The 144,179-nt window shown below is 46.0% G+C and overlaps 1 protein-coding gene across 4 annotated transcripts; it reads left to right on the top strand.

Annotated features, from left to right (window-relative positions):
• Nucleotides 1–56,260: 56,260 nt before the first annotated feature.
• CBLL1 (Cbl proto-oncogene like 1) lies at nucleotides 56,261–117,503 on the top strand. Of its 4 annotated transcripts, none has more exons than XM_069229826.1 (7): nucleotides 56,261–56,364; nucleotides 76,983–77,183; nucleotides 78,584–78,684; nucleotides 79,317–79,400; nucleotides 82,594–82,667; nucleotides 83,721–83,765; nucleotides 115,176–117,503. In XM_069229826.1, the coding sequence occupies exons 1-7, from the start codon at nucleotides 56,352–56,354 to the stop codon at nucleotides 116,200–116,202; spliced, it is 1,545 nt and encodes a 514-aa protein (XP_069085927.1). In that variant the 5' UTR covers nucleotides 56,261–56,351; the 3' UTR covers nucleotides 116,203–117,503. The 4 variants fall into 4 exon arrangements, with proteins under 4 accessions (XP_069085927.1, XP_069085929.1, XP_069085930.1 ...); XM_069229828.1 differs by lacking the exon at nucleotides 56,261–56,364 and adding an exon at nucleotides 56,402–56,499; XM_069229829.1 differs by lacking the exon at nucleotides 56,261–56,364 and adding an exon at nucleotides 58,283–58,302.
• The last annotated feature ends 26,676 nt before the right edge of the window (nucleotides 117,504–144,179 follow it).

Below are 144,179 nucleotides of genomic sequence, written 5' to 3'. Positions count from 1 at the left end.
CTGAAACCCTACTATGACAGGGCTGATCTCACCCTGCTCATGGCAACTGATGAGGGACAGGAAGAAGACAGTGATCCTCTACCTGATCTCTTCTCTTCCACAGAACAAGATGCTCTTGTGGAAGGTGTAGTTTTGGCTGATTGTCTTACTGCTGAGCAGAAAGATCATTGCATAAATCTCCGGGGTCAGTTTTCTGAACTCTTCTCTACTGTGCCAGGTACCACTTCTTGGTGTGAGCACACTATAGATACTGGAGACATCTTGCCTGTCAAAAGTAAGATCTATAGGCAGCCTGACCATGTCAGGGACTGCATAAAGCAAGAGGTGCAGAAAATGTTAGAACTAGGAGTGGTTGAGCACTCTGAAAGTCCATGGGCTTCTCCTGTGGTACTTGTACCAAAACCTCATTCCAAGGATGGAAAGAAAGAAATGCGGTTTTGTGTTGACTACAGAGGTCTCAACCAGGTAACCAAAACTGATGCTCACCCTATACCCAGGGCAGATGAGCTCATAGATACACTGGCATCTGCCAAGTATCTAAGCACTTTTGATTTGACTGCAGGGTATTGGCAGATCAAATTATCAGAAGATGCTAAACCTAAAACTGCATTTTCAACCATTGGAGGCCATTACCAATTCACAGTAATGCCTTTTGGATTGAAAAATGCACCTGCCACTTTTCAGAGGTTGGTGAACACAGTCCTGCAAGGGCTGGAAGCTTTTAGTGCAGCATATCTGGACGATATAGCTGTCTTTAGCTCCAGTTGGGATGATCACCTGGTCCACCTATGGAAAGTTTTAGAGGCCCTGCAAAAGGCAGGCCTCACTATCAAGGCTTCAAAGTGCCAGATAGGGCAGGGGAAGGTGGTTTATCTGGGACACCTTGTTGGTGGGGAACAGATTGCACCACTTCAGGGGAAAATCCAAACTATTATAGATTGGGTTCCCCCTACTACTCAGACTCAGGTGAGAGCCTTCCTAGGTCTCACTGGGTATTACAGGAGGTTCATTAAGAACTATGGCTCCATTGCAGCCCCTCTTAATGACCTCACATCCAAAAAGATGCCTAAAAAGGTATTATGGACAGCAAACTGTCAGAAAGCTTTTGAGGAGCTGAAGCAGGCCATGTGCTCTGCACCTGTCCTGAAAAGCCCTTGTTACTCTAAAAAATTCTATGTCCAAACTGATGCATCCGAATTAGGAGTAGGGGCAGTCCTATCACAACTTAATTCTGAAGGCCAGGCTCAACCTGTTGCTTTTATTAGTAGAAGGTTGACCCCTAGAGAAAAGCGTTGGTCTGCCATTGAGAGGGAAGCCTTTGCTGTGGTCTGGGCACTGAAGAAGTTGAGGCCATACCTGTTTGGCACTCAATTCATTGTTCAGACAGACCACAAACCTCTACTTTGGCTAAAACAAATGAAAGGTGAAAATCCTAAATTGTTGAGGTGGTCCATATCCCTACAGGGAATGGACTATACAGTGGAACATAGACCTGGGAGTAGCCACTCCAATGCAGATGGACTCTCCAGATATTTCCACTTAGACAATGAAGACTCATCAGGTCATGGCTAGTCTTATTGTCCTTCGTTTGGGGGGGGTTGTGTAGGAAAGTACCATCTTGCCTGGCATGTTACCCCCATTGTTCACTGTATATATGTTGTTTTAGTTGTATGTGTCACTGGGACCCTGCCAGCCAGGGCCCCAGTGCTCATAAGTGTGCCTGAATGTGTTACCTGTTGTTGGACCTGGCTTTTTGACAGGGACATCCCCAAACTTTTTGCCTCCTTCCTCCTATTTTTTCTGACCTGTTGTTGTTGGCTTTTGACCTCTGGGCACTTTACCACTGCTAACCAGTGCTAAAGTGCATATGCTCTCTGGGTAAATTGTACTACTGATTGGTTTATCCATGATTGACTATTTAATTTACTTGTAAGTCCCTGGTAGAGTGCACTACATGTGCCTAGGGCAGGTAGATTAAATGCTACTAGTGGGCCTGCAGCACTGGTTGTGCCACCCACCTCAATAGCCCCTTAACCCTGTCTCAGGCCTGCCATTGCAAGGCCTGTGTGTGCAGTTTCACTGCCACTTCGACTTGGCATTTAAAAGTACTTGCCAAGCCTAGAACTCCCCTTTTACTACATATAAGTCATCCCTAATGTGTGCCCTAGGTAACCCCTAGAGCAGGGTGCGGTGTAGGTAAAAGGCAGGACATGTACCTGTGTAGTTATATGTCCTGGTAGTGTGAAACTCCTAAATTCGTTTTTACACTACTGTGAGGCCTGCTCCTTTCATAGGCTAACATTGGGGCTGCCCTCATACACTGTTGAAGTGGCAGCTGCTGATCTGAAAGGAGCAGGATGGTCATATTTAGTATGGCCAGAATGGTAATACAAAATCCTGCTGACTGGTGAAGTCGGATTTAATATTACTATTCTAGAAATGCCACTTTTAGAAAGTGAGCATTTCTTTGCACTAAAATCTTGTTGTGCCCTTCAATCCACGTCTGGCTAGGTTTAGTTGACAGCTCCTTGTGCATTCACTCAGACACACCCCAAACACAGGGTACTCAGCCTCACTTGCATACATCTGCATTTTGAATGGGTCTTCCTGGGCTGGAAGGGTGGAGGGCCTGCCCTCACACAAAGGACTGCCACACCCCCTACTGGGACTCTGGCAGACAGGATTGAGCTGAAAGGGAACTTGGTGCATTTCTTAGAGACTCTTTGAAGTCACCCCCACTTCAAAGGCACAACTTAGTATAAAACAGGGCCTCTGCCCTACCTCATCAGACACTTGCTGGAGAAGAAACCTGAACCAGAAACTACATCCTGCCAAGAAGAACTGCCTGGCTGCTCAAAGGACTCACCTGTCTGCTTTTCTACAAAGGACTGCTGCCTTGCTGTTGGCCTGCTGCCTTGCTGAACTCTTGCCTGGCTGTAAAAGTGCTCTCCAAGGGCTTGGATAGAGCTTGCCTCCTGTTCCCTGAAGTCTGAGGACAAAAAAGACTTCACTCTTCCTCTTGGACGCTCCGTGCGCCGAACTTTTCGACGCACAGCTTGTTCCGCGGCAAGAAAAACGCCGCACACCGACGCTGATCAACGCGACGCCTTCGGGACGACCGAAACTTTGACGCACGGCCTCGCAAGGACAACGCCGCCCGACTTCCTGGGAGAAATCGACGCGACGCCTGCCGTGAGATCAAAACTTTGACGCACGGCCTCGCAAGGACAACGCCGCCCGACTCCGCAGGAGAAATCGACGCGACGCCTGCCGTGAGATCAAAACTTTGACGCACGGCCTCGCAAGGACAACGCCGCCCGACTCCGCAGGAGAAATCGACACGACGCCTGCCGTGAGATCGAAACTTCGACGCGCAGCCCCGCAGAACGACGCGCAGCCGGAAAACAAGCAGGAAAATCCACGCACAGACCCGGGACATCTGGTAATCCCCGCGACCCACAGAAAGAGACTGTCCGCGCGCCAGAAAACGACGCCCGACTACCCCGCGTGGAAAATAACGACGCAAGTCCGTGTGTGCTGGGGAGAAATCGACGCACACACCCTTTTTCCACGCACCTCTTCCTTTGTGGCCCTCTGAGGAGATTTTCCACCAGAAACCAGGTACTTTGTGTTTGAAAGAGACTCTGTTTACTTTCTAAAGACTTAAGACACTTTATATCACTTTTCAGTGATATCTTTACAAATTCATATTGCAACTTTGATCGTTTTGACCTGAAGATACCCAGATAAATATTATATATTTTTCTAAATACTGTGTGGTGTATTTTTGTGGTGTTATGCTATGGTGTTGTATGATTTATTGCACAAATGCTTTACACATTGCCTTCTAAGTTAAGCCTGACTGCTCGTGCCAAGCTACCGGAGGGTGAGCACAGGCTGATTTTGGATTGTGTGTGACTTACCCTGACTAGAGTGAGGGTTCTTGCTTGGACAGAGGGCAACCTAACTGCCAACCAAAAACCCCATTTCTAACATTGGTGATCAGCGGTGAGGATAGGACTTGTGTTTGTGCAGTGACATACAGTAGCTAAGTATTTCACTACCTACCCACAGTTGAAGGTCAACTTGATTTTTCATCTTTTTTGGCTCTTGGTTCTCTGATGTCCTCCTGGATATACTATTGATATTTTGGACTTTGGATTTTGGTTTTTGCTGATAAGATCTTATCAAAATGGGATTGTGTACCTACTCATTCTTTGTTCGTACTGACCACCTCACTAAGGCTGACCTAAGGAAGCTTTGCAGACAATGGGGCCTTCCTGTAGCAAGGAGATCTACTAAAGCGGAGATGCTCCATCACTACATAGTCTGGGGGGAGGAAAGATGGGCAGAGAGAGAGGCAGCAAGAAACCAAATGACTAAGTACCCCTCAGATGAGGAGGAGGACTACGCACATGAGGAGGAAGACTACTCAGATGAGGAGGAAGACTACTCAGAGTTGGACAGTGACCCAGAAATAGATGAATGGCTCCGAAGTCAAAGGCGACAGGAGCAACAATTAGAGGAGTATCTTGCAGAGGTTGAGGCAAAAAGACTCTTAGCCCTGGAAGAAGAAAAGATTGCAGCTCAAGAGCTGAGCTGTAAAGAGCTGAAACTGGAGGCCGGAAGGGCTGAGTCCAGTTCAGATGGTGGCAGCAAAAATCTTGCATCTAGTACTGCTGAAGAAGGGCACAAGCCCAGAGATGTGGTGCCCAACTTGAAGAAGGGAGTTGACACACCCCAGGCAGTTCAAGGGTATGAGGTAGTTCCCGTTATGCACAGGGTCCCTGAGAAGGATTGGGGAACTGGCACAGGGAGTCATATTCCTACTGGGGGGAGGGACACTTTACTGACTCTAGCAGAGAGTGACAGAGAAAAGGGTTCCCCCCTGGTGGACGTCCTGGATATAGAGTGTAGAGACATCCCAGAAGAGTTTGGGTTGAGTGTCAGGGACAGACAGATACTGTCTCACCAGTCTCAGGAGGGTGAAGTAGAGTGCTTTTCCAAGGTTGAGTTACTGGGTGGTTGGGTGAAGGGTACTGTGGTTAATACATGTGAAGGGCAGAGTGATGTAATTGCTGGAGAGCATATGGCTGGTCCTTATTTTCCAGAGCTACGCCAACACCAGGTGGAGTGTGAGTTCTCTGACCCCAGGGAACTTACAATGGAGGCAGACTTCTGGGTGAGTACCAGAGAGTCTGAAGAGGCATTTGGGGGTGCTCCTGAAGGGAGTGGTCTAGGTGGTTCCCAACCGAGTGTGGTGGGAGAAGATTGTAGTGTCCCAGGTAGGTCCCAGGTCCTAGAGGGTTCCATGAGGGAACACCAGGAGGGAAGCCTAGCCTGTACCGTAGGGCCACCTTTTGAGGGAAGCCCCGCAGTGTCAGAAGAACTTGGGGGGGTGACTGTAGCCAGCATCCCAACAGTTCTGGTGTCTGGCAGTACCCCTCCTAGTGAGGGGGTGCAGAAGTCCAGACATAGGGTTGAGAGGGGGTTGCAGACCCCAGTGGAGGACCTTGAGAGTCAGGGGACAGCTCTGAGAGCAGAGCCCCCCAGGAATGACCCAGGTGAAACCGTTTCTGGTTTGGGGGAAACCCAGACTCTGCCGGATGGGAAGAGGTCGGGAGACCTGCGCCAACCAGACTCTTGTGTGGCCCTTGGGGACGGTGTGTCCCTTGTGGGGGGTGAGAGTGCCCCCCAGGAAGTCCTGGCATGCCAGGCAAAGATTCAACCTCAGGGTGGTGACTCTGGGTTGGATACCCAGGTTCAGAGGTTAAACTCTGACCTGGTGGGAGGTAGATGTGCCTCCCAAGAAGTCCTGCTGTGCCAGGCAATTGTCCAACCTCAGGGTGTTGACTCTGGATTGGATGACCAGGTTCAGAGGTTAAACTCTGACCTGGTGGGGGGTAGGTGTGCCCCCCAGAAAGTCCTGGCGTGCCAGGCAATTGCCCAACCTCAGGGTGGTGACCCTGGGTTGGGGAACCAGGCTCAGAGGTTAAACTCTGACCTGGTGGGAGGTAGGTGTGCCTCCTTGGAAGTCCTGGCCTGCCAGGCAATGGTTCAACCTCAGGGTGGTGACTCTGGGTTGGCTAACCAGGATCAGGGGATAAGCTCTGACCTGTTGGGGGGTAGGTGTGCCCCCCAGAAAGTCCTGGTGTACCAGGCAGTGGTCCAACCTCAGAGTGCTGACTCTGGGTTGGATAACCGGGTTCAGAGGTTAAACTCTGACCTGGTGGGGGGGAGGTGTGCCCCCCAGAAAGTCCTGGCGTGCCAGGCAATTGTTCAATCTCAGAGTGCTGACTCTGGGTTGGATAACCGGGTTCAGAGGTTAAACTCTGACCTGGTGGGGGGTAGGTGTGCCCCCCAGAAAGTCCTGACGTGCCAGGCAATTGTTCAACCTCAGGGTGGTGACTCTGGGTTGGATACCCAGGTTCAGAGGTTAAACTCTGACCTGGTGGGAGGTAGGTGTGCCTCCCAAGAAGCCCTGCTGTGCCAGGCAATTGTCCAACCTCAGGGTGTTGACTCTGGGTTGGATGACCAGGTTCAGAGGTTAAACTCTGACCTGGTGGGGGGTAGGTGTGCCCCCCAGAAAGTCCTGGCGTGCCAGGCAATTGCCCAACCTCAGGGTGGTGACCCTGGGTTGGGGAACCAGGCTCAGAGGTTAAACTCTGACCTGGTGGGAGGTAGGTGTGCCTCCCAGAAAGTCCTGGTGCGCCAGGCAATTGTTCAACTTCAGGGTGGTGACTCTGAGTTGAATGGCCCAGTTCAGAGGTTAAACTCTGACCTGGTGGAGGGTCAGTGTGCCCTCCAGGAAGTCCTGGTGTGCCAGGCAATTGTTCAACTTCAGGGTGATGACTCTGAGTTGAATGGCCAAGTTCAGAGGTTAAACTCTGACCTGGTGGAGGGTCAGTGTGCCCTCCAGGAAGTCCTGGCGTGCCAGGCAATTGTTCAACTTCAGGGTGGTGACTCTGAGTTGAATGGTCAGGTGCAGAGGTTAAACTCTGACCTGGTGGAGGGTCAGTGTGCCCTCCAGGAAGTCCTGGCGTGCCAGGCAATTGTTCAACTTCAGGGTGGTGACTCTGAGTTGAATGGGCAGGTGCAGAGGTTAAACTCTGACCTGGTGGGGTGTAGGTGTGCCTCCCAGGAAGTCCTGGTTTGCCAGGCAGTGATCCAGTCTGAGGGTACAGACCCTGGGCTGGAAGACCAGGTTCAGGGTGTCCCCCCGGACCTGGAGGGAGGGGCTACTGATAACAGTGCCCCTACCATGTTGTCTTCTGAGGAGGCCACTCCTAGTTGGAGGGTGCTGGACCCCAGAAGGGAGGGCAGGGGGAGGAAAGCCTCACCCCGGGCCCTAGTCCAACCTGAAGGTACAGGCCCCAGGTTGGAGGGCCAGTTGCAGGTTAACAGCCCTGCACTGGTGGAGGAATGGTACAGGGTGACTTCTGTAAGCACCCTGACCATGTTGGACTCTGGGGGTACCGCTCCAGGAGGGAGGGTACAAAGCCCCAGAGGGGAGGACCAGGTTCAGGCTGTCATCCCTGACCTGGTGGAAGGGAGAGTGGTTAAAGGGTGCCCAGCACCTGGGGCTACCGCCCCCCACTCTCCACAGCCACAGTGGTTGGAGAGCTTTGAGAGGCCTGGGGCCTGGCTCTCATCCCTGGCAGCTGTCAGTAATCACTGTGGCTTGCTGTCCGGGTGGACAGAGTTATCCCTGGGGAGGGGACAAGTGTCACACCCCAGGGGTAGAGTGGGCAACACCACTGTGTTGGTCATGGTGGTACTATCCTGCTCCTGGGATACATCTGTGAGCAAAGTAAGGTTAGGTGCTGCACAGATGGGATCCGCAGGTAAGGAGAAAGGTTCCCCATGGGTTGGCTTAGTGGGCCCTGAGAGTATGGACAGAGTGATCCAATTGGAGTCAGGAAGGTGAAGAACTGGAGCATGCCCCTGCTGTTGTGGGCCTGGGTCCTTGTTCTGTCGCCTCAAACAGGGAACTACATCAGGATAGTGATTGTTCTCCCCTGGCTTTAGGCTGGTAGGGGGTCATGTTGGACCTGGCTTTTTGACAGGGACATCCCCAAACTTTTTGCCTCCTTCCTCCTATTTTTTCTGACCTGTTGTTGTTGGCTTTTGACCTCTGGGCACTTTACCACTGCTAACCAGTGCTAAAGTGCATATGCTCTCTGGGTAAATTGTACTACTGATTGGTTTATCCATGATTGACTATTTAATTTACTTGTAAGTCCCTGGTAGAGTGCACTACATGTGCCTAGGGCAGGTAGATTAAATGCTACTAGTGGGCCTGCAGCACTGGTTGTGCCACCCACCTCAATAGCCCCTTAACCCTGTCTCAGGCCTGCCATTGCAAGGCCTGTGTGTGCAGTTTCACTGCCACTTCGACTTGGCATTTAAAAGTACTTGCCAAGCCTAGAACGCCCCTTTTACTACATATAAGTCATCCCTAATGTGTGCCCTAGGTAACCCCTAGAGCAGGGTGCGGTGTAGGTAAAAGGCAGGACATGTACCTGTGTAGTTATATGTCCTGGTAGTGTGAAACTCCTAAATTCGTTTTTACACTACTGTGAGGCCTGCTCCTTTCATAGGCTAACATTGGGGCTGCCCTCATACACTGTTGAAGTGGCAGCTGCTGATCTGAAAGGAGCAGGACGGTCATATTTAGTATGGCCAGAATGGTAATACAAAATCCTGCTGACTGGTGAAGTCGGATTTAATATTACTATTCTAGAAATGCCACTTTTAGAAAGTGAGCATTTCTTTGCACTAAAATCTTGTTGTGCCCTTCAATCCACGTCTGGCTAGGTTTAGTTGACAGCTCCTTGTGCATTCACTCAGACACACCCCAAACACAGGGTACTCAGCCTCACTTGCATACATCTGCATTTTGAATGGGTCTTCCTGGGCTGGGAGGGTGGAGGGCCTGCCCTCACACAAAGGACTGCCACACCCCCTACTGGGACTCTGGCAGACAGGATTGAGCTGAAATTATACACTAATAAGGGATAACTGGGCCTGGTGCAAGGTGCAAGTACCCCTAGGTACTCACTACAAGCCAGTCCAGCCTCCTACACACAGGCACTTTACATATTATTACCTCAGGTTACTAAGCATGGTTATCTACCCTTTTATATCTATGCCCCATCCTAAATGTAGCCGCAACCCGCACCCCCTATTTGTGGGGTCTTTGTCAATCAAGACGAAGGTGGGGTAATACCATTGCAATTTTATCTGCTAGGGGATAGAAAATATGTGATGTACTCCATGCACCTCATTTGAAATCTGCACTAGAAGTTCCTCCGGTACTACTGCCACCTGTCATACTGGATGGCTCTCCTGAATTTAAGGTGGAGGCAATCTTAGATTCATGCATTGGAAAGTGTCTGCTACAGTTACTAGAGGTTGTAAGGGGCTATGAAGTGTATTATCATTCATGGAAACGTGCCACTTTTGGTCATACCCCTCATCTGTTAGCTACATTTTAAGATCTACATCGTAATATTACTGCCAGGGCTCAGCAAGTTAGCAAACATGCTCCACACACATAGAAAGAAAGGCGTACATGCACCTGATCATCAGGAGGGAAGAAATATTGATCAGGACAAGGCAAGATGCTAACTGATACTTAATTCAAGCCGTACAGTTAGGAAGAGACTGGGTGCTAGGGCTTGGTTACTTCAGAGAACCGGCTGATTATGTGTGGGAAATGACAACCATGTTACAAGTAGTATTTCCAAGTCATGTAGCACATTAAAAAACTTAGGTCACACAGTAGTACTAGGTTATGCTAGGCAGTGGCAGTATAGAGACTTCAAAACTGTGACTCTGGTACCTGGCAACATTGCATATGGGTTATTATGGCTTCCACCGCTTGCTCTAGTTTAATAATCATAATGAACCAAGTGCACAGTCCTAACTGTATAAACATTCATGACATTTGTTCTTGAACAGACTGTTACTGTGACAGATCGAACAATATACAAATGACGACAAGATATGCGTTTTAGTTTGTGGTGGAATTTATTCTAAGATTAAGGTGGAATAAAGACAAAAACTAGAAGTATGTAATCCAGAGGGCGGGGTTTCCTTAGGGGTTTCGGTGTTGCGGTTCAGTTCCTGTAGTGTTGATTTAGTTTCAATGTTTCCCGGGAGAACGTCTGGCGGATTCCCTCAGGTGGATTCCCGGGTACCGGAAAACAAAAGGAAAACAACACCCGGGTAAGTATGGGGTTTTACCAAAAGGATTATTTCACTCTTCACTGTAGTCTTGTCTGGGTATGGGTAGGAACGATAAGGAGGGGTGTCTGTGAGGAGTTGGGGGGGGGGGGGGGGATAAGTGCTCTCACTCTCTTATGATAGATTTTGTGGGGTGCCCATATGTGCTCGTTATAGTGCCCCTTTCGGTTCCCTCCCTTTTCACTTCTATATTCCCTTCCCCCTCCCTTAGTCTGAAGTGGCCTTTGTTTTGGTCCACAAGGACCGTACCTTGGTGAGCCACGACCCTCCTGGGTCGTGGCTGGCGTTGTGGCGTTCCTCTGCTGTGGTCTCTTCTCCTGCCGTCTTTTGTTTGGTCTCCCTCTCCTGGGCTCTCCTCTCCTGCTCCTCCGGTCTCCTCTCCTGGGCTCTCCTCTCCTGCGCCTCCGGTCTCCTCTCCTGGGCTCTCCTTTCCTGCTCCTTCTCCTTCTCCTGGGCTCTCCTCTCCTGCTCCTCGGTCTCCTGTCTCTCCTCCTCCGTTCTCCTCTCCTGCTCCTCGGTCTCCTGTCTCTCCTCCTTCCTCCTCTCCTGCTCCTCGGTCTCCTGTCTCTCCTCCTTCCTCCTCTCCTGCTCCTCGGTCTCCTGTCTCTCCTCCTTCCTCTCACTGCCGGTGCCGTCCTCCCTTTTGTTTCTGCCGTGCCGGGAAACCCATCCGGTTTCTCGGGCAACGGCCTGCCCCCTGCCTCGGTCGGATCGCGTTGCCCCGGCAACGGGGAGACGCGGACATGACGCATCGGCCTGCTCCGATGCGTCATGCCGAGCCGCGGCTGCCGGGGACGCCCGGCTACACACCCCTTCCCAAGAACGGTCCTGACGAGGACCGAGGTAGAGTCTGGGTATCTGGAGAGATAATCAGCCGGGGCCTGTTGGGGACCAGGGATGTGACGGACCTGAAACGAAAAGGGTTGGAGTTCAAGGAACCACCTCAAGATCCGTGAATTCGTATCTTTATGAGCCGACAACCAAGTGAGGGGAGCATGATCTGTATAGAGAATAAAAGGGCGACCTAAAAGGTAATACTGCAAGGTGTCTACAGCCCATTTGATGGCCAAACATTCCTTTTCAATCGTGGGGTAATGGCGTTCCCGAGGAAACAGTTTCCTGCTAATATACACTATCGGGTGATCCCTACCGTCCCCATCGGGCTGGGTCAGTACCCCTCCTAGCCCGACATCAGAGGCGTCTGTATAGAGGTGGAATGGTTTCGAGAAATCGGGGCACCGTAGGATGGGCTCTCTAGTCAGAAAGGCTTTTAACTGTTCAAAACTAGTCTCCTGTTGATCCGAAAAAGGGGCTAATTGATTAGGACGAGATTTAGCCAGAAGATCTGTAAGGGGGGCGGCTAGGGTGGAATAATTGGGAATGAATCTTCGATAGTAGCCGACCAACCCTAGGAAGGAGCGCAAATCTTTCTTCGTTGCAGGGTTAGGTGCATTGAGAATAGCTTCTATCTTTTTAGATTGTGGCTGGAGGTTCCCCTGACTGATTTTGTATCCTAAGTACAATATGTCAGGTTGACCGATAACGCTTTTTTTTGGATTGGCAGTTAACCCTGCCTGTCTCAGAGTATGGAATATCTGCTGCAAATGTAGTAGATGATCATTCCATGTTTCACTGAAAATAACTACGTCGTCTAAGTAAGCAGCTGAAAAATGTCGAAAGGGGTTTAGGAGGCTGTCCATTAACCGTTGAAATGTTGCTGGGGCTCCATGCAGTCCGAACGGCAACACTGTGAAGTGGTACAGGCCTGACTGCGTGGCAAAGGCCGTTTTCTCTTTATCTTCTGCGGCTAGTGGAATCTGCCAATATCCTTTAGTTAAATCTAGGGTGGACATGTATTTTGCTTTTCCTAGTTTTTCTAATACATCATCCACCCTGGGAATCGGATAAGTATCGAACATGGAATGTTCGTTGAGTTTCCTGAAGTCGATGCAGAACCTAATAGTGCCATCAGGTTTTGGTACGAGGACAACTGGGGAGCACCAGGGACTAGTAGAAGGCTCTATTACTCCTAACTCTAGCATCTTTTGGACCTCGTCCTCCATAATCTGTTTCCTGGCCTCTGGTATACGATATGGTCGTAACCGGACAATTGTACCTGGTGCAGTCCGTATTTTATGGGCGATCAAAGAGGTTTTGCCTGGCACTATGGGAAAAAACGATCTGAAATGTTCCAGTAGATTGAATACCTGTTCCCTCTCTAATTTTGTTAACGAGGAGTTCACTGTGGGTAGATTCTCCCCAATAGTGGTCTCGGTCGGGCAAAATTAAATTTGAACCCTCCCATTGGGACATAGGAACCGGCCCACGGCTTCGGTCGAGTTAGAGCCCTCGGGTTCTTCCCATTTTTTTAATAGATTTATGTGATAAATCTGGGTTTTCTGCGGCGTGGTCGAGATTTCAATTAGGTAAGTGACCGGGGAAACGGCTCGTAGTACTTTATGTGGACCCTGCCATTTTGCTACCAATTTGTGTTCAGACGTGGGGCGCATTATAAGTACCTGATCTCCTGGTAATAGAACTCTTAATTTACTCCCTCGATCGTAATATTGTTTTTGGTTTTGTTGGGCATGTTCCATATTTACTCGGACTGTATCCCATAACCCTTGTAACTCAGACCGTAAGTCGTGGGCATATTCTAACAAGGGTTTCCCCCCTTCCTCCGCCTCCTCTTCCCACGCTTCTATGGCCATGTCCAGCAGGGATCGGGGCTGTCTTCCGAATACGAGTTCAAAAGGACTGTGTCCTGTAGATGCCTGTTCATGGGTACGTATAGCATACAATACCAAGGGCAACTTTTGATCCCAGTTTTTACCTGACTCCTCTACTACTTTTCTTAGCAGGGTTTTTATGGTACGGTTGTACCGTTCTACCAGTCCATCGGTCTGTGGATGGTACACCGAGGAGCGAATTTGGGAAATGCCTAACGTTTTGCACACCTGCTTCATGAGGGTAGACATGAAAGGAGTTCCCTGATCAGTGAGTATTTCATGTGGAAATCCTACTCGAGAAAATACATTAATCATTGCTTGGGCTACTGTTTTGGTTGTCATACTTCTTAATGGAATGGCCTCTGGGTATCGGGTGGCATAATCTACCATGACTAGGATATATGTGTGTCCTTTCGTGGAGGGAACTATGGGACCTATCAAGTCCATTCCCATCCTACTAAACGGAACGTCTATGATGGGTAATGGCATGAGAGGCGCTTTTCTAGGTCTACCGGGTTCGGTAAGTTGGCACCTGGAACATTGGGAGCAAAATTTTCGCATGTGGGCAAAAACCCCCGGCCAATAAAACCGCCGGAGGAGATACTCTTCTGTTTTTTCCCTTCCGAAATGACCTCCTCCGGGTTGACAGTGGGCTAGGGTTAAAACATGTTCTCTATAGTGTTCGGGCACTAACAACTGTTGCTTACGGTCCCCGGAGCGATTAGTGGTTATGCGATATAAGAGGTTTTTTCTAATTAAAAAGTAGGGACCCACCTCTTCGGTTTCTTCTGCTTTGGCCGACTTCCAAGCTTGAGCGAGAGAAGGATCTTCCCTTTGTCTTTGGGGAAACCCGACAGGCACTTCATGTGTCTCGGCATTCAGACCTGAGGGTGTGCTATGTGCCTCTTTCTCTCGGTGGGTTGCTTTTTCAACACGTTTCTCCCTACGTGACAGTTTCCTACGGGTAGAGGGGGGCTCTAGGTCGCTGTCCAAAAAAGTGGCACCCTTCCACCAGTCCTGGGTCAGGGTTGGTTGTCGAACGTGATCCAGGATCTCCTGAAAATGTTCGTAGTCCGTCCCAATAATACATTCCTCTATCAGATCTGAGATTATACCCATAGAAAGGCTGTCCCTGTAGTTCCTCCACTCTACTGTCAGGGTCTGTAAGGGGTATCTCTCCTTATCCCCATGAATGCAGCAAATAGTCACCCAATGGTCGTCTTCCTGGTCTGCTAGGGCTAGGAGATCCTTCCTTATCACGGATTGACTGCATCCGGAATCTATAAGGGCGTAAACCATTCGACCATTGACATTTAAGGACTGTTTAAATTTGGGGTTGCCCTGGCCTGTACACAGCACCCGTCATCGGGTAACTCCAACCTCCATGGGTTCACTAGTGTCTTGTTTCCTGGGACACATACGGGCAATGTGTCCCCATTCCCCACAGTTATAACACTGGGGACCCGGTACTGGTGGACGCTCGTAGGTTCTGCGAGGTACGGGTTCTTCGGGAAGGACTCTGGGAGTGCTTTTTGGGTTGGGGAGCCCCGGTTTTATGATGGGGCGGGTTGGCATACTTCATACATCCACCGAACGATGGTATGCACATGCTAAGTCAATTGCCGTCTCCGTATTCACCTTGGGATGTTGACGGATCCAGTGTTTTGTGGCCGTAGGCAAGGCATCTAAATATTGTTCGAGGACAATGGTTTGGATTACGTCTTCCCGGCTATTCCCTGACGGACCCAACCATTTTAAAGCCAAATCGTTTACCCGATAGTAGAAGGTTCGGGGATCCTCGTTCGGTCCCCACTTGATTTTCCTGAATTTGATTCTATAATATTCCGTGTCATGCCCCACCCGCTCTAATATACTGGTCTTTATTTCGGAATATGGGGTTGTTCCCCCGGGATTCGCAGCTTGGTATGCGGCTTGTAGGATTCCTGTAAGCAGAGGGGCGACATACTGGCCCCATCTATCTTCCGGCCATTGTGCGGTTGAGGCCACCCTTTCAAAATTAGTGAAAAAGGAGTCGGGATCATCCCCTTCTTGATATTTTTGCAGGACGGAACTTGGGACATTGGGATGTACCTTAGTGGTAGCGATTGTCTCCGTTAGCTTCTTCATGGCCGTCTCGTGGACCAGTTGATTATTGGCCAGTATGGTTGCCTGACTTTTCAAAGCCGACTGTAAGGCTTCACGGTCCTCCTTAGCCTCCCTCTGGTGGGCCTCCCACACCAGTTGTAGGTGTCGTTGGCCTTCGGCCAACTGTTTTATCATGTCTTCCAGCGAGGGGGTGTCACTCATTGTATATACTGTTCGATTGTCGAGGAGGATCTAGAGTCTGATCCCACTTCTGACACCACTGTGACAGATCGAACAATATACAAATGACGACAAGATATGCGTTTTAGTTTGTGGTGGAATTTATTCTAAGATTAAGGTGGAATAAAGACAAAAACTAGAAGTATGTAATCCAGAGGGCGGGGTTTCCTTAGGGGTTTCGGTGTTGCGGTTCAGTTCCTGTAGTGTTGATTTAGTTTCAATGTTTCCCGGGAGAACGTCTGGCGGATTCCCTCAGGTGGATTCCCGGGTACCGGAAAACAAAAGGAAAACAACACCCGGGTAAGTATGGGGTTTTACCAAAAGGATTATTTCACTCTTCACTGTAGTCTTGTCTGGGTATGGGTAGGAACGATAAGGAGGGGTGTCTGTGAGGAGTTGGGGGGGGGGGGATAAGTGCTCTCACTCTCTTATGATAGATTTTGTGGGGTGCCCATATGTGCTCGTTATAGTGCCCCTTTCGGTTCCCTCCCTTTTCACTTCTATATTCCCTTCCCCCTCCCTTAGTCTGAAGTGGCCTTTGTTTTGGTCCACAAGGACCGTACCTTGGTGAGCCACGACCCTCCGGGGTCGTGGCTGGCGTTGTGGCGTTCCTCTGCTGTGGTCTCTTCTCCTGCCGTCTTTTGTTTGGTCTCCCTCTCCTGGGCTCTCCTCTCCTGCTCCTCCGGTCTCCTCTCCTGGGCTCTCCTCTCCTGCGCCTCCGGTCTCCTCTCCTGGGCTCTCCTTTCCTGCTCCTTCTCCTTCTCCTGGGCTCTCCTCTCCTGCTCCTCGGTCTCCTGTCTCTCCTCCTCCGTTCTCCTCTCCTGCTCCTCGGTCTCCTGTCTCTCCTCCTTCCTCCTCTCCTGCTCCTCGGTCTCCTGTCTCTCCTCCTTCCTCCTCTCCTGCTCCTCGGTCTCCTGTCTCTCCTCCTTCCTCTCACTGCCGGTGCCGTCCTCCCTTTTGTTTCTGCCGTGCCGGGAAACCCATCCGGTTTCTCGGGCAACGGCCTGCCCCCTGCCTCGGTCGGATCGCGTTGCCCCGGCAACGGGGAGACGCGGACATGACGCATCGGCCTGCTCCGATGCGTCATGCCGAGCCGCGGCTGCCGGGGACGCCCGGCTACACACCCCTTCCCAAGAACGGTCCTGACGAGGACCGAGGTAGAGTCTGGGTATCTGGAGAGATAATCAGCCGGGGCCTGTTGGGGACCAGGGATGTGACGGACCTGAAACGAAAAGGGTTGGAGTTCAAGGAACCACCTCAAGATCCGTGAATTCGTATCTTTATGAGCCGACAACCAAGTGAGGGGAGCATGATCTGTATAGAGAATAAAAGGGCGACCTAAAAGGTAATACTGCAAGGTGTCTACAGCCCATTTGATGGCCAAACATTCCTTTTCAATCGTGGGGTAATGGCGTTCCCGAGGAAACAGTTTCCTGCTAATATACACTATCGGGTGATCCCTACCGTCCCCATCGGGCTGGGTCAGTACCCCTCCTAGCCCGACATCAGAGGCGTCTGTATAGAGGTGGAATGGTTTCGAGAAATCGGGGCACCGTAGGATGGGCTCTCTAGTCAGAAAGGCTTTTAACTGTTCAAAACTAGTCTCCTGTTGATCCGAAAAAGGGGCTAATTGATTAGGACGAGATTTAGCCAGAAGATCTGTAAGGGGGGCGGCTAGGGTGGAATAATTGGGAATGAATCTTCGATAGTAGCCGACCAACCCTAGGAAGGAGCGCAAATCTTTCTTCGTTGCAGGGTTAGGTGCATTGAGAATAGCTTCTATCTTTTTAGATTGTGGCTGGAGGTTCCCCTGACTGATTTTGTATCCTAAGTACAATATGTCAGGTTGACCGATAACGCTTTTTTTTGGATTGGCAGTTAACCCTGCCTGTCTCAGAGTATGGAATATCTGCTGCAAATGTAGTAGATGATCATTCCATGTTTCACTGAAAATAACTACGTCGTCTAAGTAAGCAGCTGAAAAATGTCGAAAGGGGTTTAGGAGGCTGTCCATTAACCGTTGAAATGTTGCTGGGGCTCCATGCAGTCCGAACGGCAACACTGTGAAGTGGTACAGGCCTGACTGCGTGGCAAAGGCCGTTTTCTCTTTATCTTCTGCGGCTAGTGGAATCTGCCAATATCCTTTAGTTAAATCTAGGGTGGACATGTATTTTGCTTTTCCTAGTTTTTCTAATACATCATCCACCCTGGGAATCGGATAAGTATCGAACATGGAATGTTCGTTGAGTTTCCTGAAGTCGATGCAGAACCTAATAGTGCCATCAGGTTTTGGTACGAGGACAACTGGGGAGCACCAGGGACTAGTAGAAGGCTCTATTACTCCTAACTCTAGCATCTTTTGGACCTCGTCCTCCATAATCTGTTTCCTGGCCTCTGGTATACGATATGGTCGTAACCGGACAATTGTACCTGGTGCAGTCCGTATTTTATGGGCGATCAAAGAGGTTTTGCCTGGCACTATGGGAAAAAACGATCTGAAATGTTCCAGTAGATTGAATACCTGTTCCCTCTCTAATTTTGTTAACGAGGAGTTCACTGTGGGTAGATTCTCCCCAATAGTGGTCTCGGTCGGGCAAAATTAAATTTGAACCCTCCCATTGGGACATAGGAACCGGCCCACGGCTTCGGTCGAGTTAGAGCCCTCGGGTTCTTCCCATTTTTTTAATAGATTTATGTGATAAATCTGGGTTTTCTGCGGCGTGGTCGAGATTTCAATTAGGTAAGTGACCGGGGAAACGGCTCGTAGTACTTTATGTGGACCCTGCCATTTTGCTACCAATTTGTGTTCAGACGTGGGGCGCATTATAAGTACCTGATCTCCTGGTAATAGAACTCTTAATTTACTCCCTCGATCGTAATATTGTTTTTGGTTTTGTTGGGCATGTTCCATATTTACTCGGACTGTATCCCATAACCCTTGTAACTCAGACCGTAAGTCGTGGGCATATTCTAACAAGGGTTTCCCCCCTTCCTCCGCCTCCTCTTCCCACGCTTCTATGGCCATGTCCAGCAGGGATCGGGGCTGTCTTCCGAATACGAGTTCAAAAGGACTGTGTCCTGTAGATGCCTGTTCATGGGTACGTATAGCATACAATACCAAGGGCAACTTTTGATCCCAGTTTTTACCTGACTCCTCTACTACTTTTCTTAGCAGGGTTTTTATGGTACGGTTGTACCGTTCTACCAGTCCATCGGTCTGTGGATGGTACACCGAGGAGCGAATTTGGGAAATGCCTAACGTTTTGCACACCTGCTTCATGAGGGTAGACATGAAAGGAGTTCCCTGATCAGTGAGTATTTCATGTGGAAATCCTACTCGAGAAAATACATTAATCATTGCTTGGGCTACTGTTTTGGTTGTCATACTTCTTAATGGAATGGCCTCTGGGTATCGGGTGGCATAATCTACCATGACTAGGATATATGTGTGTCCTTTCGTGGAGGGAACTATGGGACCTATCAAGTCCATTCCCATCCTACTAAACGGAACGTCTATGATGGGTAATGGCATGAGAGGCGCTTTTCTAGGTCTACCGGGTTCGGTAAGTTGGCACCTGGAACATTGGGAGCAAAATTTTCGCATGTGGGCAAAAACCCCCGGCCAATAAAACCGCCGGAGGAGATACTCTTCTGTTTTTTCCCTTCCGAAATGACCTCCTCCGGGTTGACAGTGGGCTAGGGTTAAAACATGTTCTCTATAGTGTTCGGGCACTAACAACTGTTGCTTACGGTCCCCGGAGCGATTAGTGGTTATGCGATATAAGAGGTTTTTTCTAATTAAAAAGTAGGGACCCACCTCTTCGGTTTCTTCTGCTTTGGCCGACTTCCAAGCTTGAGCGAGAGAAGGATCTTCCCTTTGTCTTTGGGGAAACCCGACAGGCACTTCATGTGTCTCGGCATTCAGACCTGAGGGTGTGCTATGTGCCTCTTTCTCTCGGTGGGTTGCTTTTTCAACACGTTTCTCCCTACGTGACAGTTTCCTACGGGTAGAGGGGGGCTCTAGGTCGCTGTCCGAAAAAGTGGCACCCTTCCACCAGTCCTGGGTCAGGGTTGGTTGTCGAACGTGATCCAGGATCTCCTGAAAATGTTCGTAGTCCGTCCCAATAATACATTCCTCTATCAGATCTGAGATTATACCCATAGAAAGGCTGTCCCTGTAGTTCCTCCACTCTACTGTCAGGGTCTGTAAGGGGTATCTCTCCTTATCCCCATGAATGCAGCAAATAGTCACCCAATGGTCGTCTTCCTGGTCTGCTAGGGCTAGGAGATCCTTCCTTATCACGGATTGACTGCATCCGGAATCTATAAGGGCGTAAACCATTCGACCATTGACATTTAAGGACTGTTTAAATTTGGGGTTGCCCTGGCCTGTACACAGCACCCGTCATCGGGTAACTCCAACCTCCATGGGTTCACTAGTGTCTTGTTTCCTGGGACACATACGGGCAATGTGTCCCCATTCCCCACAGTTATAACACTGGGGACCCGGTACTGGTGGACGCTCGTAGGTTCTGCGAGGTACGGGTTCTTCGGGAAGGACTCTGGGAGTGCTTTTTGGGTTGGGGAGCCCCGGTTTTATGATGGGGCGGGTTGGCATACTTCATACATCCACCGAACGATGGTATGCACATGCTAAGTCAATTGCCGTCTCCGTATTCACCTTGGGATGTTGACGGATCCAGTGTTTTGTGGCCGTAGGCAAGGCATCTAAATATTGTTCGAGGACAATGGTTTGGATTACGTCTTCCCGGCTATTCCCTGACGGACCCAACCATTTTAAAGCCAAATCGTTTACCCGATAGTAGAAGGTTCGGGGATCCTCGTTCGGTCCCCACTTGATTTTCCTGAATTTGATTCTATAATATTCCGTGTCATGCCCCACCCGCTCTAATATACTGGTCTTTATTTCGGAATATGGGGTTGTTCCCCCGGGATTCGCAGCTTGGTATGCGGCTTGTAGGATTCCTGTAAGCAGAGGGGCGACATACTGGCCCCATCTATCTTCCGGCCATTGTGCGGTTGAGGCCACCCTTTCAAAATTAGTGAAAAAGGAGTCGGGATCATCCCCTTCTTGATATTTTTGCAGGACGGAACTTGGGACATTGGGATGTACCTTAGTGGTAGCGATTGTCTCCGTTAGCTTCTTCATGGCCGTCTCGTGGACCAGTTGATTATTGGCCAGTATGGTTGCCTGACTTTTCAAAGCCGACTGTAAGGCTTCACGGTCCTCCTTAGCCTCCCTCTGGTGGGCCTCCCACACCAGTTGTAGGTGTCGTTGGCCTTCGGCCAACTGTTTTATCATGTCTTCCAGCGAGGGGGTGTCACTCATTGTATATACTGTTCGATTGTCGAGGAGGATCTAGAGTCTGATCCCACTTCTGACACCACTGTGACAGATCGAACAATATACAAATGACGACAAGATATGCGTTTTAGTTTGTGGTGGAATTTATTCTAAGATTAAGGTGGAATAAAGACAAAAACTAGAAGTATGTAATCCAGAGGGCGGGGTTTCCTTAGGGGTTTCGGTGTTGCGGTTCAGTTCCTGTAGTGTTGATTTAGTTTCAATGTTTCCCGGGAGAACGTCTGGCGGATTCCCTCAGGTGGATTCCCGGGTACCGGAAAACAAAAGGAAAACAACACCCGGGTAAGTATGGGGTTTTACCAAAAGGATTATTTCACTCTTCACTGTAGTCTTGTCTGGGTATGGGTAGGAACGATAAGGAGGGGTGTCTGTGAGGAGTTGGGGGGGGGGGGATAAGTGCTCTCACTCTCTTATGATAGATTTTGTGGGGTGCCCATATGTGCTCGTTATAGTGCCCCTTTCGGTTCCCTCCCTTTTCACTTCTATATTCCCTTCCCCCTCCCTTAGTCTGAAGTGGCCTTTGTTTTGGTCCACAAGGACCGTACCTTGGTGAGCCACGACCCTCCGGGGTCGTGGCTGGCGTTGTGGCGTTCCTCTGCTGTGGTCTCTTCTCCTGCCGTCTTTTGTTTGGTCTCCCTCTCCTCCGGTCTCCTCTCCTGGGCTCTCCTCTCCTGCGCCTCCGGTCTCCTCTCCTGGGCTCTCCTTTCCTGCTCCTTCTCCTTCTCCTGGGCTCTCCTCTCCTGCTCCTCGGTCTCCTGTCTCTCCTCCTCCGTTCTCCTCTCCTGCTCCTCGGTCTCCTGTCTCTCCTCCTTCCTCCTCTCCTGCTCCTCGGTCTCCTGTCACTCCTCCTTCCTCTAACTGCTGGTGCCGTCCTCCCTTTTGTTTCTGCCGCGCCGGGAAACCCATCCGGTTTCCCGGGCAACGGCCTGCCCCCTGCCTCGGTCGGATCGCGTTGCCCCGGCAACGGGGAGACGCGGACATGACGCATCGGCCTGCTCCGATGCGTCATGCCGAGCCGCGGCTGCCGGGGACGCCCGGCTACAGTTACATATAATTATTATTTATGTACATATGCGACCCTTTTTATGTATCATTCACCGGTTAACACATTGCACTCGCACTTTTGCACTAACCACGGAGCACCTTTTTTAAGGTAAATGTGAATATTCTCTATGACTCAACTATCTGGCGAACTGCAGCACTGTCCAGAAAACGGGTTGCCAACATTCTGTCACAGGAGGACCCTTCTTTTCTGGGGTACGTTGCTCAAAACGTCGCAGTTTTAATTCCTTCCCTCAGTTTGTGTCTTCAAGGTCTCGGTATAGCGCAAGATGTTTTTTTATTTTTTATAATATTTTTTTGATTTTATGTTCATATATACGTTACAAGTAATACAATTGTCGACAACAGGATACCATTGATCTGCATGAAAAACATATAACAACCCCTAACCCCACACATTAAACACGTCTCGGAACACTTCTTCACCTTCAGTAACATTACTTGCTGCAGTGGCTGGAAACTATAGCTTGTGTTACATAGCTGAGGGGTTGCGCGAGTGTGACCAGTGTGGGCCTTTTACTGCTGGACCTGTACCGCGTGTCGCCTTGTGGTGGCCTAGTGTGGGCCTTGTAACGGCAAGTGGTGATGGAGGTTGGATGTTTGCCCTATGTGTTATAGATCTTCTTGCGTTGGTGAGCTAGTGAGCCGTCGGCCCGGGAGGGGGGATGGACGAGCCCGTTCAGTGATGGCATGCTGCCGTCGAATTGATCCTCAGTGGGGGGTGCGCGGGAGGGTTTGTGCTGCGCTTATTCAATCTGTGTATTCCCCGGTTCATGGGGGCTTATCGTCGTTTTTGGCCTCGAGTTTAGTTACCAATGTTCCCCAGGCGATACACCCTGTGTGTTGTTCTCCCTCCCGCGCCAGCTTTTTTAGTACCTGGTGTTCCGTGCGGGCCCAGCGTAGTGTTAGGGTGTGCCAAGAGTTCAGGTCGGGCGCTGAGGGCGCCTTCCAGTGCATAGCTATCAATCTTTTATACATCAAATAGGCTAGGTCTACAAATTTATGCAAGTTTATTAGCTCTTGTCCTCAGCCCCAATAGACAGGTCTTGGGGTCTACTGCCAATACGAGCCCCGTTAGTACGGAGATCCCCTGCACCACCTCCGTCCAAGCTTTTTGTATGCTAGGGTACTCCCAGACCATATGATAGAAATGTGCAGACGCCGCTTTACATATAGGGCATGTTGGTTCAGAGTCGGGGAACATACGCTTTATCCTGGCCGGGGACAAGTATGTTTGATGTGTGAAGTTGAACTGGGTGTACCTGAATCTGGGGTTCCTCAACACTCCTCGGGCATGGTACAGAGCTTTCGGCCACTCGGCTTGTGGAATCGGGTCGGGGAGAATGGCGTTCCATCTCTCCCTAGCTCTCTCCGCATGCATCTCGGGGGGGTTACTAAGGATTTTATACAGACTTGATATTACTTTTGTTTGGGCATCATGTTGTAGAATATGATGGATTACAGGGGAGGAGACTGGTTCTGTGGTACCTGCCCCCCACGTATGTTTAATTGCATGGCATATGGCGTGATATGCCAGGAATTGGCCTGGGGCTTACCTCGGTGAAGGCCTGCAAGACCTCGAAAGACATTAGCTTGCCGTCTTCGAAGCAGTCACCCACTGTCTGTACTCCTGCCTCTGTCGACGCTGTCGACGCTTGCGTACCAGCCCCAATCCACCCCGGGAGGTGGTCCAACGGAATGTACGGGGAGTAGGGGAGCTTGTTACCCCAACCTTGCACATATTTAGCCCAGCACGCGTGCGCCACTGCCAGCAGTGGATTAATAGATTCCGCCTTGGGGCGTTTGGGTGCCAGCCACTTTAACAGGGGGGTTCCTTTTAACCAGATCTCCAGCCGCGCGGACTTTGCCAGCGCCGGTCTATGGATCCAATTCTGAACCCACTGCAGCTGTGCGGCTGCGTAGTAGCGTTCGAAGTTGGGGGCTCCCAGGCCCCCCACATCTACTGGTCGTTGCAGCGTGGTTAGGGCCACCCGCGGTCTGCCCCCGCCCCAAATGAGTTGCAGCAGCGCTGTATTCAAATTACCAAAAAAGCTTTTGGGGATGATAATCGGTAAGGCCGCGAAGTAGTATAGCAGCCTAGGTAATATCAGCATATTCGTGATCGCCACCTTCCCTGGCTGCGAAAGCAGTAGCTTGTTCCAAAACTGCAGCAAGCCTTTTATGGAGGCCAGCGCCCTGCCCAGATTCCCGTCTCTGAGATCTTCTGTATTATGGTATATGTTTATCCCGAGGTACTTGAACATTTCAAAGCACCATTTCAGACGCCCCAGCGGGGGAGCCCCTTGTCTTTCGGGTGGCCACTTTACCAGCTGGAACGTGAAGGACTTTTCCTGTTTACCACTAGGCCTGGCAGGTCTCCGAACTCAGCCAATAGGGATATTACTGAGGGGACAGCCTCATAGCCTTTCCGGATATATATTAAGGCATTGTCTGCATATAGCGAAATTGTATGATGGACCCCGTTCCTGACTATTCCCCAGCTGCGTTCCATGGAGCGTATTTTTGCCGCTAACGGTTCCATTGCTATCGCAAACAATAGTGGGGATAGTGGTCAGCCCTGTCTCGTGCCCCTAGTGATCGAGAAACTGTCGGAGATCACCCCGTCCGTCTTCACCCTGGCTTGTGGGCTGGAGTACAGTGTCCTGACCCAGCGTATGTAGTTGGGGCCTATTCCCATGTAGCACATTGTGGTCAGTAGAAAGTCCCACTCCAGCGTATCAAACGCCTTTTCAATATCGAGCGAGAGCACCATTTCTTCGTATGCATCCGGGGGGGTGTCTCCCATTATGCTCAATAATCTACGGATGTTCAAGAAGGTGCTACGCCTTGGTAGAAAGCCGTTTTGGTCGTCGTGTATTATGGTGTGCATGACAGGGGCTAGTCTATTCGCCAATATTTTGCCTAGTATTTTGCAGTCTAAATTTAGGAGCGATAGTGGTCTGTAGGATTTGACATCCGTGGGGTCACGGCCCTGTTTGGGGAGCACCACTATCATGGCTTCTCTCTGGGATGTGGGCAGGTATTCATTAGTCCAGGCTTCTTCGAACACCTTCAGCAGGTGGGGCTTTAGGCAGGACGAATAGGTAATGTAATACTCCAACGGGAGGTCGTCTGTGCCAGGCGCTTTGTTCCTGGGCATCTGTGCTAGGGCTAATTCTATTTCTCCCATTGTCAGGGGAGCTTCTACTGTTTCCCTGTCAATTTGTGCTAACTGCGGCAGGATGGAGCCCGCGAGAAAGGACTCGAGTTGCGTAGAGGTGCATGAGGTGCATTTGGTATATAAATTTGAGTAATAATCTCTGTGGTAACCATACCTTGTGCGTCGACGCGTATGGCCCCGATTGGGGATTGCTGTCTATCCTCACGTAGCAACCACGCCAACATTCTGCTCGATCTATCCCCTTCTGTTTGCAGACGCATTAGGTGATAGTTATAGTCATGACATGGGAGTTTGCTGTCAGCCTCGTTATATTTTGAGCGCCTTTCTATTAGGACTGTGGGGGGGATTTCCCCTCGCGCTACTGCTGTTTCTGTCGCTCTAAGCTCCTTTTCTAATCTACCGATTTCCACCTGTAGAGTGCGTCTTACTCCCCACGTGGAAGATATGCATAGTCTGCGGACCACCACCTTGTGGGCATCCCACTCTATAGCACGTGATGTTGCGGACATGGCATTTGTTTCCCAGTACTGGCTTAATGTGGATTTCAGTGTTTCGGCAAATGCTTGGTCTTGTAAGGCCTCCACTTGCAATCGCCAAGTGGGGATCGCCTGACGTGTCCTACCCCAGTTCAGTGTTACTCTCAGTGGTGCATGATCCGACAGTGTCTTCGCCAGGTATTCTGCCTCTCCAACCAGAGCTCCTATGTCCTGGGTGCCCCATATTATATCTATTCTAGTGTGGGTTTTGTGTGGGGCTGAGTAGAATGAGTATTCCCTCTGTTGCGGATGCCCTAGTCGCCATATATCGTATAGCCTCATACCTCCTGCCCATTCCTGCAGGGGGCCTAGGGTTTTCCTATTTACTATCGAGCTCGCTCGGGCGTGGGATCTGTCCAGTGCCGCAGTTGGGGTGCTATTAAATTCTCCGCCCCAGAGGGCCGGTGCCATTGGATTTGTCAATAGGGACGGAGTGAGAGAGCCCAGGAAGCCTGTAATCCCGCTATTTGGAGCGTATATGCCGACTACAGCTAGCTGTCTGACGTCCAACCGGCCCTCCACCACCACGTATCTACCTCCTTGGTCTATTTTATGTGCCGATAGGAGGAATGGAACCCCGGCCGCGATCCAGGTCAGGACCCCCCTCGCGAAAGCTGAGTATGTGGTGCCTATCAGCTGGCCTCCCCATCTCGCGCGCAACTCCCGTAGGTCCGCCTCTAGCATGTGTGTCTCTTGTAAGATGGCAATGTGTACTCCTAGTCGCCTGAGGCGTCCATGTACTCTGGACCGTTTACTCGACGCTCCCAGGCCCCTCACATTCCATGTTACTATGACAAACTGGTTTTTGTTATTTCTCCCATGAGGCGCCATGTGGGTTTCTGGGATGTATCTCAGTGCTTGGGTTCCGGTCCTTGAGCTTAGCCCACCTGGACACTACCCCTCTGACATATCTGTTTATTAAAAGGGGCTTGTGCAGCTGTTTTCCTTGTGTTTTGAGTGAATACGGTGCGTGTGTGTTTTCTAAACTACTAACCCCAACCACCCCAAATGGATCCCTAACCCTACTAACAACTTGTGTGAATCTACTAACCCCGTGAATGTGTGAGAAACCCCGTATCCAATTGGATTTCCGTGGTGGAGTAATCATTTCTACCAAATGTGGCTCTTTTGCGGGGCTCACATCTTTCCGCAGACTGAGTCTGCTGATAACATTGGGCGCCCCCGGGAAGTGAGTCTGCTCTGCCCTCCACCCCCGCACCCCCCACCCCGCTCCCCCACTCACCCCACATCAGTTAGCTGTCCATTTATACCAAAGATACTCATTGCCAGTTCAGCCATTGTTAGTGCTGGCAGTCCAGTGGAGCAGTTGAGTGCGATTAAAGTTTGTCCGCAGATCTGGGGGTGATCTTCAGCCCACCCAGCTCTCCTGTTATTGTGGAAATGGAGCTGGACGTGTCAGAGTCCGTGCCCATCTCGGGGGGTTTCCTAGCCATCACGAAGTTACTTTGCATGAGCAAGGGTGTCTCCTTCAGTACCCTTGCTCTTTCTTCTGCTACTTGTTGGTTGTTAGGTTGGCCTCTGGCTCGCCTCCTGGACCGCTTCCTTGAGGCAGAAGTTTGCCATTCCTCAACTCCTTCCAAATCTTCCCGGGGTCGAGCGAGGCCCTTGGCGTGCAGCCATGTCCAAGCATCCTCAGGAGTGGTGAATATGTGGGTGCGGTCCTCCGATACCACCCTTAGTTTCGCCGGGAATAGCAAGGCGTACTTTATGTTGTGTTCACGCATGCGCTGTTTGATTTTGACATAGGAGTTACGTTGACTCTGCACCTCCTGTGTGAAGTCTGGGTAGGCATTGATAGTCGATGTATATGGGCCTTTGTTACGGAACTGTTGTAGTATTGCATCTCGGTCTCTATAGTTTAGAAATCTAGCAATCAATGGTCTAGGCGATTGGCCTGGGGCCGGGGGTCTGCCCGGGACTCTGTACGCCCGCTCCACGGAGAAAAACTTGGATGGAGCTCCGTTTAACACCTCCTTGATAAGCCATTGTTCCAGGGATATTTCCGAGTCTGGTTGCCGCAAGGTTTCTGGAAACCCTAGAAAGCGCACGTTGTTGCGGCGCGCCCTGCTCTCCATCTCTTCCGATCTCCTCCAGAGCACTTTCAGCTCTGCGTCTATGCGCTGGATCTGTTTTTGATTATCTTGAGCCATGGGGGTTAGGTCGGAAAACCCTTCTTCAGCCGTTTTCACTCTTTCCGCTAAGTTACGGTGGTCCACTCGCAGAAGATTTAGGTCTTGTGAGACTGCATCTATTCTGTTTTCCAAGGAGGACTTAGGGGGTGATTCTGAGCTTGGCGGGCGGCTCCACGGGAACCGCCAGATTACTGCTGCGCGGTCAAAAGACTGCCGCGGTTATTCTGAGTTTCCTGCTGGGCGGGCGGGCGACCGCCAGAAGGCCGCCCGCCCGCCCAGCGGGAAACCCCTTCCCACGAGGATGCCGGCTCCGAATGGAGCCGGCAGAGTGGGAAGGGTGCGACGGGTGCAGTTGCACCCGTCGCGATTTTCAGTGTCTGCTATGTAGACACTGAAAATCTTAGTGGGGCCCTGTTAGGGGGCCCCTGCAGTGCCCATGCCATTGGCATGGGCACTGCAGGGGCCCCCAGGGGCCCCACGACACCCGTTACCGCCAGCCAAGTTCTGGCGGTCAAAACCGCCAGAACCAGGCTGGCGGTAAGGGGGTCGGAATCCCCATGCGCCGCCATGGAGGATTCCTCAGGGCAGCGGGAAACCGGCGGGACACCGCCGGTTTTCCGTTTCTGACCGCGGCGAAATGCCCAGGGATGCACCGCCAGCCTGTTGGCGGTGCATCCGCGGTCATTGGCCCTGGCGGTAGTCTACCGCCAGGGTCAGAATGACCCCCTTAGTGTCCATGATCGCCTGTAATACTTTCTCAAACTGTGCAGAATGCAACATGAGGGTGTTTTCCAATGACTGTAGGGACAGGTTTGTCTGCTGGTCATTGGGTGTTGTTCCGAGAGTATTGCGGTCCAGGTTCCTGGATGATTTGGCCCTGCCGGCCATTGAGGCTGTCTAGAAGTTACCTTGTAGGATGTTGTCGTGCACAGCTTGGCGCTATCCTCTCGGCGGGTCAGCCTTGACTGTTGTACTCAGTGTGACGTGTACTTTTTACCCTCCGGGTATGACGTTAGTTAGTAGAGCCAAGCAGGAGCTTGTTCTTTTGACTTTTAAGTGCCCAGAGCGTGCCACCGTATGCTCACGGGGCGACGCGGTGGCCGCCAGTGCGCCTGTCTTTCTCGGCGTTGGGTCGCCCCGAGGCAAAATGTCGCATCCCCCGCAGGGAAGAGTCCCGTGTGTACACGGTTAGGATGCAGGTTCTCCCGGGATCAGCGTCAGGGCCAGGCAGCAGCAGCGCCCCCGCAGAGGAGGGGGGGGCGCGGCAGCAAAGGGGAGCGCAACGGAGCAAGCCACTGAAGGGAAACGGGTGTTTGGCCACTCGTGCAGCCGCTGGCGTAGATCCAAGGGCATAGAGGGAAGTCAATTTCCTCCTTTTCGCAGCAAGTCTATGGGACCTGGGTTTAGGCCCCCCGCTCTCGGTCCAGGCCCGCCGCCAGCACAAATCGGCCCGTGGGGGCGAGGCCAGTAGTGCCCCTGCGCAGGTTTCCGGGTGTGGGGCAACTCCCGTGTTCAGGCGGCACGTGTCGCCATCTTGGAGCCACCCGCCGGTAGAGGAAGGAGCATGGCGAGGGGGGGAAGGGAGTGGAGCTGTTGGTGGTTCCCCACCCGCATGAGCCAAACTTCCCCCGGTAGTCCTCCTCCTCACCTCCGAGTCCCGCGGTGGCTGCTCCCCGGAAAGGCCGCTGCTCCCGGTCTGTATGTTAGATACCGGGGGGTGCCTCACAGGATGTTTTCGGCGAGCCCTGGACGGAGCACTTGATTTAGGTGTCCATCCCGGCCGCCATTTTGGTTCCTCCCCCGTATAGCGCAAGATATAACACAAGATAAACAAGGATTTTAACTGTGTGACCCACTAGGGATGAATCCCACACGAATGCTTGGTACAAAATGGGAATGTACATTTGCTGCTATTTGCAATGCCATACATGGTATTACATCCTTTGCCATGATTCCAGGTGTCTTTAAACACATTCAAAAGGAAGACAAGGTGTCACCTGTATCAAGAAATGGGAGGCCTTTGGGTAGCCATGCGCTTTATAAGTCTTCATAACATAACATAGCATAACGTAGCATAACATAACATAACAGAATCGCCTGCACGCCCCTTGACCAAAGAGTCTCCAGGACTAATTTCATAACGTCAGTGAAGAACGGTTTCCAACACAGTATTACTTCATGTTTAACCAGTTTCTGTTCCAGGTTACTTTTCTTGCTTAGCACTTAAAATAAGACTGAACATGGGCACGGAGCATCACATGCGAAGCTCTCTTTCTTGTTGCTGTTTCCAGTGCTCCCGATATTTACCTCAGTCTTCATATATTTTGTTGCTGCCTTCATTGATCTGCCTGGTTACATAAGAGGGTTTTGCTGTTTCAGATTTTGCCTCCATTTCCTGTTTTCAATATTGGATTCGAAGGTGAAAAGAGAAAGCAGCAGGCCCTATGTTAATATCAAGAACCATCCGTAATCCATTTGAAGAAGTCTTGCTATTGACAAGAGGAGCCATTCTTCGATCCATACCCATTGATTGCTGAATAAGCAATATGCATTGCTTTGAAAGTGATCAATCTTCCCAGAGGCAGCAAGTGTAAAGTTTAATGCCTAATGTGATGTGAGTCTAGATTGGTGGACTGAAAAGCCACCTGATGGATTCATTCTGAATTATTTGTAATTTCCGAAATATAAGCAATGTTGACCTAAGGCATGGTTGAGATGAGAGCATACTAAGGTGTTGGTGGCTTGAACATATTGAGAGGTTTTATAGGAAAGGATGATCAACAAAGGCATCTCATCGGGCACACGAATTGAGTGGAAACTTGGTTCACTTGGGATACAAATGAAGGACTGGAGGTCATAATCATGCCTAAGTTCCTCACTTTGGGTAAGTAGAGGATGGCTGTGGCCCTAGCTCTTTAGGTCCGGTGACTGAGATAGTTGGTCTACTTTGCCTCATGCTATATTTTCATTTTTTTCAGTATTTGACTTTGTTATTTTAGAGTGAAAATTAGATAACGAAGAAAACGACAGAAATAAATAGAAAGAAGAAAGTCAAAGAATTAAATATTCAAAGGCTTACCTTTTTATGGTTGCTCTCCAAAGAGTCAAGATCACTCTGGAGAAAGTGAATAATGTTTGGCCTCAGTCATCAGGAGACCTGAAAAAGAAAATAAGGAATATTTTTGAGAACTGGGAGAATATTATGAAATTAACTCTAACTGTCCGAGAAAATGGTGAACCTTACTATAAACAATCGGATATCAAGTCTGAGAGCTTCTTCTGTCCCCTCACAATACCAAATGATGTTTTAATTTACTCGCTGTGCACAGCACAGCTCGAGATTTAACAGCTCCATTAAATAATTAGTGTTTGTGTTTGGAGCACTTGGTTATCATTCCAGTGACACATATTATCACTGGATAAAATTCCCTGTGATAGAAGCTAATGCAGGATTCTCTTCTTGATACACACCAGCAAATGCACCTGCACCGTATCTGGTGATACCATTAAAATATGAACATATACAGTGGTTTCAAAACAGTTGCTATATTTCACAGATCCACTTGGAATGGTACCATTGAAGTTTAGCCAGTTATAGCTACTTACACTTCTTACTCTGAGTGAGACCAGTATAATTTACGTTAGAAGAGATGACAGGCATTTACAGGCCGATGAGATCAAAAGGTTTAAACTAATGATGTGTACTGGTTCTCTAGTGCCTACACTTCAAGGCGCTACATCGCCAGTTATTAAATCAGAAACTCTAAATACATTGTTGGAACATGCCCGACCAACCAGAATGAAATATTTTTTCTGGATTCCTTGTAACATACATCTTCTAAATGCAGTATATCTACTCTGTAGCCCACAAGATATACAAGGATTTTAACTGTGTGTCCCATTAGGGATGAATCCCACATGAACGCTTGGTACAAAATGGGAATGTATATTTGCTACTATTTGCAGTGTTTATACATGGTATTACATCATTTGCCTCTATTCCTGGTGTCTTTAAACAAATTCAAAAGGAAGACAAGGTGTGACCTGTATCAAGCAATGTAGTTAATTGTCAATTATGAGGTCGGCCCTGAATCAGCTTACGGAAACATAAGTAGTGATGCAGCTCTCCTGGTGATTAGGCAGAGATATGTCATTGTAACCCCCTCAATCCCTCCTGGAAATGCGACATAATGGCCTCATATAGGGAAAGACACTTAGGGAATACTTCCACTAAAACTCCAATCTGGTCTAAAATCAGATAATAGAAAGCACTCCGAGAGATCAGGATCAGAAAATATCATGAAAAGATACAGGAACAAATAGGAATGGGTCTCCTAATAGGAGATCTAAAATGAAATGATGTGAGGGAGAATTCCAAGGAGGTTTATCAATTAAGTGATGACAGAAAGAGTAAGCCACTTGAGTACCACAGTCATTCACAGGAGAGTTATTCTGGTTATCCCCCGGTTACGTGGCATTACTGATGTTTGGAAAAAGTGATCCCGCATACTCCAACAGGGCTGACCTTTCTTCTCAGACAAAAAGTTCACATAAGGGATAAGTCCAGCATCAAGAACATGGTTTTCCTCATAAAAGGGAAGACAGGAACAGAAGATTCAAACAATGAGTCTCAGTATAGGAGGTGGAAGGTAGCTTTTATCTATCTAGACAACTTTGTCCTGATGGACCAAGACCAGGTGCTGTTGATGACCCGTCTCGATTGGATGATTTACCTCCTGCAAAAGTTGGGCTTTGTGGTGAATAGGAGCAAATCTGTGCTGCATCTGTCTCAGAATATAGATTTTCGGGGTTTCCACATAGATTCAGGGATGGCTCGGCTATTATTACCAGGCCAGAGTATGAGGAACACCAAACAGGAGATCTGTTTGGCCCTCAATAGAACGCTGGTGTTCTTACAGGTGATTGTCTTACTGGTGGGCCTCTTGGCATTGTCAATTTGGGCCATCTTTCTAGGCCCTCTGCATTACAGGTAGGGGTGTGCTGTAAACTCTGCTCTGCAGGCAGAGTTGGCAGAGTTTAACCACTCCTCGCTCCGCATGCAGTGCAGAGTTTGGCAAATATTTACCATCTGCCGCCTGGCAGAGTTTACCAGCGCCTGCTGCCCACCTCATATGTGCCACATGGGGCTGGCAAACCCTAAGTAGGTTTAAATAGGACACTGCAAATGGTGTTGCATCAAAGGGTCATTTAGATTCCTTATCATACATTTTTGAGTTGTAGTCTTAATTCTTGATACTTTGTGCACGAGCCTTGGCGAAGCCAAGTTTTACAATTCCAAGGATCTCCACCTCTTCAGAAGCTCATTTTCCCCTTCAAACAGAGAGACATCGGAACAAAAGCCAATCAGAGCAGGCTTATGAAACACAGCCCATACTTTGCTTGCTACAGCCAATCAAGAAACACCTTAGGAAGAGGCTTAACTTTCTCCAGCTTCAGGTCCCAGAAGCCTGATGCAGCAGCTGGGTTTAGAGTGCCCCAACAAGGAGTTTGCCACCCTGGAGCACCTGAAGCCCCAGGAAGCTAATGCCACCCAGACCCAAGCTGTACAGGAGCTACTGCGATGGCTGGGTAGGGGCCGAGTGGGACAGCCACCACCAGCGGCATTCTACGAGAAGTACTACAACTGCAGCGGCCACATCTCATGGTCTGCAACACAGCTGCAGGTCCCGTCACCCTGACCCTTGTACCCTGTGAAGGGCACCATGACCGTCACCACCCCCAACAGGTAAGGGACATAATGAATTTAATAACACCAACAATGTAAGCCTGTGTGTTGTTTCCTCTGCATATTGTTGCATATATAATAGTTTAATTTTCTGTTCTTCTAGTGAACAATTACGGTTTGTCACACGTCACGTTGCACCAAGCCCCTAGGTAATGAGAACAAAAAAGACTGTAGCAGGGCGACCTTTGGTCTTCCTCCTGCCTCCCCATCAAACGCTGGTCCAGGTATGCACTACAGAATGCATTGGACAGTAGCCAACAAGCACCATGGAATGGCAATGGTGAGATTTGATTTATTATGGGAGTGCGGTTTGACTCCTTGACAGTGATGTGCTTTCACACTCGGGGAAAGACAAGAGAATAAAAAAATGTCTAGCATTCGCGTTAAGAATTTTTCAATTCTATTAAGGACACGGAGGCGAGGATTATGCTTCTCTTTCCATGCTTTATTTTTAACAGCAGCCAATGAACATCATGGAAAGTAAAAAACTACATCACCCAATATTAGTCATAACACGTGATCAACCATAGAGGAGGAAGCCTATAAAGTGTTGAATCACACCAAGCCACTCCTCTTTCTTTGTCCAAAATTCAAAATTCAATATCAAAATCAAAATCCAAAATTCGCAACAGAAAATCCAAAGTCTAATCAAAACTTGTAAACGAAATCTCGAAAGCAGACGAATCGGCATCCCACTTGACTGGAAGAAGAACGAAATCGTGGCAGATCGTATTACTTCTCATCATTTCCTAGAAAAATGAAAAAATCCAGGCCATAAAAACTGAATAGCATAAGAAATACTTATATTATTAAACAATAGGGTGGGATAGAACTGACGTACAGTAATTTGCACATGAAATCAACAAAATACCATGACATTCTGACATCATATATATACAGTGCGGTGGGATAATCCTCGCCTCCGTGTCCTTAATAGAATTGAAAAATTCTTAATGCGAATGCTAGAAAATTCTTTATTCTATGTCAGGACCGGAGGCTCAGATTATGCTTGTTCAAAGCTGATTCACAACAACAGATGCTATATCAACAATAGGTTTATAATAAAAAGTTTTAAACGTAGAAGGCGAAGATCAATCTGCTGCCTTTAAAATGTCCTCTAAACGAGAACCTAAAACCAAAGACTTTGATGCCATAGCTCCTCTGGCAGAATGTGCCCCAAATTTAGAAACATCAACACCTGCCTCACTCAGCAACCAACGCATCCATCTAGCGAGAGTGGCTGAGGAAACAGGGTGATATGGTTTAACTAATGAAATGAGTAATTGACCCCCCATATCAGAACAAAATTCTTCTGTACTTACCTCGTAAGCTTTAAGACATTGTACCACACAAAGCTTGGGGTTGTCCACAAAACAAGGATAAGTCACTGACTTCAAATTGCATTTGGTCCTACGCGAAATGGCGAAAGAGACTCCTTCAGGGGAAAAAACTCTCCCGCTAGATCTAGAGCTCTAACATCTGACACCCTCTTACATGATATCAAACACAATAACATGGTGAGTTTAGCTGATAACTGTTTCCTAGACAAATATCTATTAGCAGGCCAGGATTCTAAAAATCTAAGAACAACATTAACATCCCAAAGGGACGAATAACGGGGACGAGGAGGATTAGCTAACCAGATACCCCTCATTAATTTACACACAATAGGAGACTCACCGATGGGTTTACCCTCTACTGGTAAATGCCCTGCTGAAATGGTGGACCTGTAATTATTGATAGAACGGTAAGCCAAACCTGACGCTGCTAAGGAGGAAAGGAAATTCAGGACCAGACAGGTACCTGCTGAAGAAGGAGCTGCACTCCTAGAACTACACCAAGCACTCCATCGCTTCCATAACGAAGCGTATCTCTTGTGAGTACTGGAGGACCAGGAACCTGCAATGATGTCGGAAGACTCCTGCAAAAGTCCTGGGATGACCCATCTTTGCCTGAAAGACGCCATGCCATCAGGGATAGCTTGCCTGCCAGGATTAATGGATGTAACAAGCCCTGAGGGTCCTGCAGGAGATTCTCTCGGAATGGAAGAAGGATCGGATGGTCGCAACTCAGTTCCATTGCTATCGGAAACCAAGCTTGCGATCTCCAAAGGGGCGTCACCAGAACTAACTCCGCTTGCTGACGCCTGATCTGGGCCAAAACCCTGGGAATCATCAAGAAAGGAGGAAATGCATAACTCCGCTCCTGAGACCAGTCCTGAAGGAATGCATCTGTCTTTGATGCCTCTGGATCTGGCCTCCAACTGAAAAAACGTTTCATCTGCCGATTGAGGCGAGATGCAAACAGATCTATCGAAAAGGGACCCCACTTCGCAGACAGAGTTCGGAAAACTCTGGGGTGTAACCTCCAATCGCTGAAGTCTCTCAGGTGACGAGAGTTCCAATCGGCCACTAAGTTGCTGGCCCCAGGGAGGTATTCCGCCACCACAGATATCCTGTGTTGAAGACAAAAGTGCCAGAATTCCTTGGCTATTTCTGCCAGAATGCGGGAACGAGTTCCCCCCAACTTGTTGACATATCTCACTGCCGAGATATTGTCCATGCGAAGAAGAATGCAACAATTCGCTCTGATGGGGGAAAGACTCTTGATTGCAAAAGCGCCTGCTAGGAGTTCCAAGCAATTTATGTGGAGATTCAACTCCGAACTGGACCATCTGCCCCCCGTGGACACCGAACCGCACCGGGCTTCCCAGGTCCAGCGGCTGGCGTCGGACTCTATCACTACATGCGGGAGAGAGCTGAATATGGCTCTGCCGTTCCAGGCTTCCATATGATCGAGCCACCAATGCATCTCCACACGGGACTCCTCCGACAAGGGAACCTGATCTGCATACCTGAGATCCTTCTGAAGATGAGAAATCTTCAGACGTTGAAGGGCTCGGTAATGCAAAGGACCCGGGAAAATTGCCTGAATCGAAGAAGATAGCAGGCCCACCATGCGAGCAATCGCTCTCAAGGAAACAGTCTGTCTGGATAATAGAGACTTCAATTCTCTCTTGATTGACTGGATCTTCCCAGAAGGAAGAATCAGAAGAGACCGTAATGAGTCTATCTGGAACCCCAGAAAGTCTATCTGATGCGAGGGGACCAGGACAGATTTCTGGGCATTGATTATGAAACCCAGACTCTGAAGAAGAGACACTGACCAATTGAGGTGGTCTAACAAAAGATCTCGATCTTGAGCCATGATTAAGATGTCGTCTAGGTACACAATAAGTCTGACCCCTTGGGAGCGAAGTAATTCTACTACTGGACGCATGACCTTCGTGAAACACGAAGGGGCAGAGGACAGGCCAAAGGGGAGGACCTGGTACTCGTAATATTCGGTCTCCCAATAGAAATGAAGGAACCTCCGATGCAGAGGAAAAATAGGAATGGTCAAGTAAGCATCCTTTAGATCTAATCGAACTAACCAGTCTCCCTCTTGGAGAACATCTCTTAGTAAATGGATACCTTCCATTTTGAAATGACGATATAGCAAAAAAACGTTGAAGTCTTTTAAATTTAGAACTAGGCGAGAGCCGCCCCCTTTCTTGTCTACTAGAAAGACTGGACTGACAAACCCTGAAGGGTGAAGGGGAACTCTGATAACGGCACCTTTCTTGAGCAGAGCGGCAATTTCTGCAGAAATAAGACTGTGTTCTTGATGGGAAAAATATCCCTGCTTGGGAAGGCATGTTTGATAAGGGGTCTCGTAAAATTCCAGTTTGAACCCCTGTACGGTCTCTAAGACCCAAGCATCCGCTGAAATTAGATGCCAATTCTCCAAAAACCTCTGAGTTCTGCCCCCCAACATTACTTCTGAACTCAAGACCAAGCTCACCTGTGGCTCCCGAGTCCTGGGAGAAAGATTGTTGTCCCTTGGCTCTTCCTCTGCGGAATCTGCCTCAACCATACCTCGGCCTTGACGGGTAGAAGGTAGACGAGGAGGAGTCGTAACTCTGGTAACCCCCTCTTCCTTGTTGGAAGGATCCACGATGGGGGCTTTGCTGATTGAAACGGCCGAAGGCACGCCCTCTGTAGCGTCCGGCCCCTCGAAAAAGTGGACGCAGCACTCTCCGTATGGATCCTTGTGCCTTGTCTAGACTGGCGTAGGTGGATACAAATTTAGCCAGTTCTTTCATGAAGGGAGAGCCAAATAGTAAACCCTGAGCCACGGGCCCAGATTCCGAAGCAGCGAGATCTGCCAGTTTGGGGTCTAGTTTCATCAAGACCGATCTGCGTCATTCAGATGAGATAGCGCAATTAGCATTGCCCAAGAAACATAGAGCTCTCTGAGCCCAGCCTACTAGAATATCCGGGTTAATGGGATCACCCGATTCTTTGGCTTGAAAGGCCAATTCCAGAATCTTAGTTAGTGGTCCGGAAATGTTTAAAAGTTTGTCTTGACATCCACGCCAGGCGCGATCGATACCCTTCTTAGGATCCTTGGCTGATTTTTTAAGGAACGTAACAAGGGTAGGATCTAACTCCGGAGTCTCTGTAACCTTAGAGGGAAAGTCAGGTCTGGGGCACTCAGACCTTAATCTAGATCGAATATCTTTATCAAACCCGTGTCTGATATGGGCTTCTACATAATCCGCCACCTCAGGGGGTGGTAACCACAGAGAGGATCTGGGGTGCACACTGTCCTCTGGCTCGAAAGTCAACACCTTAGGGGTAGGGGCCTCCTGGTGGTGTGCTTTCTTCTTGCGTTTACGTGGAGGAGCGTCCTCCTGCTCGAAAGAGTGATCAGATGAAGCGGAGGAAGAGGCTGGAGCATCCACAGCTTTCTTTAGCGATCCCGCATTGTAATCATGCTCTTTTGCCATGTTCCTTAACAGGGATTGGAAATCCGCAGCATGCGGGTTAGAAGTTTGTTTTGCAGATTGCGAGTCTGCTGCAAAGGAAGGGTCTCCCAATGAGGGGGCGCCTACGGGCGCTGTCCAAGTCTGTTGATCGACCAAACCCAAGAGATGATGCTTAATGGGCTGAATGGCCTGAACCAAGGCCTGATTGACTGAATGACGCACCCCCGCATCTAGAGCATACACCAAATCCTGGTCAAAAGAGCCAGAAGTATCATCAAAATAGTAAAAGTCTTCTGCTTGGGCAACATAACCAGCCATACTGAAAAACAGCAAAAAGGGAGCTCTTGAGGAGCAGTAACACCAATAAAAAATAAATCAGGGCAGAAACAAATTTCAACTATTTCAGATGTGGAGGGAGCTGCCCTGAAGGGGTTAAATGCCCTTTAAACCAGGCCCAGCCTGAATAGGAATTGTTTCAACCCCAGGGGCCAAGCACTGGGGCATAGTGGGAGCTGAGCAGGTGGAGATGTATGTTAACAGGGGCTTAAAGTGCTGTAGCACTTAGTAAACACAAGGCAGAGCCTCTGATAATAATATCCTCTTGACGAGGGGTCAAATGGCGCAGATGCGCTGACAGTCGTGGAGGCAGGGCCTCTATAATGCCCTCACAAGGTAATTAAAGAAATTAAAGATTAAATCAAGAATGCGCTCCGCGAAGAGCGCTGAGAGACCGGAGAGAGGAAAAAACTATAAATATCCACTATTTAGATCAACGCTCTGATGAGCGTGAACAATTCACAAATAGCGCTCCGAGCGAGCGTTGCCAAAATAATAGCCCCGGGGGTGAGGAGGATCAAGGAGAAAAAGATTCTAACGAGCGCTCAGCGCGAGTGCTAAATGCCGGCATCCAGGGGAGAAGCAATTAGCTTACACGCTCCGTTGAGCGTGAGGATTTCTCTAAACAAATAAACGCTCCGAGCGAGCGTTGAAATCGGGGAAAAATTTCAGCGGCCGGTAGCAGCGATCGGGCACAGACAAAGAGAGGGCTCACACGTGCAGCTAGTACGGAGGAGAAAAAGGGGCAAACCGACATGGGTCCCATAAAACGCGCTCACGCAGAGCGCGGATCGTAAAATTAAATAATTTAAAACTAGACAAAGCATCTCCACGGCATGAAAAAGGACTGCGCAAGGAGCGCGAGTCCTGCTCCCTTGCTCCCACTCCACGTATTAAAAAAGCGTCCATGGACGCTTATAAGGAGGGGAAAAGCCCGCTCCTAACATGATTTAAAATATTAATAGTAAGAAAATATCACACTTATCTGGCTGCGAAGCAGCAAAGAAAGAGGAGTGGCTTGGTGTGATTCAGCACTTTAAAGGCTTCCTCCTCTATGGTTGATCATGTGTTATGACTAATATTGGGTGATGTAGTTTTTTACTTTCCATGATGTTCATTGGCTGCTGTTAAAAATAAAGCATGGAAAGAGAAGCATAATGTGAGCCTCCGGTCCTGACATAGAATTCATGTGTCTTGTAATCATCTCTTAAAGGCACACAGCAGTATCTAATATGTTGTGCTATAGTTTGCTCGAATCAGTGTGACACAGCAAACTTGTTTTAAGAATGAAGAAGTCGGGGACCAGACCGTACCAAAAAGCATCAAGAACACAGTATAATGTTTAGAAAGTTATCTAAAAAAAGAACTGGCTTGCCATCTTGATAGGCTTTGGGCGAAGGGCTGAGCCTTAATGATCACAAGGCATTAGCATAATGCAGTGGGGTGGGCGGGTGGAGGACCGCGGAATCGCATGGAGGTTTTATGTTACTCTGTGGAATTTCTCTGAGAGAAATTCTTTGAATTGCTCTCACCCTTAATTACAGGGCTTTTCATGGACTGAAAAAATGTTGCACCTTCAGAAGGGCCTTTCTTATGAAGACCACATCCATCTATCTCAGAAGGCCAAGGCATAACTGTCTTGCTGGCTGAACCACATGGAGGCATGAAATGTCAGAAGACTCCTTGCTTCCCAGTTGGAAATCATCATTGAGTCGGACTCCAGGAGGTGGGGTTAGGGAGCCAGAGCTGGGGTCCTCTCAACTTGTGAAACTCTGTTTCCGCCCGCCTGCCCAACGGGGATGTCAAAATTGGCACGGCGGTTACACTGCCGCCCGCCAAGGTTGTAATGAGGCCCCAAATTCCTTAGGTGTGTCAGTGATTAGCAGGTGCACCCCATGTGTAGGTGGGGGCCTGTGACCCTTTGGGGTTCGTGCAAGATCAACCTTTTTGAGTCTCTCTCATTTGTTAGCTGGAGGGATTCCCCAGTTTGCCTCCGGATCTGGAAGGCACAACAGACGTGTTTCTTCAGGACTGGAGCGGGTCTCTCCATTATGCCTCTCCTCCATTCTTCCATTCATGATAATCCCCAAGATAGGGGCCCAGGTGAGGAGACAGAAACCACATCTGATACTCGTAACTCCTCTTTGGAGGACCCAACCGTGGTTTCCGTTTCTTCTGAAATTGGCTTGCGAGCCTCTTGTTCATCTTCCCTCGTTTCCAGAGATTTTTTCGGATCCTGTGGGATCTCTTCATCTTCTACTGTTAGCGAGCAATCTGCAGCTCATGGAACATTTCAAGGGCTACTGGCAAATGCCTGGCTTTTTGGAACAGGTTAGTTTTGTTATCCAGCGGTCATTTGGTAGCCATAAACACTATTATTTAGCCTGACGGCGATGTGTACATTGGTGTTGTGGACTCCATGCAGATCCAGTGGGGGCAGATTTGCCTTACATGATAAATTGCCTATCGGCCTTGGCTTTAGAAGAGTTTGACTACAGATCGGTCAACAATTTATTCTCTGCTATTTCTGCGGGACAGTTTTATGTTCAAGGCAAATCGATGAGAGAGCCCCATTTGCTCTGTAAACTCCTGAGGGGTATTCATCTATCCAATACCCCTTAACCTTGGTATTCCTGTCTTTGTAATGGCTAATGTAGTTTTGACGTTTGCAAAACCCCTGCTAATTCTGATCGTTCTATAAAGCAACTGTTTGCAAAGCTTACTATGCTTATTTGTCTGGTTTTCTGCTGGAGAGTGTTTGATGTGTGGGCTCTTGACTTGGCTGGTAGGACTTTTTCTCCTGATGGAGTTTCTTTTCAAATTTCTAGGCATACAAAGACTTTCTCCAGAAGTGTGTCATATCTGTGCTTTCTGAATAATCCCAAATTGTGTGTTGTTCAGTGTTTGAAGGCTTACGAGGACTGAATGAGGGAGCTTAGGATTTCCCCTTAGGTCAACTTCTGATTGCTTTGCAAAAGCATTTTCGATCAGTCATGTCAGCTACCTGTCACGATAGGTGAAATAGATTATGGCCAAGGTGGGCATTGATGTGACTAGATTTGGTGCACACTTGGTAAAGGGTGCCACGGCATCAAGAACTTTTAAGGTTAGGTTTTTATATGGAGGACATCATGAGAGCAGCAGACTGGCCCTCGGATTCAACATCTAAAACCTTTTATAATAAGCCTATTCCTAATGTGGTGTCTGTGGTACTGAATCAGCTTAAAAAAACATACTCTGAGCCTCCAGTCCTGACACAGAATTAAAAACTTTCTAGCTATTGAGTCAAGCATTTTCAGTTCTATTAAGGACATAGAGGCGAGGAATATCCCACTTGAATTAACATGTATTGCTTTTGATGTACTGTTGGAGTTTGTTATTTGCATTCTAAAATGTATTGAATTTCTTGTTAATACATAAGTTACTATCTGCTTACTGTTTTGTTCCCAACCTAATTATTTATATATATTTTGGTGGGGTACTTGTTACTGCTTAGCTTATGCCTTTCAGGAAACACTCAGAAACAGCATTGATGCTTTGCAGTTGAGGTGATTCATCATGTTTCTAGGATCAGGGACCAGCTTGAGGTGATTTCTGTGCTACGAGGAATTAGCGTGCTTGCCCTGGTGCAACGTCGTGGAGCCTTCAGCTGAAGAAACTTCTGGTGGAAACAGAAAGGCACTGTAGACTTGTTGATTGATGTTTTGGTCATGTTGGCTATTATTTCTTCCTTACATTTGTGTGATATGGCAAAGAAAGAGGGGTGATCTTGGTCATTCTGACAGATAAAGAGCTAGATTGATCCTCATTGGTTGAGTTTTTTATGAGAAGTATAGTTTATACGTTTAATTATTTTTGATTGGCAACAGTAATTTTACGGTAAAGAAATGAGAAGCATAATCCTTGCCTCTATGCTCTTAATAGAACTGAAAATTCTTGGCATAATAGCTAGAAAAAATAGTTTAGAGGGCACTAAAAACCTGGCTCCTCCCATCCATATGAGCACAAGAAGCAGAAGAAAAGTACATAATTTCAAAATGCGCTCTTCAAATCCCTCTACTGCGAGTGGAGTGCTCTCTCATCTTCCCTAACCTCAGCAGGTTATTATTACCCCATATATATATAGTGTAGTTAATTAGGCATATTTTACATGCTTCTTTTGCCTGCAATAGCTTCACCATATGGCAGAGGACCACAGAGAGCTATTTGCCTACTGGGCAATGCCAATTGTGCTATTTCTGCAGAATGTAGGCACTCACTACTATTATGCTTGGAACCCAAATTGGGGAACTGGTTTCGACGGATGCAGGACCGGACGCTAAGGGAATCTCTTCGGAGGTGCCTTTGTGAGGGACTTGGCTAAATTTGTACAGGCTTTCATGACCTTGGATAAAGCCCAGAACTCCCTCAAGAAGGTTCTCAGCCCTCTTGGTTTATGCAGGGCCGGACGCAACAGGGGCCACTTGTCCACTTATTCCTTTCACAAGGTAGCAGATGCAGCCAAGGCACAAAACATTTGAATTGGCCTGACCAAAGAGGATTCTCCCCTTTCTTGTCCTCCAGGAATAAATTTCAACGTGGCCATGCAATCAAAAACAGCAGAGGAAATCCGACCAGTACAGGTGAGAACTTAGGCCCTCATTATGACATTGGCGGTAAATCCCACTTACCGCCACGCTGACTGCCGCCAACTTACAGCCGCCATAGGGGATATCCGTTCACCACATTATGACATACATACACCAATCCGTCAGTATTCAGCCACATACACAATTCCGCCACACCAAAGGTCAGTGATAAAGTGGCGGTGTCAAAACCCACACCGTTACGCCAACAGAACAACGCCCATCACATTATGTCCTACGAATCACCACAGTGGACATTCAAGGGCAGTAAACCATTGGCGGTACATACCGCCACGCTCAAAAAGGACACACACAAACAAAACAACACCACATTGGACAATTCAAACAACACACACCTGACACTCATACAACCACCACACCCACACCACTATAAAACACACAACCACATTACCCACAACCCTTTACCATTACAAACCATTGCCATCAGAGAGACAGCAAGACCACAGACACAACCAGAGCCACACACTACTCACACTTATACACCACTCACACACCCCACATCACACACCACAACACATTACCCAACACACCCTCACCTACACACCTCACCCAACATCCATGGCACCACAAAGATACGCCCGCTTCACAGAAGAGGAGCTAAGGGTCATGGTGGAGGAAATCATCAGGGTAGAGTCACAGCTGTTTGGAGCACAGGTGCAGTAGATATAGATAGCTAGGAAGATGGAGCTATGGCGGAGAATCGTGGACAGGGTCAATGACGTGGGACAGCACCCAATAACTAGGGATGACATCAGGAAGAGGTGGAACGACCTGCGGGGAAGGTACGTTCCATTGCAACAAGACACCAACTCGTTGTACAGAGGAGTGGCGGTGGACCCCCACTTCCTCCCCCACAACTAACAGCATGGGAGGAGCAAGTCTTGGCAATCCTGCACCCTGAGGGCCTGGCCGGAGTAGGAGGAGGACTGGACTCTGGCAAGTCAACTCTCTACTACTATCACCCTCCTACCTGCATGCCATCACATACCCCCACCCTCACTCCCATCACTCCAACACTACCCACACACCCCACCATCCCATCTCTCTCATCCCAATGCCAAGCCCTGCATGCTCTACCAATGCATGGACACCACTCACAGCCCTGCATGGACACTCATCACTAAAGCATGCACACTATAGAGAACTAATCATCCCACCATACACCAACGTACACAAGTGAAAGCTGCCAGGGCAAATACAACCAAAGAGGCCAAGCCACGGATGCACAATATGTCAGACACAGAAACCATAACACATCATTTACATCCGGACAGGCACCCCAGCCAATGTCAGCGGAGAGGAGGTGCCAGCAATATCCAGTCCACCAACAGAAGAGGCTCACAGTGATGACAGCAACTCTGGTCTTCAGGATCTGGATGACCAACCTGGCCCATCAGGGACCTCTGGACAGCCGGTTACCCAGCCCCAGTCACACACCACCACAGTGCCTCCCCCATCAGGAAACACCATCACAGCACTCACCCAACATACCCACACCTCTGTCACCAGGACATGTCAATCAGCAGTGTGTCCACCTCTACAGGGACCCCAGGCCACACCTCATACCCACTTAAATTGGGACCTGGGGTCAGTGGCAGTGGCAGTGGCACTGGGCACACGGTTCAGGGGACAGAGGCACAGGCCACCAGGGACACTGGGAGGACTGCTGTGCGCCAGGGCGAGGACAGGCCCAGGGAACCAACTCTCCAGGAGGCACTTGCAGAGATCCTGGGAGCATATCAACATTCCCAGGACACGATGGGCCAGATCCTGGACAATGTGCAGGAGAACAGGCGGCTGCAGGAGGGACAGTACCGGGAGATCAGGGAGGACTTGTAGGCCATCAACACCCTGTTCTCCATAGCAGGGGTGCTGGCAGACATGGCCGATATTATGAGGGAGGCAGTCACACAAAAGCGGGCCCCTGACACTAGCCAGACATCTGAACAGCCTTCCACCTCAACTGCTGTTAGTGGCCAGGAGGCCCCGCCACAGGACTCATAGGCCACCAGCAGCCCTCCCCCTGCAGAAGGAGAACCACCCCGTGAACGTTCCCTGCGATCCAGACAGAAGCCAGAGATACTTGCCAAGACCCCCGCCAGGAAATGAGACTCTCCTGATTGTCACCCTTGTGTCCCACTCTGTCACCCTGTCCACCTTGAACTGTCATTGCTCCTCTTCCTATGTCCCCTTGGACAATGCACCTGTGCTACAAACAGACTGGAACAATACCCTGGACTTTCCTCCATCATCACCCCATCCCATTGCACTTGCCCCTCAATATTTTAGCACTTCAATAAACACCCTTGGAAAAAAAAGAAGTTTGAAGTATGTCAAATATTTCAAGTATGTATTCATTTAAACAGGTGCACACATTGCAATTCAACTGTACAGAAAATGAGCATAGATTGATGACCTGTGGCTGGCTGCTGTGATCACACCAGGAGCATATGTGAGGTCACCAACATCTGCAAAATGAGTTGCCAAAGGGTACAGTAAGTGGGCATAGAAGTGGGCAATAACAGCATGCCAGTGCCACAGAAATTCAAACAAATGTCATTGAAATGTGAAGTAACACTGTCTTACATGTGTATCATTTGAGGTATTGTCTTATCACCGATATTCTGTTGTCCTCCTTCTCATCCTCGGCCTCCTCATCTTCATTGTCCACAGGGTCCACTGCTGCCACACTGGCATCTCCAGCCTCCTCCTCCTGCGGAAAAGGCACATGGCGTTTCAGGGCAAGGTTGTGCAACATGCAGCATACCACTTCTATCTGGCAGACCTTCTTGGGTGAGTAGCACAGGGATCCACCTGTTAGACGGAGGCACCGGAACCTGGCCTTCAGGAGGCTAAAGGTCTTTCTTTTATCCTTCTGGTTCTCCCATGTGCCTCATTATAACGTTCTTCTGCCCTTGTCCTGGCAATCCTCACAGGGGTCAGCAGGCATAATAGGTTTCGGTAACCAGAGTCACCTGCAAATTTTGAGGGACAACATTTAACCACACATTATCCCATATGGCCCACACACCAATATCTACTGGGTGGAAACCAGGGCTCACCTATTAGCCACACCCGTGCCCCTGTAGTTGGCCCATCACATTTGGGATGCTGCTATTCCTCAGGACAAAGGCATCATGCAGCGACCCTGGATACTTAGCATTGACGTGGGCGATGAACTGGTCCACCAAGCACACCATCGGTACATTCCTAGAGTGGAAACTCTTCCGATTTCTGAACACCTGTTCATTCTGACGGGGGGTCAAATGCAATATGTGTTCCATCAATCGCCCCAATTATGTTGGGGATATGTCCCATTGCATAGAACTCGGCCTTCACTGTGGCCAAATCTTCAACCTGGGGAAATACAATTAGCTGCACATGTGTTTAATCAGGGCAGACAACACTCTTGTTAGCACTATTGAGAACATTGGCTGTGACATTTCTGCTGCCAAGCCCACTGTCACTTGGAAAGAACCAGTTGCCAGGAAACGGAGCACTGATAGAACTTGCACAAGAGTGGGGATCCCAGTGGGGTGACGGATAGCAGATATCAGGTCAGGCTCAAATTGGGCACACAGCTCTGTGATTGTGACCCTGTTAAGTCTATAGGTGAGGATAATGTGCCTGTCCTCCATTGTTGCCAAGTTCACAAGGGGTCTGTACACAAGGGTATGTCTCAATTTCCTATTCATCTGCAGCGTAGCAATCTATGGGGCAAAAGAGTGAGGAGCCTGTCACAAACTGAACAATGGGGCTACAACAGAACTTTGCATGCTGTTAACTTGTAATGGGTAAGTGTGATTTGGCCAGTATGTCCTAATTTCACCAGTGACGCAGCAATTATCCAGGGCCTGTGTGGAGGGACAGGTGGAAGTGAGGTCATTCCGCTGACGTTGTGCGCTGTTGCAGGAGGTGGTCGGGAACCGTCGCGCAACTCCTCATTGTTTAACATTGGGCCATATGGGTTCAAGTTGCCAATGGTGATCTATGCCAGTGACATTATGCACCACCACAGACGTGACCACCATTTTCTATCTCATCCCTCACTTGCTACCTCATCTTCAACAGGAGAGAACCTACACTGCATGTGCTGCTGTGACCTGTGTCTGGAAACTACCATGCCCCATGTGACTGGGGAAAGGGCCCCAGCCTTCACTTTGGCGGAGTTGGAGAGACTGGTGGATGGGATCCTACCCCAGTACGGACTGCTGTACGAGCCTCCAGACCAACAGGAGAGTACACTGTAGGCATGATGCATGTGGCATGAATGCATGGAGTGGTGTGTGTGAAGGCCTCGTGTAAGGGGGGTGAGTGGATGTCCTCTGGGTGGCGTATTGGTTGTGTGCTGGGCCATGTGTGTGTAAATGATGATGTAAAGGGGTATGGTGGGAAATAAGTGTAACAAGCAGGACTGTTTGACTGATTCTATTTTCCTGTGTGTATTTCCTCTGCAGGTCAGCACCCATCAAAAGAAGGGTATATGGCGTGCCTTTGCCAAAGACGTGCGGACCCTGGGGGTCTACGGCAGGCGGAGCACCCACTGTTGGAAACGGCGGGAGGACCTGAGATGCTGGGCACGGAAGACGGCAGAGGCCCAGCTGGGGATGACCTGCCAACGAGGAAGGGGTGCCTATCAAACCCTGACCCCCCTGATGACCCGCATACTGGCGGTGGCCTGTCCTGAGTTGGATGGGCGCTTGAGGGCATCACAGCAGCCACAAGGCTGCGATTGTAGTGCCCATCATTACAACTTACGCATAGTAGGGTGTTATCGGTCGGGGATGTGTGTCAGAGGGTGCCCCTAGGTCAGGCCTTACATTGCAGCGTGGGTCCCGTGGTGGCTAGGGTTCAGAAGGGAAAATCTTGCAACCTAGCTTGTAGGCATCCACTACTGGTCAGAGCTGAGTGGGTCCTAGGTGTGCTGCATTTGGCGGTGTGTGTGCCACTCCCCATGCCTTGGCTGCTAACTGTTTCTCTGGTAGTGCCGTGGCATATTGCGTAGGGATGCTCCCTGTGTGTGAGGGTGCTGTGTATGCCAACGGTGGTGTTGGTACAGCCACTGACCAAGTGTATCCTTTGTCTCTCCCCCCCGGATTGTTTTGTCACCTACTTATGTGCATTAGCATCATCTGGCGGAGGAGCAGAGGCACCGGTGATGGAGGGAGCTGCATCCCACAGGACCCAGGAGGCATAGTCCACCGACGCTCAGGGCACCAATGGGACGGAGGGCGAGGGGAGGACCACGGCAGAGACTGGAGGGGACAGTTCTGACACAGATACCTCCTCCGATGGAAGCTCCCTGGTGGTGGCGGACACCTCTGTGACCACCCCAGCTACAGGTACAGCCGCCAACCCCGTACAAGCACTGCCCTCCCAGCAGCCCCTCATCGAGTTGCCCGTGCCCGCTCACCCAGGAGGGTGGGCATCTGCTTTGCCCCAGGCACCAAAGGCCCTGCCCCAGTGAGCCCTGCTGCCCTGAGTGAGGGGGCTGTTGACCTCCTGAGATCCATATCTGTAGGGCAGTCAATCATTGTGAATGCCATCCAGGGGCTGGCAGCCCAGATGCAACAGACTAATGCATTACTGGAGGGCATTCACACTGGTTTGGCGGCTCAACAGAGATCGATCCAGGCTCTGGCCTCCTCTCTGATGGCAGCCATTATCCCTGTTTCTACCCTCCTCCCTCCAGCTTCCACTGCCCAGTCCCATTCTCCTCAACTCCAACCTATCCCAAGCACACAAGCAGACGAGCATGCACACAAGACAACACACAAGAGTGGTTCAGGCAAACACAAGCACCACACTTCATCCCACAGGCACTCAGACAAACACCATCCAGATGCAGACACACCAACATCCACTATTTCCACTGTCTCCCCCTCCTCCTCCTCCACCTCCCTCCCAGTTCCGTCTACACCTGCATGCACTACATCATCATCCACTACCAGCATCATCACCACACCAAGCAGAACACACACCTCACTGGCAGACACCTCCACAACAGCCATGCACACGTCCCCTGTGTCCTCTCTCACTGTGTCTACCCCCCTAAGGTTCATAAACGCAAGCACTCACACACTCAACAGCCATCCACCTCACAACAGCATCCAGCCCATGCACCCAAAATCAGCAGATAGACATCTCGAGCAACCACTCCCTCTTCCTCCACTCCCATTCCTTCTCCCTCTTCCCGCCCCAATGTCCCTAAAAAACTGTTCCTATCAACCATTACCTCCTCCCCGTCCTGCACATATGGCCAGGGTAAGAAGAACCCAGCCAAGCACCTCAGCCACCCAGTCCACCGGCTCAGTTGTCACCACACCCACTTGTGGTGGAAAAGGATCCAGGCCACATGTCCTGAAGGCGGAAGTGCCTGCACAAGACAGCCTCAAGGGAAAGGAGCCTGCCCCAGCTGCCAGAAAGAGCAAGGAGCCTGCCCCAGCAGGCAAGAAGGGAAAGGAGCCTGCCCCAGCTGCCAGAAAGAGCAAGGAGCCTGCCACAGCAGCTGCTAAGAAGGGAAAGGAGCTTGCCCCAGCTGCCAAGAAGACAAAGGAGCCTGCAGCAGCTACTATGAAGGGAAAGGAGCCTGCCCCATCTGCCAGGAAGAGCCAGGAGCCTGCACCAGCAGGCAGGAAGAGCAAGGGGCCTGGGGCAGGAACTGTGACGGAGCCCCCACCACCAACCATGGTTGTGCAGCTGTCCGAGGTTGCAGGGGATGGGCAGGAGCCTCCCCCCACCAGCAGTACCACCACCTCCAGTGAGCAGCCGTCCGAGGTTGCAGGGGATGGGCAGGAGCCTCCCCCCACCAGCAGCACCACAACCTCCATTGAGCAGCCGTCACCGCCGGTGGACGGTATGTAATCCTGCCTCCATGGGCTGCTGTGCGACCTGCCCCCTGCAAATCCAGTGGGTATGACCCCACCTGAGAGACTGTCACCTTGGACTCCCCAGGATCAAGAGCACAGGGCACGAGGCCCCCTCCAGAACCAGTGATCAAGTCACCTACTTGAGAGACTGTGGCCCTGCACTCCCCAGAACCAAGCACAGGGCATGTTGCCCCCTCCAGAACTGGTGGGCAAGTCACCCACTCAAGAGACTGTGGCCTTGCACTCCCCAGGACCAAGCACAGGGCATGTTGCCCCCTCCTGAGCAAGTGGGCATGTAACCACTTGAGAGACTGTGGCCTTGCACTCCCCAGGACCAAGCACATGGCATGTTGCCCCCTCCAGAACCAGTGGTCTTGTTCCATCTCCCGGCTGAGGTACTCCCCTGTTCCCCATTCCCCTTAGGTGGCTGCCTATTTTCCAACTGATGCCCCTGCAGTGTTCTCTCCGTGTTGAGGCAGGTGAAATGTGTGGCCTTGGACTTTGGCCTATGGGCATGTGGCCTACGAACATTGTGGACTGGGCTGTGTCCCTTTTTGTGTACATATGTATATAGCTATTATCTTGCCTAACTTATTTTTCTTGATGTGTTGCTCTCATTACATTCACTTTTTCAAAATCGTTTTGTCCTTGCATTATTCATCCGATGTATGGGTTAAAAATGTTTTAGTAATGCAGCTGATTGTGTGTATGATGTTGGGGGGTGGGGGTGTGTGTGTGTGTGTATGTCACTCTCGTTTTCCTCTAACCCTCCCTTGTGTGCTAGGCGGCTGTACTCACTATCGTTGTCTTCGCCGGCGTTCGTGTTCGTGGTGGCGCAGCACGTAGAAGATCATGGGGAACACATGAACTCAGGTTTCATGGCGGCATGGTTATTCCCTGTGTCTCCAATGGTGAGTCCTTTCCCTTCTAAGGTCTGTTTCTGCCAGGCTTTTGATGTCGTTGGTACCGCCCCGGAAAAGGTGGCGGATTTTCTGGTCTTAATATGGTGGGCGGAACATTGACTTCTGCCTAGCTGTAGGCGGCTACCGCCGTGGTGGCTGTTGTTTCTGCCCTGGCGGTCAGTGTGGTACACTGGCTGTCTATCAGAGATCTTTCCGCCATGGTTATAATTTGGCGGTAATTACCGCCAGACTGTTGGCGGTATTACAGCCACTTTAACACCAACCGCCAGGGTTGTAATGAGGGCCTCAATCTTCTTCCCTAGTAAGACCAGGGGGCAGGACAGGAGAGGGCCTCAGCAAGTGGGAACAAATATTCTCAGATGCCTGGCTGCTTCAAAACGGTGCAGAGCTTCCACATCGAGTTTTAGGGTTCACCAGTGAAAATGGTAAGTCTGCAACCCCTCAGGTTCTCAGAAGAGTCTGTGGCATTATAGATAAAAAAAATACTAGACTTGGAGAGCAAAGGAGCTATTGAGTGCTTCTATTTATACCCGAAGGTTTTCTTAAGCAACAGATTTATAGTAAAGATCAAAGACAAAAGAGTGAGTCTGGTAATCAATCTGAAACAGTTCAATGGTTGGTTGGTCTACAGATACTTTAAGATGGACAAAATCCATCTTTTGCTAAACTTACTGAGGTAAAGAGATTGGCTGATCAGGTTGGACCTAAAGGATGCCTATCTGTCATTACCAAGTTTTCCTCCTCGTCTATGTTTTCTACAATTCCTTTGGCAAAACCAGGTATGGGAAGTCAAAGTTCTACCCTTTGTTCTTTCGTCCACCCCGTGGTACATCATAAAGCTTCTGAAGCTGGTAGTGGCATGGTTTTGGATGCAGGGACAACACCTTATCATCTATCTGGACAACATAATCCTAATGGTGCAGCACAAGAATACTCTACTAACCAAGCACAGGTAACAGTATCCTTATTGGGTGACCTAGGGGTTGTGATCAACCAAACCAAATCAGATTTGACTCCCATACACAGAATGGGGTTTCTAGGGTTCATGATCGACTTGGTGAAGGCAACACTTGAACGTCTGATCCACAAGTTGAAAAGGGTCAAGGAGGAATTTTGAAGAAGGATATCGCCACATACAGTTACACTGAGACAATTGGCACAAGTAATTGGTCTTCTGGCATCATCAATTCACACTATCTTACTGGGACCCCTTTGTTATAGGGCTCTGCAGCATCTAAAGAGCTGAGACCTCCAGAAGTGACTCTCCTACAAGGAAGAGGTACCATTAACGGATGAGGCTTGAAGGGAAGTGAGTTGGTGGCTGACCCGCATGGAGGAATGGAATGGGCAAGCAATCTTCGGCTCGCACTCGTAGATCACCACACAGTCAGCTGCCAGCTGACTGGGCTGGGGAGCCAGGTGCAGGAAGATATCCACCCGATGGAGATGGTTGCAGGAGGAGCTGAAGTTATACATCAAGTGTCTCAAGTTGCTGGCTGGTTCTTTTGCCTTTTACAGTTTGGCAAAGGGCAGAGTGGGATGTTCCATTTTGCTGAAGAAGGACAATGTGTCAGCAATACAGTACATCAACAAGTTGTAGGGAACGAAATCCAGGCACCTGGCAGAAATCACCAAGGACTTCTGGTATTATTGCCTGGAGAAGATGATATTGGTTGCAGGGGTTCACCAGCCAGGAAGCTCCAACCCTTTAGTAGATTGGAATTCAGGGTCCCTGACTAATCCCAGCAATTTAAGACTTGACTCTCAGGTGTTCCAACTCTTTTGTCAGAAAAGGGAATGTCCCATTCAGACTGTTTGCATTGAGGTTGAATGTGCAGATACTTATTTTTTACAGCTGTGGAACGAACTCTGTAGCAGCTCAAGTGGATGCCTTTCTCCAGAATTTAGTCACAGTTCTCAACTATGTCTGTCCCCCATTCATCACAATCTCCAGCGTGGCAATGCAAGCCAAGAGGCAGCAGGTGGAGCGGATACTAGATTTGGAGGGCACAACCCTGGGTCCAGGTACTTCTAGAGACGTCATACAATTATTATGTAATACTTCCGACATTACCTACCATAGTCCAGGATGCAGGGGAGAGATTAATCTGATGATTTGAGACAAGACTTTGGACCTCATGGCATGGATATCAGGTTCAGATGGAAGGTGCCAAGACTTTTGAAATCAACTTCAGGCTACAAGGAACAGGCATAGGTGCCGGGGCAGTTTGGCACCTTTGGTGTTTGGAAAAGGACGAGGCTCCCTTGAGGGCCGACATTGCCCTCATCCTAAATTTCCTTTCCCACATGGCAAAGGTAGGTAAGGAGTATTCTACAGTTAGTTGTTTCAGGTCAGCCATTTCAGCAGGCCAACTACCAGTGACAGGGAAACCGGTGGGATCTCATCTCTTAGTATGCAAACAGATGAAGGGTTTTAAATTCTCCAATCCACCAAAGCCTAAATATTCGTACACTGGGGATGTGAATAGATTATTAAACCTCTTGACTAAATGGTTGGATAATGCTGGTCTTTTGAGAAAACAGTCATTTGTGAAATTGATTATGTTACTGTTAACGCGTCCCTCTATGTTAATTTTTACACATTAGGACTCGTTTTAGGCCGATGAATCTTTTGACCCAGTGGTGAGACACCGTAGAACGAGATAACTGATCAATATGTCAAGCAATATATCAATGATGTTATCAACATATATCACCACAATATATTTCACTTTAGACATTGGTTAAACTACCGACGCAACCATGACCTTTCAGTCATGAATAACCACACCTTTATTGGAGTTTTGTGAATTTTATTCCCTATTGATTACAATCTAATAGCAAGAGTATTAATCTTAAAAAAACCATGAAGCAAAGAGCATAGTCACGATATGGCAACTGTGATAAGATTTTGACAACACAAAGATCACAAACATAAGACACCGATATATGAGGCACACAGATCAGAATGCATAGCACATTATATACGCCTTAGTTCAACATAGCACAATGTCAGTCACGTCTGTTGGCGTCAGTCAAAGTGAATACCTAATCTAACCACTAATTGGCATCAGCATGTTGGACTTCATGCAAAACAATTTAGAACACCAATTTGGAAAACATCTAACTAGGGTCTCTAACCAAAAATACAGCAGTTGGTACCTAGAAAGGAAAAGCATATAGACAAATTACGATAGCAATTGTCATAGTTACCCTCCTCAGAATGAGTCTGCATACAGGATCAGTCTTCGTCCTCAGGACATCAGTTAGAGCGCCAACAGTCTATTTTGTCTAAGGACAGGGGACACTTCCCTCATAATGAGGGAAAGTGTAATGGGGCAGTCTATGGGTGAGGATGGTTTTGTCTAAGTCTCAAATCACCAAATAGAGTGACAGAGTTTCTGGATGCAATCGATATCATTCCCTACCTAATGGTACTAACTGTTCTGTGTCATGAGTTTTATCCCTTTTTCATAATACATTCCCCCAAAATTCTATTGGATAGTCACTACACCCCACTATCTTCAACCTATCAAATTATACATTACGTAATGCATTTGTCATTCCACGATAAATTATAACACTTTGATTGGTTTTCATAATTGACGTCTTCGTAGGTGGCACATCCGGGGTTACTTCATTTTCTGGCACGTTCATCAGGTCAAAAGTTCCTTTGTCCATGGTCGAATGTCCTTGAAAGTTTCCAATTTTGTTGCAAACGTAGAAATCTTATACTAAAACATCTAGCAAGCGGATGGGAATATAACTAGCATTGTTACATAAAGCGGAGAAAAGAACAAATGCTGGGTCATGGCCTTTTGCGAGTCAGCACACTGAAGAAACAGAAAAATATGCTTTAATATGAGAGCTGCACGACTACGTTTTCAACTCACGCTAACTTAAGACTCATGGATTCTAATAAACGTAATCCTCGTAGATGTTAACATATTCAATTAATCATAATGCAAGCAATTATTTCTTATAATCGACATTAGTATATGAGTACAATAGCAGCTTCACACTTATAATTGCGTTAAGAATACATCCAAGCGAATAATATTTTGTGATCGTTTTTGTATGCAGCATTGTTAGGTATAAGCATTTCAAGTCTAATATGTAATATTTAAACTACGCTCTCTCATTATTCTTTCTCATTTTATGTAAGAGAGTTTCAGATGTGTGTTTCAGACTTGATGGAGGTGATCCTTTTTTCCGGAAGATGTGATCTTTACCATTTCTCGACTAACAAAGTCAAATACCAGGTCAGAGAGTGTCTGAGGATCTTAGAGCTGTGAGGACGTCTCAATTACTAATCTTGATGACCAATCCTCATAAACCAGTTTCCACGCCCACCATGGCTAGGTGGGTATGTTGGGTCATGCAGAAGGTGTGTATTGATACTTCAGTATTTGGGGTCCCATGTCTTCCAAAGCATTCACACTAGGGATACGGCTGGAAAACATACTAAAAACAGAAGATTGGTCATCTGATTCTATTTTTAAAAGGTTTTATTTTAAACCAACAACCCAGTTGGCTTCCATTGTGGTAAGCATGATTTGAACTAGCATAATTGAAATCCCCAGTCCTGCTGTAGAATGAAAAAATTCCTTGCAAATGTAAAGGAAAATATGATTGGAGCAGACAATTAACACCTTGGTTTTGTACTTCTAGTGACGTAATGGAAAGCATTGTTATAATTTGGAGGACTTTCTGATTGGTTTATAGAGGTCATATGATTGATGGCATGTTTTAAGTGTTAATGGGAGCTGTTGTTTACTTTTTTTTTTTTGCTGTTGTGGGTTTTTCAGTAAAGGAAGTAACGCATAATCTTCAGCTTCGTGTCCTTAATAGAATTTACATTTTCTTTTATGTCTGCTAGAAAAATGTTCAATATCCCATCTAAATAGGTTTGTTATTATGCATGCAGGAGCTAGTACTTTAAATCGATTTTGTAAACTTTTCTATGTTTTGTAACATGCCTCTGCCAATATTTGCTTTAATAATAATTTAATTATCTTTTTGACAACTCCAAAACGAATTGAAAGTTATGTCTTCTTGTATTTGCTTTTAAAAGTGCAATTGTTTTTTTTTTTATTCATGTAGTTTAAAAATGAAGCTGAAAGATCTTATTCATTTTCGGGATTTGCAGAAGTATCTACCAATCCGATAAATCAACGGCCCATCAGCAACCCTTCTGTACTATTAGCTTATCTACTATGTAATCACATCGTCTTTCGTTCTCCTCGTTGCATCTTTAAATTCAGTAGAAGTGCTTCCGTAGTCTCTCTTCCCTTTCTTTCATTACCTCACTCGCGAGGGCGTATGGCGGCTGAGTAGCTACGTCACTTCCCATAGTCTAAAACTTTGCAGGTTCCGGTCCCAGGGTGCAGTGCTTCGAATCATGGACCACAATGGTAAGTGGGGTTTTGCAGTGGACGAAACGAGTGGGTCCTTTTTTAGTGCCGCCGAGCAGAGGTTTCTTCAGTAATTGCCCTAGCTTGTCCGACAGGAGTGTGGTCTGTCCCCAGATCGATTTGCGATTCACTCAGGTGTCTGTCCGCGGCCAAGCCTGTCAGGACGCGTGACTGCTAATCGCCTTGGATTGTTTTGTTTATGTTTGGGTGTAGGTGAATACAGATAGGGTCATCATTCGTTACTGCCAGTTCTTCCGCTGTCATTGACAGACCCCCCGCCCCCTTTAATAGCAGCTCTTCTACCCTCTCCTACTCCTTTTTCTGCCAGACCCTCTCTTGCTCGCCCTTCTTGTTAGAAGGTCTTTCGCCCGTCATTACTAGCATGTTTCCCCCGCCCCCATTGATAGTCCGCCTCGCCACCTTAGTAACAGACCCTTCGGTCAACCATACGGAACCCTTCCGTAGCTTGCCGTGCTGATAGCCCCCACTATCCCACGGGATCCCCCCCGCACCCACTGAAAGAATATCCTCTACGACTAGCTGAATCTCCACTCCCTACTTGACAGGCCGCTCACAAGCGTGTAGACCCTCTGACACAACCCGTCAGTACACTACTTTATTATATAGTGCTTCTGCTTAGTTGGCCTCCGTAGTCAGTGATAGCCTTTGTTTATGTTACCCGCGACCCATGGTTCTAGTCTTACATATTGTTGGTTCCTTGCTGTACGTTGGCGAACAAAACAATATGAAATCATGATGATTGTAAAACATGTAAAAATACGCAAACACCACTCCGTGTTTCAGATTCAAGAAAAAAAACTGGCTACTCTTTTGGATTCGCAACATAGATTAATTATTTTCGAAAAGCTCTTAAATTTGCATTTACCAAAGTAAATTATACTTTAATACCACTTAATATGATTCAATTACAATCTCAGTTGAAAGGCACACGTGCCACTTCTTTGGTGAAACAACAATTTCAAATGCGCATAGGTAAAATCTCTATGGCTAGTATACACATTTCTCTCGGCGGCAGAAATAAATTGCGAGCATGGTGTGCTGTTCACGTTGAAATTGATGGTGGGCACTTTAAGTGTGTGATGCTCGAGTCTAGTGTTGTCATTAAATTGCAGCGTTGGGTGCATGTGTTGCCATATTGTGGTTGGCAATGAAATGCATGTTAGAAAGCAACCAGGACTATACCGTGGCCCCTGAAAACTGCAAAATTACAGGCACTTAATACTTTGAACTGGTACAATATCCCTGTTTTGAACTAGGCATTCTTCTCTGCCTGCTTATTGTCAGGCCTCTCTACTGGCAGGTTTTTATCCCTTAGCTGTGTTCTTTCCAAGGTTTCAGTTAAAGCTATTTCTATTAAAGGAAGTTGAAACATTTGAGTAGTCTCTTTTCTATCCGTAGTACTGTAATGCTATTCGTATTTGACCACCAGCTCCATCTTGACCACTGACTCCATTTTGTGTTTAACTTAGCTTCATACTCTATCACCGTCGGGTATTTTTCTGCGCACAGCTTGTGCAACATGTTTTTGCTCTCTTTCTCACCAAGGCAGGGACATAACACGGAGGAGTGAGGGAAAGATAAGGCTGTACCAGAAGAATGTTTATGGTATGGCAGGGAACAGTTAGGTCTTGGGGGCGCACCTTGGGATGTGGGCAATCTATAACGTGCTCTTTCAACACGGACTGGTATAACCAGCGATTGAACAACAACTTACAATATGGGAGGGAGGGGATCTAGAATTCTCCTCTTTAGCTTATTTAAGGGGGAAACATTGGCGACTGGGGCTAGACAGAACCCATTCCGGGAAAGGGATGCCTTTGCCCAGTTCCCATTGAAGGTCGTTTTCTCTCTTTTGGCAGTTGTCTGGGTTCTTGACTTGAAGTTGGCAAAGAGATGACGTCCCTACCTCACCCTATGGTGATGCATTTTTAATTCTGATTTTTAGATTTGCGTTGTGAATGAATAATCACTGTATATGTAGATATATTGTCCATAATTGAGAAAGTGTATTTTCTATGTTTGTTTCCATGATCATTATTATTCTACTGCTCTGATTATTTTCAGAAGTGTATTCGTGTTACTGCATTTGACCTGCACGCTTTCCATATATGAACCTTGAAAAGTGCTTTAATAAATGTATTACTTTGGCTAAGAGTGCTGCATTGTTTGCATACCTTTAATTTGGTCTTGTCTCATTCTGAATAAAGCAACACAAGTACTTCTCTCCTTTATTTTGCAAACGTCCAGTAGTAGTAACATAACCAATACTAAGCAGATATTTCAGTGAAAACTTGATGCTTCAAGTTGTAGCGAAGGCTGTTTCATGTGCACCATTGTTGCCCAACAGGTCTAATTCAGAGGTCCCAACCATTTGAGTTCTGTGGACCTCCACTTTATCAATACTGGAACCCGGGGACCCCATTGATTCATTATTGGAATCTGGGAACCCCCCACTGAGTCCATTACTGAAAGCTGGGGAACTAATCTATTAATATTGTTTAATTTTCTCAGCAGTCACGTACCTCCTGAGGAGGCTTTGCGGCCCTCCAGGGGTCTCCGGACCACAGGTTTGGGAACCACTGGTTTAAAGAATATAGAAACCTTTTTCCTGTACATATGGATCGCTGATGCTGCTGTTTTTAGTTCAGTGTTGCTGCAGGCAACAGATGTGATATTTTCTGTCTTCACGGAGCTCAGTTTCTTTCTCCTAACCAGACCTCGAAAAATCTACTCACTATGGCATGTCATATGATAATCACGTCAAGCTATTTTTAGGACCTACTCTCCCCTTCTGGTGAGTTGACAAAGAACAGGTGTTCTGTTCAGTCAGAAAGTGAAAAAGAGGCCTTTAAATCTTCTTGTCACGTTTGCTCTGTGTTCAGACAAAGGTCAAGTCAGTGTGTTTTTTTTTTTTTTTTTTTTTCCATTCTGACTGCAGAGTTCCAGGATTTTATAAGGCGACCTGTAAGAAGTGTGAAATGAAAGGCTGTATGGGTTTTTCCTTACATACATTTAAATAAGTTAACTGTACAAACATTTAAAAATAAATGTTAGTAGCTGTAAAAGACCATTTTTTTTCTTCTTCAGTGTGATGAAAAAAATATTTCAACAGAGTGAAAAGAAATGAGAACACTTTACTTGGTGATGTGCAAATTATAAATATGTTACCTGACAGCCGTTTTTCACAGATTATTAATACACTATATAGTTTTATCAGTATAGCGGCACGTTGGTGGCAAGGTTTGTGGAAATTTACAGTCTGTAAATGACAGTGCGCTACCACATCATGCTTTAGTAATACATTTATTAACCCCTTCGCTGCCAGGCCTTTTCCCCTCCTTTGCCAAACCTTTTTTTGGCTATTCGGGGCAGTTCTAGCTTAGGCCCTCATAACTTTTTGTCCACATAGGCTACCCATGCCAAATTTGCGTCCTTTTTTTGCAACATCCTAGGGATTCTAGACTTTGTGGGTTCCCCTGAAGGATACCAACAAATTACCCAAAATACAGCGAACATTTTGTTTAAAAAAAAAAAAAAAGGGGGGGGGGTGCTGCAGAAGAAGGCTTGAGGTTTTTCCCCTGAAAATGGCATCAACAAAGGGTTTGCGGTGCTAAAATCACTATCTTCCCAGCTTTCAGGAACAGGCAGACTTGAATCAGAAAACCCAATTTTTCAACTAAATTTTGGCATTTTACAGGGATATACCCCATTTTTACAAAACAAAAATTCTGTGTGCTTCGAGCCTCCTTCCAGTTAGTGACAGAAATGGGTGTGAAAGCAATGCTGGATCCCAGAACACCTAGCATTTCTGAAAAGTAGACACATTTCTGAATTCATCAAGGGGTAATTTGTGTAGATCCTACAAGGGTTTCCTACAGAAAATAACAGCTGAAATAAAACAAATATTGAATTTGAGGTGAAAAAAACCAGCCATTTTTCCCCACGTTTTACTCTGTAACTTTTTCCTGCAATGTCAGATTTTCAAAAGCAATATACCGTTACATCTGCTTGACTCTTCTGGTTGCGGGGATATATAGGGCTTGTAGGTTCATCAAGAACTCTAGGTACTTAGAGCCAATAAAGTAGCTGCAGCTTGCAACAGGTTTTCATTGTATACCGGGCATACAGCAATTAATTTGGTGAAATATAAAAAGTGAGAAACAGGTATCAAGAAAACCTTTGTGTTTACAAAACGGGCACAAGATAAGGTGTTTAGAAGCAGTGGTTATTTGCACATCTCTGAATTCCGGGGTGTCCATACTAGCATGTGTATTACAGGGCATTTCTCAAATAGATGTCTTTTTTACACACTGTCTTACATTTGGAAGGAAAAAATGTAGAGAAAGACAAGGGGCAATAACACTTGTTTTACTATTCTGTGTTTCCCCCAAGTCTTCCGATTAAAAATGGTACCTCACTTGCATGGGTAGGCCTAATGCTCGCGACGGGAAACACAGCATGGACACGTCACATTTTTTACATTGAAACTTGACTTGTTTTTTGCAAAGTGCCTAGCTGTAGATTTTGGTCTCTAGCTCAGCCGGCACCTAGGGGGTTACCCAGAATCCTTTCCTTTGCAAACCTCAAACTTTGGGCAAAAAAACACTTTTTCCTCACATTTCAGTGAAAGTTCTGGAATCTGAGAGGAGCTACAAATTTCCTTACACCCAGCGTTCCCCCAAGTCTCCAGATAAAAATGGTACCTCACTTTTGTGGGTAGGCCTACTGCCCACGAAAGGAAATGCCCCAAAACACTATTTGGACACATCACAATTATGCAATACAAAACAACCTGTTTTTTGCAAGGGGGGTGGGTGCACCTGCGCTTTTGGTGCTGGGCTCAGCAGCCATCTAGCGAAACCTACCAAATCCAGGCATTTCTGAATACTAGACACCCGAGGGAGTCCAGGGAGGTGTGACTTGCGTGGATCCCCCAATGTTTTCTTGCCCAGAATCCTCAGCAAACCTCAAATTTAGCTAAAAATCACATTTCTGTGTGGGATCACCGCACAGAGACAAATTTACTACCCCCCAACGTTCCCCTCAGTCTCCCGGTAAAAATTATACCTGCCCCCCCCCCCCCCCCCCCCCCCCTCCCCCAAACAAAACATACACACACCAATCCCTGGTGCCTAAGTGGTTTCTAACCCCCCCCCATTGGTAACGTTTCGGTCATTGGCTTGCTGAATCACATGTTATGATAGGGTGGAAGGGTTTTATAAAGTGAGAACAGGAGCCTGCCGTTTGAACCCCGGTTACCCGTAACCTGCCAAAGATGCTGGCATGTTGGCAAATTTTGTATTTCCTATAGATTACAGGGGTGTGGAATTTAATAAAATATCTACTTGTCCATGTAACATGTTTCTTCACAAATCTACTTGTCCCTTTGGTGCTGTGTAGTGAGGCAGCAAATTATGGTAACAGTCTCATTATTTTAAGATCTCTGATAATAGCCTCTTGGTTATGCCAGGGCTAGTACTATTTTAGGGCTTGAATACTAGCAATTTCCTTATTTCTCCACCTTTCTGCATACCTACATATGCCGTAAGCCATAGTTCCAGGGTTAGGATGTCGTTAAGTCAGTGCAAACCTAACTTGCATGCTTTCTTTTCCCATACTGATAAAGGTTGGACATTTACTTCTGACAAGGGTGGAATTAGAAGTTCTTCCAGGGTTGGGGAAAAAAGTGGTTGTGGGGAAAGTGAACTTGTAAACTCTCAATAGATTTTCGCATGAGCAAATCTACACATGCATATTTGCTCATGCTAAAATAAAGCTTGCAAATATTTTCTAGGAGTAAGATTTCCACTTCTACTTCTGTAAATGCTTGTGAATTAATGAAAGCCATAATTCTGCACTAATGCAAAGACATATCATGGGTGCACTTTTGTGACTCTTTCGGAATTGGACCCCTAATTATGCTGGGTGCTAACCATGGGCTTTTGTTTCTATTAAAATTCTATTTCTCTATCAGTCTGGCTTTACTGTGTGTGATAACATTCTTCTCTGTCACATGGAGCATATTGGCACACAGTACTTTTTAGTGCCAGCAAATACTGTGCCCATGTCTGCTTTTGGAGACCAAAAATAAGTTTTGCTTTTTGCGAATGTTTGTTACAGTGGTGAGCGCCAGGCAGCTCCCACAAGAAAGTGTTACAAAAGCCATGTCAAAATAAGACACATATTAACAAAACAAAAAGACTGACCACCAATGTCAGACCTATTGGCTGTGCCAATGATATTTCATTTTCATGTTTCCCATAATGTTGTTGAAACTGGTTTCACTAGTTTTCCATTATAAATATTATTTGGAAATACTGACGTGCGTCAAAACTTTTTACTGAATGATGCGTCAGAGGAATGGTATCTAAAATTTCACAGTAATTTGTCAAACATTTTTTTTTTTTTCCTAGTTACGTGTTTATGTTGTGAATATTATTTGCTTTCAAAATAAAATGCTCAATCTTGCTTTTAAGCTTGTGCAAATATTTTCATCTAATCATAGAGCATTACATGTATCCTCATATTATTGAACTTTGAAAATGTAGATACACTTTTTTTTACTACACCCACTGTCAATACTACAGTCTAAGCTTACAAGTAGTATTTCGAGCTCTCACTCTAATAATAGAGGCTTTGCATTAATGAACCATAAATACAAGTTCGATCAGCATTTACATATGGGCACAAATATTACCTCAACTGTAGACAATCCTGTTTCCTCTTCCATAATGTGGTACTGGCAGCCAAAGGGTTTGTGTTGCCATGGGGTTGGACCGACTTGTCCCAAGGACAAAATTCATATGAAAACTTGTCCTTGATCCCAAACAATATATCATGGGTGTCAGGCTATAGGAATTTCACAATCCTGTCCCCGTTGGCAAGTTAAACCGTTTCATGGTGTTGACATCTTGGTGAAAGTTCTGTTTTGTAAGCTACTAAGCCCATATTGGAAGGAGCTGTAATCTAGTGACTAAGATGATTACTATGGGCAGGCTTCGTCTCTAATGTTCAAACCCGTCTGTGACCATATTTTTTGATTCTACCCAAACTATTTTAGAACTCCTGCCTGTATTTGTCGTTCAACATGGTCCGCTTGTGCATTTTTCTTGGTGTCGCTTATTTGCTGATGATAGTTTCAGTGCAGCCTTGTAGGTAGTACTGTCTGTGGTGTCGTGGTTGGATCTACATTTTCTTTCTAGGTGTTTATCATGTCGTTTGGTGTCTCGGAGGTCTTCTATGTACCAGCTGGCATGCTTGCTTGATCTGCCATGCTTGTTAGGTTTGACGGGTGCAAGAGAGTCCATGCAATTCTTGATCCACTTGTAGTGTTGATGTCCTTGTCGAGGCTGTCTGTAGGGCTAGGTTTATCGCTGCTGAGCCAGTCTGCTTCTGTGATTTTGCCCCTGCTGCGACTTGGAATGCTGAACATGGTAGGGTGTTGACTTTTAGATGTGTTGATTTCCAAGTAGGTGATGGAGCGGTCAGTCCATCTGAGCTGTGTGGTAAAATTGTATTTGATGCTGTTACTTGTGGCGAAGATGGGGTCCAGTGTGTGCCTTGTGTGTTGGTTCTGAGACGACCTGGGTGAGTGACTTCATTCTTATACTGACTAGTAATAAAGCCATATTGATGGACTGGCTCTTTTCCAAGTGACTTATCCCCCTCCTCAAATATTCTGTCCACTTCCACCAGAAATGCTGCTTCCTTCCATTGACAAGGCTTGTTACATGGCCCTGCATCTATTTGCCCCACCATGTTGAATGATTCCCCACCAAGTGCTGAACAACTAACCTCAGTTCATAATAAACCTCTTCAACCATAGTTTTTGCAGGCTTTAATACCCTCCACCACAACCCTGCACCTAGCCTTACCAGAATATTTGCCTACCATTTTCCTATGAATGCTTGTGTTCCGGCTTCGGAGAAACTGGCCTGTCAGTTTAGGCTGGACTGGTCCCATTGCAGCAGGGGCAAGGCTGATTTACATACAGCTTGGTCCCAAACGAGGTGGCATTGTGTGCAAAAAATAACAATGGACTAGGTTGCAATCCGAGTAATTACCAGTGGCTGAGATTAATTCAAGCATTCAATCCATCACTTTTTCGTATACTTAAGACTACATTTTAGCTATCCAAGATTGGACACGTTTGAGGAACGGTGGTCCGTTTGCATCTGTTTGAGTAAGAATTGCTATTTGTGCCAGGGAATGACCCTCCTTTCTTTGGACCTGTAAACAGTTAAACTAAACCTAATGTCTGCCTGTGGCTTAATTTGAGTTGTGCTATTGCGGCGCTTAAGAACTTGGAAAGATTTTTTGCTGCACTTGGATTACCAAGTCTCATCCCATTAAATGTTTCTTGGGCATAAGACTCTGTGTTCTGCTAAATCATCATAATGGGGGGGGGAGTGGACCTTCAGTTTCTCTAATGACGTCCTGCTTTGTGAGAAGCTTAGAATGTAAACAAATGCCCGATTTTTCAGGAAGTCCTAGATTCGTGCAGTACAACTGACATTTAATAATGAACCTTTCACCCCTGCTAGTTCTTGTCCAAAGTATCCATATATAAGGTTGAACAAAAATAAAAATCAGTTTTCAAATTGCGAATTGCTCTTGAATTTACATTTGTTGGACTTGTTGATCTTTCTATATAAATATTCACATTTAGCCCTTTCCCAGCTTTTGGGAGCTTCATTGGTTTGTTGTAAGGGTCCAAGATCCTTAGGGGTTCATTGCCTTAGAGCTATAGCCACTTGTTATTTGTTTTACATGTTATTTAATTGCTCCGTCAGCAAATAGTGTCACCTTTGCAATCCGAGGTCTTAATCTTTTGGGTGAATCAATCTCCAGTTTGTATGTTTGCATGTGACATATAATAAAATCCTTAATTCCACAATCTTGTTTCTTTCTTCATTACTTCATTTGTGATTATTTGTCCTGGCAGGAAATTGTCATAATTGATAGTATCAGTAAATAGTGGATTGCTGACTAAGGCAGAAGCCATTGGAGCAATTTATTCTACAACTTTTGTCATATGTTTTAAAGTAGGAATCTTAATTTTTCTCAGACCTTTTGATCAGCACTGTATTTGACATTACACTAATGTTCTCATTCTCCAGACCTCTTCTCTTTTGATTGCAACATTACGGTTACCAGCCGACCCGACCTTTTCACCTATCTTACATGATCCACATCACATAACCCCAGCAACTCTTGTCTCACGTTAAGAATACTACTAGTCTTCTTCCGTTGGCCGTGAATCTACTGCTGTTCCTCAATTTCAGAAAAAAGTTTATTCAAGAGAGTCTCTTGAAATGAATGTCTCGAGGGAATTATTTATTACCATTACTAGTGTTTTCAATTCTGATGCTTTTTAGTTCCACATCCTTCGTTTTAACATGTTCTTGATAGTCACATGGCTCCTTTTCTATCAGCACAAATAGGTCACTTCAACTCAAAAGGCCAAAATTCCACCCTGTCCTCTTGTTGGCTTCAAAGAGCTGTTTTATGAGTCTCGGTTGAGGGTTCCTTTACCTGCATCTAATATATATATTGCTCAGGAGCAGTGCTTAATTTGAGCTGGTGGTTTCCAGTGCTTGGCACCGGCTCTATTAACAGCCTGACATATGGTGGCACTGTTTGTATGATCTTGTGAGGAATAAAACAACAATTGTTATGATAATTAAATGTTAAATTCACTAATACCTGCCACACAGAGCTATAAGAATAGAGTGGACGGCGTGCATTCGTTATTTTTAAAGCCTGGATTGTCAAACTTGTATGAGTGTGATGGTTAGTTGTAATGGTACTGTCATTGGTAGTGCAAGCTGTAGTGGCTTAAAGACAAGGGCCCTGGCACTTACTTTTTGCAAATTGAGTACAGCTGAGGAATAATAGCATTCCTACAAGAGATGCTGAGTATGTTAACCCAAATAGTAAATGAAAACAAACATTTGTAATTTAAAGTCACAATCCATTGATTTATTCTCCTTTATATTAAATAAAACCTGTCGGTGGCAGCAACTCAAAAACATTAATTCGTCACTAGATGTGCAACAGTCTCTCGATGATCCAGGCACCAGCTCAATGACAGTGGCCGGTTTCATTGGAAAAGAGATGTACATTGTCAGCATAAGTCTTGCTTTTCTTGACCAATTCCATACTGACTGCATATGGCTTTCAAATCTAGTGCACCTTCCTTTATTGTGGCTAGTGTGAGACACCTGTAAAATGTGTTTGAGCAATCTTGAACAGCAAACCTGCCGTGAATCCTGTCCCTTCCTTTTCATCTGTGTCCCTAGTCCTTCAAGTTGCTCAGGTTCTCTAATGCATTTCTGCTTTCAAATAAGTCCAGCAGTATAACAAAACAAACCGGGTGGGCCATTTGGCAGAGTTGCAGGTAGGATAATTCTAGAGTGTATTAGTGATCTTCAGAAACTGATGGCCTTCATCAGAGTGACCTTGTGCTGTGTACTTTCTGTGCTTTTTATAGCTGATTAACTAACTAACTATGAATCTGAGCTGCACACTCCAGGGATATTGTCTCCATTGCAACAGCTTGGGTTCTGGCTCCCTCACGTTTTAATTAGTTCGGTGGTTATTTGAAACCTGTGTTTGAAGGCCCAGGGATTAAGTTAAGAGGGGAAAAAGGTACATTATAATAACATAAATGTCCACGGTCATTTACGTATTGGGGAATGATGGTGTGGGAGGAGGAGTCTGAGTGTAAGTTTCATTCTTGCATTGTTGACTTCATGTCAAGGATGTACGTCTTCAGTGCTGTCTTAAATTGGATTAGGATATTTCCATGAGACCATATAAGTGCATTCCTGTGATGAGAGCCCTGTAGTTGGGAGGAGTTGAAACGGGGTTGTCCAAGGATTAGGTGGGGCGGGGGGGGAGGGGGTAGAGGGAGAGGAGAGTGGTTGGGTGCTGCACGATTATGGGTGCAGGATATCTGCATACTGTTTCAGAAGGCAGGGGGCAAAGTATGAATATCCTTGAGCACCAATGAGAGCTATTTTATGTTAGCCTTTGTTTCCGGTGCAGTTTCCCAATTTGTGTGTTATGTTATGGTGCTATGATATTGGAAAGAACGCGACAAGTGTAGTGAAGTTAATCCCTAAGTCTTAGAGCAACTAAGCATAGTAGGCTGTTACAGTAGTCTAATCCGCTGATACTCAAAGGTAAGCGTGGACACATCTTTAAAATATGTAATTACTTGTGTCTTGGCGCTTTAACAGTGTTTTAGATAAGGGAGGTTTGTCATATGTGACTCAGACAGTGTGCAGTAATTTCTATGTCGTGGGGAGAGAGTATGGCAGAGAACATATGCAGGTTGGAAAACCTGATGGCTTCAGAAGAGTTGAACGCAAGAGTCGAAAACCGCACTCATCTGCTTTTGTGGCACTGTGCCAGCAATGTCCAGGCTCAGTGGGTTAATGCACCTTTTGAAGACATCCTGGATCACAGATGTGAACCCAAAGGTAATTAGGGTATCTAAATGATTTTTTTTATTTTATGTTCCATTCCTTGACTTGAAGTCAAGCAATTCTGGTTAGCATAAAGCATACTTATGGGAGGAATTGTCACCGTTAAGGCTGTAGAGTGAATTATTTTTTATAAATTGTATACAGCAGTAGCTTGCTAAACTTACTTGTACGTTATAAAAACTGATAAAGCCATACCAAGGTTTCTAATGAATTAAGGTGATCGACTGTTAGACGCGCTTTAAAAGGAAGTCTGTTGCTAAATATGTAAATTTGTTTGGCCACCTTGTTTAGATTGGGATTGAATTAAGTCATTTAAATAGGTAGCAAGAGGGATGTAGTATCTTTATTGTCAGTTATAATTGCAGGGCTACAGTTTGAGTAGCAAATCAGTAATGTAAAATATATTTAACACCTGATTAGTTGTTGTTGTGTGCGTTTTTTGTTGTTGTTTTTTAAAAAAAAAAAATTTAAATATAAAAGCTGTGTAAAGTTCAGGGGTCCTGTGCATTATTCTTGGTTTGAGTAAACCAAGTTTCTAGACCTGCTGGACAGGCAACGTTTTAAAGATGTTTTGGGCCAACTTAAATAAACAAACGGCAATCTAGTTTTTCACAGCAATGAGAGAGCGTAGCCATTCAGTGACAGTTGGATGTAATATCAAAGGGACCATGTGAGTGTTCTCTGCCAAGAGGTAGTAAAGAAAACTGAGACTATGAGAGCACCCATTGATCAGGTAGAATGTGATAAACAAAGTAGACCGGTGGAACAGTCATGCTGGGTGAGGCGAGTGAGGATGGCGCAGAGCACCCGGGAGCAAGTTTAATTGGTTGAACAGGCAATTCAAGATCCGTTCATGGCCTTTGCTGGCAATTCTGAGGGATGCAAGAAAATTCAGGGTTGAATGGTTGGCACTGTTGGATGTGGCTAGAAAGCAAGTAGAGCAGTAAAGAGAATCAGTGGTTGTGTTGTTGCGTAGGCTCTCATTATCTCAATGAGGCTACTGGATTTGAGTGGCAGAACCACCTGAATTGTGGAGAACTGGGTCCAGACCCACACCGTGTGACAACTGTCGGCCTAATCTGGTTTTCCGGCTAACTAGCAGCATCTAATCTCTGCCCAAGAGCAGGGGGGATTGTGGCAACCGGGTGCATGACAAAAGTGACTCCTCAGGTGAATCCTGGTTGATCAGATCCCATCTTTTTCTCTGTTACAATAGTCTCACATATGCAAAGACAAACAGAGCCAGGGAATGGTTCAACAACGTTTATTGAATTAACTGCATCTTAGATAAAATGGCATGAAACGCAATAACTAGGATGATAGAACGTGCTAAAAACTGAATGGTGACAAGAAGAGTGAAACACAGAAAAAGTCCCACAATACTGTCACTTGGCATAATAAATGTGGTTCCTACCCAAGCTATGTTAGAGCACAGCATGATGAGCCCTAATCCGCTCTTCAGGTTTCCCCCCTGGGAAGCCATCGTCCCCCATACCTGAGCATGGAATACTGTTGTCTAAAAATACACCATCCCCATGTAGACCAGGGATCCGATAGTCTGAGTAAGCAGCTGTAGTGAAGGCAATCAGCATGCAGTCGTGGTCATCTGGCTGGAATCTCCCTCCAACATGTATGGGTAGAAGTGTTTTTATTATAATAAAACAGCTGAAGTTCTGAGAAAATGTTCCCACATAAGGATGTGAATGTTGGAGATGCAGCTTACCACTTTGCCGGCAACTCCACCTGGTTGTACCCTTGAGGAAAGCACAGAGTGAAAAGAATGTTCTAATAGAAATGCAATGCTTTCCTAGGCGAAAGAACAACTGGATAAAGAAAATAAAACAGCGCCACAAATATGGCCTGTGCTAAAATAATAAAAGGAAGCTGAATAAAATGTAACTGGGTTAAAGTGCACAACAGCAGGCCTAGTTGCTAAAACATGTATAAAAACATGGCTAAAATAGCTATACAACAGTGTCAAGGTAAGTTATTTACAGGCATGAGAATGATTGAATAAAGAGACCAGAATCCTGACTGAGAGGGTGCAAGTTGGCTATTATAGTGGCTAGTGAGTGCGCTGAACACTAGCAGTTTCATTTAGAGGTTGTAACACCCAAAACACTAAACACAAACCGTTTGTGTATGGTATTGCAGAGCTTGACAAATCTACTCAACCACTCACTATGGCAATTTTTATTTTATGAATTGGAGCTATTTTTAGATTCCACTGGACCCTTCTGGAGAGTGGACAAAGAAGAGGTGTTCTTTTCAGTCAAACTGAATTAGCAAATTAAGATGCCTTTAAGTCTTATTCTTGTCACATTTGGTCTGTGTTCAGAGACAGAGGTCAAAAGTCAGTTTGTCTTCTTGCAATGCAAATACTTTTCCTTGAGACTGTAGAGTTCCAGGATTTTGTAAGGTAAATTGTTTGACCTATGTGAAATGAAAGGCTTTTGGTAACAGGTTTTTCTTAACAACTGCTACGCCAGATGCGTGTATGCACACCAAGTTGCAGTAGAACTCTGGCAACAGACTTTACTAACCTTTTAATGTCTTATTTTTCCCACAGGTAAACGCACATAATTACACTAGCTTTGTCTTCAAATCATGTCTAAAAATACTAACTGGTTTAAATGCGTTTTGTTTGGCAGTGCCAGTAGAGGCATCATTCAGTGAAGCCTGGTTGCCAGTATTAGTATCGCTTCTTGGAACCAGTTTTGCCTGAAAGTCTGTCTCACCTGTTACCTAAATATTATTATAAAACCACATTGAAAATGCAGGCACCCTTTTTTTCTAACCATTACTTAAATGTTGACAGTATAATTGATGTTACTGTGTGTTTTTCTTGTAAAACATGACACCAAACATGTTTGACTCGTGGGACTTGTTGGCAGATGCCAGTGCTTTTGCTTCCCCACCCCCAGCTAATGTGATTGGCCAAGGGTTTCCCTCTGGTCCTTGTATATTTTGGGTAAATCCATGGAATCCACATAGGAATAATTTTCTTTCACAGTAAATATCTCCTTTGTGTTACAAGTATTCTTGTAGCTACTGAGAGGGAAGTCTTCTGTGACCCCCTGTTTTGCTTTCACATATGACCGAGCTGACAAAAAAACTCTGTAATGCACTTCTGAGTTTAAAGAAGACCTTTATTATTACTTCGCCACAAGGTTCCTAAAAAAATGAAGGAGAATAGTAGGTCGAAGGCACACGTTTAAAAATAGACACAGCAATGAAAGGAAAATATATCAAAATGATTCTCAACTGCAATGTACACAGCAAATATATGTGATTATATTCTAGCATCATTGCAAAGCAAAGGATGAAGTAAAAATTAATCACCGTAGGGCCTGCCAAGATCTTCATCTTTCTCATGCTAGCAAGAAGACGACCCCTGTTCAACTGCAAGAAAGAGATCCTCACCTTCACAGGAAAATGTCAGGCATTTGACGTCCAATCCTGACCACGGTATCTGAAATTCCCCCGATACTGAGCAGGGCCTCCTATTTTATAGCTTAAACAATCATGGAAAGAGCCTTCTGAAAGGCCCTCCCCTCTCAGATGGAAATATTCAAACATGCTGGCTACTGTATAGGTCAGAGTTGGAAGAAAAACGTTGAAAATTGGCCAACCTTTCAAGGCTTCCCTTCCAAGGAGGCACCTTTCCCTGCACTGGAGAAAACAAAAAATATATACATTCTTATCATGAACTGTTCGTGTTTGGTGAGAGAAGTACGAAGAAACAAACTTAGTTTACCATGTGGAAAAACACAGCTCACCTGCAATGTCTCAACTGCAATGTCTAATGCCATGATAAAGCCAATAGGCAGCTAAACTGAATACAAAATGTAATCTGCAACTGGTGAACACAAAACAACTAATAGGCACAGTGGTGAACATAGTCAGTGGTAAAAAACATCTATTTTTACAGCCCCCCTCTTTCATATCTTTATTTGCATCATTTCTTTTTTCCATAATTTTTATAAATGATCTACTGGGCTGAGACTAATTTTCAATTCAGAATACTTTGTCAGTGTTTTAACTGTTTACTCACTAATGTAGGTTCATATTGAATGGTGTGTTCAGCTTCCTAAACCTTGTGAAAGCCGTCAAATCAAGAGGACGCAACTGAGATGGACAAATCCATCCAGTCGTAAGCAAGGGGCTAACCCAAAGCTGACTATGGAAATTATAGGATTGGCCAACAGACCGCTAAATATGTATCGAGCCAAGACCTTCAAAGAATTTATATCGTTTTTGTTGCATCGATTTTTAGATTTTTTTTTTTTAAACACTCCCTCACCAATGCTGCCCCACCTTTCACTGAATGATTATAAACATGGTGGCCATATTGGCGAGTCCACATATTCTTATTCTTATTTTTCCTTTCTAAAATGGTTGTCATGTTTATGATCAGTTGGGTAACGTGTCAACAGAAGCGTCTGAAAAATAAACGGTACAGATAAATAAGCCTTCTTTCTTAGTTTTTTCCTTTGTTTCAAAAGAAGATTTTACAGCAGTGTTCCCCTCAGGCAAGACTTATTTTGTCTTTCCCCTCCACGCCTCTTCTGAGACTTTTTCTCTTGATGTGCCCGTTGTTAATTTTCTTGTTATTTGTGTCCTCTAACTTTTTTTTCCAGCTGAGAAGTATCTTTTTTTTTAACACAAGTTTCTAGAGAGCTTGCTGTTACCATTTGCTTTCACTTCAGTATCACTCATTGTTTTCCCACTCCTCATGTGGATGATCTCCAGTGCTCTCCTAACGCCTGTTACCTTGGTTGTCATGATGTTAGAGCTTTTGCCAACCAGCTCTACTTCTGCACCACTTCGATTTCCTGTGAAACTCTGGCATTGCTTGCTTTCCAACATGAACTTTGTTATTGGGGAGTAAGCATGTTCAACCTACCCCTCAAGGTAGCCACTCTAATTACCTCTGGCATCTGAAGAAAATCATGCTCTTCCAATTTGGGCGCACCTCAAACATTTCTATTCCTGTTCACAACTCTATTTATAGGCCTCCTGTCATAAACTTATTACACAATAGATGGAGGAAAGGCAGAAGGTTTCAGCCTTCTGCAGAATTTCAACCACATGGACATTACATTCTCAAATGGGGGGGCCAGAGTAGCGTTCCCACTGAGGCCATCTGGGCTGTTCCTGATAGCAGATGGATGTTCCCTTAGGCTTCATCCTCCATAATAAATGAATATATTTAGGGCTTTCATCTAGCCCTTTTTGTTGGTATGTTGTGTTGTCAGTCTCATTGGCGAAGACCAGCTGCTTCCCAGCAGTAACTTTTCATCAAAACCATGACAAATCTAGACAAGCATTGACAAAGCCAAAAAGTCTGGCAGCCCACGTTAGAATAATTAGCTTTTCTGTTGCTAGATTTATGTATGTAGTTTTTAATAGTCGTTAGTAGCCTCAAAGTGCCAAATTGTAACAGATACAGGTTTCATGCAGTCATAAAGAGAAGAAAATATTTCCAATTTAAAAAAAACAAAAAAAAAGTTTTAAGCAATATTTCATTACTTTCATTCAGAGTATTTACAATAAGTTAGAGAGATCGAAAGGTATGATAAGTTTAGCTGTGTCTATCCAAATTTAGAAACGACTGTAATCTCCTAATAATTGTGTTATTCACATAACGTAGCAGCATTTTTGGCCCTTGATTCCTCTAGGTAGCCCCATTCCTGAGATTGGGCATTCAAAGGATTTACAGTCGAAAATACGCAATTAAGCTATAAGGTATTGCTGGAATTTCATTTTTTGTATAACAGTTCAAGCATTCAACAGTTCTTAAAAAAAAGTGTGCAAAGCACTTACAGATCGACTCAGGGAAATTGTTGAGTAAAGAATTTAATGGGACATTAGTGGGCTATCTGACCTCAAAAGGGATTTAGGGCAGTTGTTTTTAGCATGGTTGAGCTCTCTTAGAATATGGGGAAAATACATGTGTGGGTATTTTCTCTCGTAATGGGAGGTCTTGTAGTTCTCTGCTGTTGAATTTAAGTGCCACCAGCTTCTCTGAGGGGTTTCCTAAAATAGTTCAGTTAGTCTGTGAACCTTGTAGCATTAAATTTAGTTTTTTAGGTTGTTTCATATAGGATCCTAGTCACTTTGGTTAAGTATTGATCATTCACTTTATCCACCTCTTGAATGAGTGCGATTTCACAGCGGGCTGGGATATCTAGTCAGCTGTCCATTAGATGATTGTTTTTGCACTGTCTGATCTGTTGTTTTATTTTTCTAGTTGTACTTTGGCTGGAGTTCTGAAGTCGGAGAGTCCAAAGTGGACAAGAAAAGGGTCCTACTAATATACCTGGATTGACAGTCTGCCTTGACTAATTCAGATTTTGCAATCAAAAGGTTATAAATAGAACATTTCTCATGAGTAGGCTAAACGAAGCGTTGAGTATTTTTCTTACTGAGGAAAAAAAAAAGCAGTAAGCTGAGACACACTATGTCATTCTAGGCTCCCCAGTGAAGGTTGAATGTACCACAGGTTATGTTATCAGAGGTCTGTTCTTTCTCAAGGATAAGCTCTCCTCTGTTCTGCACATGATTGTTTCCAGGGGATAATAAATGAGGTGAATTTTTGTGGAGAGTATGTCGGCTGTGTGACTTTTTATTAAGATATTGGAAGAAGAGTTTGTCATTTTTCACAGTCTTGCATTGAATTAAGTGTGTGTAAAATTGTCTCACTCGCCGCCTTATAAGTTTAGTCAAGTTGAATGAGTGAGTGTTCGTTGGTATGTTGAACCACAATTTTTAAAGCCTACTGATGTACCTCATCAAGTGTCTGAAAAATAAGAAGTTTAAGTGGTTATTTGTTATAGGATCTGAGATCTCTTCTCTGTATTAAGCCACTGATCTGCTGTTGTGAAGGAGGAATTTGGTTGATGATTGAATTGTGGACTGTGAATGGTAAGAAATTAATCTTGGTGAGTTGGGTCGAGATGCATCCTCGGCTTTGCCGGTTGGTTGTTTTTTGTGTTTCAAGATGGAAGGGTTAGTGGAAAGTTTCTGATGGTGATGGTTGGAGATGGTAGAATCCTACTAAACTAGGTGAGTATTTATATTGACCTCCGATAAATTGGTCTAGTCTCTCTTAAGATGTGGGAATGTGTTCCTTCATTTTTTTTTATGGTGGCAAGTTTCAGCATCTATGCTGGATGTAGGGGAAGAATTGAAGTGCAATATCATATTTTCAAAATTGTAGTGTTGATGGGGTGAGCTTTGCGTCAGCGGCTAGAAGTCTTGTTGCAAATAATAGGGTAACTTTGTTTTGGTAATCATCTTGGTCCTGCTTTTCTGGAGGGTTTCTATTCTCACCAAGGGGTAGAGTTGTTGTCAATGGATGTGGTTTGAATACAAGGTCAGTGTGATACATTTTGTAGTTGTCATTGGGCGATGACAGTATGAAGTAAGAGCATAGTAGCCCTATCTAGGGGGCAGCTGGGCATGATCTGGTGGAATGGAGAGAAGAGCCTCATTTGAAGAGAGGTGGGAGGTGTTGGTATTTATTAACAATTCAAACTTTTTTTGGAAACCATATGTTTTACCATCACAAGCATGAATTCTCCCTTTGCCTTTGTTGTGCAGTGAAATATGTTTCTGCTTTGAAAATAGGTAAGGGGATTATGGCTGCTTGGTTTGTTGTGGACTTTGAATTTGTGGGAAACTGTTATGTTTGAGGTGAGGATCTCTGCTTACAGTGGTATCTTTTCTGATTGAATAGGAAATCCATTTTGAGAACAGCAGTGTTGGTTTGCAGTCAGGTGGTGTATTCTAGCTCCCCCACAAGATCAGATCGTCAGCCAGTTTCTCATCCTGCTACACTTTTCTCATATGTACCACTTCTGCTCCTCCCCTTTCAGTCAGTTATGCCGTCAGTCTACCTCAGACGGTGGGCACACAGGTTTCGGGCTGAACCATCTAATAGCGATGCACTCTTTAGCCAGAGTTAAACTGAGCAGTTTCAATTTCCTAATACATTTAAAAATTTTCATTTTGGTAGGAGGCCAAAGAGGCATTGCTTAATCCCAAAAGAGATAGTCCAACTGGTGGCCCTACACCTCCTTCAAAATTGCCTAACAAAACAAACAAAAAAACAAAACACCGGAACGGTTCTACAACGCACGGTTCGCGGGGTCTCATGTTGGATATATAGTATGTAACTGCTTGGGAAAGAAGTAAGCAGTATGGATGATATTAAATTGAATAATCTTAAATTGTGCATTAATTGACACCTCGTGCACTCCCCTGTGTACCCTAGCCCACTCCCTGGCTGTAATAGGGTCATCACTAAGCTGTTGCCAAGCGTCTTCAATCTTCAAGGGCGGCCCCCTGTCTGTCGGTCCAGAGAGCTCAATATATGGGTGTGTAATAACCCTAACCGTCCCCCTCCGCCCCCACCCCATCATCCACTGCAATGGACAGCAAACTGACAAATATCCTCAGGGGTTCCGGGGCTTTGGGGGAACCTAGGCCATTTCTCTGGCTGAGGTGGCAATTTTTGTGTGCTGAAGACACTGCCCCAGGCCAGATGTCTCAAGAGCATCCTGCATGGTGTTAAACCAGATGCCCAGACAGATCATTCAGTATATTATACCGATCTGTTACCACCACTCCGTAGCCATAGCTTGAGCAATTTGCAATAGTAGGAGCTATCATATTTAAAGAAGTCTTCTATTTTGCCTGTAGGGTGTTGAGATTTGACCCCACTGTCCCCCGACTCGATCCCTAGAAATACCTAGGTCTGTATTGGTCCATTTGTTGAACATTAATTTTAATGTTATAAGGCAAAAATCAAAACTCAAACTGCTAGAATCATAAGAAACTCATCCAGGTATTCAGGCATTTCGTGGGCGATAGTTGCTTTCCTCATGGATGTTAATTTTTTTTCTCACGAATTTCATTGTTGACCTTTTGCTTTTGATCAAGTTCTAGGCCTGAAATCTCAAGCTACATGACCGAAATGTTGTATATACATGGCATTGGTTTTGTCTTTAATGTCATTAGAACTCCACCCTCATACATTGCACAGTGCCTCCATCTACGTAGTACAGAACAGTAGCAAATGGATTTTTCTTTTTCTTTTAGACAATGATTTACAAGGCACAAACAGTTCAGGATCTCTTGGTGGTCTTGATGTTCGTCGGCGAATTCCAATAAAGCTAATTTCCAAACAGAATACAGCCAGCACAACCACAAGTGCTAACAACAATAACAAAAACAAAGTTCTGGTCCGTTCTCCAAGGAGCATGCCAAGAGTGACTGCAAAGACGCAATCTGGTGAAGAAGGTAATCTAATTTCATGTTTGACTTTCGCGTGTAAATTAAGGGTTTATGCTGTTGATTATTGTAACTTAGCCTTTTTTAGTGCACAATCTAAGGCCTGCTCTGCTAAGCATTTTTATGTTCTCAGATGCCCTAATTTTGTGTTAGCGGTTGTAAAAGTTTTTTTTTTTTTTTTTTTTTTTTTTTTTTTTAGATGTACTTATCCCATTTTAGGAGTCAGAAAAGTTTCTCGGATCCCTAAAAAGGAACTGCAAATGAATACCTATTCAGTATCTGGAAGGGGCCGGTTGAAGGTGTCCCTGCCAAATACCAAATCTGTATGCTACATTCTGTATTTGGCGACTGAAATCTGGTTGCAAAACATTGAAAAGAGGCGGCAATCTCTTTACAAATGGAAATCGGCCCAATGCAGCCCCTTAACCTTTTGTAAATTTCTTAAGAAAAAGTTTGTTAGGGAAAAGCATTGGTCCATAAGACCACTGCAAACTCTCAAACAAACATTATTTTTTTTCACAACCTATTTTCTTTAAGGAAAAGCCGATGGCTGCATTTAAAAAGGAAAAAAAAAGTTAGATTTCTTTTAAAAGCTGACACAGACATGGTTGTCTGCTTGCCCAGCAGGACACTTAGCATGTGTTGTCGACCTTGACCACAAAAACCTCTTCTGAAGTAGATGAGATTGAAGATTTGTTTGAAGTCTTCTAGCCATTGATACCCTGTCCCCATCACGTCACTGAAATGAGTGAGAATATACTTTTGTAAATGTTTTATTTCAGGAAAGTATTCCTCTTAGATTCTTAAACAACACATAAATGCTTTAGCAGAAGTGAATGTATTTACTACAAGGTGTGGTGTCTGATGGTTTGAAGGGCTTGAAAGGATGTCATTTATTTATTTTATTTGCAAGACCAAACGGCTTCACACTGTTATCAGTGAAGGAGGTTGATGGATGCTGGCTGGGGCTCACAATGAATGTTTCCCTGATGCACTTGTGCATTTGCTTAAGTTAAAAAGACAAGACACTGGTCTTACAGCGCTGACACTGGATGGAGAAAATATTTGAAAAGACTGCCTGCACAAGCCAATAGTTTGAATAAAAGCACTGTCGACTCCTATTCTCCCAACAAACCCTAATTCCTTTACAAAGCACAAATGCATACAAACAAACACTAAATAACATATTTTACAATGAAACAGAAGCATGAAATCTGGTTTGTTGAAATCAGAATACTCTTTTTACAGCACAGCACAGCACATAATGTGTGGTATGTTATTCAATCACGTTAGTGAAGGAGAAGCTCTGTAAATACAGTTACATGCATGTAAAGGTAGGTCAGCAGATACAGTGTTGGAGTGTTCTGTATTTAAATCATAATTACATGTTGTGTGCTTTGCTTTTTCAGAAGGATTTGAGTACGGTGAAGAGGAAAGGTATGATTGCAAGTCAGGTGACATGTTTATGAATCAGAGAAGATTTCCTGGACACCATTTCTGGGACTATAAGGTAAAATTGTGAAATTATTTGAGAGAAAACGAGTTTCCTTGTTCAAGGAGTGTTTGTTCCTTGATATGTCTTTTTGCAGGTCTCTATGGTAAGTGAATTTCGAATCCGACTCTTCTCTTTTAGTCATCTGTCATGAGGGCATTACTTCATTTTGCCTTGAACTTGAGCTGGTGCTGTCTTGTGATAGAAATGTAGCATACCAAGCCATTCTTAAACTTTTTTTTAAATACATGCTCCATTAGATTAAGAGGAGGGTGAGTATTTGTGATCGGGGAGGGGGGTGGGTGGGCTTGGAACTGGAAGCAAAAATTATGTGTTTTGTGTTAGAGGGCGATAGCATCATGCCGTTGTACATGAACATATGATATTGAGTGTGGTGATTGGGAGAAATTGGATTATGGTGACAGTCCCTCCCCTTGCTTCACTCTCACAAACAAAAAAATTAATTGGCAACACAGTCATAAAGAAGCATATTAGAAGCAGTCCTTACTTGCTAATGGAAGAGCATAATATCATTTTGTTTTAGCATATGTTTTCACTTTTGAAAGTTTTTAGAATGCCGCATTATTTCATTAATCAGAGTTTTTTTTAATTTTAATTAATTTATTTTTTTACCCAAAATTATACTACAGATAAATCTTATTGGAGAAAAGGATGACACACCTGTGCATTTCTGTGATCAGTGTGGGCTGCCGATTAAAATTTATGGGCGTATGGTAAGTATTACATAGTTACTTTTGACGTTGGGTCAGCTCTCAGCAGGTTTCATAACCTCTCTGAGGATTAGCTTAATGAGGGCTGTAGCCATGATATATATTGTCTTTTTTTTATTGATTACAAGTGCATGAAATGAGAGCCAAGGTCAATTAAATATTAATTAACTAGTTGGTTTGTTTGTGAAGTTTGAACAAGGAAGATGTAGTACAGATTAAAAGCACACTGGAATGTTAATGTAGCCAGTCCCCATTAATCTCTCTGAATGCTGTGTAATTCAGTAAAATGCCTTTTATTTTGTCTGCTAGAGCCAAGTAATGTTCCTTGTGACACATGGATTACTTTTTGAAAGCATCTCTGCAAATTGTAATTCATGATTTAAGCATTCACTTCAACTTAAGCTGCTGGAAGTTTTGTCCAGTAGTTACGAAAAACGATTACACAGTTACTAGGTGTGTGTTTTTGTAAGCTAAGCACAGGCTTTTGGAATGGCTACAAACGTGCCTTGCTGTGGTGCCAAACATGGATTTCTACTCTTGTGTATGATACACTCAGTCTTTCCTCCCACACCTGTTGTATTATCGTTTTACTGTAAGAAGTTCTTCTGCTTGTTATGTGGATGACCCTGAAAGAAAATTTGCATTGATGGTTCACTCCAGGCAGAGTCTGCATCCAAAACTGGCAGAAAATGGGACGATTGGATGGGGTTGGACAGTCTTCTCTGATGGGAGAGGTATAGGTGGGCACTCAAGGAGCCTCTACTGCTTGCCACTTTCTAAAGATAAAGCCCAGAACCAGCACTGTGATAGAACTGTTCTTTTTTTTCTCAGCATAGGAAATTCTCCATTAAATCTAAAACCGGCTTTCCAGACATGAAACCAGGCACCCTCTAAAAAAAGGAAGATAGGACTGTCGTAATCCTGTGCCATCTTGGATTTTCACACCTTATTGCAAGATCGATGTTCCCTCCTCCCGTCTCCATTCTCTTTTCCCCTACAGGGCAATGTTTTGTGATGTTGAGACACTTGTTGGTTGCTGAGTGATGTTCCAGCACCATCTTTGATGCCTCCCGTTGGTGTAAGGGGTTTGAAACCAACAGACCTGCCTGTGCAGAGTGAATAATTTGCACTGTTAGAAAGAAAATGTGTGGTGCTGAGAGTCTTCATTCATTTGGGTCCTTTGCCTCAAAGGTATGAAATCTTCCTCTGTCAGGCCTGTAAAAACCAGTACAGAAGGACCTTGCCGATCTTGAAGAGGCCAATCCTGTGGTGGTGGTGGTAGTGTTTTTTATTTTTATTTTATAAACAGGCCCTGTTAGATCATTCTTCTCTTTTGGACCCTTTCAGTATAACTCAAAACCATGACTGTAAGCAACCCTTGCAGAAAATATAGTTTCTGGCATGTTTGCTTGGTGTGAGTTTTTGCCTTTTTCCTGGCTCTGACCCAGGAAGTCAGAAGGTCAGTTTCCTTCTGTGTGAATTTTAAAAGCCATATGAAGGGGATATCTATCTATCTATCTATCTATCTATCTATCTATCTATCTATCTATCTATCTATCTATCTATCTATCTATCTATCTATCTATCTATCTATCTATCTATCTATCTATCTATCTATCTATCTATCTATCTATCTATCTTTAACCATTAAGCGTTTGGTTTCCACTGTCCATGTTATGCTTGATCATTCTGCTTTTCCTGCCTCTGATTTGTTATAATGATTAAAAGGCAATAGAAGACTCTTTGCTCTGACGATGTGTACCTCGGAATCTGCCCTTGCGCTTTTGTATGGCTGAGTCACAAATTTCTTAACAATTCTAGCAAAACGATTCACCTGGTGGGAAAAATCAAAGCTGGATGGTCTGAAGAATAAAGAGTGCACAGGAGGATCTGGTTCATTTAAATCAGCAAATGACACCTGGATTTTTAGTAGATTGCACAAAAGGTGGTAGGTGGTGAGAGATTTAAAAGATTTTCTAGAATTCCTTTTTTTTAAAAATCCATACTGTGCAGCACAGCTGCAAAGAAAACAAAAACGGTGCAGAGCGCTTACATTTAAAAAAAAAAAATTATAATAACTTTCAGACATGTTGATCTGCAGCCGTACTGCTGTGCAGCATGGCAAAAACAAACTGGCAAAGCCAATAACTTCCATAGGTGAGACCTATTGGCTTTACCAATGCTTGTTGCAGTTGCAAGTTTTTACCCTAGCAAGGAGAACAGTCTTCAGCAAGACATTTTTTATAACATTCTTTTATAGAACCATATAAAGTGATGATTTTGAGGAGAAATTGTTGGAAGTAATGGCAAATACATGTACACAAACACTGTATTCGAGGGATCGCTATGTAAGATATAATAGACAGAAGTATGACTGTTCCTTCCTTTAAATGCCTTTCTTCATTGTTTTATTAAAATGATTATTAATGACTCCACTGCTTTGAGTTTGACTTTTTGAAATTATAAATGTATTAAAAAGTTTTATAATTTCTGTAGGAAACTGAAAGGTAAATGAAATTGTGGCTTGTGCGTTTTATTTTGAATATCGCCTACAGATATGGCTTGACTGTTGCCGGCCATCTCACTTATAAAATATTTTGTCAGGCTCCATTTCAACATTTGCAGTTTGTATTCGAGACCACGATCCCAACAAGAGCAGAAGAGAAAGCCCTTACTAACTAGAATGGAGTAAAAAAAAAATCTTATTTTTAAGCCACCCATGTTTAAAATAAAATAAATAGGACGATTGAGATGAATTCTGAAATTGAAACTAAAACATGTTTGGGAGCCTTCTCCTAAGCTGCAGTAGGTGGGCAGCTGTGTAATCTACCTGGTGGTCGGCTTAATTGCTCATGTCAATCAGAGCAGCTCGCCAAAATTGAGGTGGAAGTTAGATCATGCGTTGGTGTCTCACAGTTCTTTTTTCAGCTTGAAGTGAGCGAGATATGGCCACATATTATAGAAGAATGTGCTTCCTTCACTAATCTATGATAACGCACTGCGCATGTGAGGCCAATTCTGTTTGATTTGGAGAATTTGTATTATCTTCATCCATACACGAAGTACAATTTTTGCACGGTCATAACACAAGGCAGTCTTCAGGCCATAATCAAAAGTTTTCTGGAGAGAAACTTGTTTGCATTTAACTTTATTATTTACTAAAGGTTGCAATTAAATGGCTATTATTCTTTTTCAGATACCATGCAAACATGTCTTCTGCTACGACTGTGCAATCCAGCAGGAGAAAAAAGGAGACAAGGTTTGCCCAGGGTAAGTGTGTCTGATAGTTTCTTTTGGTAACTTTATTTTCAATTAAAATGCATAGCTGTGGAACAGTACTGTAATCTGAATACACTGCACATGTTGATTTTAAACTGGAAAAAATCTCACATTCATGTCCAGCCTAATGTTTGTTGAGTAGCAGTGTCGGGGGTATATCTCAAATATCAAAGGAAAGGCATCATCAAAAGGATATCCAGTAAACTTTGCAGAGTGGCTTGTTCTAATCCCACTATTCTTTGTATGTACATATAGCTGTATTAACATTGCCTTAAATTTTGAAACTCTTAGGGGGGCTCACTATAGAGGCCATATTGGACAGTACAGAATCAGGGTCCATATCCTTCATAATCCTTTTTTGTACTTTGAGCAAAAGAAGTGTATTTTTCCCTTTTGCTTCCTAATTTTAAATATGACGCACTTGGTGTAAGGCTAAACATCTGTTCGATATTTCCTAAACTGTTCCATGCACCAAATTGACACAAGCTGTAATTGCCCCATCCATTGATTTGCCCTGGAGAACTCCAGTGAAAAGTAAAAAAATAAAACATACACCCATAATCAAATTTGGTAGTTAGTCCCTTGTTTAGCCAGGTATTAAATGGTTGTTTTGAATACTAGTAGGCATTTAATGGTCAACTCTGCTTAGAAACCTATCAAATTGTAGTAAGCATTCAGCAAAGTGGCTTCCTACTTTGCTTGTTCTTTACCTTTGCTTGTTACTTTCCTTGTTGTTTATCTTGCCAGCTTTCAAAGGAATGGTGTTATTGTATTGTCTTGCATTCTTACTCTTGGAATACAGAAGGGAGACCTCTGATGTCCATGCATTACTCACATAGAGGTGTAGTGCTTGAATTGCAATGATCGCCCTTTACTCCTCTTCAACTGTCCTGAGAATAAGGGGTTTTATGTACATCACATGTGGGCTAGCTTATTCAAGCTGTCCCTTATGTGTCTAGCAAGGGAGTGTGGAATTTTAAGTTCTAAGGTAAGTGTGCTTACCTTCTGTTGTATTTTTATTTGCAATTGTTTTTGTTTTCGCAGAGTCGCTGAAGGGTTTGGGAGGAAAGGGACAAAGGAGATCCAGAGGTATATATGACACTTACGTTGTATCTCCAAATTAATGTTTGACATGGTCCAGTTCTTGGTATTGGTATGTTTTTGATCTTTTTTTCACACATTGTTTGTCATCTGGTCGAGCACGTTGTGTTGGGTGCTCTGTCAATATTTGGCATTAGTGGTAGGAGTGATACTTAAGAGTATTTGCTTAGGGTGCCTAGGGTAGTAATACCAGATAGAACAGCATTATGGCAGAGCATGGAAATGCTGTGGCAGGGTGATGTCCAGGTTAATTTGCATAAGCGGACAGATGTGTTGGTTTTTATATGCATCCTTCAGTTTTTTTGTTTTTGTTTTTTTCTTCATTTTTTTAAAAAACATCACTCTTGGCGTTGATGGCTGCATTCTTCTGTCTAGGATAGCTAGAATGTTAATTGCTAAGAGATTTACATTTTTCCAATTGCCATTAAGCCAAGTTCTACGACATTTGAATGCTCAAACTTCCCAAATGAAAATGAGGTTGCTTGATTTCATACCTGGCAGCACAGTTGTGATTATCACTCTCCACTAGCTCCCAAAAGTGAAGATTCATGCTCATTGTGGTATGAAATTTTACCTTTTATCATATTGGGCAGGGCATTTCAAGATCCACTTATAGATTGAAAATCCAGGCAAGCAAACATTATGCTGAACATGCATTTCTTATTTTTTTTTTTGTAGGTTTTTTTGGGGGGTGGGTTGAATGATATGGTGGAGGCAGAGGTTATTAGTATTGTAAACCCTTGAATTAGAGAAACGTGTCTTGTGTTGAACAAGATACACACTACCATTGCTTTTTGAGAGGGAGTCCTTTGGGCACCTTCTGCCAAGTTAGTGGAGAACAGTAGTACCGCCATTGCAATACCTTGGTGTTTGAATCTGCCACTCTGTCATTTTAATTATGTTTAATGACGCCAAATCCTGAGCCTTGGGCAGTATCTGGGTGATAAAATGTGTAAGCCTACATTTGTGAGAGCAGTGGTTTATGTTAAAAGAGCATTTTTTTTTTTTTTTCTTTTTTTTTAGAATGAGGCCATTTAAGGTAGTAATTGTTAGGCATAGTATTCATGTAGCTTGGCTGGATATGAAAGTGAACTTTCAAGGTGCATTGGCACACCCCAAATCCGACCGATACCCACGTCCTGTTTAATGGATTAACCACAATCCATTCTTGAGTTTCCACTAGTTTTTTTGGTGGTATTCTGTAATTTGTCAGCCTACTTGGTTGAACCTACTATACTCTTATTGGTAATATATCTGTAGATTGAGGGCATTAGTAGCTGAGAGCTAGCCTTTTGGAAATGGATTTCTCCTCCTTTATATGATATGTAGGTTCCCACTCAACTGTCCCACCTGCCATGGTTCTACAACTCAGTAAAAGGTAATTAATGTTTTTAGTAGTTCTCCCTGATACAGTCAAATATAGCTGCATCCTGAAATAAACAGCAAATCAACTGTAAATATTAAATGGATTGATGGGCTACTTAAAATGGGCAAGAAAAGGACCTTTAAAGATAAAAAGTAAATCCAATTGGAATGTCTATAATGAGCATGCATAAACAGTGCAAAAATTGCTGAAGTAATATTAATGTTATCGATCATTTAATTATGCTACAAGAAGTACCATACAACTAGTGCAGATATTTTGTGCAAGTTGTTGATAAATATGATAATGTTTACTATCGCCTATTGTTTGTAAAGACAAATCTTGGAATTGTACAACACATTGTCTTTCAAACTGAATCGGAAAGTACAAGATTTGAGGATGAGTGATGTGTCTGGGTTTAGATGGGGATCTAGAATATAATACACATTTTGAATTAAATTGAGTTTAATTTTGAAAAACAACGTATCATTTTATTGGGATAAATAGTTCTGGTAAGTACAGTCATGTATGTTGTAATCATTGTCAAATTAAAGGCTAAGAATTTCAAAACAATATGAAATGTATTTTGAAAAACAAAGTTCAATAGATAAGTCCCTTGGGGTGTTATGTAGCTAAAGATGAAATTTCCAGTTTTTGTCTCCATATTCAGTTACCCTTCGTGCTTATGCCAAATTCTGTTGTATGCAATTCTTTTTCATGTGTGCATTGTGTACAAAAAGCAATTGTGGTTGTGTTTTTTTTTGTTTTTTTTGTTCTGCAACATGCAACTGTAAAGAGCACCTACGGCTGGTACTCAACGACCCTGTGGCATTAATAGCAACCACACTAAGCTATTGGGCTAATGATGAGAAGATCAACATTTACAGATGCATTTCACTTCTCTGTTTAGAACATCCGGGCCCCCACATTGTTTTTAGGACTTGAGAATGCATTTTTTTTCCTTTTGCTTTCTTACAGGGTTATCATCTTGCAACAGGGTTCCCTGCCTGCTGGCTTTTCCGTTCAGTCATACTTTCCTTTTTTTTTTTTTTAACTTAACAAGTGTAGTTTGCATGATGCTCGTATTAGCCATAACATCTTCGTAACAGCTGGGAGAGATTGCAACCACTAAATAGACCTCTAAGGCACTGTGGTGTTGAAACATTCCAAAGACCATGGGTGCTAAAATGGACAAAGGATTTCAGACCTAAGAGACTTTCAAGCAGAGCTATAAAACAAAGCTCCTTTGATGCCAGAAACTCCACAATTTCATTTATCTGGGGTCTGATTTTAAAAAAGCCAACAAGACTTATTTACAAAGATTTCAAAGTCCTGTGTAATTGTAACTCAGACTTTTGCAACTCAGAAAAAAATCTTTTAATGAGACACTAATTATTCTGAAGTGCCCAGGGCATAAGCCCCAGAGAAGTACCAGAGGTGCTTCCAATCACCTTTTCTCAGTCGCCAGAGACAGAACTCATGCAAAAGAGGTGACAGTCAGTCACTTGTTTCACCTTATAGTTGTGACCACGAGGAGTCACAACTTCAATGCAGTGATAAAAGATGAGGGGGGGAGGGGGGTGGGGAGAGGGGGGGCATGGGGGGTGGGAGGGAAGGGGGGGAGGGGGTTAGGTGGCTGGTGCGTGGCCTAGCTAGATATGACAGTCGAATCACCAGGTTTTTAGTTGCTTCCTGAAGTCAGTCAGCGAGGGGGACGTGCACAGGTCGGAGGAGGAGGCTGTTCCAGGTTTTGGCGGCAAGGTAGGAGAAGGAGCGTCCTTCACAGCGATCTCTGCAGATGTGTGTGGCGAGGGTAGCTGATTGGAGTTCTCTGGAGGGTTGGTAGGATGACAGATTGTTGTTGATGTAGGTGAGGCCGGTGTTGTGAAGGATCTTTTATGCGTATGTGAGTGCGTATGTAAATCAAAGCCGTCCATTGCGTTGGTGCGAAAAGTGGTCTACATACTGAACATTTCAGATGGATGTTAATGAATTATAGCCTGCTGCCACGGTAAATACTAACAGCAGGTTTAAACTGAATCCAAAGATGTTATTTAGATTGTAGGAAAGGTAGGCTTGTGGTCATTTCTTGCAACAAACTCATTACTTCATAGATGGGTCCCTGAGCTACTAGGGAGTGTAATTGGGCATTCTGCAAGTACTTGTCGTGAAAATAAGTGCAATTCAAATCCACATGTAGGCATGAATTCTGATGAATTATCTCAGGCCATTAATTCAAGGCAGATTACAGTTCAGATATTATGAACATGGTCCTAATAGTTCAGAATGTGAAAAGCAGGGAAGACAACAGAATTGACAAACCACCCATGTGTGCCTTCCAAGGCTTAGGTGAAGACTTGCTTGTCATGACTGACTTGGGCTCCTCATTCACCATCAAGGAAACAATTGACAGTCCAGTAGAAAAGAATGGGAGCCATCACATTTGATGGATTTTGTATCAGCTTCTTAGGGTACTTGCATAAAATGTTGGATTTAGAGGAAGATCCTCATGGGTCAAGATTTATGTGGTACTGAAGAGAAAATGAATGGAACAATCAAAGACTCTTGACGATAACAATCAGTTCATGTACGCCAGACCATGTATTAGTTGTGAGTGGCTTAAGCTTTAAGATCCATTGATGAAACTGTCCTTGACCGTTAACTTCAGCCACAAAGCACTTCAGAAACTTTACCAAATAAAAATAAACAAGTACACCTTACAGACCACAAACCTTTGGTTCACATCTTGTGCTCCCGGCCGCCGCGCTGAGTGGGACTGGCCTGCGCTTCCCCCGGGGACCTGGAGGGCCTCGGGGGCATCGATCATTGGGGTGGCCTTATCGGCGGTGGTGTTGTGCTGCGGCCCCCTCTCCCCCCTTTTCACTTCCACGATTGAAGGCCTTCTCTCGCCGCGCCTGGGGATCTTGGCCTTGCCTTGAAGGCCTAGACCGCGTGGCCTGGAGGTAGGACGGCTGCATGGACGGCGCTGCGCGCTGAGTGACCTGAGAGCCTCTCCTGTGATTGTGTGGCTTGGGGGGGGCACACTCAGACGATCGAACAAGTGGAGGCGGCGGGATCGGGCCAGGGCCCGGAGGTGAGGTGGTGGCGAAGGAAAAGCCTGAGCTGAGGTGGGAACTGGTGTAAGGGTGCTCTGGCCTAGTGCCGTTGACGCAGAGGCTTACTTGACGCCAGACATTGACGAGATTCATAGCACCGCTGACGCTGGATAAAGCTGATTAGCAGGAGCCGGGAGGACTTTGTGAAGGTGGATTGAATATCTGACCTTCCCTCCTGGACATCTAGGGGGGGGGTCAGCGGAGTGTGGTTGTCAACGACCCACTGGTTATGTGATGGGGAAGGTGGAGCAGAGACAGGCTAAGCTCTCCCTCGAGGGGGGCTGACGGAGGGGGTGGGGGGGGATGCTCCCGCATCCCAGCCGGAGGGGCCAGCGACGGATGAAGAGAACTCAGATGGTTCGGTAAATGCCATGTTTCTGGACCTCAAGACCAGCCTGGCTTGAATAGATGGGAAGCTAGACCACGTGACAGAGCAACTTGATCGTATCGAGACTCTGGTGGACGAGCATGATGCCCGCCTTGACCAGTTGGAAGCGCGCGTACCTCTGGTCTGGAAGACACGCAGCGAGGTGAGGGTGAACAATTGCTGCGCATGGAGAGGGTGCTGGAGGTCATCCGGGCAAAGAACGAAGATTTGGAGGCCCGATCGCGTCGGAATAACCTCAGGTTGATGGGGCTCCCCGAGACCACGCACATGGGCAGAATGGAGGATTTTGTGGAGGAGATGCCATCTGATCTGTTCCCCGACCAGCTGTCCCGTTTGGTGGTGGTGGAAAGGGCGCATAGATTGCTGGGGCCGCGGCCCTCGCCTGGAGTTCCTCTGCGCTCGATCATTATTCGGCTCCTGAACTATAGTGACCGTGACTCGATTCTGCGACTGGCCAGGGAGCGTCATCCGGTGATATACAAAAACACTGAATTGAACTTTTTTCCAGACTACACCCCTGGCGTGCAGGCGGCGTGCAGGGCGTTCTTACCGGCGAAGTGCTCGCTGGCCCAAACTGCTGCTAGGTTCTCGCTCATATACCCGGCGAAACTAAAGGTGCAACATGGTGGGTCTCTACAATTCTTTACGGACCCAAGCTAGCAGCCAGGTATGCCAAGTCTCTTCCTCGGAAGCCAGAAGCAATGCCGGAGGCTGGGTGTGCCGCGGAACGAGAGTCGCTGAGCGATAATGACTGATTATCTTTGGTTTTTCAGCAGAGAAGGCCCTGCTGCAACTAGTTGTGGGATGCACTTTATTTTGTGCCACTTGTCCTGAAGTCACTCCTTTTGTGCTGGGCCCCCGCCTGCCCTCCCTCCCTGATACTAGGCGGGTTGGGCGGTTAGCTTCCACCCTCTGGAGGAGTCCCCATTATTTGCATATTTGGGTAACTGTGGTTTTTGGGGGAGGGATGTCTTTGACCCGTTTGGGGGGTCTCTGTGGGTGGGGGGGGGGGGGTGAGTGGGCCTTTGGGGTTGTTGTATTGTGTGCTTTTCGGTTTCCCATTTTGTGTTTTGTGGTTTTGGGAGATTGGCCGGGATGGAGGAGTGATGGAACTGCGCTGTATGTTCGCTGAGGAGAACAGATGAGCGAGTCTCTGATTCGCTGCTTAATATGGAATGTGCGTGGCTTGAATGACAGACGGAAGGTGCACCTTATGTAGGCATACGTCAAGAGGCAGAATATAGATATATGCATGCTACAGGAGACACACCTGGTGGAGAATGCCTTACATTATTTAAAGGCTGGATGGATTGGGGAATGCCACGGGTCTGTGTATTCGAGTTATGCTAGAGGAGTGGCGATTCTGTTGGGCAAGGGGTTGCAGTGGCGCACTCGCAGGGTGATTGTTGACCCATTGGGGCGGTATGTTCTGCTTAGCGGAGTGCTGATGGATAGGCCGTGTCGCCTCGCGTCGGTGTACGGGCCTAATTCGGATGATCCTGAGTTCTTTAGTGAGGTCTGGCGACTGATCGAGTCTTTGGGGGTAGGAACTGTGCTTTGGGGAGTAGACTTCAATGTGATCCTTGATCCCATTCTGGATAGAGAAAGTTCGGCCCGGGCACAGCATACTTCTACTGCTCGCGTTTTATCTGCGATTATGGACGATGCGTCGCTGGTAGATTTGTGGCGGATGAAACACCCTGCGGTACGGGAAGGCCCTTGGGTTAATTATGTACACAACAGCTGGTCGCGTCTTGACCGTTGGATAGGCTCTTGAGATGTGGCTTTATGGACCCGCTCAGTCGATCACATGGCGCGCACGCTGTCTGACCACGCCCCGGTGCGCGTAGAGCTGGAAATACCCAGCGGACCTGCTCAGGCCTATATGTGGTGGCTGCCGCCTGGGGCACTTAGAGACGAGTTGTTCTGTGAGGAACTGCGTCGCAATATCAATCTTTACTTTGAACAGAATGTGGGCACAGTGGGGTCGGCTGGTACGCTGTGGGAAGCCTTTAAGGTGGTTGTACACGGGATTTGCATTTCAAAGCAGCACGGCGTGCTACGGGCGTTGCGTCGTGAGCTGGCTGAGTTAGAGGATCGGGTTGCAGATCTGGAGGCCCGACTGGTGTTGGACTGGTCTGGAGCCACATTGGCGGCCTTGAGGGCTGCAGTCTCTGCGTATGAGGAGGCTTCTTTGAGAGAAGTACATTTTTTTTTAAGGAAATTTGCACGGGCCAGGCGATATGGAGAGGGTGATAGAGCCGGACGCACTGTGGCGACTCTATTCCGCAGGCCGTGGGCTAGTGGCTATGTGACTGAAATGGATGATTAGAGTGGGAAGCGAGTGGCAGGTATGTCTGAGGTTCTGAGGGTCTTTACTACCTTTTTCCAGGATCTTTATTCTGCTCCCTCTGCGGTGCCTGAGGAGGTGATCCGGGGATATTTCTCTGACACTAGCCTCCTCTGGTTTGATAGGATACACAGAGAGTACTTTGATGCTCCCTTTACTATAGAAGAGGAGGTGAAGGCTGCTATCCGGAGCCTCCCGGGAGACAAGGCACTTGGGTTGGATGGATTGACTTTGGCGTTTTATAAAGAGTTTGCAGATATTTTGGCGCCCTATCTGCTGGAGGTCTATGACCAGGCACTGCGGAATGGAGTGCTCCCGGCCATTTTGCGCGAGGGGCTTATTGTTACGATTCTCAAGCCAGGGAAAGCTGCAGCTAGCTGTGATTCGTACCGGCCCCTGTCGATGATTAACATTGATAATAAGATATTAGCCAAAATTATTGCGGCGCGACTGCGGCCTCTTATGACGAAACTGGTGCTGCCGAATCAGTCAGGGTTCATACCGGGGCGATCCACGGCACAAAACTTACGTAAAGTTTTTGCTGTTGCTGGCTCAGTTCCCGTTGATGATGGAGCTGTGGCGGTGTTTTTGGACGCTACTAAGGTGTTCGACTCATTGCTGTGGCAATATGTTTGCGCTCCTGGAAAGAGTGGGGATGAGTAGCCGCTTTGTGAACTGGATACGTTTGTTATATTCGCAGCCAGTGGCTTGCTTGAGGGTAAACGGATGCGTGTCAGAGCCTTTCAAGGTGGCGCGTGGAACTAGGCAGGGTTGCCCCCTGTCACCATTGCTTTTTGCGATTGCGATGGAGCCGCTGGTGGCCTTTCCGAGACAGCACCATAGTGAGCGGGGGCTGTCGTTCCGCCAGAGAGCGATTTTGATTTCCATGTACGCTGATGACGTAGCACTGTATGTACGGGACCCTGTGCGAAACCTGGATGTGTTGCTGGATGATATCGTCAGGTTCGGAGACATATCTGGAGTGGCGATAAATTGGTCTAAGTCGGTTGTGTTGCCTCTGACGTCTGGAACGGCAGAGTGCCGGTCCCACTACCCTATTGTGTGGGCGGACGGTCCTGTTAAATATTTGGGCATCTGGTTGAGCTGTGATGTTGACACGCTCTGGCTTGCCAACTATGATAGGGCCATGGCCTGGCTGGACGACAGAGTCACGGCGTGGCGGTCCTTGTCATTGTCCCTGACTGGACGGATTGCGGTAGCTAAGATGCTGGTGCTGCCCAAGTTTTTGTATCTGTTTCTCAACCTTCCGCTGGTGCTTATGGCCAGTTTTCTGCGGCGCATTCACTCCGCGCTGATCCAATTGGTGTGGGCGGGTGGTCAGCCTTGCATAGCCTGGAAGACACTAGTGCTGCCATTTGAGCTGGGTGGTATTGCGGCCCCTGATCTAGAGCTCTATTATCTCTGCGCGCAGGCTCGTTTTGCCTACTACTGGATCAACCAGATACGCTATCTGCCACACCTGGCTCCCGAAAGCGACGCGGTGTGGCCGGATGGGCTCGAGCGAGTGTTGGGCAATTTGGACAGACCTCGCCCTTGGGGCATTGATACGGTGGCTGCCACGGTCCGGGCTTGGTTGGGTTTGCTGAAACGTTCTGGGATAGGTGCGCCGTTTGCACCGTCTATGCAAGTGGTGGTGGCGGCGGGCGATACGGCGATGTTTCAGGACTCGCGGCTACGGAGCTTCCTACGGGACTTTGATCTGATAACTCTCGATGATTGGTTTGTTGATGACAGGTTGATGTCCCCGGAGGAGATCCTGGGGGACAGACCGGCCACTGCTCTCCACCGATTCTACGTGTTGAGAATATGCGCTATGCTGCACGCTCGCTACCCCTGCTTGCCCACGACCCCAGCCTCTTGCCGCTCGCTGGAAGTGCTATGGAGTGCACGGACGCCTGAGAGGCTAATCACTAAGCTGTATGGCAGTGTGCAGGGGCAGGGAGAGGAGACTTGGCTGTCTGTAAGGATGAAATGGGCAGAAGATGTGGTGAGAACATTGCAGAAGATGTTTGGAGGATGTGCTGCACGCATATGAAAGAGTTGTCACCAAACTATAGATTACGCCTCATACATTTTAAGTTTTTTCACCGTCTGTACTAAACCCACAGTAGATTGAGCTATGGGGCTGCGGACGGATGATACCTGTGCAAGAGGCCGAGCCCCTGCTGCTGATTTTTTTTGTACTTGCCATGGACCTGTCCGGCAGTATCTGCCTATTGGGGAAGGGTCTTTAGTGTACTTTCTGAGATGATTGGGCTGGAGATTCCTCAGTCTCCCTTGATGGCGCTGCTGGGAGGGGAGAATGAGGTGCAGACTACAGTGCGGCGCCTGGTTGGCATGATGTTATTATTAGCTAAGCGCAGGGTGGCAATCTGTTGGGGCCGGGCCCGGTCCCCCCAGATATCAGATTGGCTGCGAGATGCCGCTTTTTGCCAGGAACAATTAACAAATTACTGGGAGTTGACTCCGGTTGGCTCCAGGCCGCGAGACATCTGGGCACCGCTTCGTTCCTATCTTGAATCTGCGTCTGTCTGAAGAACCTGCTGTGGATGGGTATGTTGAGGTGATGAGTGTTGTTCACTCTACAATGGGATAAGGATGTACAGAATGGTTGCTGAGAATTGTGCTTGCTCCTCCCGGTCTTCACCCTCTCTCCCTTTATTTTTGAAGTTTCTGCTTTCCTCCTTTCCTTTTTCCTTTCTTTCTGCCACATCTGTTTGGTCCTGCCCTTGGACTTGGGTCCCTCCGGCAGGGGCATACTACTATATGGACATTCAGCAATGTTTTTTTGGTCTCCCTCTGCCTGATTCATAAGTTACTGAGACGCGGCGAGTGAAAGAGCCGAAGATAGATTAAAGTAGCTGACTGATCTTTTACTGTAAGGACCAAGGTGGCACTTCATCTTTTGTTGTATGTTGTTTACATAAAACTATAAATAAATAAATTAAAAAAAAAAGATTTCTGTACATAAGGGTTGGGATTCAGTCAAATGTTTTTCATTTTGTGTCTCATTATGAAGTGTTGTAACCCCAACCCCCACCCCCAATTGCCTTGGCAAAACCAGGATTAATGCTTGCTACCAAGGCCCCATGACCACATCCGCTTTAAAATATTCACCCTGGACCAATTTTCTCACTAATTGTTTTATCACTCTGCAGCAATGAAGGTTCTCTGTGCGCTGCAGCTAAAGCTACGAGTGCTAAAGACCTATGATTACTTAATATGTGTAAAGAAATGGCTCCCTGTTGCAGTTACCCCCCACTTTTTGCCTGATACTGATGCTGACTTGACTGAGAAGTGTGCTGGAACCCTGCTAACCAGGCCCCAGCACCAGTGTTATTTCACCTAAAATGTACCATTGTCTCCACAATTGGCACAATCCTGGCAACAAGGTAAGTCCCTTGTAACTGGTACCCCTGGTACCAAGGGCCCTGATGCCAGGGAAGGTCTCTAAGGGCTGCAGCATGTCTTATGCCACCCTCAGGACCCCTCACTCCGCACAGACACACTGCTTGCCAGCTTGTGTGTGCTAGTGAGGAGAAAATGACTAAGTCGACATGGCACTCCCCTCAGGGTGCCATGCCAAGCTCACACTGCCTGTGGCATAGGTAAGTCACCCCTCTAGCAGGCCTCACAGCCCTAAGGCAGGGTGCACTATACCACAGGTGAGGGCCTAGGTGCATGAGCACTATGCCCCTACAGTGTCTAAACAAAACCTTAGATGTTGTAAGTGCAGGGTAGCCATAAGAATATATGGTCTGGGAGTCTGTCAAAAACGAACTCCACAGCTCCATAATGGCTACGCTGAATACTGGGAAGTTTGATATCAAACTTCTCAGAATAATAAACCCACACTAATGACAGTGTTGGATTTATTAAAAAATGCACACAGAGGGCATCTTAGAGATGCCCCCTGTATTTTACCCAATTGTTCAGTGCAGGACTGACTGGTCTGTGCCAGCCTGCTGCTGAGAGACGAGTTTCTGACCCCATGTGTTGAGGGCCTTTGTGCTCTCGGAGGACAGAAACAAAAGCCTGCTCTGGGTGGAGGTGCTTCACACCTCCCCCCTGCAGGAACTGTAACACCTAGCAGTGAGCCTCAAAGGCTCAGGCTTCGTGTTACAATGCCCCAGGGCACTCCAGCTAGTGGAGATGCCCGCCCCCTGGACACAGCCCCCACTTTTGGCGGCAAGTCCAGGAGAGATAATGAGAAAAACAAGGAGGAGTTACTGGCCAGTCAGGACAGCCCCTAAGGTGTCCTGAGCTGAGGTGTCTCTGACTTTTAGAAATCCTCCATCTTGCAGATGGAGGATTCCTCCAATAGGATTAGGGATGTGCCCCCCACCCCTCAGGGAGGAGGCACAAAGAGGGTGTAGCCACCCTCAGGGCTAGTAGCCATTGGCTACTAACCCCCCAGACCTAAACACCCCCCTAAATCGAGTATTTAGGGGCTCCCAGAACCCAGCAAGATAGATTCCTGCAACCTAAGAAGAAGAGGACTGCGGAGCTGAAAAACCCTGCAGAGAAGACGGAGACACCAACTGCTTTGGCCCCAGCTCTACCGGCCTGTCTCCCCCCTTCGGAAGAAAACTGCTCCAGAGACGCTTTCCCCAGGGCCAGCGACCTCTGAAGCCTCCGAGGACTGCCCTGCTCTAGAAGGACCAAGAAACTCCCGAGAACAGCAGCCCTGTTCACCAAAGACTGCAACTTTTTTCCAAAGAAGCAACTTAAAGACAACTGCGTTTCCCGCCAGAAGCGTGAGACTTGCAACTCTGCACCCGACGCCCCCGGCTCGACTTGTGGAGAAAACACTTCAGGGAGGACTCCCCGGCGACTCCGAGACTGTGAGTAACCAAAGTTGTCCCCCCCGACCCCCCCACAGCGACGCCTGCAGGGGGAATCCCGAGGCTCCCCCTGACCGCGACTGCCTGACTCTCAGATCCCGATGCCCGGAAAAGACCCTGCACCCGCAGCCCCCAGGACCTGAAGGATCGGAACTCCAGTGCAGGAGTGACCCCCAGGAAGCCTTCTCCCTTGCCCAGGTGGTGGCTACCCCGAGGAGCCCTCCCCCTTGCCTGCCTGCATCGCTGAAGAGACCCCTTGGTCTCCCATTGATTTCAATTACAAACCCGACGTGTGTCTGCACACTGCACCCGGCCGCCCCCGTGCTGCTGAGGGTGTACTTTCTGTGCTAACTTGTGTCCCCCCCCGGTGCCCTACAAAACCCCCCTGGTCTGCCCTCCGGAGACGCGGGTACTTACCTGCTGGCAGACTGGAACCGGGGCACCCCCTTCTCCATTGAAGCCTATGTGTTTTGGGCACCACTTTGAACTCTGCACCTGACCGGCCCTGAGCTGCTGGTGTGGTAACTTTGGGGTTGCTCTGAACCCCCAACGGTGGGCTACCTTGGACCCAAACTTTGACAAAGAGAATAAAATTGAAAAACATTTGTATAGCCTCTAAGGTGATACACAAGATTGCTCCTATATATTTCCAGGACAGATTCATAATTTACAGACCGTCTCAAAATCTCAGATCCACAGTATACAAGAACCTTTTGTTACCCAGGTTTAAACGGTCTTCCTAGGGTGGTGGGAGCAATTTTCTTAGAACAGCACAGCTCTGGAACACTCTCCCCTTAAAACTAAAGAACTGCACTGATTTGATGACTTTCAGGAAATCCCTTAAGACTTGGCTTTTTACACAGAAGGATTTGTACAGCCGTTACGCCTCTTTTTATCTCTCCCGTTTGCAGTGTCACGCTTTCATCACAATCCAGCTTGACTGTGGCAACATACTCTATGCTGGCACCTCCACTGAACTCGCACACAGTCTCCAAACAATACAGAACGCTGAAGCCAGACTGATTTTTGACCTGCCCAAGAGAGCCCACATCTCCCAGGATCTGAAAGATCTCAACTGGCTTCCAGTTCAGAAGTGATGACACTTCAAACTCCTCGTGCACTCCTTCAAAGCCCTCTGTGACCAAGGAACTACCTACCTGAACCACTGCCTGCACTTCAACCTCCCCCGCAGGAACCTCCGCTTCTCACACCAGGCTCTCGCACAGATCCCTTGCACCCATCGCTGCTGCATCGCCCTGTCACTTGGAGACTTCAAGAAAGGGCTCAAAATCCAGCTTTTCAGTGAGACTATTCTCAGCCCCTGGATACCTTCGTGGGTGACAAGCTGTTCTTTCTAAATACTTGATTGATTGAGAATGATTTGCATGGAGGTAGTCTGTTTTTAGGTGAAAGGTTTGTGCTACTAGAAAGCTACAGCTGTTTTGTTTGTTACTCATCACTTTGAGCTGGATCAGTGTACTATGATTAAAGCTCTGGAAACCCCTTCTTGGGAGAGAAGGTATGGATATGGAAGTGAAGTATTGCTGTCTACTCTACGCTGAAGCCTTCATGTACTGTCATAGCAGTGCTATAACCTGTTTGAGTATTTCCAGTACACACACTGGGCCCCTACTACAATAATGACAACACAGTTATGTGTTTTTCTTTAGAGGCCAGGAATTTATATAAAAGTCAGTGTTATCACCATGCCAATTGTATGGGTTGGTGTATGTCTACAACTTGAAAAGCAAATTGATTAAAACAGAAGGTACCTCCATCTTTTTTTGGGCATTGTATCCATTTTTGCTGACTGTTCTTCTTTCTGAAACTTATAAACCGTAGTAATGTGCAGGATCCTGGAGAACAACTTCAAACAACTATGGGCTGTCTTAACCTTTGCCTAATTAGTGTACCTTGGAACAATAGTACTATACTCTAGAAACATCTGTTAACTTTAAAGCTATTTGACGGCCATTCGTGCTTACACATGCCCCACTTATATTTCTCTAATTTATGCTCATTTGATTGACACTCGCTGCTCTCTTGCAGTAAAGGCTGTGACACTGAATGCTAACTAATGACTGTTCATTCAATTGAATTAAACATGCTTTGGTGTTTCATCTAATCTGACACCTTGTAGGTCATGGGGGGCAAATTCAATTACCCTGAATGATTATGAAATACAACATTAATTGTGTTTGATGGAATCCTTAATCTCTCTGTATATTTGGAGGGCAATGTTGCATGGTTGCAACAATTATGCAGACCAGAGTATAAAACTCTGTAGCACACCCTTACTCCACAAATTAGCATGACTGGTTGAATGACGAGCACAAGGCTGGTTTGAAACCTATGGATTAAGAAAAGTGGCCTTGGGTGAAATGCCACCAGAAGGAACATTCTTCGGGGGGATTCCAACCTTCCATTCGATAAGATTAAGGAAGAAATATCTAGAAATTATTTCTTCTAGTCTGGATCTTATGATTGCAGATCAGGCAGATGTGATCATCATTTTAATGATCATTGCCATTCTTGTAGAAATACAAAATCACTGCAACTGCTAATTGAAATTTTGCTGAAGAAATCTTTCAGATTGGGGAGCTACTTCTCAAATGCCAATGTCATTGCTTCATGAATCTCTCTACTAGAGATACTGTTGCGTTCTCAGCGGACAAAACTAGAAGCTCATTATTGAGTCTGTACCTCATTCCTAGAGTAAAAAATTGGATTATTATTTGAGGTGGGTGACTATCCACCTTATGGAATAATAACATCCCTTGTCAGGTTGAACTCTCGTAACCTTAGCTCAATCCCTGGGTAGCTACAGAAGAGACCCGATATGCTTAACTTTAGGCAATGTGGTAAAGTGTTTTCTCAGTACCCAAACAGTAAGAAAGTCAAAATGCTAAACAATAAAAAAAAATCCCAAACATAATTACAAAAATAAAGCAAAATGTAATAGACAATGACAAAACTCTAATAAGGGGAACTAAAATTGTGAATTTTTAAAGTTTTGAGTGGAATTTGAGTAACAAAGTGCTAATTATAGTCAACGGTTGTGTTAGATCTGGACCAAGGTGCAATTTGATGCCGAGTGCAGGTTTGATACACCAACTATTTTGTCCTATCCAAAGCATTTACCTTCTGATCTATTCCTTTTAACTCCCAATCCACCGCCGGAGTACATTACTAAAGCCTTCCCAGGACCCCAGGAATGGAACTTAGAATCTCACTGGGTGTCAAGGTAGCGGCTAACAGCAGGGCCCAGTCCAGGTCATGTTGCCACTGGCCCAGTGGTTGATTCCAGGAAAAGGGGTCTTGTATAATGTTCTGTCCTTGTAGCTTGAACAGGAGGTCATCTTATGGCCCTTGAAGTCCTTTGTCCTGGGTACAAAATAGAGCAAGTCTGGTCCTTCAGGGCTCCTTTCACATCACATGCTGCCAGTTCAGTATTTCTCTGATATTCTACAGGTCCGGGAAGTGTTCTGAGGTGTGTCGCATTTGCCTGGTACTAGCTAGAGGGTAGGTTTGACTCCTGGGCACACCCTAACAAATGGGGTAAGAGAGAGGCGTGAGACGGGAAGCGGGAGAGATAGAAAATATTCCAGCATCCGCCCACATCTAACAGAAGAGCAGAGTTACTCTGACCATCCACAAGAATGGTCTTGGCATCCTGTTCTCTCCTCATTTAACAAACCCACCCCCCAACCACCACCCCTAACCCACAAGAGTAATATGGAAACACAGCAGACCTGTTAAGATTTTACACTTTAGTGTCAACAACAATGCCCAAATGACCAACTCGTGTATTATAAGGAGTCATCTATGCCTACTACTGGCTGGGAGAAGCTGGAGAGTCAATGAAAATTAGCCTTAATGAACTTCAGGCAGGACAAAGATAACTTTCTAAAAGTTATGCTTCCTTAATATTTATTAAATGTCCAATTCAATGCTGAAGTCTGATTTTTGTTAACTATTAAAACTAGTTTTTTATTTTTCTTGTTGGTCCCTTTCTCGAGACACAGTATTACAATTTTCTGTAATATGGTTTTCTATATAAGACAGCCAAGCCTGCCACAGTGAAAATAGATTTTTGGTGCTCGTCAAGGTACAGACACATTTACATTCTACTTCTTCATGTCCTACCTTTTAAACACCATGCATTGTGGCTTCTCGGCTGTAAGGCCTACATATGGGTGACTTATTTAAAGCTGAAGATTTTTACCTCTCGAAAGGGTTTATTTTGACTGATCAAATTGCAGTTTTTACTCTGCTGCAGTCAGACTACAATGCTAGACCTGAAGCCATATTTGCAGTGTCACATAGATGGCACAGTAGGTGTTCTGCTGAATAGTGCCATTTAACTTCAAGGACATGGGTACTCTTTGCATCATATACTAAGGACTTATAGGTTTCTTAAATATTCCAGTTTAGCGTATGCCAATTCAACCATGTTTAAAGGGGGAGCACAAGCAGTTTACCACTGGTTAACAGGAGGAAAGTGCATAGAGTTCTAAAGCTAGCAAACTTATTCGGTCCAGCAAAAAGATCTGTGGTGCCTATGCAACGAAGTGAGATTTCCTACACAGTTAGTTTTAGGCTTCTTTTTCTAAAGCTTGAAGCTAGAGGTTTGGTCTTTTTTTTTTTTTTTTTTGTTTTTTTTTTTTTGGTTTTGTTCTGATTCCTAGTCTTCTGGACATTACCATGCACAGGTTTCTGACTCCTAACTAGAGCTCTGAGTTCAGATCCTTTATTTTATTCTGATGTATGCTTCTTCCTGCAGTTTTGTCACTTCTTTAAACTCCTCCAAGCAATTAGCTGAACTTGGTCTTATAAATTACCGGGGTTGCCTTGGCCCTGCAATATATCCCTGATTTGATATTACATATAAGGTGCCACCGAAGTGTACAAATAACAGTTCCAACCTCCCTCCCTCCCTTTGCTTATCTGGAGTCTCTCTCCCTGAACCTTTCCCTTTAAATTGTATTTGTTTGTAGCGTCAGTTTGTGTCTCCCCCCCCCCCCCCCCAAACCCCTCCCAAAAACGGCAGTCACTGTCTGACCTTCAAGATGTCTGTCACTTTGCCTGTGGCCCTTATGAGTCCAGTTTCTATGACCAGTGGCATCTGGATCCAGGTACTGCTCCGGATCGCCTTCAAACCAGCACATCTTCGTAACGCCCTACCAACGAGGACAAATACTCCTATAAAAAGCACAAAAAACACCAAGTATTCTTTTTCTTCTTGATGTTGCTCACGGCCAAGAGAGAAGTTTTCCAATTGGCAGCTTGGCTTCCCAGCTTGGGCCTTACCATAGTCTTTGGAGCCTGCTTTGGTGGAGAAATGTGCAGTGCTAGATTTGGCGGCGGCTCCACACCTAGAGTTTCTTCCTTATGCAGACCCTGCAGAGATTGCGCCTTTCGCTCAGGCTACGCTGGCCCTCTTCCACATCATTCGGGATCCGTCTGCTGTATGTGCAGATCCCAAGAAACCTTTAAGACCTCAAACTGGCTTGTGCCACTGGCCTATCCACTTCAGCCTCTTACCCAAACTCTTGGACCAGCTGAAATTCTCCCCCAGCCAGAGGCCTTGTCTGTTGGTAGGCTGTCAGTGCCATCTTCACACTGCTGTTGCTGGCTACAGATCTGCTATAAAATTTGGCAAATTTTCCAAAGGTGGCTGTTTTGGTCACATGTCGACTCAAGATGAAGCATTTGTAGGTGGAGGAGAAGTCTCTGTTAACCTTCCCCCTGACACAACAACCCCCCCCAACCCCCTGACAATGGCATTTTCCTTGTGATTAATACATTAGCATACTTTAGGAGCTTTTTTGCTCCGATTTAGACCTTGTTCAGATGTCCAATAGGGTTACCATATCACTAACAACAATATGGCGGTCAACCTCCTCCCATCTACAAGTTCAGATAGTGGTGACTGTTTGCCCGTGCAGAAATCTAGTGCTTGGGTACCTTCCATGAGGGTGAATTTGGAGTACCCTTCAGGACCTCCCACTGTGGAAATTACCTTGTCCGTAGCAGTACTGCACAATGTCTCAGAGGTCCTGGTTTTGCCATTGCCTGTGCATATGAACAAGTTTAACATCTAACCTCACACACCTGGCATCCTCCGCTGTTGTCTCCTTCATTGAGGTATTGATGGACCCTGTCTTGGTTGCAGGGAACAATCCTGCTCCTACAGTGAACTGCCATATAAATCAATTCTATCATCCGAATTATGGAAACCCAAGATTTTTGGCAGCTTATCGTTGCCCGAAGGGGAACCTTCACTCCTGTTTCCTCTGCTATAGATCGGGGATTGAATAGTTTGAGGAATGCAGTTGAAGATTATTCCGTGATCTATGGAAAATCTCACAAATGATCTTTCAGAGCCCTTCTCAACCACCTTAGTGACTGTTTTGGTTGATTGGCAAAGCAAGGTGCAATGGACCCTTCACTATGGCCTGCACACTGGATTTGGTGGAACGAGCCAGATGCTCTTCTATTGCTGTTTATCTCTGTGACTGGTTGCTTTCCACTAGTTTAACAGGTGTAGCCCAAGTCAGTGTTTTGGACATGCCTTCGGATGGAGCGCACCTCTTTGAGTAGAATGCAACATCTTGGTCCTTCTCCACCCCAGTTTCGTCAGCTATGCTTTAAGTTAAGAAACTACTCCAGGGTTCTCTTTTCGGCGACACCAGCTCCCATGACCAGTGTATTAGCTCAGAGTTTTTTTTCACAGCTACAAGGGGCATAATGGCTCCAAAGGTCCTTGAGGACAGCAGGGACAGTCCTCTTTCTCCCCATTTTTTCCCATTCCCAGCCCCCTTCAAAACAACTTTATCTGTCCCTTAAGGGAACAAGTGTGGTCTGTAAAGGGTAGGGTAACCTTTCAATTGACAGCCTGGCTGTCTATCACCTCGGACTTTTGGATCCTCTGGATTGAGCAACGCTGCCCCCTTGCTAGGACTTTCCGCTCCCCCAAATTATTAATTTTTAGGCTGAATACCCCCAAAAGTGGGAGTTAAAAATCATGAATTCTGCCACACATCTCCGGCCATATTTTAGACTTTCCACTTCATCTTGCATTTGGCCTGATCACTCCTTTTTTTCTCTTTTCTCTTGTATTGCGGGAAGGGCCTCTTCCTTAACTGTCAAATTACAGAAATGAGTCAGTGATGCAGACTTCCTCCAATAGTAATGGTGAAAATACTTTCAAATTCACCTAATGAAAGGCCTCAGTCAGTTGAAGCTATGGATTTAGCCTTCTCAAGTTGCCTTAATGGTGCATTTCACAAACAAATGCCCCTGTATGTTTAAATTGCTAACCAGAAAGGGACTTGACCTTCTCAGTAGTTCACTTATGAGCTTGCCTTAGCTAAAAATAGTCTGCGTTGCTTAGAAAAACTGTCACCAAAGTTATTCTGAGGTTCTAAGGTGAGATTAAAAAAAAGTTATGCATGACTGTAAACAAATTATTTCTAACTCTAAAACAACTTTTTACACCAACAACCCCGCCCTAACAGACCACACCCACAACCTTGGCATCATCCTGGATAGCAAGCTATCCGTGAAGAAGCAAGTTGACGCAGTCTCATGTGCCTGCTTCCACATCCTTTGCATGCTCTGCAAGATCTTCAGGTGGGACCAGAAGCACCATCATGCAGGCCCTTATCACTAGCAGACTGGACTACAGAAACAAGATGTATGTAGGAATCACTGCATGCCTCCTGAAGAAACTCCAGATAATACAGAACTCGGCGGCAAGGCTCATACTTGACCCCACCCCCGAGAAGGACCCACATCACGCCCCATCTCAGGAAACTACACTGGCGTCCGATCAAGAAGATCAGCCTGTTCAGGATGCTGACCCATGCCGAAAAGGCCCTGCACAACGAAGAACCAGCATACATTAACAAATGCCTGACCTTCCACCAACCGACCAGACGCCTCAAATGAACTTCCTCTGCTTCCCTCTCCCTCGCAGACATCTCACGGATCTGTCAAGCAAACAGTGAGGGGTGCTCCTTCTGCATCTCAAGATCACACTGTCGCACCAGCAATTCGGAAGAGAACTAAAGACCTGTATGTTCAAATGATCATACCTCCACGCAGCAACGTAGAAGCTCCAGTACTTGGAGACCCTCACGGGTGATTTGCAGCGCTCTATAAATGTTGGTTGGTTGATTTATTGACAACAGCCTGAATGCCTCCAGTATGCATAGAGGTATTGAAGATGGTCAATGAATTCTCTTCTACTGAAAGAATTTTACTGGGAGTCATTGCTTCTCAACTTCTGTGCGACCAGCTGAACTCTGTCTAGATGAAATTGAGGATTTAAGAGAGCGCATTAACAAGGTGTATCAACCTCTTATTGTAATCTAATGATGTAGTAATCAATGTCTTTACCCCAATTTATTTATATACTCTCCAGAAAATTACTACTAGAGTTAAATTTGGCTCTTTGCTCGATTCCCTGCCCCTTCAGTCTTCCCATACTTAATTATCCATAAACAATTTTCGGTTGACGATCCATAACCAGCTTTTGATGTTACCAAATCTGTGTCCAAGTCCTGGAGTGGCCACACAAACATTAAAAAATAGTGTTTTTAACTGCCAACAAAAAAGATGGAGCAGAGCGGTCTGACTTAAAGAAATACAGACCCTTTTTGCTGTTGACATTCTGTGCCAAAGTTTAGGAAACCTACATTGCTGACATCACGTGGAATCATCTGCAGAGGTTAAATGTCTTGGACCCGAGACAGGCATGTTTCAGCCCAGAGTACAACACTGAATTAGTATTATTGTCAGTTATGGATGATCTCAGAATGGAGGGAGAGTCTAGTCACACCTCTTCATTAGTCTTATTGGACCCATCTGTGTATTTTGATACAGTTTATCATAATACCTTACTGAACCATGTCCAGAGCGCTGAATTTATAGGATATGCATCCTCTTTGTTGAATTCTTTACTGTATAACAACACAGGCAGCCCAATTGCCATCTTATGTGATGTGAAGAAATCTGGTTCATCTTGGGGTCCCACAGGGGTTCTCCTTATCCCCGCATTTATTCAACATCTATGTTTAGCCGTTGAGTAAAAAAAAACTTGATGCGAAGAGGTAGTAGTTTTTCATATAAGAGCAGACATCTGGTGTGATATTTACTGGCCCCATGAGAAGGGCTCCCCACCAGCCTCGTCAAACCCTGCCAAAATCAGGACTGATAATTGATTCAAATCTTTCATTGAAACCCCAGATTTAATCAGTGGAATCTGGAGATACCGATCAGGAATTTGGTAGCTTTTTAACATCTGAATTTTAACATTAAAACAGTGATTGTAACTCAGGTAATTGTAATTTTAAAATTGGACTATGTCAACTCACTGAACCTTCGCCTTCCATCGGCAATTGTTCACAGGCTACTCCTCATTCAGAACACAGCAGTGCAACCCCTAAGCTTACCTAAAGAAACCCCGCTACCTCCCTTTTAAACCCTCTTCATTGCTTGCCAGTAAAAAATAGAGTGCAATTTAAACACTGCATGGTGTTCAAGTCCTTGCATGGCCTAGCTTCATCATTTATTTCTAAACACATCATTGGATATATTCAATCTCACACTCTGCGGTCATCTGTTGCTTATCTCTGTTGGTTCCAAGAATCACAGAAGCCAAAATGAGAGGCTGCTCCTTTTTAAGTTTGCACACTATTTTGTGAAACGCTTTACTGCTGTTGCTCAGGACTGAATCTGAATTACTTCACATCTGGAAAGCACTGAAGGCTTAGCTTTTTATGTAAGCATTTGCGTAACAGCTCATTGTATAAAATAGATTACTGAACTGGTTAGCTGTCGTTTATCATGACTCCAGTCAAGCTGATTTATGTTAGAATTATACATTTTATTCAGCGACAAGAAATGTTTGCTGTTTGTGCACTTTATCAAATACAAATAACTTAATATGCATCATCTTGGTTCCCGACACACAATGGTACATTGGCCAGATTTCCCAGGAAGTGCCTGAACACCTGCAGTGGTATCTGGAGCAAATAATGTGCATTAAGTTCTTCATCAGCAGTGGCCACTGTGGTAGTCCTCACCTCGATGGCTGGCTGTCTTGATGCATAGCCTCCGACAGAGCAGAAAACATAAATCAGTATGCTTGAGCTTCGAGCAGTCTGCTTGGCTCTCAAGGCATTTCTGCCTGCCATCTGTGGTAAGTCAGTTTTGTTTCCTGTGGCTTGCTGCACAACCACAGTGAAATCTGCCACCTAACAGTGATGTGGGCTTGTTCCTCCTATGCAGGAGACGCTACGGCTGTTTAGTTAGGCTCAGGGTCATGGTGTCCTGCTGGCCGTGAACCATCTGGTAGGGTCTCTTAATATGTGTTGATTAACTCAGTTGGCATGATCTTACTGATCACGAATGAGCCCTTACACAGGAGGTGTCTCAGTCCGTCCTTGCGTTTTGGGGACCCCGCCACTGGACCTCTTCATGACTCACAAGTGCACACACTGTATGCAGCAAGGATGCCTGGCAGGCTATTCTACTTGAGATGGCACTTTCTCACATCCATCTGACTCCTGGGTTTCTAAGGAAGCTACATTAGGCCCATGGCTAGATGATTTTGATTGTGCTGGATTGGCCACAGATGATGTGGTATTCATATCTTCTCTGCCTATCCATGTGCCCTGCTCTTTCACTCAGGATGGACCTTCTCTCACAATAGGAGGGGTGGATTCTGCATACAAACACCCAGAGCCTCCACATTCATGTCTGTAGAATAGAGCAGTGCAGTCTGAGCACCTTTGACCGAGCCAGCAGAGGTGGTGGACGTCCTCTTGTCACTTCTGTTCCACTCTACCAAACTTTCTTACTTTTAATGCTGGACCCCGCTCACTTCATGGTGCGTAGAGAAGGAAATTGACCCTTCTTAGGGCGGGTTTGAAATGTTGTGCTTTATACTTCTCTTGGCATAGCAAGATTTTGTTGTGGCCACAGCTAATCTTTACCTGTTGGCCATTTAGAATTTATATTTCTAATTATTAAAGTATGTTATTGTAATGCTGAACGGTACACACACACACACCACACCCCTCCCGAGGGGTCTTAACATCATGTTCACGTTCCTGATAAGTTTGCCCTTTGTGCCTGTTGTAACTACTTACCTTGATGACTGTGTTCTCGATTGCCATTACCTCAGATGAGTGCATTTTTAAGTTGCAGGCTTTCTCTGTCAGCCATCCTTTTACCTCATTTTCCTGGACAAACTGGTCCTTACTATCATGGCTTCCTTCTTATCAAAGCTGTTTATCTTTTCATGTGGTTCAGTACATTACTCAGCCGACATTCTGTTCACCCCTCACCTAACCTAGGAGGAAAGATACTTACACCACCTGAATGCTTGGATGGCCTTCAGTTCGTACATTGATAGGACTCGTGAATTTCAGATTGATTGTCAGCACTTCCTTGGCTTTGCTGACTTCAGAAAGGCAAGGTGGTTTGGAAGCAGATGCTGCCTGGCTGGATTGAGCTTCCTGAAGACATCGGGGCTCATTCCACCAGTGCAACAGATTTTTTTTTTTTTTTTTGTTGTCCAGGGTGTTCCTGCTCTTGATATCTGCTAGGCTGCAATATTAACTTCTGCCTGACCTTCACCAGGGGTTATTATGCCATATCTTTGTTACAGGAGTTCCTGGATTGACCAGCTCCTTGGACCCCCTACCTTGGAAATAGTGATTAGGTATTGATTTGAGAAATGAGGAATCTGCAGGTCGAAATATCCTTGAAGAACAAGTATCTTACCTCGTTCTAGTAGATACGCTACCTGCAGTCTCCTCAGTGATCTCGCCAGTCTCGCCATTCTAAGGATTGGTTATGCGGCTTTGAGTTGGATCCCATGTTAGTTTTTGTGCACTGCAGTTACGATCAATCATGTCAGCCTTGTTTCTGCCTCAGTATGGAAAACAAGGATGGGAAACTGATGTCCCTAAACTGGGGTTTTACCTTTATATAGCTCTGTTATGTGATATTCAGGGTGGGTCAAAGAGCTGAGGCAACAATTGTAGCACAGGAGAGGCTTAGGAGTCTGCCACAGATAGCACTCACCAGAAAGATCTTTACCAGAGGTAAGTAACTTGTTTTATTTTTCCCACCCCAGCATTCCTATTTTCTCTAAATGTCCCAGCAGCAACAAGACTTTGCAACAGCTCTTACTGATAAACATCCTATGAAAAGAAAAGCCGAAAGAAGACCTTGAGGGACTGACGACTAGGTAAAACTAACAATCACGAGTGTGGCTTGCTTTGTAGCGATTTCAGTTGCTACTACAATGATGTCGGAGTATCAGTATAATGTGTGTAACTGCTGCTTAGTGAAAGAAAGGACATTTTAGGGCGATTCTCTTTGTGTGTATGGTCACAGATTTGAGATTAGATCAGTGCATTCATTGTAAGGTACAGTGGGTTTGTAGAACAGTCTCTTAATAGTGTTTTGTTGTGAGAAGGTAAGTGATTCTTTCTTGCACCATATTGCTTTTCACATCTGTCTGTATGATGATCCTTTCAGTATGTGCACATGAGTAAATATTAACATTTCCTGACAAGCTACAGGCCACTGTCTTCTAGACTATGAGCATGTTGCCCCATAGCCTTTAATTGAAGGGTTCAATCCAACTTTTTGGATCCACCAAGTTCAGGTATTAAAATCTTCTGACAAATTGAAAGTAAAATAATTTTATTTGTATCTTAAAGGACCGAGTCTGTGCTCATTGTTGCTTTCGTTTGTAGTTTGTTTAGCTGAATTACCAAAGCTCTAATGTTTCTGCACTATGTCTGCTTACTGTGGATTATTGTTTTGCCTCTTCTTATACTCATGTCTCTCTTGTCCCACGAGCAACCCTTTGACCCAGCCATATTCCATTCTATGAATAGAGGTCTTGGTTGGACCGAGGTTGTGTGGGTCTGCTGAAGAGTGTTGTATTGCATTTTTGGCTTGTGCCAAAGCTTATCTATAGAGCAGGACTGAGTTGGTTATGGTGGCAAGCCAGTGATCATGGCTATATGCCTCATTTTTATTGTGAAATGTGGAAGAAGTTAAGAGGCCTGATGTATTTATTGAGAAAAGCATATGCTAGAGTCAATAGGCTTTTAAGGATGGATTATTACTCTATCCCAAAGCATACAGATAGGCTCACAGATTACCTTAGTAGGGCATTTTTTAACCTGTTTTTCTGGGATCCCAGGGGATCACGCCTACTCAGGGTTTAAGCAAATAAAGAAAGAAGAAAAGTGTAAAATTGAAACATTGAAAATGTTTTGTAAGTGTGTAGGAATTTTAAATTGGAAAAAACATTATGTTGATATCCTCAAATTGAGTCATGAGGGCAGTGCAAGTGCATTAAATAGAATATAGGAAGGATATTAGGCGGCTTAAGTTGAATTTAGAGCTCTAACCATCCCATTCAAATTCTGATTTTCTTATTTGTTAATTAAATAAAACATTTCGGCATAATTTTTCTTGATTAATGCTTGTTTCTGTAATTTTGTGTATAGGTTTGCGGTTCAAATCATCAAAACTGTTCAGGCCAGGTCCCTGAATTTCAATAATGATTCAGTTGGGGGCAGATTTCAGTAATGATTCAGTGGGTGTCCCCAGATTGCAATAATGATTACGTGGAGGGGTCCACAGAAGTCAAAAGGTTTAGAACCACTACCTAAGTAGACAAGAGCTTGGTGTTGGTGGCCCCTGGGGAAATCTGTGGATGTTGAAGATTTGCTCTGTGAGAATCCTTGTTAGACCCTCTTACGAGAGAGAGTTCGTTTTGCTTAGCCATCTGTCATTTTGTGTACTTTTCCTATTTAATGACTCTGTACATGATGGTTGCCTTGTGGAAAAAATTATGCTCAAGACAGTAGGACCGACATGGTTATGCTAGCAAGCTATAGCCCTGCTTGGTACATAGGGAAATAGTGTATTCGTAGCCATAAGTCTGACCTGCTTATTATGAAGAGTGATGTCAAAGACAGTAGGCCTATCTTATTTGTGAAAAGCATTTGTTAAAACCAGCAGTCCTTCAACAGTTGGTTGATCTCACATTGTGTTAGACCCTATAGATGGGTATTTGTTACATGTAATTTCATATTCCCCATTGTAGGCAAGGGTTTTGGCATTGGCCATCCACTGACCAATCCGAGGGTTTCACTGTGATGATTCTAGTCAAGCCCTCTTGAAATGGGTTGTGTATTGTTTTGCAGTCTATCTTAGTTGTCATATTTGATTCTATAGCTTTGTGTGATGTTTGCCAGTTTATATGCAGTTTAATAGGCCTGTGCTGGTGTCAAGCTTACGGTAAAGGCTGTACGGAAAAGTCATGTCTAATTCCATAGGGGTGATCTGTTTATTATGAAACATTAAGGCAAAGCAAGTAGGACTGACTGTATTGTGAAAAACGTCTTAAAGGTACTAGTCCTTTAGAGTAAAAGGTATTAGGTATTAACATTAGAAATATGGTCAAAATTACAGTTGCCAGAATATTAAATCCTTGCTAATAACACTAGTATGAGAGTGTACTGGTACAGAGCCAAGTCTGTATGGCCCTGTCTGCTGCCAAAGCACTCAGCCTTCAGAGCGGGCAAGCATATCTGAGGGTATGTGGGGGGGATTCACCTGCATAGAGAATTGTATGTCACCATCTTGCTAATACTATAAGGTCCCCTGCAGTACTGACAGACATGTCCCTTGCTCCCCACCACATCATTCCCCGTCTGACTCCACATTTCAGTTCTCCTCACGGTGACTGGCTCCCTTGATTACATCTGTCTTACATTTTTTATCAGCTGTCTCAAACCTAAATTGCCCAGTGTCTCTCTCTGTCCTTATATTGTTCCACTTCTGTTTTTGACTCTCCCTGTCTCTACATCACTTCTCTCCTCATTTCGCCCATTTACATCACTGCATCTTTCCTCTTCACCCTATGCAATTCTTCTTCTCTACTGTATCTTTACTTTTTGCCTGTGTCTGCTAACCTTTCTAAGTCTCTGTTGGCTAGTCACCTCCATCTCCTACTTAAGTTGAGGTACATAAATTGTGTGCCCCGGGCAGTGATAAATTCTTAAAAATGTATGGCGAGCCAGTCCGATCCCTGCACTGCTGGGACGTGGGCCCATTCTTCCTTCCTTTTATTATAAAGTATGTGTTGATTCCAAGTTCAGTCCTTGATAGTTTGAAGTCCAGGACCTGTCTTGTGACCTGAAGGAGGTCACCATGAGTGTCTTCATAGTGGACTGCAGTCCCTGTTAAAGGTTTAGTACATAAAGTGGTGGCGGAGGTGTACTGGGTTTTGTGAATCCATAGTGTGACCAAACCTTTTTATCTCGGCCATTGAGAGTGTGGCCTACTTGACTCCCTCTCATGTCAAATGAAACCCAGAACCTTGCATTGGCACCCTGTGTGGCTCTAGAGTGTGTGCAGTGCATGTGTAATAGTAGAACTCTGTGTGTGTGTGAATCAGAATACTGAATCCAGTGGATCGATTTTGAGAATTATCCCGATCTAGCATGGCACAAGACTGAGAAAGCGGTCTTCATCCTCTGACAGTGGAAGTGTGTTGCCTTAATTATTTTGGCTGGATATTGGAGATTCAAATGCTAAAGTGAGGAGGTTGGAGATGGGGATAAAGTTAGAAATTCCCCAACCACATTTTAACCAGAGGCTGCTAAGGAGACTGCTACCATCAACCAAGTAGTGGTCTGAAAGACTGGTGGGACTGCAGTTTCTGTGTTAAAAGATGAGCTGCGAATGTTTCTAGGTCAGGCCAACTCTGTTTTTTCTGTCACTGATCACTGCTTCAGGTACATGGCCATGAAAGGGAAGGCTTCACTGATTATTCAAAGCAGTGCTGTGTGACTCAGGCTGGTGGCTGTATGACAGCTAGTCTACCAGAGGTGAGGATACATCACCTGAAGTCTGCACTTTCTGCTGAAAGAGCTTAGGGTCTGCCTAGTGTTTCGAATCCTGTCTGCCTGCTGTGAGAAGGAAGGAGTCTGCCTGGTCTTGTGGGAGGTGAGCCTGTTCAAGAGGACAAACCCAACTTAATTTCCAGCCTTGGAGAGAAGCCAGTAGGGATCAGTGCTGTAGTGGGTCTCCCGGTTTCTTCTTCCGGTTCCCATTGAGAACTTTACCTGCCAGATTTGGGCTACTGCTGTGCGCGCTGTCTCTACTGGTCTTATTTAACGACAACTGCCTTGCCATGTGATCAGTCAGTGCTTGCTCCAGGTGCGCTACAGCTACCTTGCCGTACAATACATGCACAAGCCCATGGTGGCCTGCAACTACTTTACTGTGTTCTGTCTGCTCCATCCAAGAAGTGGATGCGATTGCTGAATACCCTGGGATTCCCACACCAAGGCCCGCCGAGAGGCATCGGTCTGTTCCATAGGGAGGCTGCATACCTTGAAGAAATGGGCTGCATCCACCCTTCCCTGTAACTCCTGCCGGAACAGCACTTGAGTAACGTGGATATCTGTCAGCAGTTTGGACCATGCAGCTGTGAAATGCTGAGGCGCGGATGAGGATTTTAGATTGTCTTGCCTACTGCAACAACAATGTTAAGAATGAAGTGGACTGAACATAGTCTGCACCTGAGCCTTATTCATGCTTCTGCCAAAGTTTACGGGGGATTAATACAGGGAGTGCAGAATTATTAGGCAAGTTGTATTTTTGAGGATTAATTTTATTATTGAACAACCATGTTCTCAATGAACCCAAAAAACTCATTAATATCAAAACTGAATATTTTTGGAAGTAGTTTTTAGTTTGTTTTTAGTTTTAGCTATGTTAGGGGGATATCTGTGTGTGCAGGTGACTATCACTGTGCATAATTATTAGGCAACTTAACAAAAAAAAATATATACCCATTTCAATTATTTATTATTACCAGTGAAACCAATATAACATCTCAACATTCACAAATATTCATTTCTGACATTCAAAAACAAAACAAAAACAAATCAGTGACCAATATAGCCACCTTTCTTTGCAAGGACACTCAAAAGCCTGCCATCCATGGATTCTGTCAGTGTTTTGATCTGTTCACCATCAACATTGCATGCAGCAGCAACCACAGCCTCCCAGACACTGTTCAGAGAGGTGTACTGTTTTCCCTCCTTGTAAATCTCACATTTGATGATGGACCACAGGTTCTCAATGGGGTTCAGATCAGGTGAACAAGGAGGCCATGTCATTAGATTTCCTTCTTTTATACCCTTTCTTGCCAGCCACGCTGTGGAGTACTTGGACGCGTGTGATGGAGCATTGTCCTGCATGAAAATCATGTTTTTCTTGAAGGATGCAGACTTCTTCCTGTACCACTGCTTGAAGAAGGTGTCTTCCAGGAACTGGCAGTAGGACTGGGAGTTGAGCTTGACTCCATCCTCAACCCGAAAAGGCCCCACAAGCTCATCTTTGATGATACCAGCCCAAACCAGTACTCCACCTCCACCTTGCTGGCGTCTGAGTCGGACTGGAGCTCTCTGCCCTTTACCAATCCAGCCACGGGCCCATCCATCTGGCCCATCAAGACTCACTCTCATTTCATCAGTCCATAAAACCTTAGAAAAATCAGTCTTGAGATATTTCTTGGCCCAGTCTTGACGTTTCAGCTTGTGTGTCTTGTTCAGTGGTGGTCGTCTTTCAGCCTTTCTTACCTTGGCCATGTCTCTGAGTATTGCACACCTTGTGCTTTTGGGCACTCCAGTGATGTTGCAGCTCTGAAATATGGCCAAACTGGTGGCAAGTGGCATCGTGGCAGCTGCACGCTTGACTTTTCTCAGTTCATGGTCAGTTATTTTGCGCCTTGGTTTTTCCACACGCTTCTTGCGACCCTGTTGACTATTTTGAATGAAACGCTTGATTGTTCGATGATCACGCTTCAGAAGCTTTGCAATTTTAAGAGTGCTGCATCCCTCTGCAAGATATCTCACTATTTTTGACTTTTCTGAGCCTGTCAAGTCCTTCTTTTGACCCATTTTGCCAAAGGAAAGGAAGTTGCCTAATAATTATGCACACCTGATATAGGGTGTTGATGTCATTAGACCACACCCCTTCTCATTACAGAGATGCACATCACCTAATATGCTTAATTGGTAGTAGGCTTTCAAGCCTATACAGCTTGGAGTAAGACAACATGCATAAAGAGGATGATGTGGTCAAAATACTCATTTGCCTAATAATTCTGCACTCCCTGTAAGAACCAAGGTTGCCTCGGTAGTGAGAGCATAGATGGGGGCTGCATTCACAGGGGAATTCTGATCAGGGGAATCGCACTTTATTTTTTTATTAGGCAGACACAGGACTGGGCATGGTGTTATTGTCTGTGGGTTAATTGAGTTCTGAGCTCCTATCAACCACACTCCCGCCCTGAACAGCCTGTGACTGCTCATTTTCACTATATTGAAAGGCAAAAAGAGCTGGGTGTGGCCCTGTTTGCAGAACCAGAAGTATGCCACCTTCCTAGGCACCAGTGACAAACTACTTCAGCCACCACGATTGGGGCCCAGTTACCCTTTAGGCTCTGTGCTCTCAAAATAGTGGCAGATCTGGAGCTAACATTGGACTATCGATGAAGATTGTCGGAGTCGAACACACACATAAAAATCATGTTAAAGAAATTATTTCACTATCACTGTTGGAAAGTCTCGTGAAATTCCTGGACGTGGCTCTCGTGCTCCCTATGGTTATGTTTTGTAATTACTTTAATGTAGCATTTTTGAGAGCTCTGCATTCTTATCGAGAAACGAAATCTAATTCATAGATGTCTGGGTCGGTAAGTAACGAGTTAGAAGAAAGGAGCACAGAGTCGTGGCTTTAAACAACGAGAAGGTGCTTGACCACGCTTCATTTTCTTTTGATTAATTTCTCCCTACCATCTCCATTCCCACTCCCTCAAATCACTGGACATTAGTCGTCTTAGAAATGTCATGGTTCTTGCCCACTCCTCTGTGGGTTATGCTGTAGCATAGATACGATCTCAGATTAATTATGAGCAGTCTGCTTTTGAACGTTGTGAAAGCCTTACTGGTGCAGGTAAGCACTATCGCGTAAGTTGATCAGGCAATAACATTTTTTTTTTTTTAACTGTATTTTCATGCGTTTTGTTTTTTGTTAGCCAAGGTGGATCAATAATCTTTTCTGTATGTCGTTAAGAAAATAATTTACTCCATGCGTGTCAAGTGCAATAACATTGTAATGTATATCTGTGAAAATATGCATTTCTTGATTGACTATAGTTACAACAAACTAAACAGGTGTGTTTTCTTCTTAACCAGCTGCAATGACCCGGTCCAGCGAATTGAGCAGTGTGCAAGAGGAGCCCTCTTCATGTGTAGCATTGTTCAGGGATGCAAGAGAACATACCTATCTCAGAGGGACTTGCAGGCCCACATCAATCACCGTCATATGAGAGCAGGAAAACCAGCCAGCCGTCCTCCACCCGAGCCTGTTCATCCTCCAATAGTTCCGTCTACCCCTGAAATTCCTGATCGCTTCATAATGCCACCAGAAAAGCATCACATGAACCACATTCCACCAAAGCCACCTATTTTGATGCCACCACCTCCAATACAGCATGTGCCACATGAGCATTATAACCCGCAGCAAGAAGATATTCGGCCTCCCCCTACAGAGATGTCCATGGCTCCACCTCCACCTCGCTCTGTTAGTCAGGACCTTTACCGGATAAGAAAACACAGCAATTTAATAACTGTCCCTATTCAGGATGATTCCAGTTCGAACGCCCGTGAACCACTTCCGCACGGTCCTGTTCCACCTCATCATCATCCTGAATATCCAGGCCAACCAGTGGTAACTATGCCCCATCACATTATGCCTCCACAACAACATTATGCACCACCACCACCTCCACCGCCGCCTATTAGTCATCCAATGCAGCATCCGCCCCAGGCAACAGCTGCTCCTCATTTGGTTTATAGCCAAGCACCGCCTCCACCAATGACAACTGCTCCACCACCCATCAACCCTCCTCCTGGACATATTATTCCTCAAATGCCACCTTATATGAATCATCCACCTCCCGGACCTCCCCCTCAACATGGTGGCCCACCTGTAAATGCACCCCCTCCCCACCACTATAATCCCAGTTCTTTGCCACAGTTCAGTGAGGATCAAGGAACTTTGAGCCCTCCGTTTACTCAGCCTGGTGGAATGAGCCCGGGTATGTGGCCTGCTCCAAGAGGGCCACCTCCACCTCCAAGAATGCAAGGCCCCCCATCTCAAGCCCCTATTCCTGGACCACGTCACCCAGATCAAACAAGATATCGACCCTATTATCAGTGATGTGACATCATTTCAATTCCATGCTGAATGGAGGATATGCAGCAGCAAATTTTGATTTGATGTATATATTTTCCCTTTTAAGGAATGTGACTATTTCCTAAATCTAGGTGTTGCTTTGGCTTAGACACTCGTGGGCCGAAATCCCAATTATTTTAAACCCCAGTCTTTGGGTTTGTAGCACAGAAAATTTCAGATTCTTTTAACGGACACCAAAGCTTCTAGAGCGACAGCTGCCTTGGTTTAATGATCTGTGCAAATTCCTAAGTTGTGGAATAGAAAACGTGTACAGTACCACTTTAAATGTTATTGATAAAGACAATATTTAGTTTTACTTGTGATGCTTTTGTTAACCTGTGTAACATTAAATTTAAATGCTCATAAATGTACATTATATGGAGTTGAGTGCATTAACGTGCTTACCTCTTAATAACATGTTTGTTTGACGATCGTTTTTCAAAATATTGTGCAACAAAATGTTCAAAGTTTGTATTACAGGGAATCTAAAGTACCTCAAGACAGGCTTTCTTTGGTTTAATGGCATTTCTTGAAAAGTAATGCTTTTCATAGACACGTTTTCATTTAGACACTCATACGGTTATAATGATTTGATATTTTACAATGTTCATACTTTCTGAAAAACATTAGAGTAACTTCCTACTGGTTGTGGGAGAATGTCTTTATAACCAGGGAACTATTCGATGAAGTCACGAAAGGCTTTGTCTTTTACTGTCATATCTATTTAGCTTTTAATGTCTTGTAATGTGAATATCTGTGATCACTTAGTGACCAAGCTAATTAAGCACTTCTGTGGCTGGGCATTATGGACCACAAGATATTCCAGGTTCGTGCACGAAGTCACAGTGTAGAATTTAGAGTGTTTTCTGTTTTGTGATTACTACAGTTTGATAACTTACCATCGTGTTTTGGCTGTCTGGCCGGAGCTAATAAAATTGGGCCCTTCAACTTCATTTCCTCCTCTGCCACATCATTCCAGAGTACAACCTCCTACCATAGCATCTTCTCGCACATGTGTAACTCGACTGTGCTGCAGTATTTTCTTTCTGATCATGGCTGGCCATGCACTGGATGCCAGTAATGAAAGGGTGACCCGGTGGAATGAATTGGTCACTTGAGCTAGACATGTCCTCCTTCGGCCTCTATCCTTTTTTTGAGTAGTTGAAGGAACATCGGACGCAATTGCTTGTTGAAAATTTGAGAACTTATTTTTTATGCCCTGAAGCATAGCCTCCGAACAGTTGTTATATTTCCAGTACACAGTAAACGATATATTTGTGTTTCAATTTCTGTATTTCTTTTTGACCAGAAGCCTTATTTGTTCGTTTTTATTCATGGTGTCTTGTTTTCTTTGTATGCTAGAAAAATGTCAAACGAAAACTAAATCTAACAGTACTGCCCACTATGACTAGATAACATGCTGCCTGCTCTGCTGGGGACAAATGGTTAAGATCAGCCATTAGAATATAATGTAATTACTTTGCAAATGTGCTTGAATCTCCTGAGAGGCATGCTGGAAATTATTTGATATATCTCTGAAAAGTTCTGGAGCTGAACTCAACAGGCAATGCTGGAAACTCCTGTTCAGCATTTGCCCTTTATGTTTTTCTATTTATTTTTATTTTGCACCATTCTTTTTGACATGTGATACAAACAGGTCGCACTTTTGTTGTTGTTTTGTAAGCTAATTTCTTACATGATAGTGTAGCTTAGAAAGGATTGTCTCTAACAATACATTTTCTATGTTCCAATTTGACATTTCACCCAGTATCGCAAGTTCAGTTAAGTGATAGTGGGCTCAAGTCATAAATATTAACTGAACTTAGTTTCACTGCTTTTTCGAAGTTTTGAATGTACAATGTCCTTGAAGTTTATCCAGAAAATTTTAGCACATAAAACTTTGACACAATTTGCTTTGTGAGCAGTCCCTGGATATTTAATAGCATATGCCTCGACATGATAATGCCTCCTGTTAAAATGTCATAATCATTTTGTGAATTTGCATTACGTATGGTAATCTCCTGTATGTGCACGTACGTTTCTGTTAAGGCATGGACTCTCCAAAAAGTTTCCTTTAAACGTTGGTTGTTTTCCCTGTAAGGGGATCATTTTAAGCGCCTGGTGACTACTTAATTTTTTCTGTAATAAATGAGAACAACATTTGATCTTCACTATAGTGACTTGCAGGATATTGTTAAATATTGTAAAATGTTAGAAAATGCTCTGGGAAAATGCAGGTAAAAAATGTAATTATCATTTAATTTGCACTGAAAGGTTTTTAATATTGCTTAATTCGAACCATGAAACATTTGAAGTAAACCTGCCTAAGGACAATCTCTACTTCATAAACAGTCCTCCCTATCAATATTACTTCCTTTTATTGCGTTATCGTCCATCAGGAGCTAGGTTTAGCCCTACCTCCAAGTATTCGTTTTTTTAATTGCATTAGATGACTTTTAAGTTCTGTGCTACATTCCGCTTTAGCTGTCTTCTGCAAACCCCCCAGTCAATTACCCCTGCATACAATGAGTGGATTTGGGGTAATCTCCTCACGCCTGATTGGGTGGCTTTGCTGTCTTATCTCACTTGTCTACTCTGGAGTCAATGGCTTTCCTCCATAGGAGCATTTCGGTCTCAGTGTTTTGATGTATACTTCCACAGCTGACATCAGATCCTTGGGTGCATGTGAAGGACTATTTTCCCTCTTCCTTCCCGTCCCTTTCTTTAAACCCCCCTGGTCTACAATGACAGTGTACTGAAATGAGACACTCAAATATATTGCAGGCAGACTATTGCACAACAACAGGGAATGTGTTCTCCCATGATATTGCATACATGGCACCCACATTTGCCTACAATTTGCTTAAAATTCAACTGCAGTGTGCTTTTTAGGTTTCGCCTGCGCTTGCTCTGTGCTTGTGAAATCTCTTGTATAAAAATGTTTTTTAAAAAACCTTAAAAGGGGCTTGGAGCTCACCCATTACTTACCTTTACTTACCATTTCCTGGCTGCCACACTCCCACATCACTTTTGTTTCCTTCCTTATGATTAGTCAGCACCTCCTCCTTCTTCCTTCTCCTGGGCTTTGTGTTATTGATCCTTCATCCTGCCCTGGAGTCTGTGGAAGTGTACTACTTCCGGAGTGGCCTTCCGCTAGCCGCCCACTTGAAGAGCTCCTTTTTGTTTTTTCTTCTTTTTATACTAGCACTCATTAGGAGTGCATGTGTTTGCAAGCTGTCACTGATACTCCCACCCCTCCTGTCCTTGTTGGGAGCCCCATCCCTTCCACAATCATCCCTCTTCATTGTTGATTCCTTCCCCACACCTTACAAGTCATTGCTTTCCCTCAGCTCCGTGCCTCCCACTTCTTGCTTGGTAGGTGCAGATTTTGAAGTGGGTTCACTTTTTACCCTCCCCCCCCCCCCCCCCATTAATAATCAATACTTTTTCCACTCCAAATCAACACGTTTTTGCTCTTTCTTTCTGTTCGTTCTGAAAATCTTCCATGAATCTTCCTAGTGTTACCAAATAGATTGTTCCGCAAATTGAGGTCTCACTCTGCCGAGTTTTGATTGCAACTTTAGAGCAAAGCGCTCCTTTAAATCGGTAGTTTTAAAGACTGAATATTATAGATATTAAAATACATATTCTGTGATGATGCTGCCACCGGCTTTCTGGAAAATAGCGTTTCTGGGATACCGCTATGTGTAATGTTGACCTTACATTGTATACTATTTTCAGATCCCCTGGCACATCTGACAAGTAGGCTTTTGCAGATGGTAAGACTCCAATCCTCTGTCTTGTTTGCTGTGTCAAAAACATTTACAAAGCCAAACGATCTCACATAGGCGAAACCTGTTGGCTTTGCCAGTTCTTATCTTAAATGCCGCACTGCACTGGAAATGGCAAAGGTAGATGCCATACGCTCATTGCTGCAGCAAATGCCCTGGCAGCTGAAATCCCAGCCACACAACAAAAGTGCTGCAGAAAGCCCTTAGTGACTTGTCTGCAAAGGATGACAAATAATTCTTACATAGCATTGTTGGCACAAATCACTTCAGCCCACTTCAGTAGAACACTGGGCCAATCTTGATGGTGCTATAAGGGTAGCACTTGTTTTGGGAGCTCCGCATCTAATGTGTACCCTAAATGTGCATAAGTGCAGGGAAAATCTGCACAGTTATGTACATACACACATGTACTTCCATTGAGGTGCACTTAATCCTACAGCTCCTGATATATCAGGCTTTCCTATAACATGGCTGCGACAAGGACATGCCCACTCAAGCACCTCAAGCCCTGCTCTTACACTGCAGTTACATAACATTGTAGACCAGAGATGCTGAAAGTGTGATGCAATGATGTGCCACTGCACAAGTGTATAGGAGAGATGTGGTACTAGCAGCCATTTTCACCCATTGCCATTATGTTCAAATTTCCACACGTGAAAACAGCACGTGGAACATTTGTGTTTGACTGACAGTCTGCAATGTTTCAAGTTTATGCATCTGTAAAATTCAACGTTAAACAGCAATATTTCTACGTCATCTTGAGGCAGTTCACTTTCACAAGTGAACAACATTTCCTACTCTGGCAGAAACCTAATTTGTGTTTTTTGCATGGTTTGTTAAACATGAGATTCTCTCCACCTGCTGCTCCTCTTTGTGAAATAAGTGTCTAATGCCATACTTAAACAGGTTACATCGTTGAAATCTGTTATTACATGTGTAGCAAAATAGACTCTGTATCCCATGTTAAGTTTGTTCACTGAATACATTATACCCCAGAAGCGTTATTTTGCAAGCGTTGGGTATGGGTAATTGTCTTGTGCCGTAGCACAACAGAACTATTAGCTTTTAAAACCAGTAAGCTTGTTTTCACATCTCGTACAGCTTTAGAGTTGTTTTAGAGGCCTGCTGCTTTCTATACGTTACATCTGCATGCAGTGGGCTTTGGGTCAGCCAGTCTTTTGTGATTGGATGGCTTTGTTGTGTCTCACTTCCCTGCATCTGATTCGATGACTTTCCTCACTGTGCTTGGTCTTGTGCTGCCCAGGAGCGTTTCGGTCTCAGTGTTTTGAATGAGTAATGTATTCTACTGCTGACGTAAGATCTTCCATTGCAGTGCATTGAGGGACTATTTTGTCTCCCTCTCTCATTGCTCCTCTTCCTGCTGCTCTCCTCTTTAATCCCCGCCCATTCTCAGCTCCCACCCAGACTGTGCTTAACCACCTCAGCACTTCTGTACTTTGTGCGCCTCCAGCCATGCTATCAGCAGGCAGTAATTGTAAAATGGTTTTTAAACCATTAGGGCCAACACACTGTAGTGCAGTGGCAATCTTCATTCCCATTTACAGATGGACACAGTGGATGTGCACGCATCCATGGTGGCAGTATTTTTTTTTTTTTTTTTTAAAGATAAATGCATTGAAAATGGCACATGCGTCTGTTGTAGCCAATCTCCTCTTTCAACTGGGTTTTATAAAGTGGAGGCTACCATCGAGGCCTGCACAGTTGCTGTGGCCATCTTACAGTGCATTTTGTAATATTCTCCAAATACTGATCAAAGGTTACCTCCACAGGTACGTGTGCATCTGCGGCGCCCGTCTTTGAATTTCTGTGGCCATTTACAGTTGTGGCTGGCTTGTATTCACAGTGAGGGAGTGGGGGTCCAATATTAATCATTAAAAAAAAAAAAAAGGCACTTACCTGGCCGCACCTTTCTCTCGTTCGTCTCTCCTGGAAGCTCCAATGCGGGACCCAGGAAACTGCACTAACCAATCCTGGTGCTGCTTTCATTCTGTTAAACAGCTTGAGAGAAGTGTCAAGATTGGAGGGAGCAGCCTCTTTCAGCACTCTTAAGACCGCTCAAGGCCAAGGCTTTCTCTAACCCAGCTGTCCTATGACAGCTGATTTAGAGAAGCCCATTTTAAAGTGTAGAGCTCCCTGCTGTCACTCACCAGCAATTGCCCCACCCTGTCCTGACACTGTTCAGGACAGGGTGTTGAAAAATAAAATGGTAACATTACTATTTAATTTTTCAGTTCTGGGGGCATTTTTTTTTTTTTTAATTGTGGGGCGACGCTCCTCCGCTCTCCTGGAGGGGCTACCCCTGATTATTTTGAAAAAAGCTATTTCATAGCAGTTTAGAGGGCTTAGACCTTTTGGCTTTGCCAATGCTTATTGTTGGAAATGGGGTCTCTAGTTGGAAGTCAGTTTGCGCCCGGTCCAAGTAGGGGCCCTCACTCTAGTCAGGATAAGGGAGGTACCCGCTCCCCTTTGCAGCTTGGCACGAGCAGTCTAGCTTATCTCAGAAGTAATGTGTAAAGCATTTGCACATAACACACGATAATAAGTGAAAACACTACCAAAGAACACCACACCAGTTTTAGAAAAATAACCAATATTTATCTGTGCAAAACAAGACCAAAACGATAAAAATCAAACATACAGTGCTAAATTTGTGAATTTTGCAAGATTTACTAAAAAAAAAATACAATTCCTTGAAGTTGATAGCTCCACCTGGGGCTATCACGGCATGATCAACAAAACCAACAGTTCAGGCTGGCCGCGACGTCACAGGCCTGCTATGGTGTCTGGGAGACCCAAAAACAGTACCTTTGGAATTGCAGGGCATCGTGGTCCTTGCAGTGAGCTCCGTTAGTGTAGTGTCGCTTCCAGAGTCGGTGTGGGGGTCGTCGGGCCCTTGAAGTCGTACACGTTGCAGATCGAACTCTGGGCTGAAGAAGTCAGGAGCGCTGGTCTGGATGGTGTTGGGGCTGCAGTGCGAAGCTGGACAATGCAACGTGGGGTGCCCACAGGTCACGGTGCAGGCAGCGGCTCGGTGACTGCTTCGGTGATACCATGGCTATGGTGTGAAGTGGGGCGGTGCGATGTGCGGTGTCACCGGGTCATGGTGCGGGCAGCGGCGTCTTTGCTTAAGTGCTGTTGTCAGCAGGCCCAAGTCAGTGGTACGGGACGGTGCTTCGTGTACCTCACGAGCAGTGTCCACAGGCTACAGTGCAGGCAGGATGCCTGGTGCCGACACGAGTTGATGATGCTAGTATCGGTGGACCAGGGCTGCGGTGCAGGATGGGATGAATCTTTGTGTACCTCATGAACGGTGTCCACAGGCCACAGTGCCGGTGTCGGCAGGAGCGGCATCGTTGGGGATGCCCAGGCTGTGGTGTGAGCAGGCGATGCCGGAGTGCGGGCCCACAGGTTGTGGTGCGAGCAGCGGCTTGGTGAAGTCGTCCAATGACTGTGTCGGTGAGACCAGGGTTGTGGTGCGAAGCGGGGCCGTGCGGCGTCAGAAGGTCACGGTGCAGGCCAGTGGCATCATTGATGGCGTTGCAGTGGTTTTTCTCCTTGAACAGCACAAAACACACAGTATACAGTGCTGGTGGGAGAGGAAACTGAAGTCTTTGATATCCCTGAGACTTCCAGTAGGAGGCAAGCTCTACTCCGAACCCTTGGAGAACTTTCTCAAGCACGATACATGGCAAAGTTCACCCTTTGCACTCTTTTCAGGCAGAAGCAGCAACTGAAGGCCAGGACAGACCAGCAAAGCAACACAGCAAAGGGATAGTACTCCTCCTGCAGCTCTTCTCCTGGGCAGAGGGTCCTCTTGATTCCAGAAAGATTCTAAAAGTCTGGGGTTTTGGGTCTACTACTTATACCACTTTCTGCCTTTGAAGTTGGCAAACTTCAAAGCAAAGTCTCAAGTGTTTGCAAGATCCTTCCTCGTCTAGGGCTGACCCCAGACACACTCCATGGGTCTGGCGACTGTATTGTGTGAGGGCAGGCACAGCCCTTTCAGTTATAAGTGACCACTCCTCCCTCCACTCTAGCCCAGATGGCTCATCAGGATATGCATGCTACCCCCAGCTCCCTTTGTGTCACTGTCTAGAGGAGAGGTGTGAACAGCCCAACTGTCAAACTGACCCAGATGGGGAATCCACAAATGGGCAGTCACAGAATGGTTTAAGCAAGAAAATGCCTACTTTCTAAAAGTGGCATTTCCAAACTGACAATCTAAAAACCAACTTCACTAAAAGATCTGTTTTTACATTGTGAGTTCAGAGACCCTAAACTCCATATTTCTGTCTGCCCCCAAAGGGAATCTGCGCTTTAAAGTTATTTGAAGGTAGCCCCCATGATAACCTATGAGGGAGATAGGCCTTGCAACAGTGAAAAACGAGTTTGGCAGTATTTCACTTAGGATATGTAAACGCACCAGTACATGTCCTACCTTTTTAAATACACTGTACCCTGCCCATGGGCCTACCCGGGGCCTACCTTAGGGGTGAATTATATGTAGTTAAAGGAAAGGTTTATGCCTGGGAAGTGGGTACACTTGCCAAGTCGAAATGGCAGTTTAAAACTGCACACAGAGACGTATGTGGGTGGCACAATCAGTGCTGCAGGCCCTGGACACATTTGCACTTTACTAGGGGCTTACCAGTAAATCAAATATGTCAATCATGGAAAAACCAATCAACAGTACAATTTACCTAGGGAGCACTTGCACTTTAGCACTGATCAGCAGTGATAGTGTGCAGAGACAATAAACCAGCAAAAACAGACCTGAAAAAATAGGAGGAAGAAAGCAAAACGTTTGGGGATAACCCTGCAAAAAGGGCCATTTCAAACACTTATTTTCTCTTTGATTGTAACTCGTTTGGTGGTGGTGTTCTTTCCTTGCATAATTATGGTCCTGTGTTGACAGGCTTCTGTCCCCAAAGATGAGCAGAGCTTGTAGAGGGCTAACTTACACTGTTATCTCATTGCTGGCAAACCTGAAAAAAACCTGGAACTGAAGTCTTTGAAGCCTGGTCTCTGTGATAATTTTACAACAGTGGATTCCATACTCTTGGTTTTAAACAAAATACATGTATATTTATGTAGCACTTAACATTTGCTTCTGCATTGTGGGGGCTCCTGTTGTATTTCTGGTTTTCCTCGAGACTGCAAAAAGTTGGGAGGCCACGAATTGTTTAAACAAAAAAAACAAAAAATTAACTGCTATTTATTTCTCATCAGTTTGGAAAGTTTTCCATCAGTGGCTAGTTAGGTCATTGATACTCAGTATCACATAAGTTTGGTTTGGGATGATTTCTTGTACTGATAGTTACAGAGTATCATTGATGCCTACAATCACCACTTCCTTTGGGTAGAATCAACCAAACACTCATTTAGCAGTGATTTTGCCCATGCAGTTGAATGTGGTAGTAACCTGCAGCAAAGTAAACTATTGAAAGATTATCGGTTTCTCTTAAAGCAACCACAGAGCACCTTTGTTGTCTTGCTGAGAGAAACTTCTCCTTAAGGCATCTGCAGTTTAGAGAAAAGGAACATTTTGAGTGTCCTCCTAACTTTTGTCGAACTTAATTGGCATCTTTTGCAGTCTCCGCTGCATCATTAACACTTCAGCCCCTCCGCATCTTGTAAGTGCGGGTCTTCAGTGCATTCCAAAGAGCCTTATATTCTTTAACCCACTTTAATTCCACTAATGTTGTTTTTTCTATAATTGAAACCTCTTGGACATTGAAAATTGTTTGAGTAACAAATGGATACTTGTTTTTGACTGCGGTGATTGCCTGGCCCAGGCCAAAGAGAAATCTTGTTTGATAAGGACGTTGCTGGTGTGTTTGAACGCTTATTTCATTTTATCTGGAAGACTCCTCATTACATGTTGACGGGAGAAGGAAGAGAGGAAATTATGGGGCCTGATTAACAAACTGCACTTTTGAGTAAGTTTACAACTTTCAGCAACTGTATTGCGTTTAGTTGTTCACAAACTACACCTTTGTAGTTACTTAAACTTTTGTAATGACATTTTTAACATGAATTTATAAATGTGTGTGTGTGTATGTATGTATGTGTGTATGTGTGTGTGTATATATATATATATATATATATATATATATTCGATGGCATGTGTAGCTGCAGATACACATGCTGTGCATATCCCGCCATCTAGTGTTGGGCTCTGAATGTTACAAGTTGTTTTTCTTAGAAGAAGTCTTTTTGAGTCACAAGATCGAGGGACTCCTCCCCTTTCGGCTCCATTGTGCATGGGCGTCGACTCCATCTTAGATTGTTTTCTTTCCGCCATCGGGTTCGGACGTGTTCCTCTTCGCTCCGTGTTTCAGTTCAGAAAGTTAGTTAAAACTCGGAAAATTCGATGGTATTGATTGCGTTCGGTATCGGGTTAGTTATAGCAGATTGACACCGAATAAAAGAAGAGCTCCGGTAGCCCTTCAGGGCTTCTATCCCCCGGCGGGGCCTGGTCAGCCCGACCGCGTGCGTCTTCAAGGCTCATGGAACGGATTCCATTCCGCTTCTGCCCTGAATGCCACAATAAGTATCCTTACACAGATCAGCATTTGGTCTGTAATTTGTGTTAGTCCCCCAAACACAAAGAGGATACTTGCGAGGCCTGTCAGGCATTTTGGTCGAAGAAGACGCTACGGGACCGGAGAGCTCGAAGGCTTCAAATGGCATCGACGCCATCAGGACACCACAATGTTGAAGAAGAGGAGACTTTCTCCATTGCCGACTCTGACGAGGCCGAAAGTGAGCAGCCGGCGAAAACCATGAGTAAACCTGCCCCGGCCAAAAGTCACGCCAAAATCATGAAGGCCCAGGGGACGCCACCGCCGGCAGGCCATGGCTTAAACCGTAAAATCGGTGACCAACCATCGGCACCGAAAAAGGGCACACACGTGTCGAAGTCATCCGACTCCGGTCGAGGTACCGGCACTGAGTATACTCTGCACCGAGATACGACCAAACTCGACATCGAGATACTGGCTCTGAGCAAAGTCGGCACCGAGAGATCGGCACCCCGAAACCGAAAAAAGTGGCTTTGGAGCCGAAAAAGACTGTGGAAAAAGTTTTGGTGCCGAAACACCCAGCATCGGAGCCGAAAACAAGCTCTTATCCCGAAGAACAAGGCCTTTCAGCACAACTACAAGGCCATAAATTTGGACAAGAGTTAGAGATGGGGGAGTCGGACTATACGCAAAGAAGGCTCCATACTCAAAAAGATACAGGGAAAATAAGAAATCTTTCCCCCTATTAAAATGAAAAGGAAACTTGCTTTCCAAGACACAGAGAAACAGCCAAAAGCAAAGGTGGCGAAAGAAAAAACTCCACCACGTTTCTCGCCACAGCACTCACCGCAATTATCACCAATTTCAACACCCCCTATGATGCAATCTCCAACGCACACAGGGATGACCCAGGATGACCCAGATGCATGTGATCTATATGATGCACCAGTATCTGACAATAGCCCAGACTGCTACCCGGCAAGACCGTCACCACCTGAAGACAGTACTGCTTACATGCAGGTGGTGTCCAGAGCAGCTACTTTTCACAATGTAGCACTGCATGCTGAACCTATTGAGGATGACTTTTTATTTAATACGTTGTCGTCAACACACAGCCAGTACCAGAGTCTGCCAATGTTAAAACATGCAAAACAAGTGTTTCAAGACCCCGTCAAATGCAGAGCCATTACACCTAGGGTGGAAAAAAAGTACAAGCCTCCCCCTACGGACCCCGTGTACATCATGCAACAACTAACACCTGACTCAGTGGTAGTAGGCGCAGCACGCAAAAGGGCAAACTCACAGACTTCTGGGGATGCACCACCACCCGACAAAGAAAGTAGAAAGTTTGATGCAGCGGGGAAAAGAGTTGCAGCACAGGCAGCCAATAAATGGCGCATTGCCAATTCACAGGCTTTATTGGCAAGATATGACAGGGCTCATTGGGATGAAATGCAGCATTTTATTGAACATCTTCCCAAGGAGTTTCAAAAACGTGCACAGCAAGTGGTGGAGGAGGGCCAAAGTATCTCCAACAACCAGATACGATCGGCAATTGACGCAGCGGACACAGCCGCCAGGACTGTGAATACAGCGGTCACTATTTGGAGACACGCATGGCTCTGCACCTCCGGATTTAAGCCAGAGATCCAACAGGCTGTGCTTAATATGCCTTTTAATGGACAACAGCTGTTTGGCCCGGAGGTGGATACAGCTATAGAGAAGCTAAAGAAGGACACTGACCAAAGCCATGGGCGCGCTCTACTCCCCACAAAGCAGAGGCACTTTTAGAAAGCCACACTTTAGAGGGGGGTTTCAAGCCCAAAGCACAGAACCCTCAACCTCACAAGCCAGACCCACATACCAGGGCCAGTATCAAAGAGGAGGCTTTCGGGGACAATATAGAGGTGGACAGTTCCCGAAAACCAGAGGGAAATTCCAAAGCCCAAAGGCCCCACAAACTAAACAGTGACTTCAACGTCACAAATCCCCAACACATAACACCAGTGGGGGGGAGACTCACAAAAATTGGGAAGCAATAGCTACAGACGCGTGGGTCCTAGCCATTATCCAACATGGTTATTGCATAGAATTCCTACAATTACTACCAAATGTGCCACCAAGAACACACATGTCCAAACAGCACTTAGATCTATTACAACTAGAAGTCCAAGCGTTGTTACAAAAAGAGGCAATAGAACTCGTACCCAACCATCAGATAGGAACAGGTGTTTATTCCCTGTATTTTCTAATACCCAAAAAGGCCAAAACTCTGAGACCCATCTTAGATCTCAGAACACTAAATCTTTACATCAAATCAGATTACTTTCACATGGTAACACTTCAAGACGTGATCCCCTTGCTCAAACAACAAAACTACATGTCAACATTAGATCTAAAGGATGCGTACTTCCATATACCCATACATCCTTCACACAGGAAATACTTGAGGTTTGTAATCCAAGGAGTACATTACCAATTCAAAGTGTTACCACTCGGGATAACAACAGCACGAAGGGTATTTACAAAATGCCTTGCAGTAGTAGCGGCACATATCAGAAGACAGCACATACACGTATTCCCGTATCTAGACGATTGGTTAATAAAAACCAACACTCAGAAACTGTGTCTTCAACACACAAAATACGTCCTAGAAACCCTTCACAAATTAGGGTTCTCAATAAACTACCTAAAATCACACTTACAACTGTGTCAAATACAACAATACTTAGGAGCGACAATCAACACAAAAAAAGGGATTGCTACTCCAAGTCCCCAAAGGGTACAAGCATTCCAAAATGTAATACAAAGCATGCACCCAAACCAACAATATCAAGTAAAATTAGTGATGAAACTTCTAGGCATGATGTCTTCATGCATAGCCATTGTCCCAAACGCAAGATTACACATGCAGCCCTTACAACAGTGCCTAGCGATACAATGGACACAAGCACAGGGTCAACTTCAGAATCTAGTGTTGATAGACCGCCAAACACACACCTTGCTTCAATGGTGGAATCCTATAAATTTAAACCAAGGGCGGCCCTTCCAAGACCCAGTGCCTCAATACGTGATCACAACAGATGCTTCCATGGTAGGGTGGGGAGCACACCTCAACCAACACAGCATCCAGGGACAATGGGACACTCAGCAAAAACAACTTCATATAAATCAGCTAGAACTACTAGCAGTGTTTCTAGCATTAAAAGCATTTCAACCACTAATAGCCCACAAACACATTCTTGTCAAAACAGATAACATGACACCAATGTATTACCTAAACAAACAGGGAGGCACACACTCAACACAGTTGTGTCTCTTAGCACAGAAGATTTGGCATTGGGTGATTCACAATCACATTCGCCTAATAGCGCAATACATACCAGGAATTCAAAACCAGTTAGCCGACAATCTCAGTCGAGATCACCAACAGATCCACGAATGGGAAATGCATCCTCAGATACTACAAACCTACTTCCAAAACTGGGGAACACTACAAATAGACTTATTTGCAACAAAAGAAAACGCAAAATGCCAAAACTTAGCATCCAGATACCCACAGCCTCACTCCAAGGGCAATGCGTTATGGATGAGTTGGTCAGGGATATTTGCTTACGCTTTTCCCCCTTTCCCACTCCTTCCGTATCTAGTAAACAAATTGAGTCAACACAAACTCAAACTAATACTAATAGCACCAACTTGGGCACGACAACCTTGGTACACAACACTACTAGACCTGTCAGTAGTGCCTCATATCAAACTACCAAACAGACCAGATCTGTTAACTCAACACAAACAACAGATCAGACATCCGAATCCAGCATCGCTCAATCTAGCAATCTGGCTCCTGAAGTCTTAGAATTCAGACATCTTGACCTTACACAAGAATGTATGGAGGTCATCAAACAGGCTAGAAAACCTACTACAAGACATTGCTACGCAAATAAATGGAAACGATTTGTTTATTACTGTCATAATAATCAAATTCAACCATTACACGCGTCCGCAAAAAAACATTGTATGCTACTTACTACACTTACAAAAGTCTAAGTTAGCTTTTTCATCCATTAAAATACATCTCACAGCAATTTCTGCATATCTGCAAATTACACATTCAACTTCACTATTTAGAATCCCAGTCATAAAAGCATTTATGGAGGGTCTAAAAAGGATCATCCCACCAAGAACACCACCAGTTCCTTCGTGGAACCTCAATATTGTATTAACACGACTCATGGGTCCACCATTTGAACCCATGCACTCTTGTGAGATTCAATACTTAACCTGGAAAGTAGCCTTCCTAATAGCTATCACATCTCTCAGAAGAGTAAGTGAAATACAAGCCTTTACCATACAGGAACCCTTTATACAAATACACAAACATAAAGTGGTTCTACGCACAAATCCCAAATTTCTGCCAAAAGTTATATCACCGTTCCACTTAAATCAAACGGTGGAACTCCCAGTGTTCTTTTCAGAACCAGACTCTGTAGCTGAAAGAGCATTACATACATTAGATATAAAAAAGAGCACTAATGTATTACATTGATAGAACCAAACAAATTTGCAAAACAAAACAATTGTTTGTAGCTTTCCAAAAACCCCATGCAGGGAATCCAATATCCAAACAAGGCATTGCCAGATGGATAGTTAAATGTATTCAAACCTGTTATGTTAAAGCAAAGAGACAACTGCCTATTACACCAAAGGCACACTCCACTAGGAAGAAAGGTGCCACCATGGCCTTTATAGGAAATATACCAATGACAGAAATCTGTAAGGCAGCCACATGGTCTACGCCTCATACATTCACTAAACATTACTGTGTGGATGTGTTAACAACACAGCAAGCCACAGTAGGACAGGCAGTATTACGAACATTATTTCAAACAACTTCAACTCCTACAGGCTAAACCACCGCTTTTGGGGAGATAACTGCTTACTAGTCTATGCACAGCATGTGTATCTGCAGCTACACATGCCATCGAACGGAAAATGCCACTTACCCAGTGTAAGGAAATGCCTCCTTGGCATGGTTGCCCCCTGACTTTTTGCCTTTGCTGATGCTATGTTTACAATTGAAAGTGTGCTGAGGCCTGCTAACCAGGCCCCAGCACCAGTGTTCTTTCCTTAACCTGTACTTTTGTATCCACAATTGGCAGACCCTGGCATCCAGATAAGTCCCTTGTAACTGGTACTTCTAGTACCAAGGGCCCTGATGCCAAGGAAGGTCTCTAAGGGCTGCAGCATGTATTATGCCACGCTAGAGACCCCTCACTCAGCACAGACACACTGCTTACCAGCTTGTGTGTGCTAGTGAGAACAAAATGAGTAAGTCGACATGGCACTCCCCTCAGGGTGCCATGCCAGCCTCTCACTGCCTATGCAGTATAGGTAAGACACCCCTCTAGCAGGCCTTACAGCCCTAAGGCAGGGTGCACTATACCATAGGTGAGGGTACCAGTGCATGAGCACTGTGCCCCTACAGTGTCTAAGCAAAACCTTAGACATTGTAAGTGCAGGGTAGCCATAAGAGTATATGGTCTGGGAGTCTGTTTTACACGAACTCCACAGCACCATAATGGCTACACTGAAAACTGAGAAGTTTGGTATCAAACTTCTCAGCACAATAAATGCACACTGATGCCAGTGTACATTTTATTGCAAAATACACCCCAGAGGGCACCTTAGAGGTGCCCCCTGAAACTTAACCGACTGTCTGTGTAGGCTGACTAGTTCCAGCAGCCTGCCACACTAGAGACATGTTGCTGGCCCCATGGGGAGAGTGCCTTTGTCACTCTAAGGCCAGTAACAAAGCCTGCACTGGGTGGAGATGCTAACACCTCCCCCAGGCAGGAGCTGTAACACCTGGCGGTGAGCCTCAAAGGCTCACCCCTTTGTCACAGCACCGCAGGACACTCCAGCTAGTGGAGTTGCCCGCCCCCTCCGGCCCCGGCCCCCACTTTTGGCGGCAAGGCCGGAGAAAATAATGAGAATAACAAGGAGGAGTCACTGGCCAGTCAGGACAGCCCCTAAGGTGTCCTGAGCTGAGGTGACTCTAACTTGTAGAAATCCTCCATCTTGCAGATGGAGGATTCCCCCAATAGGGTTAGGATTGTGACCCCCTCCCCTTGGGAGGAGGCACAAAGAGGGTGTACCCACCCTCAGGGCTAGTAGCCATTGGCTACTAACCCCCCAGACCTAAACACGCCCTTAAATTTAGTATTTAAGGGCCACCCTGAGCCCTAGAAAATTAGATTCCTGCAACAACAAGAAGAAGGACTGCCTAGCTGAAAACCCCTGCAGAGGAAGACCAGAAGACAACAACTGCCTTGGCTCCAGAAACTCACCGGCCTGTCTCCTGCCTTCCAAAGAACTCTGCTCCAGCGACGCCTTCCAAAGGGACCAGCGACCTCTGAATCCTCTGAGGACTGCCCTGCTTCGACGACGACAAGAAACTCCAGAGGACAGCGGACCTGCTCCAAAAAGACTGCAACTTTATCCAAAGGAGCAGTTTTAAAGAACCCTGCAATCTCCCCGCAAGAAGCGTGAGACTTGCAACACTGCACCCGGCGACCCCGACTCGGCTGGTGGAGAACCAACACCTCAGGGAGGACCCCGGACTACTCTACGACTGTGAGTACCAAAACCTGTCCCCCCTGAACCCCCACAGCGCCGCCTGCAGAGGGAATCCCGAGGCTTCCCCTGACCGCGACTCTCTGAAACCTAAGTCCCGACGCCTGGAAAAGACCCTGCACCCGCAGCCCCCAGGACCTGAAGGACCGGACTTTCACTGCAGAAGTGACCCCCAGGAGTCCCTCTCCCTTGCCCAAGTGGAGGTTTCCCCGAGGAAGCCCCCCCTTGCCTGCCTGCAGCGCTGAAGAGATCCCTTGATCTCTCATTGACTTCCATTGCGAACCCGACGCTTGTTCTAACACTGCACCCGGCCGCCCCTGCGCCGCTGAGGGTGAAATTTCTGTGTGGGCTTGTGTCCCCCCCGGTGCCCTACAAAACCCCCCTGGTCTGCCCTCCGAAGACGCGGGTACTTACCTGCTGGCAGACTGGAACCGGGGCACCCCCTTCTCTCCATTGAAGCCTATGCGTTTTGGGCACCACTTTGAACTCTGCACCTGACCGGCCCTGAGCTGCTGGTGTGGTAACTTTGGGGTTGCTCTGAACCCCCAACGGTGGGCTACCTTGGACCAAGAACTGAACCCTGTAAGTGTCGTACTTACCTGGTAAAACTAACAAAAACTTACCTCCCCCAGGAACTGTGAAAATTGCACTAAGTGTCCACTTTTTAAATAGCTATTTGTGAATAACTTGAAAAGTATACATGCAATTGAAATGATTCAAAGTTCCTAATGTACTTACCTGCAATACCTTTCAAACAAGATATTACATGTTGAATTTGAACCTGTGGTTCTTAAAATAAACTAAGAAAATATATTTTTTTATAACAAAACCTATTGGCTGGATTTGTCTCTGAGTGTGTGTACCTCATTTATTGTCTATGTGTATGTACAACAAATGCTTAACACTACTCCTTGGATAAGCCTACTGCTCGACCACACTACCACAAAATAGAGCATTAGTATTATCTCTTTTTACCACAATTTTACCTTTAAGGGGAACCCTTGGACTCTGTGCATGCTATTCCTTACTTTGAAATAGCACATACAGAGCCAACTTCCTACATTGGTGGATCAGCGGTGGGGTACAAGACTTTGCATTTGCTGGACTACTCAGCCAATACCTGATCACACGACAAATTCCAAAATTGTCATTAGAAATTGATTTTTGCAATTTGAAAAGTTTTCTAAATTCTTAAAAGACCTGCTAGGGCCTTGTGTTAGATCCTGTTTAGCATTTCTTTTAGAGTTTAAAAGTTTGGTAAAAGTTTGAATTAGATTCTAGAACTAGTTTTAGATTCTTAAAAAGTATTCCAACTTTTAGAAGCATAATGTCTAGTGCAGAGATGAATGTGGTGGAACTCGACACCACACCTTACCTCCATCTTAAGATGAGGGAGCTAAGGTCACTCTGTAAAATAAAGAAAATAGTAATGGGCCCCAGACCTTCCAAACTACAGCTCCAGGAGCTGTTGGCAGAGTTTGAAAAGGCCAACCCCTCTGAGGATGGCAACACAGAGGATGAAGATAGTGACTTGGAGGAAAATTCCCCCCTACCAGTCCTACTTAGAGAGAACAGGGCTTCTCAAGCCCTGACTCCACAAATAATAGTCAGAGATGCAGGTTCCCTCACAGGAGGGACCAACAACTCTGAAATCACTGAGGATAACTCCAGTGAAGAGGACATCCAGTTAGCCAGGATGGCCAAAAGATTGGCTTTGGAAAGACAGATCCTAGCCATAGAAAGGGAAAGACAAGAGATGGGCCTAGGACCCATCAATGGTGGCAGCAACATAAATAGGGTCAGAGATTCTCCTGACATGTTGAAAATCCCTAAAGGGATTGTAACTAAATATGAAGATGGTGATGACATCACCAAATGGTTCACAGCTTTTGAGAGGGCTTGTGTAACCAGAAAAGTGAACAAATCTCACTGGGGTGCTCTCCTTTGGGAAATGTTCACAGGAAAGTGTAGGGATAGACTCCTCACACTCTCTGGAAAAGATGCAGAATCTTATGACCTCATGAAGGGTACCCTGATTGAGGGCTTTGGATTCTCCACTGAGGAGTATAGGATTAGATTCAGGGGGGCTCAAAAATCCTCGAGCCAGACCTGGGTTGACTTTGTAGACTACTCAGTAAAAACACTAGATGGTTGGATTCAAGGCAGTGGTGTAAGTAATTATGATGGGCTGTACAATTTATTTGTGAAAGAACACCTGTTAAGTAATTGTTTCAATGATAAACTGCATCAGCATCTGGTGGACCTAGGACCAATTTCTCCCCAAGAATTGGGAAAGAAGGCGGACCATTGGGTCAAGACAAGGGTGTCCAAAACTTCCACAGGGGGTGACCAAAAGAAAGGGGTCACAAAACCTCCCCAAGGGAAAGGTGGTGAGACAGCCAAAAATAAAAATAGTAAAGAGTCTTCTACAGGCCCCCAAAAACCTGCACAGGAGGGTGGGCCCAGAGCCTCTTCACAAAACAATCCTGGGTACAAGGGTAAAAACTTTGATCCCAAAAAGGCCTGGTGTCGTAGCTGTAATCAGCCTGGACACCAAACTGGAGACAAGGCCTGTCCCAAGAAAGGTTCCACTCCAAACTCCAATCCAGGTAACACTGGAATGGCTAGTCTCCAAGTGGGATCAACCGTGTAGCCAGAGCAAATCAGGGTCCACACTGAAGCTACTCTAGTCTCTGAGGGTGGGGTGGATTTAGCCACACTAGCTGCCTGGCCGCCTAACATGCAAAAATACAGGCAGCAGCTCTTTATTAATGGGACAAGTGTAGAGGGCCTGAGGGATACAGGTGCCAGTGTCACCATGGTGACAGAGAAACTGGTTTCCCCTGGCCAATACCTGACTGGGAAAACCTATACAGTCACCAACGCTGACAATCAGACTAAAGCACATCCCATGGCAATGGTAACTTTAGAATGGGGAGGGGTCAATGGCCTGAAACAGGTGGTGGTCTCCTCAAACATCCCAGTAGACTGTCTGCTTGGAAATGACCTGGAGTCCTCAGCATGGGCTGAGGTAGAACTAAAAACCCATGCAGCCATGCTGGGTATCCCTGAACTGGTGTGTGTAAAAACAAGAGCACAATGCAAGGCACAGGGTGAAAAAGTAGAGCTGGAGTCTGGAAGAAAGGCCAAGCCTACCAAGAGAAAAGGAAAGTCAGTTGGGAAACCAACTGCAACACAGTCAGAAAAAGAGAACCTCTCTTCTCAGGAAGAAGTTCTGCCCTCTGAGGGAACTGAGCCTTTGGAGCTTGAACCTTATCAGGTTGAGCTCTTAGGCCCAGGGGGACCCTCAAGGGAGGAGCTGTGTAAGGGACAAGAAACCTGTCCCTCTCTTGAAGGCCTTAGGCAGCAAGCTGCTGAAGAGTCCAAGGGCAAGAAAAATGGAACACATAGGGTCTATTGGGAAGATGGACTCCTGTACACTGAGGCCAGAGACCCCAAACCTGGTGCCACTAGGAGAGTGGTAGTGCCTCAGTCGTTCAGAGAGTTTATTCTGACCTTAGCCCATGATATTCCCCTTGCTGGGCATTTGGGACAAACCAAGACGTGGGAGAGGTTAGTCAACCACTTCTACTGGCCCAATATGTCCCACAAGGTTAAGGAGTTTTGCCTCTCCTGCCCCACCTGTCAAGCCAGTGGTAAGACAGGTGGGCATCCAAAGGCCCCCCTCATTCCACTTCCAGTGGTGGGGGTCCCCTTTGAAAGAGTGGGTGTGGACATAGTTGGTCCACTAGAACCTCCCACAGCCTCAGGAAATATGTATATCCTAGTAGTAGTGGATCATGCTACTAGGTATCCTGAAGCTATTCCCCTTAGGTCAACTACTGCCCCTGCAGTAGCCAAGGCCCTCATTGGTATCTTTACCAGAGTGGGTTTCCCTAAGGAGGTGGTGTCTGACAGAGGTACCAACTTCATGTCAGCATACCTAAAACAAATGTGGAATGAGTGTGGGGTGACTTACAAATTCACTACACCATACCACCCACAAACTAATGGCTTAGTTGAGAGATTCAACAAGACATTAAAAGGCATGATCATGGGGCTCCCAGAAAAGCTCAAAAGGAGATGGGATGTCCTCTTGCCATGTCTGCTTTTCGCTTACAGAGAGGTGCCACAGAAGGGAGTAGGATTCTCACCCTTTGAACTTCTGTTTGGTCATCCTGTAAGGGGACCACTTGCCCTTGTTAAAGAAGGCTGGGAGAGACCTCTTCATGAGCCTAAACAGGACATAGTGGACTATGTACTTGGCCTTCGCTCTAGAATGGCAGAGTACATGGAAAAGGCAAGCAAAAACCTTGAGGCCAGCCAACAGCTCCAGAAGTTTTGGTATGACCAAAAGGCTGCAATGGTTGAGTTCCAACCAGGGCAGAAAGTCTGGGTTCTGGAGCCTGTGGCTCCCAGGGCACTTCAGGACAAATGGAGTGGCCCTTACCCAGTGCTAGAAAGGAAGAGTCAGGTCACCTACCTGGTGGACCTGGGCACAAGCAGGAGCCCCAAGAGGGTGATCCATGTGAACCGCCTTAAGCTCTTCCATGACAGGGCTGATGTAAATCTGTTGATGGTAACAGATGAGGATCAGGAGGCAGAGAGTGAACCTCTCCCTGATCTTCTGTCATCAGACCCAAAAGATGGCTCAGTAGATGGAGTGATCTACTCAGACACCCTCTCTGGCCAACAGCAAGCTGATTGTAGGAGAGTCCTACAACAGTTTCCTGAACTCTTCTCCCTAACCCCTGGTCAGACACACCTGTGTACCCATGATGTGGACACAGGAGACAGCATGCCTGTCAAAAACAACATTTTTAGACAGTCTGACCATGTTAAGGAAAGCATCAAGGTGGAAGTCCACAAGATGCTGGAATTGGGAGTAATTGAGCGCTCTGACAGCCCCTGGGCTAGCCCAGTGGTCTTAGTCCCCAAACCTCACACCAAAGATGGAAAGAAAGAGATGAGGTTTTGTGTGGACTACAGGGGGCTCAACTCTGTCACCAAGACAGACGCCCATCCAATTCCTAGAGCTGATGAGCTCATAGACAAATTAGGTGCTGCCAAATTCTTAAGTACCTTTGACTTGACAGCAGGGTACTGGCAAATAAAAATGGCACCTGGAGCAAAAGAGAAAACAGCATTCTCCACACCTGATGGGCATTATCAGTTTACTGTTATGCCCTTTGGTTTAAAGAATGCCCCTGCCACCTTCCAAAGGTTGGTGAATCAAGTCCTTGCTGGTTTGGAGTCCTTTAGCACAGCTTATCTTGATGATATTGCTGTCTTTAGCTCCACCTGGCAGGATCACCTGGTCCACCTGAAGAAGGTTTTGAAGGCTCTGCAATCTGCAGGCCTCTCTATCAAGGCATCCAAATGCCAGATAGGGCAGGGAACTGTGGTTTACTTGGGCCACCTTGTAGGTGGAGGCCAAGTTCAGCCACTCCAACCCAAGATCCAGACTATTCTGGACTGGGTAGCTCCAAAAACCCAGACTCAAGTCAGGGCATTCCTTGGCTTGACTGGGTATTACAGGAGGTTTGTGAAGGGATATGGATCCATTGTGACAGCCCTCACTGAACTCACCTCCAAGAAAATGCCCAAGAAAGTGAACTGGACTGTAGAATGCCAACAGGCCTTTGACACCCTGAAACAAGCAATGTGCTCAGCACCAGTTCTAAAAGCTCCAGATTATTCTAAGCAGTTCATTGTGCAGACAGATGCCTCTGAACATGGGATAGGGGCAGTTTTGTCCCAAACAAATGATGATGGCCTTGACCAGCCTGTTGCTTTCATTAGCAGGAGGTTACTCCCCAGGGAGCAGCGTTGGAGTGCTATTGAGAGGGAGGCCTTTGCTGTGGTTTGGTCCCTGAAGAAGCTGAGACCATACCTCTTTGGGACTCACTTCCTAGTTCAAACTGACCACAGACCTTTCAAATGGCTGATGCAAATGAAAGGTGAAAATCCAAAACTGTTGAGGTGGTCCATCTCCCTACAGGGAATGGACTTTATAGTGGAACACAGACCTGGGACTGCCCATGCCAATGCAGATGGCCTTTCCAGGTTCTTCCACTTAGAAAATGAAGACTCTCTTGGGAAAGGTTAGTCTCATCCTCTTTCGTTTGGGGGGGGGGGGGTTGTGTAAGGAAATGCCTCCTTGGCATGGTTGCCCCCTGACTTTTTGCCTTTGCTGATGCTATGTTTACAATTGAAAGTGTGCTGAGGCCTGCTAACCAGGCCCCAGCACCAGTGTTCTTTCCCTAACCTGTACTTTTGTATCCACAATTGGCAGACCCTGGCATCCAGATAAGTCCCTTGTAACTGGTACTTCTAGTACCAAGGGCCCTGATGCCAAGGAAGGTCTCTAAGGGCTGCAGCATGTATTATGCCACCCTAGAGACCCCTCACTCAGCACAGACACACTGCTTACCAGCTTGTGTGTGCTAGTGAGAACAAAATGAGTAAGTCGACATGGCACTCCCCTCAGGGTGCCATGCCAGCCTCTCACTGCCTATGCAGTATAGGTAAGACACCCCTCTAGCAGGCCTTACAGCCCTAAGGCAGGGTGCACTATACCATAGGTGAGGGTACCAGTGCATGAGCACTGTGCCCCTACAGTGTCTAAGCAAAACCTTAGACATTGTAAGTGCAGGGTAGCCATAAGAGTATATGGTCTGGGAGTCTGTTTTACACGAACTCCACAGCACCATAATGGCTACACTGAAAACTGAGAAGTTTGGTGTAAGGAAATGCCTCCTTGGCATGGTTGCCCCCTGACTTTTTGCCTTTGCTGATGCTATGTTTACAATTGAAAGTGTGCTGAGGCCTGCTAACCAGGCCCCAGCACCAGTGTTCTTTCCCTAACCTGTACTTTTGTATCCACAATTGGCAGACCCTGGCATCCAGATAAGTCCCTTGTAACTGGTACTTCTGGTACCAAGGGCCCTGATGCCAAGGAAGGTCTCTAAGGGCTGCAGCATGTCTTATGCCACCCTGGGGACCTCTCACTCAGCACAGACACACTGCTTGCCAGCTTGTGTGTGCTAGTGAGGACAAAACGAGTAAGTCGACATGGCACTCCCCTCAGGGTGCCATGCCAGCCTCTCACTGCCTATGCAGTATAGGTAAGACACCCCTCTAGCAGGCCTTACAGCCCTAAGGCAGGGTGCACTATACCATAGGTGAGGGTACCAGTGCATGAGCATGGTACCCCTACAGTGTCTAAACAAAACCTTAGACATTGTAAGTGCAGGGTAGCCATAAGAGTATATGGTCTGGGAGTCTGTCAAACACGAACTCCACAGCACCATAATGGCTACACTGATACCAAACTTCCCAGTTTTCAAACTTCTCAGCACAATAAATGCACACTGATGCCAGTGTACATTTTATTGCAAAATACACCCCAGAGGGCACCTTAGAGGTGCCCCCTGAAACTTAACCGACTATCTGTGTAGGCTGACTAGTTCCAGCAGCCTGCCACACTAGAGACATGTTGCTGGCCCCATGGGGAGAGTGCCTTTGTCACTCTGAGGCCAGTAACAAAGCCTGCACTGGGTGGAGATGCTAACACCTCCCCCAGGCAGGAGCTGTAACACCTGGCGGTGAGCCTCAAAGGCTCACCCCTTTGTCACAGCACCGCAGGACACTCCAGCTAGTGGAGTTGCCCGCCCCCTCCGGCCCGGCCCCCACTTTTGGCGGCAAGGCCGGAGAAAATAATGAGAATAACAAGGAGGAGTCACTGGCCAGTCAGGACAGCCCCTAAGGTGTCCTGAGCTGAGGTGACTCTAACTTTTAGAAATCCTCCATCTTGCAGATGGAGGATTCCCCCAATAGGGTTAGGATTGTGACCCCCTCCCCTTGGGAGGAGGCACAAAGAGGGTGTACCCACCCTCAGGGCTAGTAGCCATTGGCTACTAACCCCCCAGACCTAAACACGCCCTTAAATTTAGTATTTAAGGGCTACCCTGAACCCTAGAAAATTAGATTCCTGCAACTACAAGAAGAAGGACTGCCTAGCTGAAAAACCCCTGCAGAGGAAGACCAGAAGACGACAACTGCCTTGGCTCCAGAAACTCACCGGCCTGTCTCCTGCCTTCCAAAGATCCTGCTCCAGCGACGCCTTCCAAAGGGACCAGCGACCTCGACATCCTCTGAGGACTGCCCCTGCTTCGAAAAGACAAGAAACTCCCGAGGACAGCGGACCTGCTCCAAGAAAGGCTGCAACTTTGTTTCCAGCAGCCTTGAAAGAACCCTGCAAGCTCCCCGCCAGAAGCGTGAGACTTGCAACACTGCACCCGGCGACCCCGACTCGGCTGGTGGAGATCCAACACCTCAGGAGGGACCCCAGGACTACTCGGATACTGTGAGTACCAAAACCTGTCCCCCCTGAACCCCCACAGCGCCGCCTGCAGAGGGAATCCCGAGGCTTCCCCTGACCGCGACTCTTTGAATCCAAAGTCCCGACGCCTGGGAGAGACCCTGCACCCGCAGCCCCCAGGACCTGAAGGACCGGACTTTCACTGGAGAAGTGACCCCCAGGAGTCCCTCTCCCTTGCCCAAGTGGAGGTTTCCCCGAGGAACCCCCCCCTTGCCTGCCTGCAGCGCTGAAGAGATCCCGAGATCTCTCATAGACTAACATTGCGAACCCGACGCCTGTTTCTACACTGCACCCGGCCGCCCCCGCGCCGCTGAGGGTGAAATTTCTGTGTGGACTTGTGTCCCCCCCGGTGCCCTACAAAACCCCCCTGGTCTGCCCTCCGAAGACGCGGGTACTTACCTGCAAGCAGACCGGAACCGGGGCACCCCCTTCTCTCCATTCTAGCCTATGTGTTTTGGGCACCACTTTGAACTCTGCACCTGACCGGCCCTGAGCTGCTGGTGTGGTGACTTTGGGGTTGCTCTGAACCCCCAACGGTGGGCTACCTTGGACCAAGAACTGAACCCTGTAAGTGTCTTACTTACCTGGTAAAACTAACAAAAACTTACCTCCCCCAGGAACTGTGAAAATTGCACTGTGTCCACTTTTAAAACAGCTATTTGTCAATAACTTGTAAAGTATACATGCAATTTTTATGATTTAAAGTCCCTAAAGTACTTACCTGCAATACCTTTCGAATGAGATATTACATGTAGAATTTGAACCTGTGGTTCTTAAAATAAACTAAGAAAAGATATTTTTCTATAACAAAACCTATTGGCTGGATTTGTCTCTGAGTGTGTGTACCTCATTTATTGTCTATGTGTATGTACAACAAATGCTTAACACTACTCCTTGGATAAGCCTACTGCTCGACCACACTACCACAAAATAGAGCATTAGTATTATCTATTTTTACCACTATTTTACCTCTAAGGGGAACCCTTGGACTCTGTGCATGCTATTCCTTACTTTGAAATAGCACATACAGAGCCAACTTCCTACATTTGGTATCAAACTTCTCAGCACAATAAATGCACACTGATGCCAGTGTACATTTTATTGCAAAATACACCCCAGAGGGCACCTTAGAGGTGCCCCCTGAAACTTAACCGACTGTCTGTGTAGGCTGACTAGTTCCAGCAGCCTGCCACACTAGAGACATGTTGCTGGCCCCATGGGGAGAGTGCCTTTGTCACTCTGAGGCCAGTAACAAAGCCTGCACTGGGTGGAGATGCTAACACCTCCCCCAGGCAGGAGCTGTAACACCTGGCGGTGAGCCTCAAAGGCTCACCCCTTTGTCACAGCACCGCAGGACACTCCAGCTAGTGGAGTTGCCCGCCCCCTCCGGCCCCGGCCCCCACTTTTGGCGGCAAGGCCGGAGAAAATAATGAGAATAACAAGGAGGAGTCACTGGCCAGTCAGGACAGCCCCTAAGGTGTCCTGAGCTGAGGTGACTCTAACTTTTAGAAATCCTCCATCTTGCAGATGGAGGATTCCCCCAATAGGGTTAGGATTGTGACCCTCTCCCCTTGGGAGGAGGCACAAAGAGGGTGTACCCACCCTCCGGGCTAGTAGCCATTGGCTACTAACCCCCCAGACCTAAACACGCCCTTAAATTTAGTATTTAAGGGCCACCCTGAACCCTAGAAAATTAGATTCCTGCAACAACAAGAAGAAGGACTGCCTAGCTGAAAACCCCTGCAGAGGAAGACCAGAAGACAACAACTGCCTTGGCTCCAGAAACTCACCGGCCTGTCTCCTGCCTTCCAAAGAACTCTGCTCCAGCGACGCCTTCCAAAGAGACCAGCGACCTCTGAATCCTCTGAGGACTGCCCTGCTTCGACGACGACAAGAAACTCCAGAGGACAGCGGACCTGCTCCAAAAAGACTGCAACTTTATCCAAAGGAGCAGTTTTAAAGAACCCTGCAATCTCCCCGCAAGAAGCGTGAGACTTGCAACACTGCACCCGGCGACCCCGACTCGGCTGGTGGAGATCCAACACCTCAGGAGGGACCCCAGGACTACTCGGATACTGTGAGTACCAAAACCTGTCCCCCCTGAACCCCCACAGCGCCGCCTGCAGAGGGAATCCCGAGGCTTCCCCTGACCGCGACTCTTTGAATCCAAAGTCCCGACGCCTGGGAGAGACCCTGCACCCGCAGCCCCCAGGACCTGAAGGACCGGACTTTCACTGGAGAAGTGACCCCCAGGAGTCCCTCTCCCTTGCCCAAGTGGAGGTTTCCCCGAGGAACCCCCCCCTTGCCTGCCTGCAGCGCTGAAGAGATCCCGAGATCTCTCATAGACTAACATTGCGAACCCGACGCCTGTTTCTACACTGCACCCGGCCGCCCCCGCGCCGCTGAGGGTGAAATTTCTGTGTGGACTTGTGTCCCCCCCGGTGCCCTACAAAACCCCCCTGGTCTGCCCTCCGAAGACGCGGGTACTTACCTGCAAGCAGACCGGAACCGGGGCACCCCCTTCTCTCCATTCTAGCCTATGTGTTTTGGGCACCACTTTGAACTCTGCACCTGACCGGCCCTGAGCTGCTGGTGTGGTGACTTTGG

Source organism: Pleurodeles waltl, chromosome 4_1, assembly GCF_031143425.1.
Source record: "Pleurodeles waltl isolate 20211129_DDA chromosome 4_1, aPleWal1.hap1.20221129, whole genome shotgun sequence".
In the NCBI taxonomy this organism is placed as follows: domain Eukaryota; kingdom Metazoa; phylum Chordata; class Amphibia; order Caudata; family Salamandridae; genus Pleurodeles; species Pleurodeles waltl.
The sequence above is the reverse complement of the archived record's forward strand: the minus strand, read 5'-3'. Positions and strand labels throughout refer to the sequence as shown.

Bases quoted from the DNA above. Each gene is read 5' to 3' on its own strand.
- CBLL1 (XM_069229826.1), top strand. The intron at 77,184-78,583 runs GTAATCTAATTT...TTGCTTTTTCAG, and splicing joins GACGCAATCTGGTGAAGAAG to AAGGATTTGAGTACGGTGAA. The intron at 79,401-82,593 runs GTAAGTATTACA...ATTCTTTTTCAG, and splicing joins TTAAAATTTATGGGCGTATG to ATACCATGCAAACATGTCTT.